Source organism: Numida meleagris, chromosome Z (assembly GCF_002078875.1).
Source record: "Numida meleagris isolate 19003 breed g44 Domestic line chromosome Z, NumMel1.0, whole genome shotgun sequence".
Classification (NCBI taxonomy): domain Eukaryota; kingdom Metazoa; phylum Chordata; class Aves; order Galliformes; family Numididae; genus Numida; species Numida meleagris.
In genome coordinates, this window is record NC_034438.1 from 67,699,457 (window position 1) to 67,842,648 (window position 143,192).

At 40.2% G+C, this 143,192-nt stretch overlaps 6 protein-coding genes across 13 annotated transcripts in view; 2 read left to right on the forward strand and 4 right to left on the reverse strand.

Annotated features, from left to right (window-relative positions):
* CAAP1 (caspase activity and apoptosis inhibitor 1) lies at nucleotides 12,711-38,228 on the reverse strand. 2 transcript variants are annotated; one of them, XM_021381612.1, is made up of 6 exons: nucleotides 37,858-38,228; nucleotides 36,541-36,741; nucleotides 34,892-34,976; nucleotides 33,940-34,015; nucleotides 27,666-27,736; nucleotides 12,711-16,522 (listed from the first exon to the last, which is right to left on the reverse strand). In XM_021381612.1, the coding sequence occupies exons 1-6, from the start codon at nucleotides 37,978-37,980 to the stop codon at nucleotides 16,179-16,181; spliced, it is 900 nt and encodes a 299-aa protein (XP_021237287.1). In that variant the 5' UTR covers nucleotides 37,981-38,228; the 3' UTR covers nucleotides 12,711-16,178. The 2 variants fall into 2 exon arrangements, with proteins under 2 accessions (XP_021237287.1, XP_021237286.1); XM_021381611.1 differs by lacking the exon at nucleotides 37,858-38,228 and adding an exon at nucleotides 37,690-37,806.
* PLAA (phospholipase A2 activating protein) lies at nucleotides 41,038-59,124 on the reverse strand. Of its 2 annotated transcripts, XM_021381601.1 has the most exons (14): nucleotides 58,806-59,124; nucleotides 56,531-56,724; nucleotides 54,745-54,845; nucleotides 54,529-54,649; nucleotides 54,064-54,231; nucleotides 51,944-52,079; nucleotides 51,303-51,472; nucleotides 50,177-50,334; nucleotides 49,124-49,343; nucleotides 47,082-47,150; nucleotides 45,531-45,602; nucleotides 44,184-44,279; nucleotides 43,044-43,208; nucleotides 41,038-41,758 (listed from the first exon to the last, which is right to left on the reverse strand). In XM_021381601.1, exons 1-14 carry the CDS (start codon nucleotides 58,952-58,954, stop codon nucleotides 41,193-41,195), a joined length of 2,385 nt encoding a protein of 794 aa, XP_021237276.1. In that variant the 5' UTR covers nucleotides 58,955-59,124; the 3' UTR covers nucleotides 41,038-41,192. The 2 variants fall into 2 exon arrangements, with proteins under 2 accessions (XP_021237276.1, XP_021237277.1); XM_021381602.1 differs by lacking the exon at nucleotides 45,531-45,602.
* Nucleotides 59,214-92,043, forward strand: IFT74 (intraflagellar transport 74). Of its 2 annotated transcripts, none has more exons than XM_021381605.1 (20): nucleotides 59,214-59,328; nucleotides 59,538-59,675; nucleotides 61,068-61,203; nucleotides 61,688-61,736; nucleotides 62,574-62,672; nucleotides 62,837-62,897; nucleotides 63,386-63,445; nucleotides 64,463-64,524; nucleotides 72,127-72,265; nucleotides 73,245-73,307; nucleotides 73,858-74,001; nucleotides 74,625-74,665; nucleotides 75,743-75,822; nucleotides 79,055-79,108; nucleotides 79,918-80,015; nucleotides 80,919-81,045; nucleotides 84,566-84,729; nucleotides 85,322-85,447; nucleotides 87,773-87,833; nucleotides 90,049-92,043. In XM_021381605.1, the coding sequence occupies exons 2-20, from the start codon at nucleotides 59,562-59,564 to the stop codon at nucleotides 90,162-90,164; spliced, it is 1,794 nt and encodes a 597-aa protein (XP_021237280.1). In that variant the 5' UTR covers nucleotides 59,214-59,328; nucleotides 59,538-59,561; the 3' UTR covers nucleotides 90,165-92,043. The 2 variants fall into 2 exon arrangements, with proteins under 2 accessions (XP_021237280.1, XP_021237278.1); XM_021381603.1 differs by having other exon boundaries at nucleotides 59,249-59,371.
* LRRC19 (leucine rich repeat containing 19) lies at nucleotides 64,535-70,919 on the reverse strand. Its single transcript, XM_021381606.1, has 4 exons — nucleotides 70,880-70,919; nucleotides 66,642-68,585; nucleotides 66,252-66,458; nucleotides 64,535-65,988 (listed from the first exon to the last, which is right to left on the reverse strand). The coding sequence occupies exons 2-4, from the start codon at nucleotides 67,261-67,263 to the stop codon at nucleotides 65,666-65,668; spliced, it is 1,152 nt and encodes a 383-aa protein (XP_021237281.1). The 5' UTR covers nucleotides 67,264-68,585; nucleotides 70,880-70,919; the 3' UTR covers nucleotides 64,535-65,665.
* On the forward strand, nucleotides 99,009-137,472 carry TEK (TEK receptor tyrosine kinase). Of its 2 annotated transcripts, XM_021381600.1 has the most exons (24): nucleotides 99,011-99,455; nucleotides 108,222-108,363; nucleotides 112,306-112,617; nucleotides 117,012-117,122; nucleotides 118,858-119,010; nucleotides 120,060-120,191; nucleotides 121,111-121,251; nucleotides 121,974-122,102; nucleotides 125,067-125,221; nucleotides 126,074-126,215; nucleotides 126,592-126,753; nucleotides 127,563-127,697; nucleotides 128,306-128,599; nucleotides 129,405-129,704; nucleotides 130,164-130,321; nucleotides 131,471-131,681; nucleotides 132,634-132,744; nucleotides 133,103-133,293; nucleotides 133,664-133,777; nucleotides 134,451-134,521; nucleotides 135,056-135,096; nucleotides 135,827-135,923; nucleotides 136,327-136,426; nucleotides 136,537-137,472. In XM_021381600.1, exons 3-24 carry the CDS (start codon nucleotides 112,506-112,508, stop codon nucleotides 136,609-136,611), a joined length of 3,135 nt encoding a protein of 1,044 aa, XP_021237275.1. In that variant the 5' UTR covers nucleotides 99,011-99,455; nucleotides 108,222-108,363; nucleotides 112,306-112,505; the 3' UTR covers nucleotides 136,612-137,472. The 2 variants fall into 2 exon arrangements, with proteins under 2 accessions (XP_021237274.1, XP_021237275.1); XM_021381599.1 differs by lacking the exon at nucleotides 108,222-108,363 and having other exon boundaries at nucleotides 99,009-99,455.
* Nucleotides 137,730-143,192, reverse strand: part of LOC110390343 — a 6,448-nt gene continuing 985 nt past the window's right edge. The window contains exons 2-6 of one of the 4 annotated variants that reach the window (XM_021381607.1): nucleotides 142,786-142,836; nucleotides 141,885-141,947; nucleotides 141,337-141,405; nucleotides 139,993-140,242; nucleotides 137,739-139,451 (exon numbers count right to left, since the gene is read on the reverse strand). In XM_021381607.1, coding sequence (XP_021237282.1) covers nucleotides 139,256-139,451; nucleotides 139,993-140,242; nucleotides 141,337-141,405; nucleotides 141,885-141,947; nucleotides 142,786-142,836 — 629 coding nt within the window. In that variant the 3' untranslated portion in view covers nucleotides 137,739-139,255. Of the gene's footprint in view, nucleotides 139,452-139,992; nucleotides 140,243-141,336; nucleotides 141,406-141,884; nucleotides 141,948-142,785; nucleotides 142,837-143,192 lie in introns of all 4 variants that reach the window. The other 3 variants (XM_021381610.1, XM_021381608.1, XM_021381609.1) reach the window with 3 other exon arrangements.

The following is a 143,192-nucleotide window of genomic DNA, read 5'->3' on the forward strand; positions in this document are numbered from 1 at the left end:
TTCCTTCTGAAACAAACAAGTCTAATGGAAGTGTGTCATATTAATCCTTGCACACAGTGTGCACAACAGTTAATGCTGGTAGGGGCAACTTGAGTCCTATGGAGTAAAAAAAGAATTTTAAATGTAATGGCTCACTTTCAACAAATACGTTTCTCTTGATATGTGCCTGCCAACTATATTCTTATTAAGTGCATTTAGTTTTTAGAAAATATGTAAGTCACTCCAAAAGTAATGCTTGGACATAGAGCCGCTGACAACAACCCTCTGGCTGTGACCATCCAACCAATTCCTTATCCACAGAATAGCCCAGCCTTTGAACCCCTCTCCCTCCAATTCAGAGTTAAGAATGTGGGGCAGGACCACGTCAAAGACCTTGCAGAAGTTCAGGTGGATGACATCCGTTGCCCTCTCTGTGTCCACCGATGCTGTCACTCCACTACAGAGGGCCACCAGATTGGTCAGGCACGATCTGCCCTTGGTGAAGCCATGCTGTCCGAACTGGACCACCTGCTCATCCCTCATGTGCTTTAACACAGGATCTGCTATATGATCTTCCCAGGCACAGAACTGAGGCTCACTGGCCTGTAGTTCCCCCATTCTTCTTCCTCCCTTTCTTATAAATGGGAGGGGTTTTTTTTCCTAGTCCAGGGGGACTTCACCTGACAGCCACAACTTTTCAAATATGACAGAGAGCAGATTGGCAACCACATCAGCCATCTCCCTCAGGATGCTGGGATACATGTCATCTGGCCCCATAAACTGGTACATGTTCAGTCTCATGAGGCGGCATCAGACTTGCTCTTCTCTTACAGTGGGGCTAGTTTGCTCCCCTAGTTCCCACCAAGGCATTCAGGAATGTGTGGTTCAGGGATGCTAGAGACACGAGAAGCCTGGCTGCCAGAGAAGACTGAGGAAAGAACTCATTGAGTACCTAAGCCTTTTCCATGTCTGCTGTAGCTGGTTTTCCCTTCTCTTTTATCAGAGGGGGTACACTCTCTTTGGTCTCTCTTCTGACCAGCGTACCTATGGAATCCCTTCTTGTTGTTTTTCACATCCCTTGCCAAGAGCAGTTCTGTCTGCACCTGGGCTTTCCTGATCCCATCCCTGCACGTCCAGACAACATCCCTGTATTCTTCCTGAGCAATATGCCCTTGTTCACATTGCCTGTACATGTCTTTCTTACCCCTCAGTTTGACCATCAGCCCAAGGTTGAAAGAACATAAAGCAAATGAAAAGGAGTGCATGTCTAAAACACATATTTTTATACCTTACAATGTCAGTCTTGTGCAGATTTTTTGAGATCTTGATTCACATACTTGTGCTCAGTCATATTCCTTTCTCAAGTTTCCTGGTCAGAGACACAAGTGCGGTTCCAGTTTTACAGGATATAATGCAAACTTACCAGTGACCATCTCAAACATATACGTATGATCTATGGAAGAAAAAAAAATAAGAAAAAAAAAGAGTAAAAAATGACACAAAGTTACAAAATTGTATTCGGATGCTAGTACAACTTTTACCATTTTCATGGAAAATTACATCCAAATTCACTCAGATTTGTTTGGATGAATGACAAATTTTAGCAAGGTTGAATGGCAGAGTCAAAAATGAAAGACAAAGGTGAAAGTTCTCAAAGGCACAGAGATACGCAGGCTGAAGGAGCTGTGTCAGATGTGATTTTATTTAAAGTTGCCTTGAGTAGTTTTGAAGAGGTAACAAATATCTGTGAAAACTGTAAATCATACAAAATGTAGATGAGCTGCAAACATCAGTTAAAGCAGAATAACGTGGAGTATCTTTAAGAGATCGGAGATACAGACTGATAAAATTAACCGACTGAAACAATTATCCTGGTTATATGACAGACACATTTACTGCAAAGTACGCCTTACTACTGCAGGGTCATAGGCTTCTGTGGGATGCAAACATACCAGCATGAAAACCTGAGATGCCGCCTCAGCTCATCTGCCCAAGGCTGGGCCAATGCCAGGTTGATTGGTGGGAAGATGACATGGGAATTCTGTGGGTTTAGGATCCCACTCTAGATTTCCAGTATCCTGTGTTGTTTCCAGTTTTCCTTTCCCAAAGATGGCCTTTGTTACCTCCATCTACTGGTAAAAATAAGGAACAGAAGCTTCCTACTGATGCACATGCATACGTACATGCTTGTGCCTATATGCACACATAGAAAATAGTAGCAGGGTGTTCCAGTTCTCTTTATTCACCTGGAAACACCCTATTAAACACAGTAAAACATTCACAACAAGCCAACAGTTTTGCTGCACTTCTGAGTTAGAAGAACATGTAGCCCTGCAGTAACAGCAGGCCTAAACCCGGACAGAAGAAACCACCCCTCAGTCACATTCTGCAGTGCGACTGTATCATGGTCATACAAATTTAGGCAGACTAATAAATTATTTAGAGAGCTGCTCTTCATTCACTCCACATGGCCCCAGCAAACTGCATCCAAACATGACAGCAGTGCATTCATGAGGAGCGTTAACAAAATAAATATTTTCAATAACTAAAATACATCAAATGAAACAGAAATATTGAGCCAGAGCCTCATCTGGTACAAACAGGCACAACATCGTTCAGGCAATTATTTTTACTTAATAATATATACGCACAAGCTAACTTGCAAATCTCCTTGTTAAACGTCCAGAATGGAGAGTGATATGTTAGTCGTTCAAAAATAGTTCATCTTGTGGAGTGACAGGGCATGCTGTGGGGAGGTGACCTAATTGTCATGGTTTTAGGATTTTTGGTTATCAGTATTTCCACATCATAACATCATGCAGTGCACTACGAGTTAAGGAGATAATGCTTCAATTCTGTGGATCATCAGTCGAAGAGAAGAACTACACACCCCAGAGGACTTTGTGGTGTTCTGTTTCTGTTTTCTGCTCAGAGGGAAAGATAAAACTTTGCAGATCACGAGATGCCCCTTTTTTCGACCTTTCAGCTCGGCTCCGTTGCAGGTGCCGTATCGTCTCAGCTTACTTAGAGTAAGGCCTTCAGTGTTTGGACACTCTCTCTCATTTTATTTGATTTATTAGCCTTAATTTTAATTATATTGTATTATATTGTGTTATTTTGCATTCCGATATCTTGTTTAGTAAATTACTTTGTTTCTCCTCAGATCGTTGCCACTGTTTTGTTTCAGGCCCATCTCCCTACCCGTTCCCTTTTTCCCCTTTGCTCTTTCCGGGGGTGTGGGTCCGTGGGTCCCCTCACCCCATTAGTCACGGAACTGGGCCAAAGCAGCCCATAAATCACAGACACATAATACAGAAACTCTGATGTGGAGCACAGCAGATCTTCAAAATAAGGGTGCTGAGCTGCTGTAAAGACACTTTTCTGATCTTCAGTAAGAGTAATGTGGACTCTTCGATAGTAAACAGATTTTTAATGTCATCCATTCCTTGTGCACTTCGTCATTAGCTTTTCTCCTAGCTTGGAACTTTGCACCCTTTGGGCAAAGTACTGAGACACTTGTTTTCAACACTGTCAAGTCAAACATCAACTGCAAGCAACAGAAAGGCAACCTTTCTATACTGGAATCTAAGAAGAGCTCTGTTGCCTTAAGGAGTAACAAAAGTGTATTTTTCCAAATGCAGGTGCGTATCAGATGTTGTCAGTTTTGCTATAAGGACAACATTATATCAAAACACCAAGAAATGGAATTACCAACCTCATCAAATTTAATAACCTCAGTCACAAAACCAACAAATTCTCTGTATAAAAAATATCCTCCCTCTTTCCTTTTATAACACATATAAAGCACCTGTTCAGTTCCTCTTTCCCCACAGACGAAACAGCACGTTAACAACCTTTAGTTGCTGCCAATGAAATACTTGTTGTCTGTGAACAACACAAATCCTTTCTGTTCTCGTTAACTGAGGGAGAGATTGGGCTCATTACAAATAGGCTGTGCTTCACAACAAGAGGGGAGAAATGGCGAGAAAGGGAAAGGGACAGGGAAAGTGTTTCGAAGGTAAGGAGGATATTTGTAGTTATTTTCCTCCATGTGAGCCCCAGGATAACCCCAAGAACTGTCAGAAATGCCGAAGACAGAAGAAGGATTTCTAGTTATCCGGGAAGTCACCTCAGGCAGACCGAGAGAACAGAAGAGTGCTAAAGACACTTTCACAGAAGGATGGAGCCATAGCCTAAAGCCAGAGAGATGAGGGCAAGGAGGTCAGATAAACAGGTGAAGGAACAGTAAAGAAAAGAAAAAACACTGATTTGAACTCAAGGCTGGAGATAACCGCACTGCCTAGGTGCATGAGTTCAATCTCTAAAAAGATCTCATTAGCATTTCCTGTAACTGCTCTAGCATCAGAGGCAAGCCTGCAAGACCTGTATCAATGCACTGGACTGAGAAGCCTTATAGCTTTCAGAGTTCACTCAAAAAAGAGCACCATTTTCTCCCACAGATGCAAAAAGAGGTATGTCCAACTCTACCGAATAGCAGGAGAGCACAACAAGAGATCGCACAAGGGACAGTAACAAGGACATCCCAATCTATTTTGTTGGGAAAATGAAAAGTAAGATGATAACCTTCAAGCTAATGCAGAGTAGCAGCTAAAAATTTTGTCAGTCTAATATTCAGAATCACAATGCCCATGCAGCTTTGCAGATCAAACTCCAAATCCCTAAGCCTCTGTTGCTCACTGCTGTAAACAAGATCATAAGATTGCCTCGCTCTGCAAAGCAGTTCCTTAAGATTCCTGCTCATTCTAAATGAAGCAGGAAGAGGGAGGTTTTTCTTCGTAAATCTAGTTGAGCCTTTGTATCTCAGTGCACCCAAAAGCTGCCTCCCTCCTTGGAGGGCTTCCAGCCCCCATGGGAGGAAGCCCTGAACAGCCAGGTCTCACCTCAGGGCTGAGCCTGCACTGGGCAGGGCTCAGGCTGGAGGCCTCCCCACGTCCCTGCGAGCCTAAAGTACAATGATTCAATGTTAATAAATCAGTTATCAAAATTCTGGAGATGATTTATGGAAGACTTAATGGAGGATGAAGTAACTGGAAAAGGTGCAGAGCAGGGAAAGATTTTAAGGATTTAAATCCTTTTACCTCATTAGAAGAGGGGCAGTGGGTGCACTGATCACAGTCCTTAAGCACCACTTAAGAAGCACAAACCTGCTAATAGAGGGTATAACCGGATTCAATGGCAGGCACAAAGAAAGTCTCAGATAGAAAAAAAAACATGGTCATTCAGTAAAGTGAATAGAACTATTTCAACTTGTGGAAATCCTCCAGTCTCAACAGAATGTAAGCAGGCTCAATTCTAGTAACTCTTAATCTGGGAGCCTCAAGCACTGAATAACATCTTTTTCAAGAAGAATGAACAGAAAAAAAAATCTGACCAAAAAAAAATGAAAGATGCTTTTCTGTCTTTGAATAGGAAGATATAAATACATAGCATCGGAGGAAAGCCTATGGAGTAAAAGAAGCTTGTGTCCAAAAGAAAAAAATATTATTTTGCGCTTGTTGCAGCTATAAACTGCCTTTATACTAAATATTAGTTTAGAGAGACTGCATTACTACATTTCATTCTAGTTTTCTTGTGATATCGGTCTACAGAGATAACAAAAACACAGATCATCAGTAAACCAGGCCCAGAGACTCCAGTTTTGCAATGCATCAAAAGACTGAAATTTACATGGGTCAGAAACCATCTTTCTGTCTTAGGAAGGTGCTATGTTGTCTGCACTGCAACCGGTCAGCATCACTAAAGAAGTAAAATTTGTGTTTGGTTTCAAGGCACTGCAGCAGCATATCCAACTGAGTGCACACATAGCAATGCTTTATTGTTTCCCTGTCTTATAAAATTAAAGATAATTAATTCCTCATAGGCGTGATTTCTGTTGTGAAAAACTCTGAGGATGGCTTCTGGGCATTTAAAATGCCTTCCACAACACTGACACAGCCAACTGGCAAGAGTGGCTCTATCTTGAAGGGCTAGTATGTTTGAGTTCCCCCCTTTGGGTCAGTGCTTCCTCTTCCCTAAGAGCTGTGCGGAGACCGCGGGTGCGAGGCTGAGCTGCTGTGGAGGCCTGGGAAAGGTCAGTCCCCAGTGCTGCAAGTGGTCAGAGTAAGCAAAGCCTTATGCAACGAGCCAACAGCCATAAGGGCAACTTCTGAACTGCCAGCCTCTCCTCTGCAGGCGTACTATCCCAGCTGCTCCAATTATCTTTGATGGAAAACAGTCTTCTGACCAGATAGGCTATTCAGAACCACAGTTCTGAAATGAATCCAGCGTAAGAAATGAGCAGAATATCATCACAGTGAATGCAATGAATCCTTCAGCCTGAATTAGGAGTGCAAGCTGCAGTCACCCCATAAATTTCACTGCGGCTTTATCCCTTCAAGGCTGCTTTATTTTCCTGCTATTGGGCGATGTGATGGGAAGGTCAGAAAAGCTGGTTGTGCCCTTAAAGAACAGACCTATCCATTCTGCAAGTGGGTATAGGTCTGACAGCAAAGAACTTTAGTGAGAATGTGGCCTGTACTCATCCTGTCCTTGAATGATGAGTGCCAAGCAGAAGCCTGCTGAGATCATGGCCACTATCCATGATTCAGTACCAGCAATCCTTCTTCTGCAAAAGTAGAAGAACTTTGGCTATCAGCAGGTTTCTCTTCCTTTAAAGTGCACTGAATCACAGCTAGATGCTTTCTGGATAACTGATTTTGCAGAGGTTTAGATGGTTGTTTTTTGTGGTGTTTTTTTTTTTCTTTTTTTTTGGTAAGTCGATGAGCAGCACAAGTTTTGCTTAGTTGTTGCATTTTTATCTGTATTAATTCCTTGCTCTGAAAAAGGCTGCGCTGGTTGGAATGGAAGGAAGGTTGTTACACTATCAAATACTTCTCCTGTAGGCTGACAAAAAGAAGCTGTCTCTTAACCTGATGGCAATGAAGGACAGCAAATGAATCATTGTTTGAGGAAACCAATTTATTTAGTCACTCTGTGTCACTGTTATTTATTACTTGTCAGCACAAGCCGTTAGTTCAATTAAATGTAAAAACCTGAAGTTCTCTTCCAGGCCTTCGCCCACCCCCAGTTTCTAAAACGTGCAGCAAACAAGAAGAATGCCATAACTCTGAAGGGCGAAATCAGAACTCTTTGGGTTTATTGTGCTTCTCTTGTTTTAATTAAGCTTTGTTTATTAAACTTCTGCAGCTAACGTATGGGGACTATTAATCTTCTTCAGCAGCTAAAGTTAGCAGAGAGAGAGGACATTGTAAAAATACAGTTTAGAGTTCCCTCCTGAGATACTCATAAAAAAAAAACAAAATTAAGTAGTGAGACAAAGTGTTGACTATAACGTTTTGTCAACAAAAACAAAGGAAGCAGCAAACAGTAATCATTTGCTCTGTTTTGCTTACAATGGGATAAGAAGGGAAACTAATTTTTAGATCTGGGCATGTATGTCATTTATCAAATTAGTGGTAAGTGTACACTGCAAGAAAATCCCTTCCGTACCTACCCCGCCTTCCCAGGTGCCCTTTCACAATACGTTTGAGGGACAGGTAAGTGAGGATGTGGTGGAAGGTCCATCCAGGTTGTCCAGGGCAAGGACAACCTCATGCCTCAAGGCCGCCTCTGCCAAATAATGAAGGGTGATCATCATGGGCAACCCCCTTCTGAGAGCAACAGAGGGCCCTATACGTCAGCCAGGCCCTACCCATAGGGATGTGTGCTGCCTGCTGGGGCCTGGGTCAGGGATATTACTAGGAGACTCCCTTGCCGGCTTTGCCCTGCTGGTTATTATGCTTTACTGATAGTTCAGTAATGGCAGCAATGAAGTCTCTGAGAGAATCCTGAGGACTATCCAAAGTTGCTCAGGGCTCTGGGGTGGTTAGTGGATGGAGTGGGCATACTCGTCACATTTTCCTCTATCCCTTCAGTGGCAGGGAAGGATAGTGAAAGGAGCAGGAAAACCCATCTCATAAATACATGGCTGAGAGGCTGGTGCACCTGTCTCAAAAAGGAAACAAGCCCCTGCCAGGAGATGGCTGGTCTCAGTGACAGGGCTTTAAATTAGATGTGAAAGGGGAAGGGGGTGACATCCAGCCTGCCCACAACAAGGTGCAGGACAGCCTAGGTAAGTTAGAGGGACAAGGTGCTAGAGGGGGCCCTCAAACTTCCGCATGTTATGATGACAAAGGCAACAGGGAAGCTAAAGGTAAATAATTCAAAGGAATCAAGGAGTTATCCTCCAAGAAGTTATCAAGACCAGCTGACCAGCTGAAGTGCCTCTACACCAATGCACACAGTGTGGGAAATGAACAGGAGGAGCTGGAAGCCACTGTGCTATTGATAAATCATGACGTAGTTACCATCATTGAAACCTGGTGGGATGATTCCCATGAGTGGAGCGTGGCTACCGATGGCTACAAGCTGTTCAGAAGGGACAGGAAAGAAAGGAAGGGAAGAGCTATTGCCCTCTACATTAAGAAGGAAATAGTGTGTGAAGAGCTTGTCCCTTGACAAGCAAGTCAAAAGCCTATGGGTGACAGTTAGACATGGAGGCAGCAAAGGGAGCCTTGTGTTTGGTGTCTACTACAGGCTGCCTGATCAAGCAGAGCCTGTTGATGACACCTTCTTTTTCCATCCTCAGGAGGCTTGCAGTCGCAGGCTCTTGTGCTGCTGGGACACTTCAACAACCCTGAAATCTGCGGAAAAGTAGCACAGTGAGCTGCAGGTGATCCAGGAGGCTCCTGGAATGTATCAAGGACAAAATCCTGAGCCAGGCAATAGACAGTCCCATCAGGGGGGATGCAATCCTGGACCTGTTGCTCACCAGTGCTAATAAACTGATCGGTGACATCAGGATTGGAGGCTGCCTAGGCTGTTGTGACCATGCTATGGTTGAGTTCATGCTCCAGAGGGACATGAGACAGGAAAAGAGCAAAATTAGGACGCTCAGAAACTGTCCCCATGGGCAAGGGTGCAAAGCAGAGCTGGCAGAACTTTAAGGAAGCTTTCTTTCCTCAGGGTACAAAAGCTCTCCATCCCCAGGTGTAAGAAATCAGGAAAGGAAGGCAAGAGACCAGCATGGCTGAACCAGAACCTATATGGTAGATGGTTTGGTAGATATTTTAACTTCCTTTGAACAATATTAATATTTCTATGGTATTTAGTAAAGACTTAAGCTCCTTAATAAATCTGTTTCCTTAAAATACCCTTCTATACACAGTAAAACAAAAAGTCAATCCTCCAACTGTGCTGCTTAGATCCACTAAGTATTTAAATGGTTAGTTGAAATTAAAGATGGAAAAGTCTTTACATGCTTTTACAATTTCAAGTGGTTCCTTCTGTTCATTTTCCAATTCTGCATCCATTCTAGGTTCAGTATCTGTCTGGGAGAAAGAGCAGACAATTTCCTGAAGAATGGTTTAAGAAGTGCCTGTATTTGTAACAGAGCAATCTCACAACACTGCAGGGATTGAAAGAAACTGGTGCAGATCAGCACCAACTTGAGCTGTGTGTCCTTGGTCTCAGGGGCCACATTAGGACGGAAGTCACCAGGATTCACTCATCTCAAGTCAGGACAATGAGTTCGACTCTTCATTCTTAAACTTCAGTATCTCATCTAAGTATACATGTAATAAAATGTCCTTGCTCCTGCCTTATGTTTCTCTAAATTGCAAGTCATTCCCTTTTACTATTCCTTTCCAAACCCTTTTTAAGCAGGAAATAAATGTGCTTATGACTTGTTTTACAGCTCTGGTTCTGCTCTTGGTATATATTCTGCTCTTTGAAACTGACATTGTTAAAGCAACACAGCCCCCTAGTGTGGACACAATTTAAAAGCTTTATTTCCATCCAACACTAATTTTATCCAGACTGCACATGGTAACAATTACAATTACTCTGTTTAAAAACACATCAATAATCAGTAAGTAGAACATTGACTGGAAAATTTAATAGCTAAAATCATCTTAATTTGGAGCAGTTTGCTACCATTCTCAAGTGAATATCTAAATTACTTCAACAAGACAGTATTAAATTGCGGACCTTAATTCTGATGCTTTGGATTTCGAGGAGTGTAAGAAGCTGGACTAGCTATCACCCTATCGTGAGACAACCCAGCGCCATTCTCAGCAGTTAGGTTTTCACCCGGGTAGAAGGCTGCTGAAACCCCAAATCCCAAGCCTTAACATGTAGTACTCCAGCAGCAGGGCCAGGCGTGCAGCCCCAATTCTCCTTCCACATCCAAGCCGCTCATTCCTTTGTGCCAGCATAGTAATGTGGATTAAGGAGCTGATTCTCCTGGGGAGCAGTTAAGAACAGGCTAGTTCCGCTTTCTGATGTGGATCCCGCACAAATGCTAGGGGAATAATAATGCTATGGGAGGGAGGAGATCGAGTAACTTAACTAAAATGCTTTCACAGACACATTATAAGTGTTTGTTCTTCACCAGCATTCATATTCAGATTAAGCATCTTTCCCAGTGTTCTATTTCTTCCTGTCCTCATGGACAGGAAACATATTCCCTCAACTCTTTAGTATTTTTTTGACTGAACTGCCTTTGGTGGTCATGTCTCATGTCCTCTGTTCCTCCGGTGTCCTTGGAAGTCCTTGCATTTGTTCCAGCAGACACATCTTCAACACAGACGTGCAGAATTGCACGAATTGTACGCAGTAGTTCAGGGAAGTAAAGCTGGGATTTGGTAAATACAACTAGATTGACTTGAATCAGAAAATGGAAGACGGGATGCAAGATCATAGATTCAACAATTCAAGAACAGTTTTGCAGAACCATGAGATACAAAAGAAAAAAGCTTGTATTTGAGTCTGACGGCAGTCAAGAGAGATCCCATGGGACAGGATGACATTTCTCAGCATTTAAGAAAACGATGGTGCACTGTATTAACATGCATTTTTCAACAGAGAAGATTACTTGTGCTGTACGATTTAATAACATTGTAATATTTACAGTTATGCTTTCTGAGTTCTTTCCCTACACAGTCAGTTTGACTAACTGGTGGTAGACATCTCAACCTTTTTACAAACCTCAGATTTTTCTGAGCCTTTTCTACATTCTGTTTACATATTGTAATATTAATGGCAAAAAAAAAGGACCATAAAACAGGAAACTAAAAAAAAAAAAAAAAGCCTAACGAAGCAAACTTGCAGCATTTTAACATCTAAATTTTGTCTTAAAGAAGGTAAACATTTTTGTCACTATATATATTGCAGATTGACTTTGCAATAAGCATTAAGTGTTATATCACTGGGACTCAATTGCAGGACTTCATAATTAGTTTTTAATTTGGTGTTAGTGGTCCTGAAGTTGTGTTCTTTATGTTGCTGCATCAGTTAACCACTTCACCTCCCTCCCTTAGTAAGGAATGGGTTTTGCAATTCATCTTTAACTACCTCCCATGAGAATGGCATGTTTACCTACCTCAGTGATCCTATAAAGCTGTATCAGTGCTTATGAATTTAAGACAGGCATATAAAATGCTATATGACAACTTACCACATATTCATGTGCACAAAACCTTTCTTCATTTGCTGTTTTACAGAAAACTCTTGATAAGCTTTATCCACAGATGAAAATGAGGTACTTTTCGTGAAGAAAACCTCTTTTGTAGACTAACGTTAAAGACTAATGGTAATAAACAAGCAACCATGTATGATTTGTGTGTGCCCCACCCCTGGAGGTGCCCAGGGCCAGGTTGGATGGGGTGCTGGGCAGCCTGACCCAGTGGGTGGCAACCAGCCCATGGGACAGGTTGGAGCTGGGTGGGCCTTAGGGTCTCTTTCAACCCAAGCCATCCTATGGTTCTTTGATCTTTGTAGCTCTGACTGTGCCAGGACCCATCTTGCAAGCAGATGTTCTGTCCCATTGGAGGGTGGCTGCTCCTTCTCAAACCATGCTCCTGCGAATACAGACAAGGCTGGTGATTGCACCAGCATGGTGAGATTCACAGCACTGTTCTGCACTGTTTGTGTTTAGTACAGTATTTCAACAGTTGGAACAAAAACGTCTTAAATCATCTACACTGATGATCTGACATCTTATGAGATAACCTCATCTGCTTAGAAGTACTGCTGAAACGCAGCACCCACCACCTCACTGTGCTCACACCCACTGGTTGCTCTCCATAAACATTCACAAGCATCGGTGAATGTCAGTGGGTGCCATTGTTTCCACACAGAGGAATTCAGTGACACAGCATTGCTCCATAGACAGTTCCATGCCAGATGCCATGCTGCCAGCTCAGAAGCATGGACCTCCAACAAAGATCCCGTAGAACTATGACCTAATTTATCATTACTTAAAATTGCAGTGAAATCTTAAGGAAGCAGTACTTAGTTCCACCTGGGAATCCATCGTTCTGTGGCATCACTGGATGTACTTCTGGTGTGTGAAACCTAATTCTAATTAAACTTGATCAACATTCAGCATTTCCAAGACGCTCCAAGTTATGCCTTGCTGAGGAATGGCTTTAGCATGCAGTAAGTTCTTACTGCTCAGCGGTTGGTGGAAACACATTGGAGATGCACAAGAATCAAGGAATCGGCTCTGTAGGACAAATTGATGGAGAAACCACAGGTGTTAAGGGTTGACATCCACAGGCTTCATACCATAATAAAAATTAATTTGTGTATGTAAATACAAGTTAATATGATTTTGATTAGCAGCCAAACAGAAAAACAGCACTACTCCTCAAGACTCAGAATTCTTGAAATTGTTTCATGAAACCATAGCAGGAAATTTTATTCCATAATACAAGTTATTTACAAATGAATTCCTTTGAAGTCAAAAATAAAGAATTATGGTTTTAAACCTGTATATAACAGTTACAAATAAATGCCTTTTCTAAGAAACATGTGCACAAAAATTAGATTTTCCTGTTTACAGGGAACATAAAATGACTGTATCAATTTAATATCAAAAATAAAGGGTCTTCAAAGTAGTCTAATTTACCACATTCTACCAAATATTATGCCAAGTACTTTTTAAAATGACACTGTCAGGAAAAAAAATCCTTTTTCTTTATTTCAGTTATGACATGACATAAAAACAGCGGAAAAGAGTAACATAATTAAACAACCACCAATATAAAAACCCTGGTATTTACCACTTACAGGCACTTTCAGAACTCTGAAAATAAGACAGTTCAACTGTTTATTCCAGAACGAACAAAAACCACCACAACACTACCATGTTCAGCAAGTTAGCTTTCTGAAACCTAACCACACTTTTAACTTTCTCAGAATGAACCGTTATTTAATTTAACTAGAACATTTGCATTATTATGACCTGGACCCAAGGAGAAACAAGCATCTCAGATCACATGGAAGAACGCTGAAGGATGTCACACCGCTCCAAAAACGGTACTTTTAATGAAAAATACACATACCAAGTTTCTCAACTAAGAAGTTGCAAATAAATAAAATAGTTGGTTATTTTACAGCCATGGAGTTACAAAGAACTCGATTCTTCTACTTGTCCTGAAGGCACCAGGTTCATGGCATAGCTCCGTACACGGTGTGCCTCCCTGAAGAGACAACTGAGCACAGAGGCTGCTGGGCGCTCAGGGCAGCATCAAACCAACTCATTTGTGCCACAGCTCTTTTGTGCTAGGCATGAAGCAGCACACCAAAGGCAATGAAAACAACGAGCAACATCGAACGAGTCAGAATAAGGAATTTCATACACCCATCCCAAATACACTTCAGCACTGAAGTGAACAGAGCATTGGAAGGCAAGGAGGCCCGCTGGAAAGTAAGAGTTGGTTGACATTCAAGCACCCCTTCCTCCAGCCTCAGTATCAGTAAGAGTAAATCGGGCAAAGGTGGCAGAAGACCTGCATGGATTAGCAAGGAGTTCATGGAAAAACTCGGATAGAAAAAAAATGTTCACAGAACATGAAAAAAGGGTCTGGCCACTTGGGAAGAATATAGGTACACTGTCAGGGCATGTGGGGATGCAACAAGGAAGGCTATGGCCCATTTGGAATTAAATCTTGCGAGAAAGGTGAAGGACAAGAAGAAAGGCTTCATTAAGTTTATCAAAAAGGAGGACTACAGAGAATGTGGGCCTGCTGCTGAATGGGATGAGTGCCCTTGTAATGGAGGACGCTGAGAAGGCAGTTACCAAATGCCACCTTTGCTTCAGCCTTTACTACTAAGACTGCCCCTCAGGAATCCCAGACTCTGGAGATAAGAGAGAGAGTGGCGAAAGGAAGACTTCTCATTCATCAAGGAAGATCTAGTCAGAGATCGTCCATGTCTCTGGGGAGACTGCATTGCAACCTTCCAGTACTTGAAGGGAGCCTACAAGCAGGAGGGGGACCAACTTTTTACATTGCCTGGTAGTGACAGGACAAGGGGGAACAACTTTAAACTGAAGGAGGGGAGATTTAGGTTAGATGTCAGGAAGAAATTTTTTACATGTGGGGTGGTGAGGAGCTGGCACAGGCTGCCCAGAGAGGTTGTGGATGCCCCATCCCTGGAGAAATTCGAGGTGAGGTTGGATGGGATCTTGGGCATCCTGATCTGGTGGCTGGCCACACTGCCCATAGCAGGGGGTTGGAACTAGATGATACTTAAGGTCCCCTCCAACCTAAGCCATTTTATGGTTCTATGATTCTAGCCAGAATCAACACACACAAATCCATAAGCTCCCATGGGATGCACTTATGAGTGGTGAGGGAGCTTACAGGGGTGGCTGCTGAACCACTCTCTGCCATCTCTGAAAGGTTATGGAGAACAGGAGAGGAGTCTGAGGACTGGAGGAAATCCAGTGTCACTCCAGCCTTCAAAAAGGGCAAGGAGGAGGACTCAGGAAACTATAGGCCAGTCAGCCTCCACTCTCTCTGGGGAAGTGATGGAACAACTTTTTCTAGAAGTCATCTCCAAGCAAGTGGAAAACAACATTATCAGGAGTTGTCTACATGGATTCACCAAGGGGAAATCACGCTTGACCAATCTGGTAGCCTTCTACGGTGTCATGACCAGCAGGTTGATGGGAGAAGAGGATGCTGTCTACCTTGACTTTAGCAAGGCTTTTGACGCTGCCTCTCAGAACATCTTCATAGGTAAGCTTAAGAAGTGTGAGACAGATGAGCGGAGAGAGAAGTGGATTGAGAACTGGCTGACTGAAAGAGCTCAGTGGGTTGTGGTGAGCAGCCTGGAGTCTAGTTGGAGGCCTATACCTAGAGGTGCTCCTCCATGGGCACTACTGGGTCCGGTCTTGTTCAGTTCTTCATCAGTGACTTGGATGAAGGGATAGAGTGCACCCTCAGCAAGTTTGTTGATGGTATGAAGCTGGGAGTGGCTGACACACCAGAAGGCTGTGCTGCCATTCAGCGAGACTGGACAGGCTGGGGAGTTGGGTAGAGATGAACCTTAGGAGCGTCCACAAGGGCAAGTACACAGTCTGGGATCAGGCACATGTGAACAGGAGAGTAGCTGACCTGCTGGAAAGGAGTTCTGTGGAGAAGACTCGAGTGCCCTACTGGACAACAGGTTGGCCATGAGCCAGCAGTGTGTCCTTGTGGCCAAGAAGGCCAACGGTACCCTGGGGTACATTAAAAAGAGTGTGGCCAACAGGGAGTGGGAGGTGATTATCCCACTCCCTTTTGTTCTGGTGAGGCCTGATGCTGAGTGGCATCTGGAGTACTGAGTATAGTTCTGGACTTCCTAGCTCAAGAAAAGACAGGAAACAGCTGGAGAATGTCCAGCAAAGGGCCACAAAGATGATCATGGGTCTGGAGCATCTCCCTCATGAAGAAAGGCTGAGAGACCTGGGACTCTTCACCCAGGAGGAGATAACACTGAGAAAAGATCTTATTAACGCTTACAAATATCTAAAGGGCAACTATCAAGGGGCTGGGGCCAGGCTCTTTTCAGTGGTGCCCAGCAAGGGGGTCATGGACATAAACTAGAACACAGCAAGTTCCGTATGAAAAACCTCTTCACTTTGAGGGCTACAGAGCACTGGAACAGGCTGCCCACAAAGGTTGTGGAGTCTCTTTCTCTACAGATATCCAAGACCCTCCTGGACACTTGGCTGTGCAACCAACTACAGGGAACCTGCTTTAACAGGGAGGTTGGACTAGATCATTTCCTTAGGTTCAGTCCAACCCCTACAACTATATGAACAAACACAACATCCTTCAAAAGATACTGAGAATTTATTGTAAACAATCTTAGGGCTGTTTTTTTACATCACCAGCCTTCATCAGAGCCTTAATAGCTCTGGCTCTCATTTCAAGCTCAAGGAGCTCTAGCTGCTGTGCTGATGGCTGAACATCTTCTAATGGAGGAACAGCTAAGCTTGCTGCCTTAGACTCCTTTGGGCTAGATTCTGCCAACCCCAATATCTCATTCACACTTTTCTCAATGTCCTTCTGAAGGTCATCAATCTGACCAGCTCCACTTCTGACAACGTCTTCTTGCACATCTGGGCTGCCTTCTTCGTCACATGGACCCTCTATGTCACTATCATATGCATCTGCATTTATGCTGAGGACATCACTGTCTTCTCCTTTGCCTGAAACACAAATGCAACAATCATGTAGTCAGACAGCCAACGGTTATTCTTCCCCCTTAAAAAGAAATCAATTCTGCTCAAAACACTCTTTACAGATAAAGGGTGGCAAAAAGATCTATGAATTTGAGACAACTAATTCCTTTTGTTTTTCTTACTCATCTTTAAAGGCTGATCTAATTTAGACATGTGTTAATGCATTTTTATGCCAATTTAAAAGAACGTACAGTATAGCAAAGTGGCAATACCAGGAAAAAGTATTCCATCATATGGATGAATTTTCCCAATTAAAATGCCATAAGGTTTTATTATCACAAGGAAGCCCCTGAAGTGCAGAACTGATTATTGTTTGTTATCTTTAAAGTAAGCTTAGTTTTCAAAATGCAGTTTTAAGAAGAACATTTAAGAGCTATTTTACTTAGTCTAAAAGGAGTTAGACACTATGTCAAGAAAAGTACTGAAAGTTCGTAGAAACTCCTATTACAGCACATTAATTCAAAATCTACCACACAAGTATTTCGGACATATTTAACTCAGGTCAGTAAGAACATAGGGAAAGCTATGATATTGGCTTTTAATGTCAGCTAAATGATATAGTTTATTAAGAAAATCAATTAGAAGAAGCGGTGCAATAAAATAAAAGCCAAACTCTGTCAGAGTCTGAGTAACTGATCTCACAATTTGGCGACAGAGAAACTACTGCTTCTGATACTTTGGCCTCAGAAATGATTAGTCTGTTGCCAACCCTTGTAGCTTTGCAAACCTACCATTCAGTGCTTCAAATAAAAATTGTATAGCCAGATGATGATAGTTACTGGCTATTAAGGCTTTATAACTGCACAGCTATCCAAAGGCACAGCTGTGTTCCCTCTTCATGAATAATCACAGAATCATGGAATCATAGAATTATCTAGGTTGGAAAAGACCTACAAGATCATCCAGTCCAACCATGCACCTACCACCAATAACCCCACTAACTATGTCTCTCAACACTATATCTAAATGTTTCTTGAACATCTCCAGGGATGGTGACTCCACCACCTCCCTGGGCAGCCCATTCCAGTGCCTGACCACTCTTTCAGAAAAGCAGCGTTTCCTAATGTCCAGCCTCAATCTCCCCTGGCGCAACTTGAGGACATTCCCTCTCGTCCTGTCACTAGTTACAGGAGAGAAGAGGCTGACCCCCAGCTCACTACAACCTCCCTTCAGGTAGTTATAGAGAACGATAAGGTCTCCCCTGAGCCTCCTCTTCTCCAGACTGAACAATCCCAGCTCCCTCAGCCGCTCCTCATAAGGCCTGTGCTCCAGACCCTTCACCAGCTTCGTCGCCCTCCTCTGAACACGCTCCAGGGCTTCAATGTCATTCTTGAAGTGAGGGGCACAAAACTGGACACAGTACTCCAGGTGGGGCCTCACCAGGGCTGAGTACAGAGGGAACTGAGAGATTTAGACTCTCTATTTTTGAAATACATACAATTTGTCATGAATATTCTAAGAAAGTTTACATTCCTGTGTAAACTACTGTAATCTACAATGACCCTCTATATAGAAAAAATATTAAGTATTTAGACAGTATTGCAAACCTGGTTGTAAAAATTTCTCTAATTCAGTAGTGCACACTGACAACATGAATAGCAATGGGCAAATATTAAAACACATGAAATTCCATGTGAATACAAGAAAGCTTTTTTTTTTTTTTTTAATGTAAGAGTGGTTAAACACTGGCACAGGTTGCCTGAATGGTCACAGAGTCTCCTGCCATGGAGATATTCAAAGCCCACCTACATACAATCCTGGGCAATCTGCTCTGGGAGCAGAAGGATTGGGTGTAGCTGATTTCAAAAGGTCACTTCTTACCTAAACCACTCTGTGACGGTGATTATTAAAATTAGTACTTCCACATCTGGCTTTAAACAGTTCTCTTACACCTAACTGTTAGTTTGGAGGACAACTGGTGGGTGGGGTTGCTAGTTTAATCCATCTGTAAATTTGGTTCCTGAATCTTCCATCTGTAGGGCTAGAAGAATCATTGATTCGTATGCATCACGTATCAGCAACAAAACTACCAATGTACACAAAGCCCAAGCAAGTGCATCCCCCCATGATTGCTGCCTTCAAATATCAGGCAGTGATTATTTTTTTAATAATCTGAATATTAGTAACACTGATAATACAGTCTAACACAGCACAGACCTATGACTTTAGTATCTATGAGTAATTCCCTTCCTATCACTTGCTTTTTTTTTTTGCACAAGATACACCTACTATTTAATTGCTGCAGAATTTCCGGAATTAATTTTGTTGATAGCTCTTCTAAGTTGAAGATCTGGGTTTCAGTTCCAACATGAACAATGACGTCCCTTTTCTAAAAGGATCCTTGAAAAGATGTTTTTAGAACTCTTTGTTTTGTGCTGTTGATGTTTCAGTGCCTCTTATTACACAGGAAATATTTCAAAATGCAGCGAAAGGGATGTGAGACTTTTCTTCAGAACACAAGTGTGAGGTGTAAAAAAAACCTCTCCAGCCACACTGTGGGCAGTATTTTCTTCCTGAGTTTTTGTGCAAACACTTCATATTTGGTGGAAGCTGTGCAAAGATTAGCAATGAAGTACAGATTAGCAAAATGAAGCTGCACCTTGTTCAGTTCTTTTTTCCATCAAACATCAAAAGCAACCATTTTTAAAGGAAAAACAAATAGACCTTTTTAAAAATCTTACTAAAAATCTTACTAAAAATCTTACTAAAAAGTGTTTCTAAACGCCCCAAAAGAAATGCCTCTTGGTACATAAATACATTTGATTTTAATGCATAACTAGAGAAGAAAATCTTAATACCAACCTTTTTTTCCTGGCTTTTATGACATTCCCACTACTCTGAGGGTGTGAAAGAGAATCAATCTTGAATACCAAGGAAGTAATAAAGACATTTTCCCTACTTAAAAAAAAAAGTACAGAAAGCAGCAGAGAAAACTTTTTTTCTCCATTAAGCTACTGGGTCAACAAAAAATCTCAGATAGGTTTTATAATCAATTGTGACATATTAAAACGTAAGTCCAAGGGTTTTATTTATTCAGGATTAGAGATTTCTTTACTGTGTATTTACTTAAAAAAAAAAAAAAGTTACTCATTCCTACTCATCAGCTATGATTTAGGAAAACATTTAATTCTCTGTTTTGGACTATTACATGTTAGCCTGTCTGGGAGTTCACTTCACTTCAGGACTTCACATAACCAGCAATCGTGATCCTCCAGCAATCCCTAAGATCAAAAAAACACGGGCATCCATGGATCCTAGATTCAGAATCTGGAAGCTAACAGTAACATATTCATCCTACCTAATTCAGAGGCAATGAGAAAATGACTTTGTAGTGTGTCTGGCTGGGCTGCTGTTGATTTTCTTCAAAGAAGACCCTGTGGTGAAAGTGTGCTGATAACACACCAATGTCTTGGGAACTGGTGAACAGCTAGGCCAGACAGAGGGAAAAGGTTGGGAGACAAATTCAGCCATGACAGCTGACTTAAACTGACTGAAAGAATGTTCTGTACTACATTCTGTCACACTCAGTAATAAAAGCTCAAGAAGATGAGGAATGAGGATTTTTGTGATTGCAGCATTTTTCTTCCCCAGTAACCAGCGTGCATACTGAGGCTTTGTTTCCAGGAAGTGGCTAAAAATTTGGGTGCCCATTCAAATTAATGAATAAATTATTTTGCTTTGTTTGAGCATGCAGATATCCTTCCCTTTTCAAATGTCTTTATGCTGACCCATGATCCAGCTGCATAGTGTGCACGAGGCTCTCCCTGGCTTCACGGGGCAGCAGTCAGAACAGCTGTGTGAGGTGTGAGCAGGCCAACGATCTGTTCTGCCTTGAGGCGAGGATGGAATAAATGGATTAAAATTGTCATGGGGGACAAAAGAAAGGAACAGGGAGACTACAACTCACCCATGCGCATACAGGTTATTTCAAAGGAAAAAAAACAAAACCCAAGGCAGCTCGTATCACAACAAGCTGCGGAAAAAAATTGCCAAGCTGGAGGCAAGAACACAAAGGAAAGGTGCGGATGGAGACAAGTCTGCACCCAAAGCTGCAAATGAAAACCCTCCTTGCCTGCTCCACCCCACAAGGTGCATCTGTACAACAGGTGTGAGGCGCTGCATGTGGAAGGCCTGCCTGGGGGTGCTAACAGCCCACTCACACTAGACAGACAAAATCAACCCTGAAAAGCCTTCCCTTGAGACTACATCACTGAAGAAGAAGAGAGGGGTACTGGTTGTAGGTGATTCCTCCCTACAGGGAACTGAACATCCAATATGCCAAGCAGACCCTCTTCTGAGAGAAGTCTGCTGTCTTCCTGGGGCTCAGGTGAGGGATGTCACCAGGGAACTACCCAGCCTGGTACGGCTGACAGCCCACAACCCCTTAGTGCTTTCCTGTACTGGGAGAGATGAAGCAGCTACATGTGGGTTAAGGAATATCAAAAGGGACTTCAGGGCCTTCAGATGACAGCTGAAGAAATTGAATGCATAGATCATCTTTTCTTCTCTACCTCCTGTCGTGGGCAAGGACATGGAAACAAATCAAAGGATCAAATCTTTAAATACCTGGCTTCATGGCTGGTATCAACGTGAGAACTTTGTTTTTTTGAGAAGCAAATGCCCTACTCGGCATCAAGTTTGTGTGCACTGGATGGGGTTTGCCTTCCCCAAAGGGGGAGAAGGGTCCTTGGGGAAAAGTTAGAAGGGCTAATTGGGAGGGCTTTAAACTAGGTCAAGAGGGGGACAGGGGAGACAGTGAGCCTTCCCATGATAAGGTGTAGGATGGCATAGCTAATTAGAGGAACAGAGTGCTAGCAGGGGCCTTGAAGGATCTACAGCCTTGAGAGATGCTGGCAACACCACAGCACATAGGAAATCCTATGATGATGAGGCAGTGAATGCTAGGGCAACAGAAGGCAATGGGGAAATCCAAGGGAAATACTTAAAAGGAATTAAGGAGTTATCCTTTAAGGTGACAAGACCAGCTGCCCAGCTGAAGTGCCTCTACATCAATGCATGCAGCTTGGGAAACAAAGCAGAGGAACTGGAAGCTACTGCACTACTAGAAAACCATGATATAGTTGCAGTCACCAATATCTGGAGGGATGATACCATGACCGGAGTGTGGCTATCGACAGCTACAAGCCGTTCAGAAGGGACAGGCAAGAAAGGAAGGGAGGGGTGTTGCTATCTACATCAGGCAAAGGAATAGAATGAAGAATGTCCCTAAGGAATAGTCATGAGCACGTCAAAAGGCTATGGGTGACAGTTAGAGACCGAGGCAGCAAAGGGAGCCTTGTGATCAGTGCCTACTACAGGCCACTCAATTAAGAGGAGCCTGTTGATGAGGCCTTCTACCTCCAGCTGCAAGAGGCATTGCAATTGCAAGCGCTTGTCCTGCGGGAGGACTTCAACCACACGGACATCTGCTGGAAAAGTAGCACAGCAAGCTGTAGGTGATCCAGGAGGCTCCTAGAATGCACTGAAGATAACTTCCTGAGTCAAGTAATAGAAGGCCCCACCAGGAGGGATGCAATCCTGGACCTGTTGCTCACCAGTGATAATAAACTGATCGGTGACATCACGACTGGAGGCTGCCTAGGCTGCAGTGACCATGCTATGGTTGAGTTCATGCTCTAGAGGGACATGACACAGGCAAAGAGTAAAATAGGACACTGAATTATAGAAAAGTTAACTTCCAGCTCTCCAGGAAGTTAGTCAATAAAACACCCTGGGAAACTCCTCATGGCTAAGAGTGGAGAGCAGAGCTGGCAGAACTTTAAGGAAGCTTTCATCAGGGCACAAGAGCTCTCCATCCCCAGGTGTAAGAAGTCAGGAAAGGAAGGCAAGAAACCAGCAAAGCTGAACCAGGACCTGCTGGTCAAACTGAAGAAGAAAATGCACAGGCAGTGGAAACAGGGACAGGTACTGTGGGAAAAGTATAAGGAAGCTGCTAAACTGTGTAGGGATGGAAAAGCCAAGGATTTTCTCCATATTGGAAAGATATGGATTTGATGGGTGGACTGTTCAATAAATGAAGAACTGACTACAGGATTCAGTTCAGAGAGTGGTGGTCAACGGCACCATGTCTGGATGGAGATCAGTGCTGTCCCACAGGAGTCGATGCTGGGACCAATACTCTTTACTGTCTTCATCAATGACACTGACAGAGGGATCAAGTGCACCCTCAGCAAATTTGCTGATGACACCAACCTGTGGGGTGCAGTCAAAACACCTGAGGGAAGGGTTGCCATTCAGAAGGACCTAGACAGGCTGAGCAGTGGGCCCAGGTGAACTTCATGAGGTTCAACAAATCCAAATGCAAGATCTTGCACCTGGGTCAAGGCCACCTCCACTACCAATCATCCCCACTGGGGGATGAAAGGATTGAGAGCAGCCCTGCCAAAAAAGACCTGCGGGTACTGGTGGGTGGGAAGCTGGACATGAGCCAGCACTCATGCTGCCCTCGCAGCCCAGAAAGCCAACCATATCCTGGGCTGCATCAAAAGAAGTGTGGCCAGCAGGAAGAGGGAGGTGATCCTGCCCCTCTGCTCTACACTGGTGAGGTCTCACCTGGAGTACTGCTTCCAGAAGTGGAGTCCGTAATACAGGTGAGACATGGACCTGTTCCAGTGTGTCCAGAGGAAGGCCACAAAAATGATCCAAGGAATGGAACACCTGAAGAGCTGGGGCTCTTTAGCCTGGAGAAGAGATGGCTCCAAGGTGATCTGATAGTGGCCTTTCAATATCTACACGGGAAATGGTTTCAAGCTTAAGGAAGGTAAATTTAGAGTAGATATAAGGAACAAGACTTTTACAGTGAGAGGGGCAAGGCACTGGAACAGGCTGCCCAGAGAAGTGGTGGATGCCCCATACCTGGAAACTTTCAAGGCAAAGCTGGATCAGGCCCTGGGCAACCTGATCTAGCTGCGGTGTCCTTGTTCATTGTAGGGTCATTGGAACAGATGACCTTTAAAAGTCACTTCCAATTGTAAGGATTCTATGATTGCATAGTTGTGAAATTACTTCTAAAACAATTCTTCTTTAACTAGTTTTGTTTATCCCATCAATCTTTTCCCATAGCATCATAAGCTGCAGAAGAAGGACTGGAGTTCTATTTTTAATTTACAGTGATATTCGCATAAGCTTCTTCAAGTTAACATTTTGAATGACAGCTCAAAGCCATTATGACACTCAAGTTGACAAAAAAAAAAAAAACAACAATGAAGCAATCATCTACAACAGTCATCGATTCCAAAGTGATAATACAAAAGTGGAAAAGATTTGTGGGAAATCTGTTGGGACCAAGGTCACTCCACGCAGTACAGCAAGTAACATTTGAAACATTCCTCACAAACTCATAGCAGCCTGCTGCTGAAAGCTTTTATGTTTTTATTACAACACTTCCATTCTGAACTTCAGAAAAATAAAAACAGCTTTCACAAAGTTGTTCCAAGAGACATTGTTAAGAAAGCATTCTAAATTGTGAAATAGGAGTTGAAGGATAGAAATAATGCTACATCTTCGCAAAATAGTTTCAGCTTACTTGATGCAAAGGAAGGTGGCTGGGTCATTCAACTGCACCCCAAGCCCCCTCTCAATGAAGAAAGTCTTTGAGGAGGGAGTGGTCATCTTCAGCTTGCAGGATTTGTGTGAGGGCAGCACCATCAGGCGTCAGTCGCACGACTGAGGCAGACATCTCTAAGCTGCTTTCACCTGCTTCTGGAATCAGCACGTGCTTTTCTGCACATGAAGGTAGGAGCCCTCACAGGTGTCAAGGAAGCTGGCATCCTGTTTCCCCCTCAGCTCATCCTGAGCACGGTGGAGAAAGCAGAGCACATCCCCCAGCAGCCACTCCCTTGCACAGATGCTCTCCAGTTCCACACGCAGGCAGGACCTTGCTGACATGTCCTCCACGTCACCCAGCTCCAGGTGGAAGGTGTGCCCAGGGGAGGCCTCAGGGGCACGAGCGGGTGGTAGAGCACATTTTCTCCATGGGCACTCCATCCTTTGTAGGTGCAGGCCACTCCAATGGCCCGCTGCAGCTGGGGCATGAAGCTGTGGCAGCTGCATCTGTGACAGGCCCAAAGAAGATCATCCACCGGCTCTTCCACTAGTAGGCACTTGTCAGCCAGGCGTGGTGCTGGCCACTGGGTGCTCTCCTGTAGAATTACATGTTTCCTCAGGTGTTATGGCCTGGAGACATCATACATCAAGAATTTTGGGTGGTCCTGTGTGGAGACAGGAGCTGGACTCAATGATCCTTGGGGGTCCCTGCCAACTTGGGATTCTCTATGAAATAAAGGACTTTGGGGCTGACTTTGTAATCCTTGGACTGTGCTTCTGCCCAGACCTCCAACCACAACAAGGGGCAGCTGATGGCATCCTACCCCTTACATACTGTTTTGGAACACCTCAAAATAGTCTCAATAAAGGCGTGAACTGACATCATCTGCAGACCACGTTTCTGATGTTACTGCATAGAGACAGTCCAAATGAAAACAAGAAGACAGAGAGAAATACCCAGTGTGTCAACAACAAAGTAATACGAGCAGTTGTTAAGTGGTGTTCATTTAATGACTGGAATAGTACTGCTGCTGATTAAGGAAACTGTTTCCTTACACAACAGGTGCTCAAAGGTGTATCACTAATTTACCCGCTTTTGCACTTTCTATTCTGAAAACCACCACAGTGCCTGTCTCTCCCACTACATTTTTACATCTAAAAAGGAAAAATACAGAATACAGAAAAAATACAGAATACAGAATCATACCTCCAAAAGATGAAAATTAAGGATTCATGCACCAAAGATTGTCGCAACAGGATGGTGTCATGGTAGAACACTGCTGCATTTGCAATAATGAGGCAGAGTGTTTCATCATGGCAGGGACCATGGAAGGCAGAGAAGGATGGTCCCAAAAGCTCTCTAAGTTTTATCTTTGGGGGGCTAGAGGAAGAAGAAACTATAGCTTAGAGATTCTAGATTTAGGATTGCTGCCTATATAATCTTTCCAGAGAAGTTTGCTTCCTGCCAGGGACAAACATCAGAGATATCAATAATAGATTAATTGGGTCTGATAAAGTAGGTTGACTACTATCCATTCCTTCTCATTCAAATTGGGTCTCAGATGGCTGTGGCAAGGAAAGCAAAAACATTAAAAGACACTTTACATCCCTTGGAAGGACAATGAAGGAAACAGGAACGCAAGCAATGTTTCTCCTTTGTCCTATAATTTGGAGGCTGGGACCCAAAAAGGAGGAGAATAGGTCGGGTGAATGACTAGCTGCATAGGTGGTGTCACAATCAGAGCTTTGGTTTCTACAATCTTGGACAGGCTTCTGAGAGACCAAAAACATGAGCATCAGATAGGACAAAAATTGAGCAGGAAGGAGAAGAATGTTCAGGGAAGAAAGCTGGATGGACAGATTAACAGAGCTTTAAAGTAGATTTGATGGGGGAAGGGGATGGAATTCTATGTGACCCAGAAGGGAATACTGTCACGTTTGAAACAGTGGGGAAAAACACCCAGAACAGTCTCAGAGGATCTGATGAGAGCCCCTCTGAGAAGGTAACACTGCCAATAGCCTGTCTGAAGTGCATCTACACCAATGCATGCAGCCTGGAAAATAAGGAGGAAGAGCTGGAAGCCACAGCGCAACTAGAATACTATGACCTAACTGTGATCACAGAAACATGGTGGGATGATTCCCATGACTGAAGAATGACAATCAAGGGCTGTAAGATTTTCAGAAGAGACAGGCAGGGAAAGAGGGTCAAGGGAGCTGACCTCCATGTTAAGAAGTGGATAGAGTGCAAAAAGCTGCCTCTGAGAAACTGCCATGATCAAGTTGAGAGTTTGTGGGTGAAAATTAGGGATGTGACCAATAAAGAACATCTGGCAGTCAGGGTCTACCACATGCCACCTGATCAAGGGGAGCCTGTGGATGAGCCTTCCTGCTTCATGTCAGGCTGCAAACAACCCAGGAGATTCACTGAGGACAACTTCCTGGTCCAGATATTAGACAAACCAACCAGAAGTGTTACTGCATCTGGCTCCCACCAATGCAGAGGAGCTCATTAAAGAGGTTAAGACTGGAGACACTCAGGGCTATGGTGATCATGCCCTGGCAGAACAATTTAAAGAATTACTGGGTGAGATCCCCTGGGAAGCTGTCCTTGCAGAAAAAGGATTGGAGCAGAACTGGCAGCTCTTTAAGGATGCCTTTCTGAGAACACCATAGCTCTCTGTCCCCTGGAATAGGAAAACAAGCAGAGGAGGCAGGTAACTGGCATGGCTGAACTAAGACCCATTGACCAAACTGAGGGAAAAGGACACATATAGGCAGTGGTAGCAGTGATGTGTGGCCTGGGAAAAATACAGTGATTCTGTCTGGAATGCAGAGATGCGATCAGGAAAGCCCAGGTGCAGACGGAACTGACCTGGCAAGGGATGTGAAAAACAACAAGGGATTCTGTAGGTACATTGGTCAGAAGAGACAGATCAAGGATCATACCCCTTCTGATAAATGAGAAGGGAAAACTGTTTAGAACAGATATGGAGAAGGTATGGAAAAGGATATGCAGAACAAAGCTTTCCACCTCAGAGATCTGAACATCTGAGCACTTCTGAAAGCAATGATTTTAAGTAAAAAAAAGGCAGTCATGAGGAGTGGTGGGTGCTAAGCAGCATTTCCACAGAACTCGGTCTACATAATCCTACAAATCAAAGTATCACAAAGACTGAACACAAGTTGCAAGCAGTTCTTCAGCAAACAGTTATTATCATATTTTTCTGTGAATGTCAAAACGGAGTAATGCAGTCTCTTTCACAATACAATGTAAAACTGACTATCAAATTGAATAGATGGTAAAGGCAGTACTAGCCATCACCTGCATATTGAAATTGAAGTAACTGAAATAAACCAAGTTCTCCTTCAGCTGAAACACTAGATATGAAGAGCCAAACGAGCCTTGCAAAAGCCTGCAATCATGTTCTGGAAGCCAAACTACCGAACTCTGAAGAACTGCAGTATGTTTCTAGCCAGAAAAATATTTGAAAATCTTCTCGATGTTACAGAACTGAGAAGACAAATTTTCTACTCTACATACCTTGTTTTGATTCCTGACCTTCCAGCTTGTCTTCTCTCAAAGAAGAAGTGGAGTCTATGCTGTTGTCCTGCCTGGAAGTAAAAGAGAAGACATTTTAATCTATGTCTTTCACAGAGTACTGTTTAAAGAAAAATTAACTAAAGAAGTTACATGGTGGTAGAGCAATAACTTTAGCCAGCTCTTCTAAGCATTTGAAAACAAGCTATCATTTGCTGTCCCTAGTGAGCTGGATGAAGTAACTATTTTCAATACATTCTTGTCTTTCAGGATACCAATTCTCACTGATACTGTCTCCCCATAGAATTTTGTCTGTAAAACTCAGAATAAAAAGTCACAGAGTTAAATAATTTGAAAACCTGAAATTTCAGTTGCATTCAGATCCTATTTATTCTCTTCATTTGAATTAAGAAGCTGTTTTCATGAATTTAGTCACCCCACCACCACCCACTTTTTCTTAATACAATTTCACATTTTCATTAAGGGCTGCTTCTTAAAAGGAAATTAAGCTCAACTGCTAAGTAGTACTCAATATCCATGTTTATTTCTTCAGTTTACTCATTTTTACTCTTGACCTGCAAAGTTACGCATGCTTTATGCAAGGGATAAGGAAGAGACACTTTTGTGAAATGTTCACATTCTTCACACACTGGGTACACATTCAGACATACTATGGAAACACCATGAAATATACAGAGAGAATAAAGGACAGCCCTCAACAAAGGACTCAGAATCACAGGAAAAGTTCAATTGCCATGTTCAGTGAGCATCTTGGCAGTAGAACTGCCAAATTTCTATCCTGAATGTCAGTGCGGCGTTGCTTTCAGATGAACAAATGCAACCATTCCACCTGCTGGATCTAAGCAGCAGTACAGAGAAGACAGGAAGATTCTGATATCATAGATTTAAATGTAATGACTTCCACAACTTTTCAGTAATACCCTGTCCCATAACTGGAGAAGGAACTGCTTTCCGCACATTCTCAAAGATGGTTTTTCTTTCAGGTGTCCAGTGACCACGTCAGTCAAAAAAAAGTACAATAGAAGTTCTTGCCAGCATGGTCTGAGAGATTGTTATTTTGATGGCTGTTTCCTTTCCCATGTCAGCAGAGGTTAAAAGTCAATAGATTCTGTGCTTCTCCCTTGCTTTCACCCAACGCAACCAAAATGTGTATGGAATAGTGCAGTTATTAAGGGGAATGTGTCTGTAAAAAAAACAGCTACAAAGCACATGAGGAAAGATGCCTAGAAGTTCTGCACCTGAAATAAGAACCCCTCAAAAGAAATTTACTGCTCAATGTCATTATAATAAAGAAGGAAAAAAACTATTTACTGTGATGCATTTTTTTCTGCACATTTCAGTAGTATATGTCCTTAAAGTTTACTTTCCTACTTAGCGCAAAAAGTTTTCTCCCAATCCTTTCATTTCTCCAGTCCTAGACAAGGCTGAAAAACTGAATGCAAACTAGATTTTCAAATAGGTATGCTGAAGAGGAAGTTGTGTATGCATGGTAACTCCTTCACAAGATCATTTAAACTCTGCCTTTTTACATAGAAAGTTTGCTCATGCATTTTCTATCCATGTCGTCATCTTGTACCACAAAAGCCACAGGTGTTGCAAGATGGTTTAGAGCACTCTCTAGCTAGAGGTAAAATAAGTTCAGGAATTCTACAAATAAAAGTTTGCTGTATGCAATGGTCTAGTGAGTCTATGCAGCCTACTATGGGGGAAACACAACCCTTCCAGCGTCAGCTTCAGGCAGCAGCTCAGAACCTAAACCTCAGTGGTCCTCTGCTTTTTTAGGCCATATGTTAGCACAGATCACCAGTTAAACCTATCCAAGACATTATCACGATATACCTTCCCATAAATTTCAGGGTTTTGTTCTCCTATCACTTTCTGAGCTCATCACACTCAGCTCCTGATTGTGCTCTCCTGTGCATTAGGTTATGCTTTTAACAGTGAGTCACCATAAACACAAAGATCAAGTGAGAAGAATAATGGTAAACAGATCAACACCAATAACGTGATCTGCACAGAGGGATCACCTTGTTTGAACTGCTTCTAGGGCTGTCAGATGAAAGCAACCAGACAATCTACCACGAGAGAAACCTGCTAAGAGTAGCTAGAGCACCTTACAGCCTGAAGCGAGTTTCTGCCTGAAGCAGCAAGGGGTTCCCACAGGTTGCTGGGGAGGAACATTTCAGGATTGTGTAAAACTTACTGCAGCATGTGTTAAAGGGGATTGTGCAGGGCATTCTAGGATGTTTGAGAAAAGATCAAAGGTAGGAAAAGGGAGAGATGGAGGTAGATTGGAGAACAAGCACATGGAAAACAGAAAGAAAAGGAGATAAACTGGGCCACGTGAGCATCAGCTGACTTCTGGTCAGTACAAACACCTTGCACCTGATCACTAGTCTACCCTGCCCACTAGCTGAATTCCATTGCTAACCATTTTCCCAAACAGCAGGAGTCTATTGTCTGCGTGTACCTCTAACTGCCAGCAACTACACAGAGGTCTACAGCTGACAAAGACCTGCAGAACTGTGCTACCAAAAAACACAATGCAAAACACACATACAGTACTTCAGGCTATTCTAGCTATCAAGTAGGATGAGATGCTTGAGAGTCACATACCAAAGAGACTATAAGATTAAGGGCCAAATTCCAGAGAGAGACCAGAGTCTGCAAGCACTCAAATTGATGGACCACAGCCCTGCTAGAAACCCAAGAGATTAACTGCCTAAGAGGCAGCTACTGGGGACAGCACAGGTCTGGATGAACTACTGGAAGGGCCTCCATGTACACAAAGAGGGCTGAGCAGCAACAGAAGTGGGGCCAAACCTTGAAACTTGCATAGCCAGCAGCTAGAGAGACATGGGGACTGTGAACTAACTGTTACAGGCCTGCCTCTGGAGGAATCCATGTCCTTTTAAAAAGCAACTCCTTACAGGTTTTTTTTATATTTAGTCACTCAATTCCTGACCAAAATAAGGTTGTGATGTCCCCAAAACACTTGCTCATCACTAAGAGCAAAAGCCAGTTAGGCTCTTCACACTCCATCCTCCCTTGCCCATTCTTCCTTCTTTTGAACTGTCTACTCACCTCTCTACTGGATAGCAGCATGTTACGTGGAAAAGTCTGAGCTCGCACAAAAAGTTTTCATGAGAAGCAAAGGCAAGAGATTTGATCTGATATCACCCAGAGCTCTGAAGCCAAACATCACTAAGGAATTAAGATTGCTCATTTGCTAGAAAAGAGTGACCTCTATGGGTTCGAACAATGGCTGTGAAATTACCTATATCCATTTGAACAGCTACTTAAAAAAGAAGTTATAAAATGGAAATCACACATCAAAAACTGTTGTAAAGTTTCTTTCTGTCGCATTGACAGGATCACCGACTATGGTAGAAACGTATTCTTATACGGACTACCTACTGTCAAGAAAACCTCTGGATCCCCACAGGGTTTTCACAGTACATTTTGTGGGTATTTTTGTTTGTTGGCTGGACTGGATTGATAGTGAACTGTTACTGTCATGTAATAGGTAAGCATTCTGCACCATTTTGTGAGCAGTCAGAAGCAGTTCAGTTCACAGTTCAATTTCATTCTCTGTTTGTTAATCTTGTTTACATGGCTTATTTACAATATTTTTCCTAATAATCTATTCTGGGGCACATGTTTAAGGGCAGCATAACACCGTGCCTCCCCTAACGTTAGCAGAGGATATGATAACCTAAAAGTAAGGCAAAGCACGTAAGTTGAAAATCCCCTTCTTTCACGCACATTAGATTTTTCAAAGCTAAATATCGTTTGTTCACATTATACACATGAACATACGATCACTGTAAATTACATTCTAAATGAATATGTTTTATTACTAATGTCAACAATTTGCTTTCAGTCCTTCTGTTGGAGGTTATTTAAAGGGCTGCCTCAGGGAACAGGAAAAAAATAACTTGCTTGTTGTTTTTGAATGGATGAGAATGCCCAGCTGGCTTTTCAGGACATTAATAGGTTAACTCCTTCCACAAAAGTGTCTATCATTTAGCTAGAAAACTCCATACGCAGTAATTCTCACGTTTTAATGGTATTCCATTGCAGACTAACAGAAACAAATAATGACAAAGACCTGAAAATCGCACAGCTAAAAATCTATTCAGAGCTCACAAGTAATGAAGCTTATCTACTTCAACAGCAATTTCCAGTTTTTGGGAGACATAAGCCCCTGATTCTCCTGTTCTTCACATGCTCATTTCAGGTTATAAAGTGTTTAACAAAGGAGCAGCTGGTGACAAAAAAAGTGGCTCTTTACATGGTAATGGAAACAACTGAAGCTTTTACAGAGATGAACTTTAAGAAAAAAACTCAAACTCTGATTTTGCTTGCAGAACGAGGACTTCCATGCTCACATCAGAAAAAGAATGGTTCAATTTTCAATTAATGATGTGAAACTACATAAGAGCTCCCAATAAATACCTAAATTTTGCAACCCGCAATCAAACTTTGTACCTGAAAAACATCTCTAAATCCCCGATACTTTTAGATATACACAGTTAGCCCTGAAGCAGGTCCTTAGAGACAGGTAAGTATTTAAACATAAACAAGACTTCACTGCTGTAGCTGAAGGTTGTAAGAGCCTGAACAGTAGTGCTGAAACACCCCGAACTCATGTAATTGCTTTCCTGAAATCCAGCGCCACTGATTCTACCACACCTCTCTAAGATGAAGAATATTACATGTATTTCCCAGTAGTAAACATCTTTTGAATTAGATTTTTAAAAACAAAATCCTAACATTTCTTCAGACATCAAACTCCTGGGACATTTTCAACGGTTTCTTTAGCCAGCAAGGCTGTCCTTCCATTTAATTCCAAAGTTCACAGGCAAAACATGAATCATCAGTAAAGAGATTCCCTTATATAAACAGTATTTTATTTTTATAGTTAATATTTTAAATAGGCTGCAGAGGATTAAAGACCAAAAGATAAAAACAGTCTCAATGAATGAGTGAACTCACATCATTCACAGACCACGTAAAAACAGCAAAGCAGGGAATACAGCCTCAAATCAGTTCCCAACGGAACGTCACAAGAAATAGTTTCATGAAATATTAAATCACAGGAGAAAAACCAAAATATCACTTATCTTAGTATCACTCAATTTTCTAAAATATTTGTTTTCACAAGCCTGATGTATGATGAAATATGATCAAAGAAAACAACTTCAATGACTTTATAACTTGCTCTGAACCAGAGCAGTGAGGTTTCTATTGAATCAAAACTATTGATTAGACATTAAATTTAAAGTATTATCATTATCGTTCCCAACTCTGTTTCTATTTGGAAAATTTGGATGAACTCACCAAACCACCAACTAACAAGCACCTTAACAAGCTGACACAGGTATCCAGTCCACCATGCTTCAAAAGGCTTATTAAATTTGTACAGTGAATGTGTGGACCAGCTGTAAACAAGTCAGCAATCAAAAGAGAAATTTGCTTATTGTTTTGACTTCCACAAACAGATTCCTAAAATTCCTAATCCTACATTGTGGGTGACAACTACTAACATTCTTTTCCCCCTTGACTACTTTCTTTAGACACTGTCAGAAAGAGATCACCCTCTCAATATAGAAATGACTTAGTAACATGCTATGTAAGACTTGTGTCCTTAAAAACAAAGAAGTGTTTTAAAAAAGGTTGGGGGAAAAAAAAAATTGGCCTTTGCAGAACTGCAGATGCCAGTCTAAGAATGAGCAGCTACAAACCTCAGTACTTGAAACTCCAGATATTACGCTACATCCTCAACAGGAACACAGGAACAGTTAAGTGTCAGTGCCGCTCCAACTGGGAGAGGAATGAAGGACCAGAAATAAGGATGGGAGGAAAGCAATACATCTTAGGCCAAAAACGCTTTAAAAGTTCATGGATTTCAGCAGGAAGGGGTTATTCAATCCACTGCAGTTCAACTGAAGTCTGTTAACATGAATCACACAACCTCACTTTTGCAGGGTACATTCAGTTACCACAACTCAAATGATGGGAAATAATGCCAGTGTGAAACTCAGTTACCCAACATTATCAAGTGACAAAACACGTTTGGAACTGTAATGCTTGCTAGCAGTAACAGCTCACTGTCATTTTATCAAATTAATTATACAACTATGGTTATATCAGTTGAATCTCTCAACACTGTATTTGATCATTCTCCGTGAAAAATCCCAGTTTTGCTTTCAGTACTTCTAAATTAAGTTTTGAACTGTTTTCTTTTACTCACTGACTGACTGATTCACCTCCAGTCTTGTCTTCTCCATCTCCATCCTCGTCAGTATCAGAATCAGCTCCACTCTTGCCTAGGTGTACACAATTTCAAACATGCAACTTTAGGCACCTAACACAATTAATGCTATATAGTTAACCTTAACAATTAACTCCATTGAGATCTGAAACAGATCTTCTAAAATCAGACACGGACAGAAACAGAAAGCTTATTCGTGAGGTAACTGCTAACACGTGGTTAGCATTTTTCAGTTACACTGTACTATGAAATAAATAATTCCTACTGCTACTACAATACGATAGGCAATAAAAATAAAGCACAGGAGACATAAGTAGTCGAAGGTACTCTGCACCGTTCAGGATTCAACTGCTCCACTTAACTGAGAAGACAGCAATGTCTACAACTAAATTCTGGAGCCCTTAAAAACCAAGTGGAAGTCCAGTAAGATACTGAAACACTGGAACGTCACATCCCTAATAGAACTGTATGAACTGTGTGTCTCAGCAGAGCAGAGACATGCACTAAGAATTCTTTAACTACACTGAATAATCCAGTGCAATTGTTAATACAGTTGAACTGGTATAGTGGTATACAAGGCTTCCCCTGCAGAGAACCAAGAGGTAACTTCATCTTAATTTACCCAAAGTAATGGATTCCAAACAACGCTTCCATATTCCTGGTTTTGCTTTACCACACTCAAGTCAAAACCTTTGTTCTTAGTTTGGGTACTAAGGAAAGGAAGATTACACAGACATGTTTTGAACGTGTCCTTAACACTTTCAGAATTACTGGATGATTTCACCCAAGATTAAAAGGTCAAGACTAGCATATATACACACACATATATATACACATAGCAGTACCTGGAAACACAGGCGCAGTTAAAGGCAGACTACTTTTGTTTTCCTTATTCTCTGTGTACAGTGGTGCCTAAAAGTTTCATTCATACCTTCAAGTATCTTCAACAGTTTTTTTTCAGATAACATCTCCAACTGCTCCAAGCAAAGCCTTTTGATTTCATCCATGGAACAGCTCTAAGAAGACAGACAGACAGGCCACAGGCTAGTAAACATTACTGAGGAAAGAATAATTACAAATGCTAAGTAGTTCTCCAGCCTCACAGTAATCCAGAATGCAAGCCTCTCCACTGTTCTAACCTAACTGAGGCAACTACTGAAGAACATCAGATAGCTGATTCTGGTGTAACAACCACCAAACATAGCTGTTGTTTTTCTGTTCTTTTGGTTTTGTTTTTTTTTTGTTTTAATTAAGCAATACACAGTATTAGTTACTTGATCATTGAGCGTTATTGCTGCAGCTGTGACACTGATCAGTAGAAATAATGGGGGAGAGGTGTAAAGCATGGAAGAGCAAACTGACTGCAGCCCAGATCATTGGTATTTCTCCGTCATTCAGGAGGAGGTGAACTACATAATTAAGTCTGCAGAAAAACCAAAGCCAACTGTTGAATCCAAGTTCATAGACTGAAGTCAGTGACGATATTAACAAGTCACCAAGAGGAATTATGTATCACTGTATGCCATAAAAAAAGAAGTTGCAAAAAAATACGTGAATTGTGATTCACCTCTCATGCTTGATACCACACATTTATTTAGCCTATGGATATTCCAGCTACTTTCACATCTTTTGTACTCCTTGGTGTCCTCGTGGTGAAATGATAATTTTACATTTCTAAATTTACTATGATGCCATTTACACATACCAAAATTAATCAGCGCTGAGCATCTTACCTAACACACATGATCTTACTGTCAGTTTGGTCCTAATCCCATTAGGCAATTTCTTCTCCACGTCAGCTATCCCTTTGCCTCCAGCCACTCTACCCCTCTTCATCTCTCTCTCTCAGAGAGAAGAAATGGATTGAACTGCATGCAGTTCACTAAGAGCTTTAAATGTCTGTCTTGCCTCAGTTATACTAGTAACATGACTCATAGATTAAGATAAAAAATAAGACAAAAATTGAAAAACTATTAGTTAACAAACACCGCAAAAACAGCATTTCACTTGCAGTCTCTTTCTCTGCATAGACTGCTAGCCTAATGTATTTTCACCAAGTCTTGCTATTCACAACGGTCCAAATGCAGACATTCTAAGTCAATAAAACTCTACAGGTAATGCTATTAAACCCCAGAGAAGTAACAGCTTCCAGAAGCTGTTTAACTAAGAGGGCTTTTATGGTCTTACCTCGGACATTAATTTAATAACTTACAAAGAAATTTAGATCCACAAATTATAAATCAAACTTTTATTAACACATCACAATACTTACTACTGAACAACATGACTGAATTCATTCCACACAATTAGAACTCCTTTTGCATATGAGTAACGAGTACAGACAGATGGTATATAAATAGCTGCCCAGTTCAGCTACAGCAGTGTGGAAAAAGGAGTGAGCTGTGGAACAACCACAAGAAACCTTAAATAGTCTCCCTTCCAAAGACTGTACGTAATCTTTGTTTAAAAAATATACAGGCAAATTTTAAGCTGAAAGTCCACTACATTTGAGAGAGAAATGTGTTTTGCTACATGAGCATTCAAGCTTGTGCAAAGCATACACAAAGTACATTTCAGTACCTTTAAAATATCAGGCAGCATCTTCTGTAGTTTCTTCTCCCCTATGACACAGAAACACTGTTGAAGCATTTCTTTTTTGTCTGCAATGTAGAAACTGACTGGTTTGAGGGAGACACTAAGATCTAATCCTCCTTCCTCTACATCACTGGGTTGCTCAGGTTCTTCCACTTTTTCTCCAGATGGTACACTGCATTTTTCCTCCTAAAATCAAAAAGACAAGTACAATTTTCATGTTTTCTAGGAAAAGAAATTTAACACTCCATCTGTGACAGTGATAGGTTTTTCCCTCACAACTACAAGACATCTTGAAGTGGAATTCTGAGTTTTCAAGTACTGTTTTAAATTAGGAATTAATTGCTTTACAGAAGTTAACGTTTTTGGTGACTGAAACCATTTCTGCGCTAAGTGAAATCTTAAAACTTCCAAGAGCCAAATGTACTTACCAAGTGGAAAGCATTATCATAAAACACCTTGCTGCTGCTTACAGATTAACGCGCGCTTTAGTGCAGAATAAACCCGAACTGTTCTCACAGCGGTTCCTGCCCCAGTGCAGACATGACAATGCGGGAAACGTGCTCTACGTGCAACTCGGGACAGTGGCCAGAACTGAGCCCGTCACGAAGTATGTGACGAGACACAATAGCAGCCTCTGGAGCCGGGAGCGTGCAGATCGGAGGGCTGCTACACGCACTGCACAAATCGTGCCCGCAATGTGCGCGTGCACTGGGGTCACCTCAGGAGCGGCTGGTACCGCAGCACAACTCCTCCTCGCCCTGACCGCCTGCGTGAGGCATGTGGGAGAGGAGAGCAGCTGCCCCCCAAGGGTATCTGCTCAAGGATTTTTTTCAGTTCAGCACGGGATAAACGAGGCAGGAAGCCATAAACAAGAAGACTGAGAGGCCCAAACCCGAGCAGCAGCCGGTAAGGGCGGCAGTGACAGAAAGCACCTCGTGGTCAGTCACGCTAGCTGGGAGCGTGTGAAAGCGTGAGGACGTTTGTTCCAGCACGGTGCTGAGCGGGGCCCGTGTCTGGTGAGGAACCGTTAAGGACAGCGGAGCCAAAAACCAAAGCACACCAAGACACGGAGCAGATGAAACGAGAACGGTGACGACAACAAGAAAAAAAAAACCTCCGTTCGCACTAACTCACAGCCTGTCAAAAAAACTACAGGCATCACCGCAAGGAAGATCAGCCCGGGCTTGCCATGAGACCGTTACGAGCCGTTTACTGACGAGTCCCATCACGGCGCGGAGCACGTCCGAGGAAGAAAGGCACCGCGCGGATTGCTGCCCGCCCTCCCGCGGCTCCGCCGGTTACCTCCGGGGCACCGCGGCCGGACTCGGCGCTCCGCCGCTTCCTCTCGCCGCCAGCCGCTCCCTCCGGGCAGCAGGAGCGGGAGCGCCGCCGCTTCTTCTCCTTGGACGACTTCCGGCCCGGCATAGCCCCGCGCTCGCGCCTCGGGCGGCGGCGGTCGCAGTGCCGCGCCCCGGCCCGGGCCTGCCGCTTCCGCCGGGGAGCCCGCCCCTTCCGGGGTGCCGCCGCCCGCCCCGCTGCGCGGGAGCCTTCTCGTTCCGTGTGCCGGCGAGGCGTTTGGTGTCGGTGTGCCCAACGCCGGGCTGGAGGAGCCCGGGGCTCCCGGTGGCGGCCCGGCAGCACCGATCGAACGGAGCCGCTGCCGCCCGCTGCGGCTGCTCTTCCTTGGAGTCACTGGGTCGGAGCGGGCAGCTGTACATCATCCGCTCCCAGCCCGTGCTAACGCAGCAGGCTCCTGCAGCGGGTTATGAGAGCTGCGACCTCCTAGGGGAAGGCGAAAAGTTCTCTCTCAGGGGCTCTCCAAATCCCTCCAACACGTTTTTTGCTGTTCACCTGATGAATTGAGACAAAAGTCAGCTCAAATCCTGAGCGCTTAGAACAGCGATGGTGTATTTGAGGTTTACTGCTGCGGCGTTGCGCTAGGCACACCTGCGCCAGCGTCCTCTGCTCGCAGCGGGCTGCACTCTGTGGCCCTTCTGCCTGGCTCTTAAGCACAGATTTCATGTCCTTCCACTGCAGCGAGGCCTCAGCAGAACGCTGTCTGGGTTAGGCGTGTTGTAACTCTCCCTTTTTCCCTTTACTTCCATTGCCGATGCCGCTACTGCGTCTCAACAGAGGCAGACGCGCCAAGATGAAGATGGGATCGGATGCCCCAGTTCCTCTGATCCCTCCCTGATGCTAAGTTACAGAACTGCCAGGTGGCACTGCAGCATGTTGCTAGAAGGCGGCGTTCCACCCAAACGTTCCTGTCCTGCCCCACACGGCCATCCTAATTCTAAACAACAGCCTAACTTTCACAGGAGCTCTGCTGTTCTTCAGTCTGCAACAGGCATAGGGTAGCAGAACTGTCACTAGGAGCCTAGGAAGATTATTATGGGCTAGGAGCATGTACTGCCGCAGTTCTCTGATGAAGGATTTTTTTTTTTTGCTGTGGTAAGTCATTTCCCTGCAAATTAAATTAAAATGCATTTTGAATTATCTCTTAATATACCGTTTCTTAGAATTGCCAGAGTATATTTATTAACAAATAATTTTGGTCTGGGAAATTAGGACAGTTTTCATGTTAACAGAGCAAGACCATGATAACAAAATCAAAACATGAGTATAGATTTCTTAGAATAGCACTTGTACTAGCACAGTTAAAAGAGTACAGCATGTACTCTTCAAAACAATGGTATACTAGGCAACCAAAATTCAACAGGCACCTGAATTCACTGAAGTGTTTCCTGAAGGTAGAATTTTAGGATGGTTTCCTAGGAACGGTTTCATCTATTGGTAAACAATTTAAATCCTGAATAATGTCATGGTCTGCTTTGCATGTGTACCCACAATGGATCAGATGTGACAGATGGTGATTAAGGCCCTGATCAAGGCTGCTCATGATTGTATGTGTCTGTAAATTCATCAGAATTGTAACAGCACACATATAGCTATGGAGCTGAGTATGTATCCTGATCTCACAAACAAGCTTGCTGGAAACAGCATAGTCGAACTGAGAGCAAAAAAAAAAAGTGAGAGCTCTTGGTCACAAAATCCATGTCTGGCACAGGTGATGCAGACAGGTATTGTGATGAAGAGCTCCTGTGCCAGAAAAGCTTGACCATTTTTCTAATGATTTCCTTTCTATTAGTAAAATTACTTTTTCTAAAAGCATGCTGAACTTTGGCCATCTTAACTCTAAACAACAGTGTCACATTTGAGGGAGTTCTGCAGTTTTTCATTCCCCAGCAGGCACAGGGTAACAGAAGTACCACTAGGATCTATAAAGATGATTAGGGGCCTGGCAACTCTTGTGTATGAGGAAAGGCAGAGACCTAGGACTCTTCACCCTGGAGGAGATAAGACTGAGAAAAGATATTACCAATACTTACAAATATCTAAAGGGCAGATGTAAAGGTGAGCAGCGATAGAATACGGAGCAACAAGAAAAGGCTGGAACACAGTAAGTCCCACAAACACAAGGAGGAACTTATTTACTGTGCAGCACTGGAACAAGCTGCTCATTTGTGGAGCCTCCTCTGGAGATACATACAAGACCTGTCTGGACACTTTCCCATGCTACCTACTGAAGGGAACCTGCTTTAGCAGGATGCTTGGACGCGATGACTTCCAGAGGTCCTTTCCAACCCCTACAATTCTGTCAACCTCACCAAGTTTTCAGTTGCAGCTAGTAGGAAATAACATCCTCCTTTCAAGCAGAACAGCCTAGATTTGCTGTAACACCTGTAAAATATTATTTCCCCATTTCAAATACACCAAGGTGATTTTTAGGAAACTACTTCATAAAATTTGACTTCACTAGTTTCTGCTATTGCCTGTCATGTTATTTGCATTTAAGTTTCTCCCCCATTCTCTTCAAAATATCTCATTTTCTTTTTTATCATCTAATGTATTCTAATATCAAAGTAAGACTTTTGCTATAAACCAGTGCATGAAAAGTTGAAGTAAGAAGCTTGTTTAAGCAGTTTTGTGAACTGAAACATATTTATCACCAAAGCACTGTCTATATAGCAGTTCAAGATTCCACTCCTCAAGAAGTCACTTATTTCTAGATTAAAAAAAAACAGGAAGAGACAGAAGATATCCAAGTGTTAAAAAAAAGTGGAAGAAAGATGCTGGAAATTACATGAATGTGACTTCCTTACAAACGTATTTGACCAGTTAATACAGCCAATGTTAATTAACAAATCAGTGATAAGATTATTCAGCAGACCCTGCGTCAGGAGCCTTTCTCTGCTGGCAAACAGCATGGTCAAGAAACAGTCATTGCACTGAAATGTGGAAACATGGTTGGGAGGGCAGGGGAGCTGACATCACTGGATCACAACCATTTCCTACGTTTCTGTCTAGATGATGTGTAAGTACTGAGAGTTTTGTACTTGGTGATCTACTTTGATCTGAGCTACATCAGAAGGGCTTTTCACAACAACTCTGTGCACAGTAGACTTCAGAAAAGCAGGCAAATGAAGAGAGTGAAAAGTTTTATTTGCACTGTAATTCACAACAAATCAAGTTTAAGTCATCCACAGTATTTTCTCCATTATATTCTGTCACAAAATACGAACAAAAGCGTATGTTCTTCTGTATATGGTGTGATGCTCAAGTGCTAAGTAAAACGATTACAGCAGATTAAGAACAAACCTACAGCATTCCTTTACTTTAGCAGGTTCAGACACAGAGACATACTTCTTTATTTGAGAATCAACTCCAAGAGACTTAGCTAATTGCACAGCATTTTTATCATCACTGATTAGCGTTCCCAGAGCCACAAGGAGTCTAAAAACAGCTTCAAGATCTTTAACAACTTCCATAACTGTACTGATAACTGATAAACATTGAGCTTTGCCCTCAATGTTGTTGACTTTATGTAAACATACAGCATAGTTCAATGTCAGTGTTGCAAGTGCGATGTGGACATTTTTATTATTGCCTGATTTCACTTCTATTGCTTGCGTCATTATTTCATCCCTCTGTTCCATCAGGAGCTTCTGGCCTGCTTGGCTGACAAAGCAATTGCAAAGAGCTCTAAGTGCCAACAGCTGGTTTGCTGGCTTTCCTTGAGGGTTCAGAAATTTGAGGAGGAGATGGATAAATTGCACGTGAGCCTTTTCACCACAGAAGTTCTCATTCACAATGGGATGCCTGACAGACAACCTAAGAATGTCAAGGGCTGGGAAGACAATATCTAAGAAACAAGAAAAGTATATTTTAGTATTATATTTGTGTTAGGTGCAAAGATGCTGGTGAGTTTACTGCTTTTAAATCCCTAACTTTGGGGATAGACAGTAACAATTTAATATTGAAACAAAGCCATTAATGACAGAAAGAACATGCTGCTTAATTTAGGATAGACTCCACAAAGTTTCTCAACACACAGGTCCCATCACCATTTATCCTTATGCTGTATCTTAGGGTTTAATGTAGGTACAGAACTGACTGCAGGAAAAGCAAGGTTGTTTTTAGGCCAACTTCAACTCTCAGACATAGTTTAGAAGAAAAGTAAAATACATTCAACCGATTAGCTGAATATCACTATAAGGAACCCATACTTATAGTCTGTTCAGTACTTGCTCTCAACTTCCCCAAATTTCAAATATATTTGGCTCCACAAGTCTACTATCAGTATCCCAAGCTTATACCCATATCAAGGAAATTGAACCTGCTTTGCAACTAATTGAGCATTTTTTTTCCCCACAGATACGCAGTATCTGTAAAATTAACACTTGATATCAGACTTTTTGTATAGTACAAAGACATTAGCCACTACCAGCTCCTAGTTCCATAGCATAAGCAATTTTCAATTAGAAAAAAGTACTTTTCCTGTTAATAAGGTTTTAAGATTAATTTTAAAAAGCAGTTGTTCTTAAACTGCGTATTTAGGTACTCGTACATGCAATGTATCCAATTCTTCCAGGATGTATGTTCACAAACACAACAGTCTTCCCAGCCAGTCCATCAGTACTGACAATGTTGTTACCTAATGACATTATATCACGCCACTTGGGTTCATTCAGAATGTCAGTTAACTAATCCAGACTGCATAACCTAACTTCAGTAACTCCCGCCATATTAAATAGGAGACACTTCTGTGATGTATATTCATATATATTTAAATAACTCATTTCCACAATTTTATCTCTCATTTGATAGAAGTCTAACTTAGCTTTATTTCCTAACAAGCCTCAGAGCTTCATGAGGAAGCTCCTGCTAATGAAATAACTGCGACTGATGTTTGTATCAAGTTTCTCTTTTACCTCTGTTGTTGTGCCAACAACACTCTGCCAATTAATTAACTGCAGTTCATGCAACTGCCCCTGTTATCTTTTATTCCTGTATGTTCTCCACTAGGTTCTGTCTGGGTTATAAACTCTTTGGGACAGACTTTGTAACTGCCAGCATTAACAAGAGTTCTGGTTCACAGTGAAGTATTGATGAGACAACAATACAAAAAAATAATTGCAAATGTCTACCTTCTGGCCAGTTAATTGCTTTCCATAAAGTTTGGATCTGTTGTGCTGTAGGCATTTCTGTAGAGGAATTGCACGTTGCAGACAGTAACTTTTCTAGGATTATCAAGTCATCTTCTGTAAGTTTTTGTTCTTCAGTTGCATTACCATTAAGTTCCTTTAGTTTACCTGTAAAATCAGTTGAGGAGGTATAATTTTCAACTTAACAAATTCAGATTTCTGTGAAGTGTTTTGTGGTCTTTTGCTGAAAAAGTTACAACTGTTGTGATCATTTATAAACATTACTTCTCACAATTTCAGGTTTCCAATTTTGATCTTCACAACAAATATTACTACCAAGCCTCTTTAATACTGCAATGCTGATTCAGAATTCACATTTTAGCCTATGTACAGGCAAAGATGCAGAAGAGATGAAAAATATTTGAACAAAATGATTTTAATCTGGAGATATTTGAGCCAGGTATTGTATTTTCATACAGTGTGAATACAAACTAGTTTTACAGAACTCATAACTGCATTAAGGTACTGCACAAATACTGAAAAAAACTGGAGACAAATAAGGTAGAGATTCTGTGGAATAGTTACATTGTAGAACAAGAGTATGGATGGATAAAGAGGAAGAAAAAAGACAACAGCAACATTGATCAAAAGCGTGTATCACTACTACACATTGTTTATCATTTTCTGTAATGCAGAATGTTCTGATTAAACACAGAAGAGACCACTTGACTCTGTGAAATAATGCCTTCAACACAGTGCAGATTGCACTGTATGAGTGTCTACTGAATTGAAACTTTCATGAGGAAAACTGGAAAGGGATTGCATATGACCCACATATCCAACAGCAAGGAGAAAAAAATCACTGTTCAGACGTACCAGCTTCATAAACAAAACATTGAACAAAGCAGACAGCGGGAGAAAAAAACAAAACTAGATAAACTGCATTAGATAGGAAGAGGAGTAAGCTTCCGAAGAACTCCTAAGCCTTCTAATGCATCCACCATCAAAGCAATTACTATAATTTTAAAAGGTCAAAACTGAGAAAGAGCAGGAAAACTACTGGAAATCATTTAGATTTCTGAAGGAAAAAAAAAGTTATTTTAAACAGATGAAAAAAAACATCCTTGAAATTAAAATACTGACCCAAAATCTGTGTAGGATTGGCCTGGTCAAAGGTGACAGCATCCTTCTTAGGAAAATAAATGTTTTCAGCTTCAGCTGATTGGTAGGCACCCATTCCTACATAAACAAAATAAGAGAAGTTTAACGGCATACCAAAGTGTCTGACATAGAATATTACCCTACCAGTAAGACTTTCCCACTGTCTATCACTCAGATGGATATTTTCTTTTAATAAAAACCTCAGAGCCTATGCAAATAGCTGTCTTTCTTTACAATGGTTTTATGTACATTTTTATGTGCAAGGGTTAAAACCTAAAGCAATCCTTCACAAGCTGTTCTTCCCTCTATGAAGAATTTGTTCTGCAAATACCAATTTTTATGTGATACCTGAATTAGAGTGAAACAAAAATACAGTCATAGGAATTGATACTGCAGTTAAGGTGTGAAAGCTCTCTGGCTTTCGAATAAAAACTTCTCCTGCTCCTCATTATTTTCATAATAAATAGGGAGAAATCTAGATCTGCAGATATGACAAAGTTACATCACATGCAAAAGTAAACCAAATTTACAATATTAATAAAAAGTTCTAATTTATGATTTTCTAGAATCACAGATGAATTGGTAGATTATATTGTATGATTTCTATTAAAACTGCCTATAGTAGTTTCTTTGCACAACGACAACTACTAGCATACCAACAATCTTCTCAATAAGCAGGTTCCTAAAGTATATTATAAAGCTTCTGTACATGTGGCACTACAGCATGGAGGACACTCCAAAGGGAATGCTTTGTATTTATTGCCATGAAAACTACAACAGATACAAAGAGCACAAGAACACTATTTGATAGAGTAAATTCTCAGCTACAAAATACTCTTTTTCAACATACCCACCACCATTAGCTATACATTTTCACCACTGATGAACAAGAGTCCGCAGGCTGCACTCATAAAAGTCTGCATGGAGCTGTATCAGAGGAGGGTCAGGCTGGGTGCTAGAAAAAAATTCTTCACCAGAGTGTGGTCAGGCTTCGCAGTGCAGTGCTCAAGGCCCCGAGCTGCCAGAGTTCAAGGAGTATTTGGACAATACTCTCAGACACAGGGTATGAATTTTGGGCAGTCCTGTGTGGAACCAGGAGTTGGATTCTATGATCCCTGTGGGTCCCTTCCAACCCACAATATTCTATGATTCCTACATGTAAAAGAAGGCTTTGTTCCCCTTGTTTTCTGAATAATTTCTAAAATATAAGCAGTTTCAATCTGCTTACATTGCTTAAGTATAAATTTATAACAGTATGAAATCTATGTCAAAAGAACAACCAAAGAAAAAGATCAGCAATGCTCTTTACATGGCAGGCCTCATTCTTACCTGTGTATGGATCAAGCCCACCCACTGGAGCTACTACATTTGATGCTGAACCAGGAACATAGCGACGAGCACCTGAGTGGAGAGGTTAGACTTTTTGATCACCACCACTGGTAAAGAGGTAGTGTATACGTGCTTTTAATCATTAGTTTTGAAATATCACTCCTAAGGGTGTTATTTTGCACTAACAGAATTAGAAAGAAGTCCTCTAACCCTTCTTGAAATGTATGGATTTTTTTTCAATGTATATATGTGAGGGTAGTTCTGGTGGCAGTGATGGCACTCACAAGCTAAGTGACTGTTCGGAAACATTCTGGCAGTTTCTCTGGCACCACTGATGCCAGCTCCCTTGGTACAATGTGCTGCGACCATTAAGAGCTGGGGGCTGTTACCCAGGCCTGCCCTCTCCCTCTGCCTGGGGCAGTGATGGCCTCTCCTGAAGGAAGGTGGGCTCTAGATGTGGCACCAAGTACTCAGGTGACAAAGCCACAAATTAGCAGCAGAGTTCAGAGGAGACTGGCAAGGTTTTTAGAGATGAGAAACTGAATCACAAAAAGGAAGGGACAAAGGACAACCAGAGACCATAGCACTGGAGGTATGGAGAAAGATTGTCAAGATGGGGAATGCTGTAACTTCAAGCAACAGCAGGAAGGCTTGTGCTCCACATGGACATGTACAACTGCAGAACAAACATTATGGCTGGCAGCGGTGAGGACAAACACCCAAAAGTGAATGCATCAGAACTAGCTGAGACTGTACATAGCAGGTGCAAAAAGGGGAAAGGCAAGCAGCAGTGGTGAGAGGCTTCTTCCTGCAGGGCATGGAGATACCTATCTACTGATGTGACCTGTTGTCTTGGGAGGTTTGTTGTTTGCTGGGAGCCAGGACACGAGTTGTCATAGGGACTGCTACAGCTTGCCTGACCCTCATACCTTAACCCCTGCTATTCTTCCACTTACACATCAATGATACTGCCAAGAAAAAGCTGCAGAGTATCAGGAATACTTAGAGAGCTCTGAGGAAAGGATCACAACGACATGACCCTTCTCTGAGGATCAAAAGTTACTAGGCAGGATGAGATGCCTCTACAAACAGGCTTATTACAAATGAGAAACATTTTAAACTAGCTGTGAGAGGAAGGATTAGAATCTAGAATTCAAACATATGAAGGTACCAATAATAGTCACATAATAAGACAAAAAGAATAATGAGAAAAGAAAACTCATTCTGTGAAAATGCCTGATCCTGAGCTGGCCATGCCTATAAGACTGGCAAAACACAGAATTTAAGATCTTACTCCTGTGCTGTAGAGGACAGAGTGACATGAGGCAGACCAGAAAAGCAGAGGGCTTTCTCCTCTGCTAAACAGAGCTGGACAGGCTTTGATGTTTCTTACATCAGTGGAGTCCACCTAATCAATCTGTCCCACAACGCTACTCCAAGTGGAGGACTGCAAGAAACAGTGCTCTGCCAAACACACTCTAAATGAACACTGTAAAATACCTTAAATGCTGGCAAGACAAGTTACAGTAGAGATTATGAATATTATATTACCTGTAAATGGATCTGCTGCAGGGGCTGCATTTGCCAGAGATGAAGAGCCCGGAACGTAACGGCCAGCACCTAGTGAAACGAACACAACTCGCTGTTAGTAAACTATCAGTATTTTCAGACAGATGCAACTGGAAAATGAAGGCAAACATCAAATACGTCTCATGGCTTATTGTGGCATTATGACAAGCTAGATCCTCTTTATACAGTTTCCCTAGTGCTCAAGAAAATTCATTCTCATTATTTCAGATTCAAAACATTTTTCTGGAACATAAGCATTGCACATTTGGACAGAGTCAAGTTAAAAGGTATGAGCACAAGTTTATACAGTTGCAGCTCCACGAGATGCATCTGAACCTGACTGATGGCCTCTAAACTCAGTTCTAGTTCACTGCAAGAAAAAAGATTTAGCTTAATTATTTTCATGACATTTTGTTCCTACCTACAACTTTGTGGAACTGTTTGAATAGTGGATTAATTTGTAATGCAACAGAGAGGATGTAATCAATTAACACAGTTCAGCTGTTGAGTAATTAACTTTAAAATTTGCTTTTTAATAAATTAAAAAATAATAATAAAATACAGTTTTCATTTCCTGCCTGAAAAGGGGTTACTTACGTATCTCACTCAATTTCAATTCTTTCCCTAGTTAAATTTTTGCATTTTATTCATTGCTTAAGAGCATCTGGCCACTATTAATCGAGTATAAAAAGTTGAATTTTCTTTCATTAGAAAAAAAAAGATTAGACTGAAAAAAATACAACTGGCTTGATTAACTTTTTGTTGAAAGATTTGCTCTGACAAAAACCTCAGAGATTTGACAAGCTTTTTTTCTTGTCACTCTGACATGTGCCATGCCCTCCATCATTTGAGGACACAAAAGAAGTGCAGGAACTAGCACACTGAAGTCACGACAATCAGAGAGTGAGATGGATTGAAAAATGGCTGAAGACGTGGGCCCGGAGGGTAGCATCAGTGGCACAACATAAAGTTGGAAGCCAGTAAGTGGCAGTGGACCCTACATGTCAGTATTGGAACCAATCCTGTTTCACACCTTCACTGATGATCTGGATGATGTAGTAGAGCGCACCCTCAGCGAATCTGCAGGCAAAACGAAATGGGAAGAGTGGCTGATAGTCCAGAGGGCTGGTTGTCTTACCACCTAGGGGGACTTGGCAAGACAGGAACCTCTTGAAATTCAAAAAGTTCAAAGCACTGCACTTGGAGAGAAACAACTCCAGGCAACAGTGTGTGCTAGGGACTACTAAAAAGCAGCTTGGCAGAAAAGGACTTCACAGTCCTGGTGGACACCAAGCTGATCCTAAGTCAGCAATATGACTATACTGCAAAGAAGGCTAACGGGTATCTTGGGCTAACTAGGCAAAGTTCTGACAGCAGTTGGAGAGGTGATCCCTCCTCTCTACTCAGCACTGAGGAGGCCACACTTGGAGCACTGTGTCCAGTTCTGAGATCCCCAGTCCAAGAGAGACAGACATACCAGAGAATATAATGAAGGGCCACAGGATGCAAAGAAGACAAAGACAGTATCTTCCAAGGGATGCCCAGTGACAAAACAAACTGAAACACAGGAGGTTCTGTCTGGACATCAGGAAATGCTTTTTAATTGTGCACATCGCTAAGCAGTTGCCCTGAGAGGCTGTGCAGTATCCCATGCTGGAGGTACTCAGGAGCCATCTGGATATGGTCCCAGACAAACTGGCTCCCCCTGGCCCCTCCCCTGCCTGAGCTCAGAGGTTAGAACTGGTGATCTTCAGAGACTCCTTCCAGCTTCAACCATTCTGCAGCTCTCAAGTCTGCTTGTGAAGTGACCTACACTGCCAGACAAGCACAGCAGGCTTACAGCAACACTACAGTACACAGAATGCTCTAAACCATTCTGCTAAGTTCACACCCTACTCTTGTGAAGGAATATACTTAGAGAAAAAGTCAGAGCATAGTAAGAACATTTAAAAGTACACTTCTTTATCTCTGTTACTTAAAAGTTAAGTTGTACCCCACAATTTTTTTTTTATTTTATTTTTTACCTGTAAAAGGGTCTGAAAATTCATTATTTGTATTCAACGGTGCTTGCCCCTTAGTGTTGTCTATAATAAATTTGGCCACCTGATCCAGAAACATTGGATTTAGATCATTCTTTTGCAGGAAGTTATATGCAGTCAGCCAAGGATCATCAGAAATATTATATGGCAGCTTGTAGGAAGGTCCACTTTCATTTACATCAATAGTGAAAACATAGTCATACTCCTGTAAGCAGAATAAAAACAAAAACAAGTGAAGCATTTGTCAGCACATTTTGCATAGAGACGTATCACATGTAGACTCCAGCAAATAAAAGACTATAACTATACCCTATGACAAATAAAAGGCTCTAACTATAGCCTAAATTTTCCATATATCTGTATTTCGAGCAAAACAGGCTAGAACAATCTATCCATACATACATTGTCATTATATATTACAAAATAACTCATGGACAGTTCTGACTGCCTGTAAAGGTACAGAACAGTCAGGCGCCTGAAAAAACATCAGGTTGAAAAGCACACTACTGCTGCACAAGAATAAAGCCCTATGGATTTTTAAAGCGTACAAGAGAAAGTTTGTTGCTATACAGCAATTTTTCTGTGCGTGCTTAAGTAAATTCAATGGTTACTTTTCAGATTATCTGTCTTGATGTTCCAAAGTTAGAAAAAGGACAGAGAAAGCCTGGTACCTAATATTTCAGGTGGGCCTGATGTTATACATTGCAGGGTTCTGTCTTCGGAAAGGCAGTTACATTAAGTATTAATAAGTAGTAGAGATTATGGTGCTTTCTTTAATAGCTGGCAGGTGGCCTTTCAGCAAAGTAACTTCTATTTGTTTGCTGATTTTAAAAAATGCATTTCAAAAGTAAAACAGAAACTAACATTTACAGTCCTACCTCTAAATTTAATAAACCAAAGATGTGCAGAGAAGTATCAATAAATCCCTCTTTTTTAATCTATATTATAGCTAAGTCACAATCAGAATCTTTTTTTCTCTGATGTGAAATCAAGCGTTTAATTTAGAAAGGAATAAAGCCCATTAAATGTTGTATATACCTTTCCTTCAAATAAAACCTTTCCAGATGTTTGTTGTGTGGCTCCAGAAGAACCAACAACCTCACCAATCTTTACCCATCTTCCTTCACTCACACTCCACTGATATGCTTCAACTTTCCCATTATCTTTAATCAGCCGTGTCTGCCCATCTCTTGTTCCTGAAGACATGAATATTTAACAGATTAAAGAAAGTTCAGAATAAAATTTACTTTAAGAAGGTCTTACATAGAACTCAAATATAAACATGAAGAGATAGAACACCAAGATTTGAAGTCGCAGCACAGAAAACTATATAGTGTATGTTGCAACAAGAATAGCAGAATACCTGACAGTAGCATTTTACAGTTGTAGTAATGGTACATACCACCAGAATGAGTTGCAAAAGCAGTCCTTAAATACTTCAAAAGTTCACCATTTTCCCAGGGAGGTGAAAATTAAGAAAGGTGACATTCTCTCATGGTCTAACAAGATAGGAAGCTTTATATAAGATTTATATGACTATCTGGTTAGAATCAAGGGCTGAAGTCACTGGTTACTTCACCTGGGGAAAAGTATTTGTCTATTTAAGAGTAATCTTAACTACCAGTTTTCAAATTGTTTTCCTCAGTAACCTCCCAAGTACCTGGAAAGTGTAAGCTTGAGCTGATTGAGGAAAAACTGTTTTTCAAGCTGAAAGTTAGAACGTAGGTTTTTTTTTTTTTTACTTTTCCTTGTTGGGTGTAGGGAAGGAGGAGGGGAAAAGAAATTTAGTAGTCCTTTAGAAAGTTATATGGCTGTCTCTTATCATTGGCACAGCAGGCATAGTAGATCCAGAACATCTTGAACACACTGCAGCATCCTGAAAGCCAGCTTTTTCTAAATTATTTTGTAGAATAATCGTTTTTCACCTTTTTAGTATACAAAACAAACATATATATATATATACATACACATATGTAAATATTTATAACTCATCTTGCCAACAAAAGAATCGGTGCAAGGAAAGCAGAACAAAATCATGCTGTTTTCTTTAGCAACTCTATTGAAAGTGATTAAAGCCTTTATTTTGAAATGTATGGGAAATTTCAGTATGACAGAATCACGATCTGGAGGCACCTCCAGCATAACAGAAGAAAACATAACTCACCAGGATCCTTAAGGTGTTCTTTTCCAGGAAGATCATCAGCATTAATATCTCCTAAATCACCAGTTTTAGGGTCAATGGATGCTTGGGAAAGCTCATTTTCAAAAGCCTGGATCTCCTCGGCACTTGCTGTTCGTTCCAAAGACTTTGTAAACACCCTTATGATTCCATCACTGAATGGAGAAAAAACATTCAAAAGAAAAGTAGTATTTTAAATGTCAAAACCACATACATTCTAATAGTGACTTCTATGTCATTATTTCCAGTAATCCTCCCTTTTTTTTTTTTTTTTTTTAATTTGCTCTCATACTAAAAAAGGCCTGCAGAAGGACTTACAAAGGTGACTTGAAACTCCATAATACAAGTCAAGGTAGAATATGCCTATCAAATGTGTTCTTTATACAGTATCTGTAAGTCTAGCCTCAGTATTACCACATTCCCAAAGAACTCACTTTTTACCTCTATAATTTGCATACCAGAAGAATGACCTTTAGGTTGAAACACAGCACATTAATTTCCACACTTATCTTCACAGCTGTATTTTTAAATGCAGTGGGAAATGACAATCAAAGAGATGCATACAATTTCACCTGAATTTTTTCAGATCTAAATCTGAAAATACACTGAGAATAAGACATGGATACCTTGCACCAACTACAATGTCATCATTGTCTAACACACAGCAGCACCATACAGACTGAGCTGGGAGTCTGATTGTTTGAGCACATTCCCCTTGCTTCCAGATTCTAAGAGATCTATCTTCTCCAGTAGTTACAAAATCTGAAAAGAAAAAAAATATAAAAGCTTTTAAAGCCCATTTTTAGCATACTATGTTAGTAGGTGCCTCTTACAAAAAACAGTAGAAGAACCTTTCTACATTTTCATGCTTTTCTCAACCACAACAGTGATAAAGTCACTGCATAGTTGTCTGGTCAAAAAAAGAAGTGAATAAATTGCAGACTGAACAGCCAGACAGGGAAAAAAATTGTTTGCAACTGAAGATTGCCTTCTCCTTCCAAGAGCTTAAACAAAGAACTTGTAACTATCACTGATTTGTTTTAGTTTCCAGAGTATTACCGTTGCTTTAAGTCTCAGATTTCTGCAAGGTCAGCCTGCTGTTTCAGTAAACAAGCATAAAGCCTGCTCAAAAACCTACATCTAACTTCAGGCATGTCCTCGTCTGAGGATTTTCAGTGCAGAAGAGATTTATGAGATACACAGCCACTTCATCTGATGAACAAATGCATAAATACCTCATACACCACACAAAGTTCATTGACTTTGAATTGATTTTTCAACTGCCTGCAATGGTTAGTTTTGAACCTCCAAACCTCTAACTCTCAAAACAAATATATACACCTCATACATAAAATTGTTGATCTAAACTATTTTTAAGTAATTTGAAATCATAGAATGGCTTGGGTTGGAAGGGACATTGAGGATCAAGTTCCAGCCCCCCTGCTGCAGGCAAGGTTGCCAACCACTAGAGCAAGTACCAGATCAGATTCCCCAGGGCCCCATCCAACCTGGCCTTGAGCACCTCCAGGGATGGGCCATCCACAACCTCTCAGGGCAACTTGTGCCAGCACCTCACCACCCTCTCAGTGGAAATCATCTCCCCTCTTTTAGTTTAAAACCATTCCCCCTCGTCCTACCACTACCTATCCATGTAAAAAGTTCATTTGCCTCCTGTTTATAAGCTCTCTTTAAATGCTGGAAGGCTGCAATGAGGTCTCCCTGCAGCCTTCTCTTCTCTAGAAGGAACAATCCCAGCACTGTCAGGTTGTCTTCATAGGAGAGGTGCTCCAGCACTTAGATCATCTTCGTGGCCCTCCTCTGGACCCTCTCCAAAAGCTCTGCATCTTTCCTGTGTTGGGAACCCCAGACCTGCATGCAATACTTCAGATGGGGCCACACGGGTCAGACTACAGAGTGACAATCACCTCCCTGCCCTGCTGGCCACCCCTCCTCTGAGGCAGCCTAAGATACTGTTGGCCTGCAAGTGTACACTGCTGGCTCATGTTACATGTCGTCTACTAGGACTCCTAAGTCCTTCTCAGCAAGACTACGCTCAAGGAATTCTTCTCCCATCCTGTATACATAGCTAGGATTACCTGGTGCAAAACCTTGCACTTTGCTTTGTTGAATCTCATTAGTTTCACATGAGTTTATCAAGGTCCTTCTGGGTGGCATCTGCTCCTTCTGCCATATCAACTGCAACACTCAGTTTGGTATCATCAGCAAACTTGCTGAGGGTGCACTTGATACCATGATCTATGTCATTGATAAGGACGGGTACTGGTTCCAAGATGGACCCCTGGGGGACCCCATGCACCACCAGCCTCCTCCTGGACATTGAGCCATTGACCACAACCCTCTAGCCATGACCTTTTCTATCAATTCCTTACTCACTGAAATCTGTATAATTTCAAACTGCTAAGCCACGCATACTATTTTAGTACTCCACAGCTATTTGTTTTTCAGTACTGCTATCTAGATGGTAATTTTGTGTATCACTTTATCAAAGTTTCCTACCTATGAACTTTCAGCTTATTTGCTACCAGAGCAATTCTGCAAGAGCCATGGTTTGGAGTTAATAGTAAAAAAAATGTTTTATTACTCATGCAAATCAAAAATAAACAAACAAACAAATTCAATGCTGCCCGAGTTCTTCGGTTATGGCAGTTCCACAGAACTACTGAATGCCTACTTTACCACTTCATTTTGCAAGAGTGCTGGCTAACGGTCACAAAAATAAACTCACCTTTACAATGAGGGAAAACAGATACGCTGTATATATAATTTGTATGTCCATAATACACATGCAGACACTCGCCAGAGATACTCCATCTTCGCACGCTCGCATCATTAGAGCAAGAAAGGAATTCCACTTCACTGAGAATAGCTAAACCTCTTACACAATCTTCATGTCCTTTGTAGAAGAAAGAAAACTTTTTGATGGCAGTTTTTCTTTCAATTACCAGCAGTATATCATTTCTATTTAACTCACATCTATATCAAGGCAACCAATTTTCATTATGGAAGCAGTGAAAGACATCTAAGTCTTTTAAAAGTAATGGGATTTCTGGGTATACAACTTGAGAGATTTTTAAAATCCTGCCTAAAAATTGTTCAATTTACAGAAGTCTTAGCGGTTTCTGATTATTTTTTCCCTGTTTTTAATAAAGCATATGATCCTGATGAAATTATCACCTGCAGCAATATTTACCAGTAAAAGTTCTTTCACATCTGCCCGCCTTCCACAGCTTAATAGTTTTGTCAGCTGAACCCGTCAGCATTAATCCCTGTTCAGGCAGTATTTTTACTGCCCATATTGCAGCTGTGTGACCCTGAAAAAAAAAAAAATCACAAAAACACAACATTGTTAAACTAGTCAAAGTTAAATTCAGTGAATATAAAGTAAGTACACAGAACTTCTTCATACCTGTAATGTCATCATACATCTGTCATTCAACCAGACTTTGGCAGTTGTATCCCATGATCCACTTAATAGTGTGCCAAATTTCCCAGAAGAAAGGCTGCAAACTGGAACACATTTTCAGATTAACAATAACATGTTTCCTGTATTGTCACCAATCTTATGCCAGCAATTTTAAATTATTTATTTAAGGAGATGAATTTGGCATTAACAGCACAGCTATCATTGATAAGTTTGGAGAAAAATTAAGCAAAAGTGTAGCTGATAGCCACCCAGAAAGGAACTGCTTAAGAATCTCCTCATTTTAGATGACAGACGTTCACACCTTTTGGTCATTTATATACATACGTTTTCAGTTTAGTACCTGATTTCAAATCAGAATATGTTGACCAACAGCATGGATAATCAGTCAAGAAACAGAATGAATGCAAAGATTTAGTTTTAAGATTACAGAGAGAGACAAGATTTCATCAACATTATTAGCTTACACCCTCACAAAACAAGTTTTCATACCAAAAATATTTAGCTCATCTTCTTGGAAGACAAAATACTACCACCAAGAAATTGTACTGACATTCAATAATTCATTTAACAAGGCTATAAAATGCAAATGCTCCAATAATACACAGCTATAAAACTCAAGATGCATAGCAGCAATAAGGGTTATTCAAAGTATACCAAAAGAGCTAAGTTAGAATATGCTGTCCACATAAGAATTCATTAAAGAAGGCAGAGCCTTATGTTTCACACATCAGTGAGAACTGGACAGTATTCTGCTCATGTCAGTTGTTAGTCAAGTCTTAGTTTATCCCTGCTTCTGAAACAGATTTTATAATTAAGATGATTTTACTTTTTTTTTTTTTAATGTTTTGCATTACTGTAAAAATGGCCACAAATACTTTTTTGTAAGGGAATCCAACATGCTTTGTAAAACACCATGTCTTTTTACATATCTGAAGGGAATATATCAAATGTTCTTTTATCTACTCAACTAGCCCAGATTTCCCAAGAAGTATGTAAGACATTCCACACCTTCCTACACACTGACATTATTTCTTTGTCATAGCAAGCCAAGAGGTTTATAATGCAAATATATAAATTTCTGGTGCTGTGTAGCAGTCAAGGTTGTTTTCAAACTCATCTCCAGAATCCCTCAACACATTAAAAGAGACGCAGAACATCCAAGATTTACAGTGTTTACTTTTGGAATTCCATAATTGAATACTAAGTCAGATCATGAAAGCAAACAAACAGAAACAAAACAAAAAAAACTTTGCATTCCAATATAAGAATTGTTAAATCTTTTGTTTTATGGCTTAAAAATGGTATATAATACTGTTTTAATGTCATATGTTGCATTGATTTAGCTATTTCTGCAGTGACATTTTTGAATTTAACACGTTTTTAAAGCACTAGTTAACATTACAGCCCACTTTGGTAATAAACTCCTCTTAGTACTTCTATGAACTCAGACACCAAAACTAAGTTTAACACAATACACAGAGGATTAAATTAACTGCTTCCTAAAAATGTAACTTAGTAAATGGGATATTATTCTGCAAATTGCCCTGTAATCACAAGCTCAAATATTCATCAGCGTAGATCTGGAAGTCATTATGGCAAACTGCCATTGCATGAATTGAGATTATAGAATGCTACTTGGAGAGGCCATAATTAAACAGTTTCACATGGTAAATATCAAAGAAATCAAAACTGAGTTTTACAACTTCAACTTAAAAGTTAATGTGCTTTATTAGAAAATTACGTAACAACAACAAAAAAGAGCACATACCTGTATTCTTATGACCCTTAAGGACATAAAGAGGAGCTGTGTTGTCAACTGTGAAAATGCAAATATTATGATCATTGCCACCAGTTGCAATCAGCCCACGAGGATAGAGGTCACTTGGAGGTATGATGCACACACAAGATACAAAATTTGAGTGGCCACGCATACAGTGCATTTCAGTAAATCCCCTGTTAAGACTAAACATACACAACAATCAGTCCAGTGTCACAATAGAAATAGCACTTACCTGAGGTGCTGAATTACAATAGGCATTTTATATTCCAGATCTTGAATTACTAGCAGTCTTTGCAGTATGCTTACTATGGATGAAAAACTTTAGAAAAACTATACTCCAGCATTCCAACCCAGAAAGCAACATTTAAAGCCATCCACATATATTTTTTTCTTTCTCTTTAAAGGCATTATTCCCTGTCCTACCACTACATTTCCTGCTAAATACTCACTCTCCAGCCACCCTGTAGTTCCCTTTTAGGTACTGGAATGAATTTAATAAGAATTTAATCAGAATTAGTTGCAGTTTGCCTTTGTGAAACCGTCTCCAGTCTCAAATCTCAATTATGTACCCCAGTATAACCCAAAATAACAGGCTAGGTAAATGAAGGAAGTTTGCTGACTGAAAAATCTGTTCACTGGAACTTATAAGCACTGTAGACATTTAAAACTAAACAGATTACACCCAGTTCAAGCTGCACCCTAAATTTTTCATTATGACATGACCTCAATAGAAATAAAATACTACCTGCGCTCACACGATAAATGTACTGTTGTTGAGCCTTCTCCCCTCAAAATCTGTATTATACCCTATCACACTGTCATATTTGTACTTGGATACATAGGGAAATCTTACACATTCTAAAAAACTCTTCTCCGCCGAAGGCGTGAAGAACAAGGTGCAACCTTTCTATGAAATTTTACTAACAAAAGTAAAACAAAGCAGTTTGCTTATCTCCTAAATCCTTCCTATTGCAATCCCACAGTCTTGAAAACAGAGAAATGACCATTACCAATGCTATGACTGAGTAAATCACCCATGCCTTGCTCTAGCAATCCTCCGACATCAAGAGTCAGAATGAAACTTCCTTTCCTGCAATAGATTTCTATGCAATTTTGAAAGTTCTTCTTGAAGTTATGAGAGACCCAACAAACCAGACTTAGCGCAATTAGTCCTTCTCCATCTCAACTGAAGGGCTACAGAGACCAACTGAAACACACGCGAGCACTCACGCAAATCTGCCAACTACCTCTCCTTCACAGAAAGCCACTGGAAAATAACTTCAGAATGTACTTCAGAACTGATAACAGAAGCGGCTGAGCAGGTCCTGCTGCTGCCTGCAGCACCTACATCACCATCTCACGCTGCTGTGCAGGACCTGTTCCCTGAGGAAAATCCCTCGCAGCAACACAGAATCACATAGTCACAGGGGCTGGAAAGGGACCTCTGTAGATAATCCAGTCCAACCCCGCTGGTAAAGCAGGCTCCCTACGGCAGATTGCCCAGGAAAGCATCCAGATGGGCCTTGAATATCTCCAGACAAAGCAAACTTCACAACCTCTCTGGGCAGCCTGCTGCAGTGCTCCGACATCCTCAAAGTAAATAACTTTTTCCTCATGCTTGTATAGAACTTGCTGTCTTCCAGTTTGCACCTGTTATCCCTTGTCCTGCTGCTAGGCATCACCAAAAGAATCTGGCCCCACCCTTTCAACTCCTGCACTTTAGATGTTTACAAACAGCGATGAGATCCACCCTTATCCTCTTTTCTCCAGGCCATACAGTCCCAGGTCTCTTAGTCCTTCTTCCCATGGGGAAGGGCTTTCCTCCAAGCCCCAGATCATCCCAGCGGCTCTCCACTGGACTCCCAGTAGAAAATTCCTACCTTCCCTGAACTGAGGAGCCCAGAACTAGACACAGCATTCAAGACACAGCCTCACTGTGCTGTCTGTCCAGGGAGGGTAAGCAAAGAGCCTTCAAAAATATTCAAAATACGTTGCTTTGCTGTTAAAACCGTGACATTTTTAGGATTACTTCCACACTGACAGAGAAAGAAGAAAGCAGGTTGAACATTACCCGGATAACGCCTCTCACGATCACAGAAACCACCGCCGTACCCAGCGAATGACAACGCCAGCAGCCCTCCAGCCGTGCTCCCCGCAGCAGCCGCCTCGCCCCACGGCGATCCCTACAGCCACGGCCACACGCGAGCCCGCCGCACCCCCCGGGCCAGCCAAGGGCCAGGCCGCGGAGCGCCTCAACACTCACCCGTCGGGCGTCCAGAGCCGAGCAGTCCGGTCCCGCGACACGGACACGAAGCCGCCCTCGGGGAAGAGGCCTCGCGTTAGGCCCCGCACGTCCTGCTCGTGGCCCAGCAGGGAGCAGCGAAGCCGGTAGACGCCGCCATCACCCGCCATCGCGAGAGGTGGGACCGTCCTGACACAGCAACTGTCCCAAACGCCGCCGCCGCCACTGCTATTGCCGGAAAGAGCCTTGCACCGCGCCGGAAGAAATGCCGCCGGACGCGCCGGCGGGAGGAGCCGAGACTACAAGTCCCAGCAGGCGCCGCGACGCACAGAGCGGGTACAGCGGCCGTGCCGCCGTCGCGATGCACTCTGGGAGATGTAGTCCCCCAGGGCAGCAGGGGGTGGGAACGAGGTTTGTAGGTATCGCGATAGCGGGGCGCTGCAGCTGTTGGCTGAGCCGTTGCTGCGATACCGCCGCCGTTGCCTGAGGAGGCGTCATGGCTGCGCGGGGCTGAGGGGAGGTGGTTACTGCCGCCTGGGAAGAGGTCTGTGCCGGCCCGCGGCTCTGTCTGGTTCGCTCCGAGCATGGTCTGTGCTTTGCGCCCCGCTTCTAAAAGGGGAGCTGCTTTGGGGAGTTCGGAGGAAACGTAAATCCCTGTTAAAAGGCGGAAGAACTAACCTTAAACTAGTTGCTCTCTGGCCGTTCTCAAGAAGCTTTGCAAATGAAAGGACTCTTCCTTATCCTTCTTTCCAGGGCGAAGTTCGAAAGGATACAGACATGGCGAGCGGCCACAGAACTCCCGTGGGCCGTCCTTCGAGAGCAGGAGTAGGGCTGCCAGCAAGGCCGTCCTCTGCAGCAAGGGCTCCCTCAGCAGCCAGGATAGGAACAGGGGTATGTGAAATGAAAAAAGAAAAAAGTCAACTCGTATATCTTTAGATTGTTACTCAAACTTTTGTAATTTTCAGGAGCGTCAGACAAAAAGCATAATGCGGTAGAAGGGTTATAGTAAATGGGGTTGCATCAAACTGGCGGCTGGTCACTAGTGGGGTTCCCCGGGTCTCCATTTTAGGGCACGTTTACTTTAATGTCTTCATAAATGACTTGGATCTAGGACTAGAAGGTGTTTGGAGCAAGTTCACTGATGATCCTAAATTGGGAGGAGCTGCTGACTCCGTCAAGGATGGAGAGGCCTTGCAGAAAAATCTAGACAAATGAGGGCATCACCAACCGCATGATGCGGAATAAGAGCAAGTGCCAATTTCTGTACCAGGGAAGGGGCAACCATGGCTACATATACAGACATGGGATGAGATGCTGGAAAGCAGACCTGCTGAAAAAGATTTGGGGGTCGTGATCACAGCAGGTCGCACACAGGTCAGCAGTGTGCCCAGGCAGCCAGGAAAGCCAACCATACCCAGGGACTGCCAGCCGGGTGAGGGAAGGAACTGTCCCACTCTACCCTGCACTGGTGTGTCTTCACCTTGAATACCATGTGCAGTTTTGCTGCCACAGTACAAAAAGGACATGAAACTATTAGAGAGTGTCCAGAAAGAAGCTGCAAAGATGGTGTAGGGTCTGGAGAACAAGAGGTGTGTGGAGCGACTGTGGCTTCTCAATTTGTTAAACTCAGAGCAGAGGATGCTGAGGCCTCATGGTAGCCTATGGCTCTTTACAGGGAGCTGCTCTCTGGTGACAGCAACAGGACCTGAGGGAACAGCACAGAGCTGCATCAGGGGAGGGTCCATTTGGATATCAGAAGGGTGGTCAAATACAGGAACAGCTTCCCCAGGAGAGTGGTCAAGGCACCAAGCTGACAGTTCAGTAAGATTCTGGACAGTACTCGCAGACATACAGCGTGATTTTTGGGTGGTCCTATGTGGAGCCAGGAGTTGGGACTTGGTTATCATTGGGATATTTTATGATTGTATGATTCTGTGATATTTTCTCAGGAAGAACTGAAAGATTTTCATTCTGTAGAGAGTTGTACTTTGTAATTTTGATGGAAAGAGACCTTGCAACATAAGTTCCTCTGGGAAACATGGATAGTATCAGTGTCATGCACAAAGCACAGTGAACAACTCCTCAAAGGCAATCTCTTACCTTTCAAAGCAGACATTTGACTGAAGCTTTGTTTACCTGAAGAGGTGTACACACTAGAAGAGTCTTATATGAAGATTTTAGAGACTACCTCTTAAGTTTGTAATTGCTTTGGCGAATGCGTAAAGATAACAAATTCATAACTCAGAGTTGTTTTTTTGGTGGGATTTTGTTTTGTTTTTCTAGATGCCTCCCAGTACATCAAGACCTGGTTCTCGTGCTGGTTCTTCAACTACTAGTGGAATCTTGTCACCTCACATTAAAGTAGCAGATCGCCCAGTCACACAGCAGGGATTAAGTGGAATGAAAACTGGAATGAAAGGTATTTTTTTGTAGAAAGTAGATTTAAAGGAAAACATTTAATAGATATACACCTATGAAAAATTGTGAAGTGAATTGATATTACTAGAAGGAGCGAGAGGAAGGAGAGGATTAAAGCATATCCTGTCCTTTGATTTTGGCTGTCAGAGTAGGCAAAGGCTTTTCTGTGCCTGAGCATGCTTAGGGTTTTTGCATCTATTTAAATATAATTTAAAAGGAACAATAGGATAAATTGTATCTTCTTCCAGGGCTGCAGAGTAATTAAGATTCTGCAACATACTTTAATTTATAGTAAATATTTAATATAGCTGAAAAAATATTTTGTATCTGCACAACAGTCTGAAAGGAATTTCTGCCTTCATTTGTTTTAACGAAGTAGAATCTGTTCAAGAACACTGAGAAGTTCTCTACATGTAAAATCTGCAAATTATTAGATCAGAATGAGTTACTGTCTGGTGAAATGTCATTTTATTCTCCTTTGTCAGGTCCTCAGAGACAGATAATGGATAAAACTTATTATCTTGGACTGCTGAGGTATGTCTTAAAAATAAATTCAAAGTGTAGAAGGTGTAGAGCTCTGTTCTTTTCACATCCATTGTGCTTAACAGTAGTGTGGGATAACTGGTGTTGACTGATAATAAAATCTGTCCTGTTTGAGACGTGAAGGTCATTTTGCAGGCAGTTTGTAAGAGGAGAGGAATGTGTTATACTTATGTCCCAAGTAGAAGATTTCTTTGACATTTTGTTAATAGGCTAGCTAAGTTCAGTGCTCTCCCACAGCATTCATTACAGAAGCTTCAGTGATTTTGAGCTTCCACCTGTGGCATTTAATGGGTCTGATAGCTTCAGTTTGTAAGAGGTAGAATCTCAAACTAAGCACTTTTTATGTACGCTTAGAGCTTGTACTTTGAGGTGGCACTGATAAAAATACATGCTGCTTTGTCAGCTGATCATATTACAGGATTGCATGATCAGTCCTAAAATATGGTAGTTTTTTTATTATTATTATTTGGATGATATCTGTATTCTGTGAAAGGGTGCTATGATTTTTTTCTGGTCTATTTCAGAAAAAACATGACTGTTTCAACCAGAACAAAAAACTAATGAAAACATTTAATTTCATAGCCAGGTTTTCTGATATTTATTTATGACCTTATCTGGCAGAACTGCTTTAATTTTTCCTCATTCATCTAGCTTTTCGTAGAAATAGTTTATTGGAAACATGGTACTGTGTGAGAAAGATACTGCTTGCACATCACATTGAGTAAAATTTTGTTTTTCATGGTGTTTTAGTTGTACATTCAAATTTTATTTTATTTTATTTTGTTTTATTATCTTTTATTATATTTTATTTTATTTTATTTTTTGCAGAAGCAAAACCGGTGAACTCACATCAGAAATTAACAAGCTGCAGGAAGAAGTAAAAATGTACAAGCAAGAGAAATCTGCCTATTTGTCATATGAGAAAAGGTGAGCTCTGCAGCAAATAACCCAAAGTTAACTTTCTCAGTCATAAGACTTTGTTCTAGGCTACTGTGCAGGCTTCAAGGAACCATTAATCTTTTTTATTATTATTTCATTTTTTTTTATATAACACTTCCTGTTTTAAGTTTGGCTTCTTGTTTTGTATTCAGGGCGGAGGCTTTAGCGGGTGAAATCAAAGAATGGCAAGGTCAGCTAGAAGACTACAACATGGTATGCTACTATCAGGTTTTGATACTGAAAACATACTTTGCACTTTCTCCTTTGTTTACTACTGATTTTGCTTTATTACAACTTCTTTTTTCATTGCTGTTTCTCCTTAAGAATGTACTGGTTAATAATGCTGAGTTTATTCAGTTACCGGAAGAGAAAAAAATTGAAGCTAAGGAGAACAAACAGGAAATTTTAGTGTATGTTAGGATAAGCCATTGCATATGCAATTAAGAAATTACTGCTGCATAATATTTGAGTTTGTATAGATACATTCAGTGAGAATTACTTATAAGAACAGTGTGTAATCTGTTCAGGTTTAAAATTCAAATGGTTTTCTTTTTGCAATAATAGATAAATACTGTATTTTCATGAATGCTTTGTGAGTTGCTACTTATTTTTATGATCTTTTTGTATGTCTGTAATTATTTTTGTCTTTTTCTTTTTAATAAATCAGAATTCTTACAGGTTGTAATTCTCTCTATTTTCAGGTTGTGGATCTACTTAACACCAATACAGACATAGCAGAAGTGATTCGTGATTACAATTTGGTAAGAATTAGGATATTTGCTGTATTTAATAAATGAAATGGTATATAATAGATGTCTGTGCTTTGAACTCCTGACATACATAGAAAAGCATGGTACTAATTTAAAATGTATACTTTCTTTTCCAGTTTAAATTGGACATAATATTTGGCAATATCATGTTTGCAGTGAGGCAACTGTCCAAAGTATGGACAGATGACAGTGCTTCTGTGATGATAGTGTTTCTGTGTCTTAGATTTGAGAAGGCTGTGTTCCCAACTTAAACTGCAAGTGTTACAATACATTATTTATCTGACTAAAAGGCATAGAATGCTATGCCTTATGAGAGGCAAATTCAGTTGTCTGCACTGCAACTTAAAGCTTCCTGATGCTCTGGAAATTTTAGTTCTCTTCTGTTTTCCATCCTTTTTAAATAACTCCAGTTAAGTCTGCGATGTGGCCAGTGACGAAATCAGTCAGCTTTGTTCTTAATTTTCTTTATTTTCCGAGATAGTGAGACAATTTATCCAAGTATTAAGGCCTTAGAAGCATTAAGCGTGTTCCATTTCTTGAAATTACTTTCTCCGTTATTTTGGTAGCTTGAAAAACCACCTGAGTGTTTCTTGGCCATTTTTTTTTTCCATGTTTCATCAAGAAATATGAAAAAAAAAAAAAAGTGAAAAGTCTCATTGTCTGTGTCCCAAAGGGAAGAGTGCTCTGTTACATTTGCATTCTATCTGTGGGCTTAAGCAGTATTTTACTAATAGATCCCATAGCAGTAGTATGCAAATTGATTTGCTGCAAACTTGATTGCACTTCTTTTTCAAACACAGAGGTGCAGTGGAAGACTGCAATTTCAGAAGCTATTTCTTCAAGACAGCCTGAGAACACCTCTGGAGCCCAAGGCTTCTGCTCCTCCTTTCTCCCCTGCATTCTACTGCATTCTGAGCAGCTTCTTTCTCTGTTACAGAAAACCTTGAATTTGTGTATAAAATATTTTTTTTTTCTTATATTCAAATATCTTTTTCCTTTTTTTTCTAGATAAAAGTAAAGAATGACCGAGATGCTCAGAGTGTGGATAAAATTTTCACAGAAAGACAAGCGTAAGTAGACAAAGTTTATGCCCTTCAAATACTGTCAACTCTTCACCTGAAAACAGTAAAATTGAGAAGTTACTGAATTCAAAAATTTGTCACAGTGTAATCCATGAAACAGACAATATGCAAACGCTTTTCAGATCATGTATCAGTATCAAGCTGAGGTTGGAATTTCTGTCTTTAAATTCCTCTGAGTAACTGCTGTGATGATAGCTTACCTTGTCATCCAGGAGGAGATAGGTGGCATTGAAGTCTCCTGGCTTGTGGAGACCTACTTATCTCAGATTATGGATGATGTGTTGTAGTAGCAGAAGGGGAAAAGTAAGTATAAGTGGGGACTAGAACTGCGATTCCTGTCTGGTAAAGTAAGGATGTGGAGAAAGGAAGTGAGCTGTATGCAATAGGAATTTGTAGGTCATGAGAACAGTTTGTGTGGTGATAGGCTGAAAGGGTGAGTTTTAAAATAACAATTTTCCATTTAATAATAAGTCATTTTTCACTAACATTGTGGTTTTCAACAGCTCATAAATATGTCTGGTTTATCTCTAAATGTATTTCTAAGTGTTAACAAAATGTGCAGAGACCTTGATCAAGAACTAAGGCATAAAGGCATTAGATAACAAGTAGTGCTGGTTATCATTTTTGTGTATGTAGGCACGTTTAAGTTGGTCTACTGATTCACAGTAAATATTTGTAGATATTTTTTTTGTCTGTTAGACTACTGAGCTGTGATACTGTTGATTTGGATTCAGTCCCTAGTCTGACTGTGTTCTGCTTCAGTGATGTAAATAAAAAGTTTTGTGTCTCTGGCTTCTTCATTTATATAGTGTCAGGTCACAGCCTGCTTTTTAAGGACTTGGTCATTTTAAGCAATGTACAGTAAACTCTTTTCCTCCCATAAATTATAAAATAGTTTTTTTTCTAAAGCATGGATGATCTGTATTCTCTCATGTTTCAAAATATTTGTTGTGACACTAGCATGTGCACATGACCAAATATCTAACCTTTGTGATTCATGCAACAATATTTTGTTACAAATTTTTTGAGATACAAGGCTGCTTAGGTTCACTTTGTACAATATTTAAATAGTGTAATATGAAAGGATGAATAGATTGAAAAGTCAGTTCATTGTGCATTGTGTAAGATATTAGCTCTCCTCGGTTACATAAGTATCTATGTATTTATCCTCAATAAATCCATCTTCCTCAGGTTCAAAAGCATTAGTTTTGTCAAATATTACTATGGGATCCTCATTTATATCTGATATTGCAGGAAAAGAACTCATGTCAGCTGAGAACTCCTGTTGAAGCATCTCAGGGTCGTTTTCTTCCAGACGACGGTGTCTGTAGCTCATCAAGTACTGATACCATGTTGGGCATTTTACAGCAGTAAAAATCAGGAGTGTAGTGGTTAGGACAAACCCTAGCACTCCCACGAGGAAGGTCCAGCTTTTGCCAAGGAATGGAAATGCTTTTAAAACAGACAGGAAAAAAACAATAGTTATCTTTATGTGTAATACCTGAGAGAACTCTGCTATGAATTTCTTAATAGTTAGATTGAGAACACATAAAAGATCATAGGGGGTTAACTGAGTTATAATAAAACCTGAAAATCCACTTGTTCTACAGCTTTGATGAAAGAATAACAGTATAGTAGGAATGTAAAACCATATGAATTGTGGAACGGCAAATAAAACAGATTGCAAAGACTGAAGAGAAACATCAGTGTATTACCTGCACTTGTTCCGTGGTTTCCAGTGATGTTTGAAGTCAGAGCTGTTAGAAAGACTGTGCTTTGATTCTTAATGGCATAAGTGGAAGTTATAGTAGTTTCTAAAGAAAGTTTTTCAGTTCCGCAGTCAACTGGTTGAATAGTTGCAGTCTTGATGGAGAATTTTTGCTTTGTGTTTGGGAATGTACACGTAGTGTTGTTTTCATTTTCTGTGAATAGGAGCAATAGAGATCCTGTGAGATATTGCTAGCTAATTGGCATTAAGATCTTAAAAAATCACCGGTAACTAAAATACAGAGTAGTTCGTAGTGAATTTTTTTCAGATCAGGAAAAACTAAGGTAAGACTGTTTGAGGGAAACAGGTGTGAAATGCTGCTCTTGTGAGAACTTACCCATTGTCACATTAGAAGCAGTTAGCCATATTTGTAAATCAAGGAGGCTACAGGAGCAGTTCCATGGGTTTCCATCTAAGGTAATTGTAGTCAATTTAAAAGATGGTTTTGTATGATAAGATTCCAAAAGGTTATTCTGAAGATTCAAAACTCTTAGATTTTTTAGAGAAGAAAATACATCTGAATCTAATTGAGTAGTCCTGTTATAGGATAGATTCAGCACTGTCAGTCGATATGATGCTGGAAGTGCTGCTTGATGAACTGTATTAATACAATTGTTGCTGATATCCAGAATTACAAGTTTTGTCAAATTGTTGAAGCTGTTATTATATAGTAGAGTAATTGTGTTTTCATTCACAAAAAGCTCAGCGAGGTTAGAAAGCCTTATAAGAATCTCTTTGTCATTGTGTTTTAAAGTGATTTTATTATTTTTGAGATTTAATTTAGTAACATTTTGCAACAAATCAGTGGGGATGCTAGAGAGGTTCTTTCCAGACTCATCACAAATGACCTGTTGAAAAAAGATAGTATCAACAATTAAAATACAATAGGGATGTCCATTGAAGGAGTTCCAGTGATAACTGTTAATGGGAATAAAAGAATACTTTTTAATGGCAGCCATTTATAAGAAAAATCCTACTAGTCTTTGTGCTGTTTTGTTAATGTTTTCCATAACGTTCTTGTAGATTAGTGATACAGGGGAATGAATTGTCCTCGTGTGTAGTGACCTGATGGTAACGATACTTAGTGCTTAAATTCTGATAGATTTACAAGGCTTATGTGGTTATCATCCTAAATAGAACTGATCTGGCATGCCACTTTGGAGCTATTAGGGCTGTCTGTTTTGAAATTCTGATGTGAGGTCTGACTGTGTAGAAAAGGACTCTGTTGCCACATAGTCAAGAAACTACCAAGTAAAGATGTCATAGAGAAAGTGGATTCAAGACTAAGAATTAATTAAAATAACCTTTTTCAAATATATTATTTTATTTTAAAATAGCTATGCTTACTATTGAAAACATCTTTGGAACATGCTTTCAACCAGCCTGAGTACATATTTTTATTATATGTATAGCATTTAAATTCATTTTGATTTTCTGTGTTGAAGCTTAGCATAGCTGTACTCTTGTCAGGTTTGAGAGTTTTTATTCTCTATACCTTGAAACATTTTTCTCTTCTGAAAAAAGTAGATTTCCTTACGCATCACTGCAGCTTACAGTTTGTTGGCAGGGTACTTGCACTGGATTTAAATGAGATTCTGAGTACTAGAAAGAGATTGGTTGTGTTGTTCCTCCTCCTAGATAAGTAGTCTATGTTCAACTTGTTAGTGCTGTGACCAGACTGTATCCAGTTAGCTTTATTAAAAACAAATTAGATTAAAAGTCTGTTCTATACTGTATATATCCATTGGGTTTTTTTTGTCAAATAAATATTTTGAAAAAATAGAATTTGAAATAATATCTTAAAATATCTTAGAGAATTTTATAAGGAATACTTTAAAATATCTCACACACATTTGATCCTGACTTAGGCAAGTGCTAACACAAAATTGCTCAAACTTGAGCAGTTTTTTGTCTTGTCCAAACAACTGCTGTGATTTAGGCCTGTCCCGAAATGGCAGAGAAAGATTTGACCAATATATAAAACCATATCAAATAACTTTTAGTGTTGCTTAACCATCTAATGTGATTTCCAGGAGCTAATTCCTATTTCATAGCAAAGCACGTCCTTTTATTTGTCTCTGTCTGCTTCTTTCTTAGGAACTTCATTTTTGTAGTCATTGAAAATGACTCCAATTTCCACTGTATTTTGAAAATGAGAATGATTTACATGCATATATAACTTACTTACAGTTTGAGAAGTAATGTTGCAGTCAGCAGTGACTTGATTCAAAAGCAGTATTCCAGCCCAGATCATCAGCCAAGGTAGTTTCATGTTCAAAGTCTAGCAAAAAACAACAGTTTTCAATATTGAGATCAGAATCACAGAATCATAGAATGGCTTGGGTTGGAAGGGACATTGAGGCTCAAGTTCCAACCCCCTTGCTGCAGGCAAGGTTGCCAACCACTAGAGCAAGTACCAGATCAGATTCCCCAGGGCCCCATCCAACCTGGCCTTGAGCACCTCCAGGGATGGGGCATCCACAACCTCTCAGGGCAATCTGTGCCAGCACCTCACCACCCTCTCAGTGAAAATATCAGTGTAGTAGTAGTTTAACATATTAATAAATAGTAACTCAGTACATTTTGTTCTACGCAGATACTGTAAAATGTAAAATTAAGAGAAAAAACGTTATCAGCCATAATGCATTGAGCTTTCCCTGGATTGGGGCAAATCTAAAATCCAGTGGGTAGTATAAGCTGACAGAAAATGGATTGATCTGACAAGTTTATAGACATCAGATTCACAAATGGATAAAAGGAATAGGCTGATGTATACTTATTAATATCCCTATTAATGCAGTTATGGGTGCTGGAAGACTACAATAGGAATCAACTGAAGAAAGTATCCAGGCTTGCATGCCCTACCTAAACAATTTCTTTTGTTTCCACTGATTGAGGCAGAATGCTGTACTAGATTGTTGGTTTATTTGGACAGATATCTCATATATTTTTATGTGAATTCACAGTTTTTGTGAATTGTTAATGATTAGACCTTCTCATCTCTTTATTATCCATAATATAATGTATGACATAAGCAATGTACCTTTGTTTTATGAAGCCCTAGTTGTTGCTCTCATCTTTGAAGCTAAGGAAGCATGCTTCATTCTCTTGTGCTGGAGTTTTTGTACAGATTTGTACCTTAAGTTTTGAGGGTCAGGAATGCTTTTTTGATAAATGATATTCTCTGCAATGTTAACTTATCTCGGAAAATGTATAACATATCCATCTTCTCCTTTGAACTGGGCATAGTTTGCAAGATTTACTAAACAGGAGAGTTAAATTTTGTCTTTTACATGTTAAACCGATCCATGTTTATGCAAGATTTGAATTAGAATTTTATGCTAAGGATATATTATCCCTTTTGTGATATTTTTAGAGTTTTGCATGTGTGAAGTCTCATAGAGAAAAGGTAGTAGTCTAAGAGAACCTCAGTATCTCTTTCCTACATTTCAATCTTCCAGACTAAATGTCAAAAAATAATGAGGGGTGCTAGTAACAGCAGTGGTAGTATGTTGCTGTATTAGGTACTGTTGTAGCCAGAGACCGTCTTGCATACTTTTGGAGGCAGTTTGGAGGCTAGTGGAAACCATGCTGCAGTTTTTGAAAACTCCCAATATCAACTGTGTTTAAGTTGGAACTTAATGGCACGCTTGGAGTTTAGAGATACCTCTACAAAGATGTTCAGAAACAGAGCAGACCTTAACCATGCAATCTAGAAATACGATTAATAGCATTATCATAGTTTTCAGATTTCAAAAAAAAAAAAAAGCATGCTGTGGTTAATAGAGTGGGGAAAAATATTGGGTATTATTTTAAAACTTACTAAGTCTGTAAGTTAATAACAATTAAGTTAACAATGAAAATTAAATGTGTTTCAGAAGTTCAAAGAAAGAGTTAACATATTTAAGTACCTGGGATGCCATTAATGGGAAAAATCATTTTTCTGTCTAAAAATTCACTGCAGATATGTCTAAGACAAAACACAGTCCCTATTCTTTACCATCTATTGAAAAATTAGGGTTTTTCTTACAGAGTTGATTTCCTGCATTTATATAGGGGAACAGTTGTAAGCAACAGAAGAACAAGGAACGACCTATAATTTTAGTTGAAGTGTAGCTTTTCAGTAAAACCAGACTTTAAGAATTGCTGCTTAAAGTAATTATTTTGGAAAGAAACTGAGCCTAGCAATACGTAGGTAGTACCTTGACATGTCCTTGTTACTTCAACTCCAAGATGTTTTGTTCAGAAGATTTCCTTGGAGTATTTTGTGAGACTTATATATACCATTCAATTGTAATATAATTCCTGTTGCTTTTGTTACATTTGTAAAGAAAATAGCAGATTTGGGAGGCAAAGAGATTTGTATGATCAGGTACTCTGCTTTTTAGAAGAGAATCAAACTGTACTCTCGCTTTTTACTGACGCACAATTTACTTAACAACTTTGTATTTACAAGGTTCGTAGCAATTCCTGAACTTTAATGTATGTCAAGATATACTTGTTTCCAGCCTTGTAGAAAAGCTTTAAAAGTAAATCTTTGCCTACATTTTGAAAAAGATGTCTCAAGTGTCTTACCTTTCTGTTGCTTCTTGGAGCACCATATGCCCACCCAGACTTCTCTGTGCACTGACAAGAAATAGTATCACGTAACAGCACTTTGTTTTTTTTCAACCTTTGTACCTAATGAATAAGCAGGCCATGTAAAAAAAAATAAGGAAACTGGAATATCCTTAGCAAAACATTGACTAGGTTGAGTAATTTTGTATAATCATCTTCAATTTAATTGGTTCTGCAGCCAATAGGAAAGCCTGATGGTTGTATGCTTAAGTGTCAAGTTCCAGATCATATAGGAAGCACTGAGTTAAAATGCCACTGGATATTTACAAGCAAGATGGATTATTGTTGATTAAAGAAATGTTGGAGATGGATAAAAACTTGTACTTTTTTAATGTTACTTGTCAAGAAATGAAGAAATTTTCAAGAGATTTGCATATTGAGGGAAAGTTTTGTGCTTAAATAGTTGCTTAAGTCTCTGTTAAGTTCTTGTGCTGTGGAAACATCAGCATCAAAAAAAAAATCTGTGGAGTGTGTTACATATCAAGTTCATTATTTGTAAAGAATCACAAGCATTTAAGGACATGGGCTGTATTTCAGGAAGAAATCCTTAAGGAAAGAAGAAGATACTTGCTCTGATCTGAAAGCATGTTTATGTGCATATTGACAAAGATATTATACTGATACACAAACATTATATCCAGTAATTTTTTTTCTGATGGTGCTCATTCTGCGAGCTTCGTTCTGCCCAATGCATAGTATGAAAATAGAAAAGGATTTGCCTCCTTCTCAAGTTCTCCTGAAGTATGTAGCTGAGTAGAAACCTTTTTACTTCAGTAGCTCTCTTTTGTGTTACTGATGCTTTGATTTTTTTTTTGCTTAATATCTCAGTATGTTTTGTGACTTCTAAGCCTCAACCCTGTTCCAGTTTCCCTAGTAGTCTACTGTTGTTCTACCTCAAATAATGAATCCTTTGGGATAGCCATTGCTAATATTTTTGTTGCCTCTTAAAAAAGCACTGAGCTTTAACTTTTTTTCAAAACACTACTGCCAGAGGCGGTGCATAACAGCTAAGTCAATCATTTCTAATCTCATGGAGATACTGATGTATCGAGCCGGAAGTCCACGTCACATTAAAAGCTAGAGTCTTGTTGCAGGTAAAGGTACTACTCTGTAACGTGACTTCTCCTACTTTTTCCATCAGTGGGGTTGGAAAAATAGTAGTAGAAACAGACTAGTAAAAGTCAAAAAATGTGCTATTTTTGCAGCACAGAAAAGTTAATTCAAGCCGTGGAAGAAGATATCGAACGTAATAAAGTTGCAGCAGATGACATAATAAAAGACATGACTGAGGAAAATCAAGCTAAATATATGGAGATGAAGGCTGCAAATGAAAAGGTGTCCCAGGTTGGTTTATTTCTTAGTATTTCACCCAAAAAGTTTCTTAGCCAGGCTCCATTAATCATAGGTACAATTTAAATATTAAAGTAAAAACTGAGTAATACAACAACAAACTCGCTGATGTATCGATCAGTTGTAGGAGTGCCTGAAGAATAGACAGAAAACAAGTACGTTATGTTTTAGTTGTTCCTAGGAACAAATGGTGTTCATCATTTTCTTTTCAAATTTGGAGACCGACATGCAGATTTTAAATCCTCTGTAGTGTTTAGGTGCTCAGCCAAATGTGGAAAGTGAGCAAAAGGTAAAAAGCAATCACAGTGGTTTTTCATGCACTAAAGCAAAATTTTTTCATCCTGTGCACAAAAATAAATCTGACTAGCTTTTTATGGGTTCTTGTTCTATGTCTGGATGTATGACAACAGTAAACCGTGCCTTCTAAAATTTTTACTGTTTCACTAATTCTAATGTTAACAAAAGCAGTAAGATCTCTAGGGTTGAAATAACCTCGTTGAGCTTCAGGCATACAGTCTTAAAAGGCTCCCTTATGTAGTCTATTTGGGGAGTGGCATCTTTTAAAGCTAGTGCTTCCCAACTATCTTTAGATGGGCTGAATCATTAGTCAGGGCCTACCTGTCTCTTCACTATGAATAAGCTGTGGTGGCTAGTTCAGGTTTTAAAATCTAACTTTAAATTCTAAAACAGGAAAGAAAAACTGTACACTCAGTATTGATTTTAACAAAAAGGCTGCAAAAAGGGCAAACTTCCTTTTGGTTATTACCCAACAACAAAGAAGAGTTATAAGAGTTAATTGGAATTTTTTTTTTCTGAAATTAAGTGAATATTATGTGTAAGCTAGTTAGAAAAGCTGAGTTTATCCAAAGAAGATGATGTTTCACAGCATCTTCAGGATACTACACTGCAGAATGAAAAACAGTTTAATCAAGTAGTAATTTTAATCTAAATCTTGGGTTTTTTTCCTCTTTAGGAATTGTTTGCTCAACAGCAGGAATTGGATGCACTAAGCATAAAGGAGGTGTCTCTAAGAGCTGTATGTATGATAAAAACAAGCCTGTGTACCAACCTTTGAAGAACTCCAGTGTAAAAAATAATACCTTCCTCCTTAGATTTCCATATACTGTAGGATTATGCCTTGGGAACAGATGGCAAAGCTGTGTCTCTGTTTTCCACCAATAATTTATAATCAGTTATGGGTTAATATGTTTCTACTAGATCTCAAATACAAAATTTGGATGGCAATAGTGAGGTTTCCTAGCTTTAGTCATGTAGTTGTCAAATGTTTTATGTGACATTTGGCTGAGTTGGAACTACCCTCCAAAGATAAATGTGAAATTACCATTCACATTCTTCTTAAGGATTTGTAGAGAAGGAAACGCTGACTGGTATATTCCAGTCAAAAAAACGCAGCGTTGATTCTGGATTATAGAGTTCATTCTTTATACTACTGTATAAAGTACTATATGTCTGTACTATTTGTGACAATCGAGCTTCACTTTCAACATGCAGACAATGAGCAGTGTTGTTCAATTAGAGCATAATTTCTGCAATGTTGCTAGTAGGTGCTTTGTTTTTCATAACAGGAAATAGCACACTCCCCGGTGAAGCTGGAGGCAGTGCAGCTGTATGAAAAGCTCAGTGAGCTTGAAGAACGTCGGAATCAAATGATTGCTGAGGACAAGAACATGGAATCTCCACAGGAGGAAAGGGAGAGATTACTGAAGCAGGCAAGAACATAAAATCGTATCATTTAGCGGATTCTCTGAGTCAGTGTATTAAGGGATGAGAAGATTTGAACATATTTCTCTTTGAGTTTTGTCATTATTTGCTCTTTAACTAGCACAAACCATGTAATTATATACATGAAGGGACGAAGATGTTTCAGGTTGAGCTAAAACAAAATTCGCACAGTTAGCTTCTCAGCTGGTTGACTTTTTCCAGTTCGTTTCTACTGGTATGATGAAAGCTGATCCTATCGAACCATAATATTGCATAACTCCAGACAGTATCCTTTTGAGATAGCATACAGATGTACTAATCAAAGAACATTTTTTTTATTTGCAAGGAACTTCACTGTATTATATAGCCTTTCATACATGGATTATTATACTGAACATTACTAATGAGTGTAACATAGAGTGTATTCAGAACACAAAGGAGCTTTTGGAAGAAATCAAGCATAGATTATACCAATTTTCTTCGGTGAAGAACTGTTGTTGAATAATGTGGTGGCAGGGTTTCATATGCCGAATCTATTCTCTGTTGTAATGAATTGAGAATTATTTTTTGGATTTTTCCTTTCTTCATTTGTAGATTTTACTTCATATTCCAAAGCTGTACTTTTTTACAGGTTAAAGAAGATAATCAAGAAATAGCAAGCATGGAAAGACAGTGAGTAATCCCATTTTTTTCTTGCTACACACTGCATTTAGCCTCTAATGAGAAATAATTGAATCCCATCACATATTCATCACGTGCTGCAACCTCTACAGGTGTTAACCTTCCACAGGGAACAGAATATATCCTGCTTCAGCTAGATAATTTTTGTGGTGATCAACCATTTAGGTCTGCATAAAATATTTTATATCATTACAAACATGCCTTAAGAACAATAAATTGTTAATAGCACTGACATAAACTTCTTTAAGATTGAAAAACACATTCATCCCTGAAGAGCTATTCATTGTAGACACATTTAAGTTTTTGTTATGCTTTCTTAAGACTTCAGAGTTAAAAAGTTGTTTACATAGCTTTCAACTCTAAAGAGTAACTGGGCACTATTTCTTCATTCTTGGATACTACGTGTTTTTGAAGGTTTGCCATAAACTCAGGTTAATGATTTTTGTGATTTTGACCCTTAAGTTTTTTTTTTTTCTTTACAGAATTGAGATGATACCTTAACTCTCCTACAAACCATTTAAAATTCTTCTAAGCAATATTACTGATTTTAATCATTGGTTAATTTTTAATACATTGACAACTTTTAATTGGCTAGTAAGTTATTTAACAGAATTTTAAATAATAAATAGTAACAGAATTGTATGTGAGAAGTTACAGAAAAATGTTTCTAAGGTAGCTTTCTTTCTCGTTTTGTCTGATTATCTAATACAGTGTTTAATTTGGCCATTTTTAAGAAGATTTTAGTGAACACATAGGTGATTTTTACATTTTAAAAGGTAATTTTGATGTGGTTTGCTGATTACATTGGATCTCTTGCAAAGCTGCATAGCAGCCAGCAGAGGGGCCAATTGAGTAAGAGAAAAGCTACTGATGACTCACAAAAAATTGTTTTAGTTAAAAAGAGCAACAGTACTGATACCTAATGTAAATTAGCTGCATTACATATACCTTTTATAATAACAGTAATTCTAATATTGTTTTGCTATTTTGAGTCTAATACTTCTATCTTTTAAAAAAATGTAATTTACAGAGCAGTTTTAACCTTGGATTTCATTATCTGTTTATTAGGCTGGCAGAAGTAAGAAAGAAAACAAAGCATTTTAAAAAGGTTATTCAACAACTTGATATAGATTTGGAGAAGCATCAAGGTAGGATCACTTCACACTGGTGGTAGGTGATGCAGAGCTCCATCTAGAAAATATACAATGTCATGACATATGTGCTTGAAACTTTTGCGCTCATGCAAGTATTCATTGTTGACCATTAGAATATGGGTTGGTGTCAAGAGCTGCAGACTTCTCTTTTCAGAGAAGCTGAGAAAGCAAGAAATGACAAATAACAACATGATAGGAGCATTCATCAAGTTTGTTTGATTCGTAAAGCTACCAAATTAATAGTAGTACAGCTGTCTGGCTTTCTGTCCCATTTTTTATCAGTGAATGTGAAACTGAGAATGTTTAAACTAATGCTAATATGCAAAGCAGCCAGAACTCAGCTATTCTTTTATCCATCTTGTAAATTTCTCGTGTTGATGTTTCCAAGGAGAGCATGGGAGTTGCCTAAAAATGGTGTTAGCTTCGAAGCTTAACTCCAGCAAGCACCTGTTGTTGTATATTAGACTAACTTAGACCTGGATTTGTACTAGCACTTATAGTTCTGAAAGAAATAGCTTAAGCCTTCAACAGCTGTGAAAGATTCTCTTTAAAATGGAAATTCAGCCCATAGGAAACCTTCTAATTACAGGGAATTCTGGTTATATAGACCTTACAAAAATATGCGCATGTAATTTGAAAAACGTTGTAACAAATTATTTAGCTTCTACAGAACTGATAAATTAATGTGTTAGGGAAATACTTAGTTTATGCATTTTCATTAGCAATCATTATGAATTTTAACAATGAATCTCTTCAAAGTGACTAAATATTTCTAAAATTGACTGTAGACAAATGTTAGATATGTCTACCATCTTTTGCATTAGAAAGTATTTCATTGTTTTCCAGACATTTCATTATTTTTGTAAATAATTTATAAAGAGTGTTTTATAAGCATTTCCATTTCCATTTTCTATTTTACAATCCTGCTTTTATTTTTCTTTTTTTTTCCTTCTCTTGTGCCACTCTTTCTGGTTTTGTTTTTATTTCTTTGGAGAAATGCAGAACGTTAGAATTGAATTATTTTTCACAATTAATCATTAGATTCACATATCGTATTTCATTACTAATCTGTACTTCTTTCACCTTTCTAGAAAAAAACATTCTGTTGGAAAACAGGATTTAATGCATATGTAGGAGGAAGCATTTGCTCTCTGTCAGCATATTTAGTAACAGTCACGATATGAAGAATAAAGCTACCTTGTGATCTTACTTGAAAGAATTTAATGAGCCAGTTTGTCACTGAATTACAGGAGAAAATAGGTCTATCTTTCTAAAAATAACAGATGTGCTTAAAAAGTAATGTAGAAAGGGTGACAGCCATTCAGCCGAAGGCACTGCAGCCTATAAACTTCATTCAGGCCTTTGTGTGAGGACCAGAAAGGGCTTAGCTTTAGTGCTGGCTTCTGAAAAGGGTGATTTTCTCCTAATAAAGGCCCAAATAACAAGTGAAGATCTCAGCTAGGTGAACATAGGACAGAGGAGTGTTGGTACCACCCTAGTGGGCTGAGTGTCTCCAGATCAGGCTCCATCCAAAGGATGGTATTTTGGTGGGCATGGTGGTGATGCGTTGATGGTTGGACTTCATGATGTTAGAGGTCTTTTCCAACCATAACAGTTCTATAATACTTTGATACTCAGTTTCAAGCACATCAGTTGCAACCTGTAGGTAGGTACAGCTTACAAGTGGGTTTTATCAGTTCTACTTCAATGTAATAGATAAGGGATGGTCAAATGTCTTGTATTAAGTCTATGAAAGGGGCAATATGCTTGACTGAGAAAGTATCTGCTTTCAAAGTTTGGCTGTCCTAATGTTTGAGACTGTTGACATGCTCATACCTGACAATCTGGCTGTGCAGACATTGTGCTAGTAATGAGTTATATTCTTTTGTTCTTTTGTTTTGTTTTAAACTTTTTCTGCAGAAAGATTGTGTGCCTATAGCATATTTATGGAAATGTACAAGGTGGAACTTGATTGCGTGCATGAATGGTGTGTGTAGCAACAAAAAGAATAACTAATACATTCATAAATTGGTAGCAGAACTAATAATTCTATTATGCATTAAGGCACTTCAGATTCTCTCATCTTCTTCTTTGTCCTTGAAATTCCTGTCCTCCCTCTTCCCCCAGTCAGCTTACTTCTGGCTCAGTATTTAACTTGCATATTTCAAAACACAAGCCTTCAATTTTACTAGTACATTTTATAGAATCACAGAACTGTAGGTGTTGGAAGGGACCTCTGGAGATTGCCCAATCCAGGCTCCCAGCTAAAGTACATTCCTGCTGGAGGTTGCCCAGGAGAGCATCGAGGCGGGTATTGAATATTTCCAGAGGAGACTGTGTAACCTCTGTGGGCAGCCTGTTCCAGGGCTCTGTCACTCAGACTGTAAAGAAATTCATCCTTGTGTTTGAATGCAGCTTCCAGTATTCCAGTTTTTGCCTGTTGCCCCTTGTCCTATTGCTGCACACCACTGAAAAGAGCCTGGCACCATCCACTTGACTCCCGCGCTTTAGACATTTATGAGCAGTGATGAGATCCCCTCTTAGTCTTCTCCAGACTCAAGAGTCCCACGCCTCTCGTCAATTGTTAGATTGATAAGATGGACTGAATTTTATATTGTATTACATATTCATTACTCCTAATAGACTGGGAAGAATGTGTTGGAAAAAGTCTTTTAAACATAACTGTAGAAAATGTTCTGTGCATTTTATTCTCCTATCCCATTGCTTGTAGAGTTTCCCTGCTTCTTTCCCTGAGATTGTCACGCTGTAGCTTAGAGGCTACAGGTCCTTAAGAAAGTCCATTTTAATACAGTACAGTGTCATTGAAATGGCCGATATGTTAAACAGAGCTGCAAAAAGTTTAACAAATCATGGTGCCCAAAGACAGGAAAGCATTTTTTCTGTTATTGAAATTCACCTTACTTCAGAAAAATCACGCCAACTTCCTTTTTCAAAAAGAGTGCTTATCCTACTCTTATTTATCAAAAACCGTAACTTCTAAAAGGTTTTAAAAATTGCATGGAGACTGGTTTATTAAGATAATTATCTTTTTTAATATAAATGTATACGTTTTTAGCCAATTTATGTGACAATATTAAATGACATGGAATGAATTCTGTACTTTTTACACATGATGAATTTTTATTGTTAATTGACATTTTTTCCTACCTAAAGGGATCCAGGATTGAGATGATGAAAAGTTAATTTGATGTTACATCTCTTGCAGGAGAGGAAAACTGGAAATACAAGGAGCTGAAGAAGAGAGAAGAAAGCATGGACAGTAAGTTTTCTAATATACTTCAGTTATATTAGAATTTTAACTATATTAGAATTTTTCCATTAAAATACAAACTTGTTTGTATTGTTAACAACAAATTTAGAGCTGAAAAGAAGTTATCTCTTGGCCTTTGCATGGAAGTTTGTAATCTATCTCAGGACAAGGCCATTGATATCTTAAGGCCTGCAACATATTCACAAATACGTGAAGCATCTTGCAAAGGTTTTCATCAAATGTTAAAGGTCTCACAGGAATACATTACAGTTGTCTTGTCAGATTCAGTGGCACACTTACAAGAATGACCATAAAAGATTGAGAAGTAGCAAAAGGAAGTTAAACAAGAAACAGATGATGCCAGATGGATAGTAATCTCATGTCCTTAACAGAGTTTGTTATTTAGTTCAAGCCATTTGAGACAGTAAAGTTACCTGTTTCTCTTGGTTACCCATTTTGGTGGCTTTCAGAAAAATGAAGACCAGCACGTGCTGGGATAGACATTCAAAAAAGTATCAGAAGTTGATGAAACTCCTTTCCCCTTCCATGGAATCCCTAACCTTAAACCTCATGGTGACCTCGTGTCATTAGGCAAATATGTGTACAGGCGGAAAAACTGGTGTTTTTCATTCCATCTCCTTGACAGGTTTCCTAAAGACTGTACCACCTGCTTTTTCAGTAGACTGCTAATCTCAGAGTAGCCTTTCTGAAAATGTACATCTTATCAATTTAGTGTAAAGCTTTAACAGAGAACTACAAGGGCTTATGCTATATCCCTGTAAACAGCAGCCTTCTTTATTATGTTTGTTGACCTGTAGATTTTCTTGAAACTTTTGAAGAGGTGAAGAATCAGGAACTGGAACGAAAGGCCCAAATAGAAACCAATATTATTGCACTCCTGGAGCACTCAAGTAGGGTAAGTGCATTTCCCTCTTCCTGTCGGAAACTAGGCATTTAGAAGCATGAAACAGAAGAAGGAATGGATAAAGCAAGATGATGCTTTTAATATTTTTTTCTCAAGTAAGTATCTGCATAATACTCTCACGGTGGCCAAACAAGACAAGCTACCACATACAATTGTAGTAAAAATATGTATCTGGGGTAAGACTTCTGAGTGTTAAATAATATTTGTGACCAGAAAAAAAAAGTGCATATGTAAGTACTGTATGTGCTGTAATGAACATTATTCTGTTCATGATAAATATTTCAGAATAGAACTGCAGTATTTTGTCTAAAGCCTGTAAATCTCAGTTGATAGTTACTTTGTCACCACTAACCAGTAAAACTGATAAAATTCCAGTTGTCTCTCTGATGTATTTAATTATGTCTGGGATACACTGCTATGTGATATTTAATGCAAATACTTCAAAAAAATGCTCCCATTTGCAATCTGCCTTTCTTTGCACTTTCAAAACATTTTTCCTGTTAACATTTTTGGTTCCTGTCGACTTTTTTTTTTGTTATGGAAGTCTTTCAGCTGAGTAATGTTTTGATTATATCAACACTTCAATTGTCTCTTGTTTCAGTTTAGTACACTGTAAGGTATATGTTAGGCAGTGACACTTAACTTTAGAAGAGATTGATATGGCAACACAGTTTATCCTTAAAACTAAAAAGATAGACTTGCTTAATCTTCATTGATCTATCAGTACATCTTTTACTGGAAACTGACAGAATGAAAATTCATTACATTTAAATCATTCCAGACTGTTTCAGTCTTTGTAGTAGAAAAGCCAAATAATAGAGGAGTTCTTCAATTGCCCAGTTAGCATTAGTAGATTCAAAGATAAAGTGTATTCTTGTTATTGGTAACACACAGAATGTGAACCGTATGAAACAAATTTCATCTATTACTAATCAAGAGCTGAAGACTATGCAGGAAGACCTCTCTTTCAAATCGAGTGAAGTGCAGAAGTCCCAGAACACTGCTAAGTATCTGATTACAGGTGAGATCAGTAATGGATTTTCAAATTCATTCCTTTAAAAAATAAAAATGACCTAAGTTGTTACATTAATAATTACACGATCAGTGATCTCTAAATCTTGTGAAACACTGTGTCAGGTTGATAAATTTAAACTCATGTGAGTAACGAGCCATTTATATTCCTCAAAGTTATTTTGCTTTTTCTTATCTATAAATTACTGGCTTGTTTGTTCAAGTGCATGTCAAACAGTAATATTTTAGTATATGTGCATAAAGTTCCATAAGCCAGAAGTCTGATGTTATTAATATTCACCTTGAAATAATTTTCTTCACAATCTTCAAACATATTTTAAGTTATCTAACCATGTATTATTTGTAAATGTAGTTCTTAGACACAGACTGTGGTTTTCTAACAGGGTCTGTCCCGGGGAGAATTGACTGGCAGCAATGGTGAATACCTCAAATTCACATTCTCAGGCTTTGATTCTGCAAAGTGAATATTCATTTTTTACTTCATTTTGGAAATACTCGAGCACTTAAATTTTAGGAATTTGCAGGACCTTGCCTGTAGTTTCAAAAAGCAGACAAAACTTTCCTTTAGTATCTGCAACAGGTATCTATTTTGTTCCTTATTAATACTGTTTAGAGTGGAATTGTTCTCATAATTCTAAACCTTTTCCAATATCATTATTGATTCAGCAAGCTTTTCCTTGTCTGTTTGGCTGAAAGGAAGGGGCAGGAATGAAGAACCATAAATCTTTTTCTTAGAAGGCTATTACATGCTGTACTTGGTAGTAATTTTCAAAATAGGAGCCTGTGTTGTAACTGCAAAGCAGATATTTGTAAAGTTGTTACACAGAAAATATTACAGAAGTTGGTTATTCTGTTGTGCATTTGAACATTTAGCATTCAGTTGTCTGCAAATATGCACTTTGTGGCTATAGCTTGGTTTTAAAAACTGAGCCAGACATTACAGATCCTAGTATGACTTTGTTCTTTCACGTAAGCAACAATAATTGTATCTTACAATATAAGGAAGCATAAGCAGTGTAGAAGAAATTACTAAAGAACATAGTTCATTCTATGCAAAGGGAGAGAAGAAAGCTGCTGAATATAATTTTAAGCAGATAATTTAAACAATTTAGAAGCAAAGTTCTGCACACAGTCACAGTTAGTATAATAAGCAACTTCAGATTCTGTAAAAATACAGTGAATGTTCAATTTGCATAGCTTGAGTTTTTCCCCGCCCCTGAATTATAGCACAGTCATCCTCAGGATTACTTTGTTGTTATTAAAACCTGGATTTTTGTGCCACAGCAAGGATATAAAAAGTCCATCAGCAGAGCCATTTACAAAAAAAAAAAAAAAAAGAAAAGAAAGGAAACCATGAAGAGTAAACAAAAGTGCTGATGGCATAGTTTCCCAAAAACATTTCCCTGGGTCACAGAAGTTTGGTCTCAGAGTTTGCTACTGTGTACACACTGCCTGCAAGATGCTGCAACTGCACGGCGTATCAGAAGGAACTAGGCTGCATCCTCTTCCTGTCTCTTCCCCTAGAGAAGTTTTGAGTTTTTTTAAGTTTGGTGTTTTGTTTTGTTTTGTTTTCGCTGTGGCTGCTGCTAGATAAGGATAAAATTCACCCTCTCCACTTTCTTGCCTTTTCTCCAAAAACTGTGAGTGAGTAGGTAAGAGTAGGCCATTGCTGCCTCACCGTAGATTTCTCAGTACATAGGCAGAACAGTCTAATAGTCCTTTCAGGCATTTTGGCATGTGTCGTTATTACTCTTTACATATGAAATAAATTCCATTAAGTCAACTCTATGTAATGTTAAAGTAATAAAATATTAATATTAGTGCAACTATATTAAAAGTGAAAGTGTTGTGATTAGGTCTAAGTAAGTATTTAAAATCTAAAGATTTTTTGCAGCTATTTCCCTCTAATTTGAATTCTTTATATACTTTTATTTTTTAGTGATTCTAATGGTAAAGCTCTGGTTTATTAAGGTTCTTAAGCATTTGTTTGTTTTTAAATCACCAGTGCCACAGAAACGAGAAATAGTGTGGTGGTCTGTTCAGTTTTGCTTTAGGATCTGACACTGACCAGTACCAGCCACCAAAATGTATAGGCAGTTATAAAATATTCTGGAAGGTGTTTTCTTAAGTCCTTTGGAAGAATGCAGAAGCTTTGAATCAAAGACAACCAAAGCAGTTCCAACCCTCTCATTTTTAAATCCTTCTTTTTGCCAGAATAGAACTTTTTAGAATGTATATAAATGCCTTTTGCACACAAAGGACCCTTTCAGTTTTACCTTATGGAAGTAGGTTCCTCAGGATATTTGCATGTTCAACAGAAAAATCTCGGCTTGCATTTTTTTTTTAATTTATTCATTTGATTTATTGTGAGCAAAAAATTTTGAATCCAATATTTCACTCTAAAGAAATGCATGTGTGTCATAAATACAGAGGAGAAGAAATGAATACCAAAATCTTGTTATATTAAGGTTTTGATGAAGTGAGATTTTCCCAAATAATTCTGCTAAGGAAAACATACCCACAGTTTCTGGAAAGGTGAGCTCTTCCTCTGTCACTCATGCACATCCACTTCCTTCTCCTGTAGAGATCTCTACTGCCTTGGTTAAGTTGGAAGAAAAATATTCCTACTCTTTTCCTAGGGGATCAGCACAAACCTGAATGTGTGAGCATGATGCTCAGTCTATGCCAGGAGAAGTTTCTTTGTGCTATCTCATCACTTCTAATAGATCACTTTGCCTGATATTTCAGAATGCAGAAAGGTCTGCATTATTTCTTTCAATACTGACTCAATTCTGAGTTAGACGCAGCTCTGACATGTAAGACTAAATAGCCATGTGTTTAAACTTTCAGGACCATAAGAGAAACACAAGAATGAGAAAACAGACAGCTGTCCAGAAAAATCTACCCCTATCTAGTCCTTCCATAGTCGCAACTCCTTTCGTTACCTATATCCCTCTTGTTCCTTTTGTAACTGATTGTCAGAAGTAAATGCTGTATTATTATACATCTCACACGCTCAGTTTGTAAGCTGTGACAATTCTTATTTCTGTGGAGATATGGAAGAATTTTCCTTTGCAGAGTCAATGTTCAAAGAAAAACTGGCAATTTAATCTCATAAAATAAAGGCTTACCATATACAAGCAAACAAACAAAAAAAAAATCAGACTAAAAAACTAATATAAACAGATCTTTAAAATTGCATTATTACAGCCAGCTTTTGGTAAGGTATTGTGACTGCTTTTCAACTTGAAATTGACAGATGCTATAAGCAACTTTAAAATAGAAATACCACACTGTGATACAGAAAATCACTTATTTCCATTATTATTCACTTATGGAATATGATACAGTAATTTATTAGTTTGGAGTGCAGGATGATTGTGAAGATTGAATTTTGTACTTTCATTCACATTAACATTTTTGTGCATGTCAAAATCAGGAAGATACACAGGAGCTATTTATATTGCTCACATAAAAAGTCACTAGTGATTGTGTATTTGGTGTTCTAGAAAGTCAAAAGCTGCAAATGGACCTGCAGAAGATGGAACTTTTGGAGGGCAAGATGACTGATGAACTGGCTTCACTTAAAGAGAAAATTGAACAAACTACAGCAGAGTTGGAGGTTTATAAAGATTTGCCAGCTCTGAAAGCATCAGGAGAAGAGAAGAAAAAGGTAATAATAGGAGTGAAGCTTGCAATTATACAGAATATGTGGGGATTTGTTGTTTCCAAGTACTTAGAAAACTGGAATCCAAACTTATTAACTGGGTGCATGTGGCAGGCTATGAGCTGGATACCTTCTGATAACTTCCTTCCCACAGAACTTGTTTTATTTTACTGATTCTTCTGATCTTCTCTGCTGTAACTTACGACTATCTGTAAGCTTGAATTTAGCAATCTAAACAAAACTCACACACAAAAAAAGAAAATAATTCTGTTGTCCTTAATTTGCTTGAAAACAAACTCCATGTAGAGCAGTTCCTGTTTCACTGGTGATAAATTTCCTACACATTCTTAAGACCGGTGTTCATACTTCTCCAGATACAGTACAGTCTAGGCTTACAACTTGTTCATAACTGTTAAATGTTATCACTGTGATAGGGCATACATTGTTTACAGAAAAGTAATATAACTTCTTTAGGCATATGATCTTGTTGTAAAAGGAGAAAAAGGTACCATCTCAAAAGTTGAATGAAAATAATTTGTCTCTAGCCCAAAGCAAAAGAATTCATCCAATCATCTGTTTGTATTTCATTTTCAACTAGAGACTACAGGATGACAAGGAAAAATTAACAAAACTTAGCCATGGTTTCAAGAAAATAATGGAAACCTTGAATGCAGAATATGAAACCCTCAGGAGAGAGCTGCAGGAGAATGAGACACATTCTCAGGTACAGCCCAAGCTACAAATCATCACTTCTGTTGTTTCTATCCCAGTTTCATTTCCTCATACACATGAAGCACTGCATGAACTGAATCAGTTTATCCCCTCTCAGGAAGATTTCAAAGTATGCATTCTAAATGCATACCCAAATTTTCTGGTTTAAAACAGAAATTAATACTGTGCCAATAAATTTATTGTACGCTTTGGATTTCAAAAATACTAAGCACGAGTCTTTCTGAGCTTAAAAATTGTGAATCCTTTGTTTAAGTGTTGTCATTAGTCTTGCTCAGATCCCTCCCCCTCCCACTGAGAAGTTTTGAGAACTCATTTAGGAAGAAAGTAAAAAGAAAGAAAGAAAAAAAATTCCCCATTAGTTAGATCAGATCACTTTCCTTTTTGAAGTTACGCTGCTAAGTTTTTTCTTTGCAACCTACACTATTATTTTTCTTTTCGTAGTCCTTGTGCTCCTGGCAGTATGCTGAGCTTTTAGGTTTTGTTCGGGCTTCCTTAAGCCCAAGTAACTTCAGTGTATGTGTGCATTTCAGAAGTGAATCAAGAAGGAAGCTGTTTTCAAACTTGTGAGCAGCTTTGATTCTTCCATTATAGGCTCTCATTAATTCTTACCATTTCGGCAAAAGAACTTTACTGGCATACAGGCATGGATGTGCAGAAGGGAAATTGATGACCTCTAAGTAATCTGGAGAATGGGATTTGATTATTTTCTCTCTTGTTTCACGCATTTTTTTTTTGTTTTATGTTATTGAGAACTTACTTACTAAGTTCTAAGTAAGTAAGCAAGTAAAAACTGTATGGATCAAACAAGTGAAGACATGAAGGTGGCTCCAAACAAGAAGATGCACATTACGCATATAGCACGTGATTATGCTACAAATCTCCAAAGTCATATATAAAAGTCTGCAAAACTTCAGAATATCGTGTTTTTAATGCCAAAATCGGATTTTAGACACTTGATAGCTTTAAGATAATTTTTGGCATAGTGATGCCAAAAAAAATTATATAAAATGGTAATTGTACATTATTTCTTCAGTTCATTAAGCTGCAGCAGTTCCATTTCAGTGCAAAAAGGATTTGCTTCTTTGCTTTTTATGTTATACATGTGAATGTCACAAGGACAAAGGCATAAACTGAAAGCAGCTGAGTAGTTGATGTGCTTCAAGCATTTAGAAGCGCAGTTGGCATTTACATATTTTGAGGGTTTGGGTAATTTTGCAAACAGTGTTAAGTTCTGACCTTCAAGGAATTGCTGCAAAGATGCACTGAATATTTCCTCTGATATGTGTCACATAGTGTTTTAAACCTGGTCTCCGTTTGTAGCTGTGTTGTAGGTGGGCACATCTACAAGGTGCAGAAAAGATTGTTAGTCAGAAATAACGTGCAAATAAATGTCTGCCATGAGAGCTGTGAAGCAGTTTGCTAGATAACTAGTTCTTCACTATAAAATTTATTCCAGTAAGATAGCAATTATTTCATATCTTCTTGCTTAAGAATAAGCTTTTAAGTAAAATGTAGCAGTAGTTTCCTAAATTATTGCTGCAGTTTCCACTGAAGTGGAAGTTTAGTCTCAAAACAATTTTCAGTTTTTGTATTTAGAAATAACATCTGCATATCTTGAAAAGCAGAATCTTGAACAGTAGCATCAGAAAAACAAATATTATAAAATTGTATTGTAAGGAAGCAGCCATCGATATAATGTCCACACTAGTTTCCTGTTGATGCGGAATGTATTGAAGAAGTGCCAGCAGTTAACCCACACTCCTGCAATCTTCTCCCTGCAGTTCTGTTCTTATCACAGCTTCTGGCATCAGACAGGAAACTTAACTATGGAAGAAAGGAAGTCTCTTCCCTGTAGCTCAAAGTCCAAGACAGTGTCAGGAAATATTGTATCTTTGGCGATTTTAGATCTTACTGATTATAAGAAGAGATCATTTTAATGATACAAAGTACGGGAATTAATATCTCTCTATAGTGTTCATCTTTTTACCTCAGACTTACATTTACCTGTATGACTGCAGTCTCGAGTTCTCAGTCTGTCTGGTTTTTTTCCAGGTACTACTGAAGTTATACACAATGTTTTCACATAAATAGCAAAAAAATAAATGTATGAGGTGCTAAATTATATACAGATTAATCATTGGCAGCTTAAAAATCAGTTTGCCATTGGATTTGGTTGGTTGGTTTGGTTTTATTTTTTTGTGAAGTAACCTTGATCTTATCAGGTGATAGACTGCGAAGTATTGAAGCATTTTTGACTGATTCTTTGTATAAGGTAGATGTGTAATTATTTTCATTTTTGGCTCTTCTTTGTTTTCAGCTTACAAACTTGGAGAGGAAGTGGCAGCACCTAGAGCAAAATAACTTTATGATGAAGGAATGTATCCTTTTATTTAAGAAATACAGTGAAATTCTCACACTGTAGTAATTGAGGAAGAAGTCTGTTTCCTCTAGCAAAATCAGACAGGACGGAATGGGGAGCAGGAGACAGAGAAGGGCGGGAAAGGCTGTGCTTTGCAAATATCTGGTTATATGGCAGCTATTATATAGAGCAAAACTTGTGTGTGTGGCCTGAAACTTCAGTGTGTCCTAAATTTCAAGATTCATCCTGCAATCTCACCTTTTTCCTGTGGGGTCAGTTTTGCCATCAGACTTCATACAAAAATCATTTTTACATCTGAATTCATCCATGAAGTGTATTATTGTTTTAAAATGTATATAGCATGGTAAATGATGAAAAGTAAACAAGAGATTTGATGCGTTTTAAATATTTCTTATTATAGAAAAGCAGAAATGTGCAGTAGAGGGAAAAAATAAGGTAAAAGTGATATGATATGACAAGGAGGTGCCTTCGCTGCAAAATGAGCTCAGGTGGGAGAACTGTGGTGTTCATCCATCATTGCATGGTGCTAATTAGAGGTACATTCCACTGTCCCTGACTAATCCTTCTCCATCCAAGAGCTTCTAAAACACCAGTAAAATCTTATTTGCTGCAAGTGACTTTCACAAGATAGCTTTTTAAATTAGCAAAAGCAGCAAAGTTGTTTATTTAGAGTTGATAGTTCTTATCTTGTGCTATTTTCCATGGTTATTGTAGAGGTCTGAGTAGGATGTGGTCATGCTTTATATTTACTATAGTAAATTCCCTTTTCAAAAATTACTTAGAAAACAAAAAAACCCCAAATCTCAAAGATGTATGTAATCATTGTTATATGTTTATAGTAAAAATGTGACAGCAGAAATGGGCTATCTGGACTATCCAGCACTGTGCTTTAGGAAATGGATATTGCTACACACCAGAGAAAACATCAAGAAAACATATTTCAGGCAATTCGATAATAGTCTAGCCAACAGGACACCAAAAAAACAAAAACAAAAACAAAAGCGAAAAAAACAATTTAGGATGTGTATATAGTCTTGTTTTTTCAAATATCAGACATCCCATTTCTTATATCTGATAAGTGCTCAAATTCTTAGAGAAAGACAGTACTTCTTGGACAAAAATGTATTTTATTCTCTATATATAGTGAATGTAATATATATCTATATATTTTGCATTTTAAATTCTTCAAGAACATTATGTGGAAAAACGCATTTGTTTAGTAATAGCACTTAAAGGCTCGTAGAATGACTTAATTTGAGTGAAATAATAAATTCCTTTTTACTTGAAAAGCAGCTGATAACAGGTGGTTTAGATTAGCTTAGACTGTTCTTTGTACTCAGCAATGAAGACCAAATGCTAATGGCTTTGGCTTTTTAAGTTCCTGCCAGAAGATAGCTACCTTATGATGACAGCTATCTTTGACCTCTGGGCATCCTGCTGTTCTTTGAGATAGGAGTAGGTGAATGTATACAGACCTTTCCTAGGCTCATAGAATAAGACTCTGTTTTTCAGTGATGTGAAGCTTTCTGATGAGCTGCAGCTCACCTCTGCATGGCCATGCTCACTCCTTGGCAGATCATAGGACTCACTAGAAGAGTCTGCCGATATTAGCAAAATAGAATTGGAGCCCTTTCCTCCTGTGGAGGAAGCTATACAGGAATATTTTATTACGGCAAAAAATGTTGATCCTATTATATTCTAAAAAGAAGAAAAGCTTTAAAAGAAGCCAAGAGAAAAAAATGTGCAGGATATTAAAAGCTCTTCCTAACATGCTGTCATGTATTGCCTACCTTTGCAAGTGCAAATGCTTATGCAGAGTTGCACATCTGCTTTGGCTACTGTTTTCTTGGACTGGGGTTTTTCTGGCCACAGATCTGAAGTGCCAAAGCATATGGCTTTAAATAGCCAAGTGCCTTGGAATGGTTTTGTTTGCAGCGTAACAATGAGCAGAGTCTTCCACATAAAACCTATTGCCTATATATATGAAAACAACATTGACTTGGATATGTAATCTATTTTTTTAAATATGTTTGGCACGAGATGGCAGTTAGTAAATTGGTGCAAATCTCTTACATCCAGTTAGAGTTTTTTCCATTATTTGCAACTCTTGATAGTTTTTGCAGAAGGAAACTTACTGTTTTATGTTTCCCTTATGATCTCTAATTATGCCAATATTTATACTGGCAGCTTGTTTCCTTAATTCTTTTAATCAGTCATAGCAACAAAAAGTCAGGAGAGTGACTACCAGTCAGTAAGGAAGAACGTGAGAAAGCTGGTCACAGAATACAACAAAGCGCTCATAGAAGCTTTACAGAACACCAAGAGCTGAACCCCGGCACTTCCTTCCTGACCCAATGGACCAACAATGAGTGATGTGCATAGGCAGCCCAAAAAGATGGACTACTGAGCTCATTAGCTCACCACTACTGTGATACATGTTCTTAAAAAATATTTTTCCAAGTTTATAGAAATCCTAGGTTTTAATAGTTCTTCTCTTTTTGCAACATTTGAAATATTCAGGAATAAGCTTCCAGATTTTAGAAACGTACAGAACTAAAGAGGAAATACTGCATAGTAACTGTGAAGTCACCACAGTATTTTACCGAGGCCTGTTGCTGAATTGTATCTCAGATACGAAGCCTCGGTCTGCTTTACAAAATAGATGTGTAATTGTCTTTTATATCAGCATACCTTCCCTATTTATATAGCAGTTTATAACAAGTAAAGGAAGCATCTACGGACAGCAAGCATCCTCTTAAGTCAGAATTGTTTCATGTTTTAAAGACTTTCAACAAAAGCAAATGTTCTTTAAGGATCTGTCAGCAATTTTTCATTTCCCAGTCAAGAACTGATTAACTTCTAAGGCATGTCCTTATTATATCTTTAATATAAGGACATAACTGTGGTAAAATGTAGCAAAATGCAGCTAGTATTAACCTTGTTCAGAGCACTTTGATTTTTTGCTATTCACCAATAAAGGAAGTATTTTCTGCATAGTTTTTTTGCTTCAGGTTTCAAGCTGAAGTGTCATACATAAACTCAGTTTCTAGAAGAAGACATTTAATAGAAGTTCAACATAGAACAAAATCAGGACTGATCCAGAAATAATGTGCTTTATGATACATAAAAGTCAGAAAACATTAAGCAAAATTTCCATGTGTGTACTTCCCTCACATTCTACCTGTAATGTAATTTTAAACTACTTACTGATAATTTCCTCTACTTTGCACATTGTAAAATAGTGGTGAGCAGAGAAAAAAAGGTGCAGCTGAGTATAGGTGTGAATCTCAGACAGACAGTAATCTCAATGAAAAACAGTTGAAACAAAAAGAGGGGGGCCTGGATTACTGCTGCCTTAGAAGAGTTGTCCTGAAAAAGAAGTACAGTGTGCTTCACTTCACAAAACTGGAGCAGACAGTGCTGTGTTAAAATAGAAGTTGTGTGTTTTTGTCTTTCAATTTCTCCAAATCTGTGATTGTCATTTTGGGTATATGGCAGAAGTATGTAAAACAAACATACTGATGATCCTTGCAGAGAACACTGTATTTCCAAATTCAGCTTGGTAAATGCTATTGCTCTCTAAATTTCTGTCGGTATAATATTTAGATATAATGGAACAGGATTTCTATAAACTGAGGGATGTTTTCTAGGGGAAATTCCCACTAATGTCTCTTCCTTCCTGTCAAAGTTTCAGCTATTCCAGAGAGAGCCCATTATTTGCTGAGATAAAGTTGAGGTCTGATATTCTCACCAGTCTAACCATCAGCCAGTGAGATCGTCTCCTGAATTCCACTTGTGCTACAATAACATGTTTTAATGAACAATGGAAAGAAGCAGCACTCTGAATAAACAGGCTGCTTTAAATTTGCTTTCACTCAGGGCAGGGAATGGTTTTGTTCCTTGGCAGCAATTCTGTAGGATAGTAGGGTAAAGTTTACAGGTTTTTGTTGTGTTCCCTGGGAGATGCCTGTCATAAAAATGTTTTCTCTAGCACACTGATTTGTTTCTTGTTCTCTTGGAAGTCTCCAGATTGCCTGTTTCTGTCTGGGATCTTGTTGATCATTCCTCCTTTTAACAAATCACTGTTACGGTTTTAGTCATACTCATCATATCCTTGGCTGAAAAAACTGTACAGATTCGGAATGATGAGCCACTAAGGGAGCATTTTATCTCCTGGTGGGAGATTAAATGTACTCATTAAGAAATCATTCCCAGCTGTGGCCTGAGATCACTGTATCCGTATCTAGTTCCTAATGTCTCGGTTAACCTTTCCTTATCGTTTTTTGCAGTCAAGTTTAAATACCAAACACACAGCATTTCCTCACCAGGGCTCCTTGTATATCAAGGCGTGTAATTCAATAGTGCGGGTCTTGCTACATGACTGTCTGCTATCTATTTTATGCTATGCCTTCAAAGTGAGAGGATGTGGATTAAGTAGCAGCATATAGGCGGTGGAGAAATTTAAAAACTGCTCTGCTCATTTGTCTTACCAGGTCTGAGTAAAGGGAAGGATCGTCTTCCTCAGCTCACTGAAGGCAACGGTATTCCTAATGCAGCCAAGGATTCCGCTGGCTTTTTTTGCTGTGAGGGTGCATTACTGTCTCATGGTCAACTTCTTGTCCACCAGGACCCCAGCAAAGCTTCTTTCCAGCCAGTCAGCTTGCAGCCAGTGCTGGTGCCTTGGCTGCTCTTCCGCAGGGACAAAAATGAGCATTTACTCTTCTGGAACTTCTTGATGTTCCTCTCCACCCATTTCTCCACCCCATCAAGATGTCTGCCCAGAAGCACACAAGTCTATCAGCCACTACTCCCAGATTTGTATCATCTGCAAACTTACTGAGGGTACAGTCTGTCCCATCATAGAGGACAATGGAGAAAAAGTTAGACGGTATTGGCACCATTGTGCACCTCTCGGGTGCCCCACCACTGGCTGTCCTTCACTGACAGTGAGCCCCAAGCTGGTTTTCGGTCCACCTTGCTGTCCACCTAATTAACCCATGCTCTATCTGTACAGATTAATACCTGGCAAACAGCATCGAATACCTTGCTACTGTCAAGTTAAACAATATCCATGCCTCTCTCCTTGTCCACTGAGATAACCACTTCATTGTGGAAGCTATCAGATTGATTAAGCATACTTTCCCCTTCATAAATCCATGCTGACTATTCCTGATCCCCCTTGTGTCTGGAAATGATTCCAGCATTAATTGCTCCTTCACCACCTCAGAGGTGAGGCTGAACAGCCTGTGGCCCTTCCTTCTTGCTCCTCCTGAATATTGAGTGACATTCAGTCATCAGGAGCCTCCCTAAATCACCATGAAATAAATGTCATCCACCAGCTCCTCCAGGACTTGCAGGTGCTTCCAACAGGCCCCATTGGTACGTGTGCATCCAGTTTCTTCATGCGTTTCCTAACTTGGTCTTCCTCCAGGGAAATGCCACTTGGATGTCAGGATACTAGGAACGATAGTCTTTCACTCCAAGTCCTCATTTGGTGACACACGGCATGGAAATAACCATTTCAAACTAAAAAACGTCTTGCAACATCTTGCCCTCAGGACCCTTTATAGCCCTCCTTTAGATGCTCTCTTTTTATGTGCTTCTTACATGGTTCTGCTAAGTACCTGCTTTGAGTGAGCTCTTTAGAAACATACTCACCTCATACTGATAAGGCATCCAGGTGGGATGAATATGGCAATTGTCTGGAATGAAAAAGAGGGATCCTGAAAGAAATGATAAGACCAAAGTTTACATGATGAATACATACACAGTATCTTCTAGCTGAATACTGCAGACAGTACTAGATGGCAACTCCAGACAAAGCAGTGTTACAAAGTGCAGGTTAATCAATTTGAAGGAGATCTGAATGATTTCCAAAATGAATAGTTTCCATATTTTCTTCTCCATTAAGGAGGAAGGAAGCCATTAAGCATTTCATAACTGCGTAGATGATCAGAATTCAAATCCCAGCTATGATCAATCTTTTGTTGGGATTGGCAGACATTTGGAGCAGAGAAAGAAAGTTCTTGCCCTTACTTGCAGCCTGCACTGGTGGTTTTCATTTCAGGAAGGAGGACTAACCAGACAATATGCCAAATGTGTGAAATGGAGGAAGCCTCCCACATTTTTAAAAAATGAGCCAGAAATGTAAAATGACCTGCTCAGTTTCCTCTCGTGAAATGAATTCCTTGAAAGCTACACTCATTAGAAGTGACTGATCTTGATTCACTGACCACTAGCATCTTTGGATCAGGCTCAAGTTTTCTGCTCTGAAGCAAGGAGCAAGTAAGATCCAACAGGTTTGTCTTGGAGACAAAACATGAGTTTGCCATAGAAACTACTTCTGGTGGGGCGAGGGGTGCTCAGCACATCTGGGAACCAGAAAGAGAGAGAAAAAAAAACATGGCTGTAGTAGGAAGTATCAAAGAGTATAGCATGCACCCCAATAGCCATACATAATAGACTAAATTCCAGATTAAAGCCTTCACTTTTTCAGTTTCCTTCCTGTTCTTTATTTTTCTTCTAAATAAAATGAAGAGAGGATGTTTAATGGCTTGGACTTGTGCTCAGGTTTGCTGTATTTTATCATTTTCAGAATTATTGATGTTAGCATGAAATACTGAAGTCCTTTGTATGTATGTAAATCTAGATTTTAAGTTCTCATCTTTAGAGGAGGTGTGTATTTCTCTCACAATACTTCATTTCAAGAATGGCTAAAACTGTATTATTCACACACTCAACAACATTACCATTTAGAAATCATCTCACAGGATGAAAGACCGAATTCAAAGCTGGAGTTTTCCAGAGATGTAACTGTTACCCTGCAGCTCACCAACAGGGCTCTGATCTTTATCAGTACAAGATTTTAGCCAGTTTTAGGGGGATGCAAATTTGGAAGCAAAGCAAGGTAGATAGCCAGTTTCTCAGTAAGTTGCAATTGCTGAAAGCTGGTGGCCTGTACTGTATTTTTGAAAGAAAAAGGGATATTTTGGGGAAAATGTTTGGCAACATAATGAATGAGCTAAACACAGATTCACATCTTGGGTGGAATCAGTGTAATGTTCAACAATGCAACCACTCAAAGTTTTCTTTAGAATCACATTAAGAGTGTGCAGTGATTTCTGTGGGAAATAGTGGATCCCTTTCATCCTTCAAACTGTATCCTAGAAAAATTAAGAGGAGAAACAGTAATAAAGAACAAAGGGGAAAACAATGGAGTGGAAAAGCACTGACATCAAGGGGGTAGTTGTCTCCTTTTCACACACGCAATGGGATATAACTAGCTTAGTTACTTCTTACTTATGCTGGTTCTTCACGTCTTGTAGTTTTGTTCTCCAAGAAGTTCTTAAAATACTGTCAGTCCCTTTCATCAGCAAAGAATTAAGAAACAAGAAGTATTTTCTCTTCTGCCCACAACTGGTCACAGTAAAACCTACACAGTGCATTTCAGCAAAGTACAGGTGGTTCACAAAGCATCCAGAACACAGGCATCTGGCCTTAGTCAAGCTGCCTGACATCTTTCAGAATGCACTGATACTGAGGCTTTAAAGGACTCCTGTGTTGTTTCATCAGCTGAACCTTCCCCTTGAGAGAAACCCGAGGTTTCCACAGATCCACTGTAGAAAATGCCCTTCCATTTCACTCACAAGGAAGTCACAAAAGCAAAATATCCGTTTGACTAAGGTATGCTCTGTATACAGCAAAGGACTTTTGACAAGAAAACAAAAATGTTGAGCAAAAAACCCCACACTAACTATGTAAATAAACCTGAGAAACAGAAGAAAAAGCATGAAGTAAAGGCACCTCCTCAGCACAGGCTCCTGAGGAAAGAGAATGAAATGCAAATTAAAAAAAATAAAAAAAAAAATAGCCAGACTGTTACTTTTCCTTCCCACCTTAAAGTTTCCCACAACCACCCATTACAATATGACCGGCTTCTCTACACTTTCCGCGCTGGTATTACTCATCTTTAGCTACACACTGCAGAAACCTGCACCTCCCTCCAGTTTCAACACTCCATGAAGACAGACCCCTCCTGACCCTAGCACATTGCCCATGCCTGGCAGGCCCGTCCAGCTGGCTGCAGCATCCCCCAGCCAGGGGGCCAGGACTAGGGGCCTTCATGGCTGCAGTTGGCCCCAGTGGCATGGGATGTTCCAAGGAGCATAACAGGGTCTGTTTAAGAAAAGAAGCCTGAGCTCTGTAATTTATTATCCTTCTGCTTCACATTAGCTGATTACTGTGAGTAAGAATTCCTGAAGGTGCTTTACCGCCTCTTACTGTCACATATTAACATCATTTCAAGGACAAAGCAATGGCTTTCTTCCAAAAAAATATAATGCAGCCAGACACTCCAAGAGGATATGTGCTTTCTGCTAACACATCTACCTGATTAAAGAAGTGCAGAGTGGCATTGTTTCTTTTTCCTCTTCGCATATCTCCATGCGCTGCAGCATGTATGAATGGGTTGTCCTTGAGACAAGCATGCTGCTTATCTAAAGAGGAAAGCCTGGTGTCAGGAGTTCACAGCACTTGACATATCATAAAATTAGCCTTCAGCAAACAGAGTTATTAAAACCAATGTTTAATGTTAGGGTTATATTTACATGTTCAAAGACAGTTTGTTTTCCTGCTTTAATAGTTTAAAAACTCTTGCACGCTATGTTGATGGGTCTTCAGTTCATTATGTGCAAACCAACATCTAACCACCAACAAAACCAGCACCCCCGAGGAAACACTTCAGAAATCACATGCAGCAGGAAACCATTCTGAGTCTCCCTAGACACCTTCAGAAAAGCCGAAGGGTGTAGCTTATGGGGTGCTAACACTGCTACAAGACCCAGTGAGGACATGCTTATGGCCTCACTACATTGACCCATCCAGAAGTTAACAGCCTCAGTTGGGACAATGTGCAACGAAACCTGGAGTAAGTCAGTACTGTATTTTAGTCTTACTGATACCCTCCCTTTCAGCCCAGTGTCTTTTGCTGATGATCTGCTGTTGACAGAAGGCTATTTCCAGTTCTACTCTTTAACTGTGACTGTAGGCTGAGATTTGTGATCGTCATGTTTGTAGACCCATCAGCTTCAGCTGAGGACTGGACAGTACAAGATGGACAAGCACCGGGGATCCTGCTATCCTGTTATTGCTGCCTGCTGAGGAGCACGGACAATCCCACCCACTTCTGTGTTTTTCAGTAGTCAGAGGAATGAACAGATTATAGAGCTTATAGAGCACACAACAGAAAACATGTATGGCTACTTTCAAGAATCCTCATACTCTAATTATGTGAAGTGTAAGCATCAAACTGTGGAAGGGGGGCTGGCAGACACATAAATGTGTAAATCAGGATAGAACAGTGAAATCCTTTAAACTCTGCAGTATGGCAATCGCTTGTCATGTGATTTATTTTAACTTCAATGGGAGCAATAATCAAACTGTGGCATTTGAATGTCTCCCAAACAGAAACAAATCTAAGATTAAACACTTATTATATATTATGTAATTGTTTGCTGAATCTTTTCTATCATGTAGAATAGATGCGATTTTACATTTCCTCAAAAATGAAATGATAGAATGAACCAAAACAAACAAACACATGAACCAGCTAAAGCTGGTATCCCAGTCAAACTCTGACTCAGATAACTAGACCTTTCTTCTCTTCCAGCTTCAGCAAGGCTTTGCATTCTTCTTGCATATGTGAAGTATTGCATATCTGGGCTGGTTGCTGTTATCCTAGAGCTAGCTACATCACTGCAGGAGATTAAATGGCCAGTAGGCACAAGATAATTATTCAAAAAAAAAGTGCATTTACACCATAGCTGACCCAGCTATTTATACATACTGCAAAATTGATATCAGCAACAGACCACAAGCATTGTCTTCCATCTAGGTGCATTACAAATGGAGACATAAAAAAAAAGAAAGAAAATCCGAAAATCCACTACATTCAGAATGACAGTCTGGAGATGTACAGATGTATAGTCTTGACTAATGTTGGTTGACCCCTCACCTCTCAGCAATTAAAAAAAAAAAAACAAAAAAACTGAGGAAAGGCCAAATAAGAAGCAGGTTAAGTGAGCAATGGAGCAGAGATACCCACCAGGTGGGAACCGTGATAATACTCAGTGAATAATCACGTCCTTTTTGAGTCTAATAGAGGAAGAAAATGTTCTCAAAAATCAAGTGTGGACAAAATACACATGTGTGCAGAGGAACCACACCTAGGAAACACCTCATGTTCTGCCTCCTTTAAACTTTTAAATGGATTTTTAATAGCGCGCAGACTTTACTCTGTTTTTGCAGCCAGTCTGACCTCCTACATGGATTAGTTTTGGTTTTATTTTTGAGGGAGTTTTGAGGAACAACTTTAAACTTTGGTTTAATGCCCTGAATCTTCTGTGGGTGATACCCTGCTGTCCAGATGGCACTAGATCTTGGGTGCCAAGAACTTCTCTTGTAAAATCTGCAGCAACTGCAGACCATAATGTCTTCTTAAGGAAAATAAAACAAGGTAGGATGAACCTACACTCCATTTCCAAAATGATGCTGAAAATTTGTTTTTCCATACTTGTGTAAAAGTCATTCTGGGTGTTAGCATCTTGGCAGAGCTACAGGGCTTTCAAATGCTATACTGTCATGGGTTATATTTAGTCAGCTGGTGAATATGATCACCCTTCATTTGAAATTAAGTTAATTTATCTGAGTGCTGTCCCTCCATGTACTTCATTAATTCTACTCAGCTTTTGTGGTTTTATTTGTATTTTTTCTTCATGTTTACTTCTGAATTTTGAGGCCCCCCAGAGTGAAGTGGCATTTGCTGAAGTCATAAGAACTCTGGTGGGATTTATTACTGTAACAAGTTTTCAGTCTGTTTTCAATAGTCAGATGTAGAGAAAAATAGTTTTCAGTGAAGCACACCAAGTAACGGAGTAGTTGGCTGAATTGTGGCTGGCACTGGTCCGTGCTGGATTCAACTGGTTGCTTGTTAGGGTTTGCTTCGTGCTTTTATTGCTGGGTGTTGGGATGCTTGGCCATCAGCAGCTTCTCCGTGAATTGACAATGAAATCGAGGAGGTGACAGCACTCTGAGAAATCAGCAGAGCTGCACAGTGAGGAGGGCTGACACTTTCCACCTAGGGGACCTGAGTGGGGGACTTTCTGCTCACGCTACCCGCCTGCCGGGGGATGCCATCGCTGTTCCTGTTTTGCTGGCTGCGGCCAGCCGCTGTCCTCTGCTCCTGCAGCAGCTCCTGATAACTGTTTTGATGTACTGCTGGATGGACAGGGCTTGCACTGCCCTGTAGTCCCGCTGATATAAAAAATGCCTTTAAGATCCTGCCTTTCCCATCCTAATCTACAAAGGAAACAGGAAAAAGGAACTTAAACTCCCTGTACTCAGACAGCAATGAGACTGTTCCAGCCTGCTCTGTTGCTGCAGTTTCTTGCCCGCGCCTTGTAAACACGCTGCAGCCCAGCATGCCAGAGGGGAACCACTGGTAAAATTTTGACCAGGGGAAGGATACTCCATGAGCTGCTGTAAGAACTGGATGGATATATTTTGGAAAGCATGGACCTTTTGGCACCTCTGGTTCTCTATGGATTCAGCCTGATTATTTCAGGTAAGCTTTTGCTTTAATATCTACAGCTAACCTGTCACACCCTTCTTGCTTCCCATGCAGGGGGTGGGCAAAACACACGACTCCCCACTCCTCGCCCTGGGAAGCACTTTATTGATTGATTACCCATGTTTGCTCCAGTGCAATCACTTATCTCTGTGAGGTGTTCCCACAGCAGGCGAGGGGAGGAGGGCTGGCAGCAAGATACTGGGGAGCGTGCTCTGCATTCACAATCTGCCGCTGCCTCTTCCTAAACACTGAAGTCACTCGTTGATGCACACACATGCTGCAAACTAGATGCTGACTCTTTCTGTGGCTTACTTCGTGAGCTAGCTGTGCAGTAGGAAATGTTGGTGCTTTCAGGTATTCCAGTGTTAGATTTTAGACAAGATTTTCGTCAAGATTCTGCAGCTGGAACCTAGATGGAAGTCAGTGGACAAAAAGGCTGGAAATACCCATGTTGTGTAAGACTAATTAATAGCACTTTAAGTACAGCTGAAGAACAATTCAGTATTATCAGCAAATGTAATTAGTTAACAAGTCAGCAGCTCAGCACGAGACACATCTGCAGAAAGGTATACAGTAAAATTATGCAAAATAATGCAGATCTAGCTTGTAGTACCTGGAACACTAGTGTTAGAGATGTGTTGCTGAAGCCATCAAAGGCAGAGACCTGAGGAAGCCTGCCCCTTCCTGAGCTGCTCCCAGTTGCTCAACATTTAGGTGTTACTATCTCCACCCATATTTTGATATTCCAGAGAGTTTCTTCAAGGAAATCTGTGAGGGGAAATCTGTAAAACAGAAATACAACAGCTCTTAGCTCACCCCTTAAGATGTAAAGATACACATAGGTCCTTCCAGTCCATCTCCAAGTAAAAAAGTAAGATGCTGTAAAACAGCACATTGAGAGCTACAATGAAAACCAGAAAGTAGCATGAAAAGGCAGAAGTCCTCATTGCAGTGTAACTCACTGTATAATTTTACACCTTCACAACTAGCAGCATGTTAATAGGTAAGTAAAATTATGAACTAGTTTGTTTGAGATGTTTCTGAATTTTTAATTAATTTGGCACCTAGAAAAGGCAAGAGGTTAATACAGGCAAAAAAAAAAAAAGTGTTTAAAATCTTTTGAATGTGTGTTTGTGAGTATTCTTCTGTAGCCATTGCTGCAGCAGGCTGTGTATTGTTTGCCAATTCCTATTCTCTGGCTTGTGTTTCACAACTGCTGTGCTGCACACTGATCTAACCACAACCACAGCTCGTGACTCTGAGGAGGTACTGGTGCTGCAGCCATTATGGATGGAGCGGGAAAGAAAGCCCAGTTCATCCAGCTCTCTCCGTTTTTCCTCCTGTTTCTCTAATGGCTGCACACACCTCCTTGCTACAGAAAGCAAGTAATTTTCATTAAGTCATGAGCACACACACAGAGATGCAAAAACATGGCTCTGCAGATTAGCAACACAGATGGGCAGTGCAGGCCGTGGGGCACGACGAGCCGCCCATCACAGCCTTTTCCACAGGGGCTAGCCAGTTAGGTGTGTATCGCAGTCACACCCATCTTGATAGATCTGTCAGCTTTCCCGCTTTTGTTTGAGAATGATATCATGTTTCCTGGGGCGAGCGCGGGACGACAATGTGAGTCCGCTTTCCTCCAGATACCGCAGGCGGAGCTCAGGAAGGCGGGCAGACGCTCCCCAGCAGCAGAGGCGCTGCGGCCTTCTCCCAGCGGTGTGGGCTGCCCTGGGCCGGCCTTTGTGAGGCTCCAGCTGCAAGGAATGGCCTTTCGTTTATTTCCTAACGTTAACAGAGTTACCCCATTAGCAGACAGAGCTGAAGACTTGATTTGGACGGTCATGTTCAGTACCTGCTTCCACAGTGTCTGCAGAGTCACTGCTTGCTTCCCACTAGTTTTCAGTTAAACTGAGACAGGTCTAGCAAGGGCAGATTCTTGAAACTCAGCTGGACATTAACACCTGTTCTTCTCTTGGCCAATGCTGTGTAGAATCAATGTCGTGCTGGAGCAGGCCTTCAAGTCCCAGCGCTGCAGCACAGCCTCTGCTGAGTGCACGCCACAGAAATGCTCACCTATTCCACAACACACTTTCCTATTCCATGCCCACCTATTCCACAACAAGGAACAAATGTCACAGTTTGTCTCTTGCTGAGGACGCTGACCACATCCTCAGATGGTCAGGATGTTTGCTGTTGGCTTCTCGCAGTGGGCTAGCTGTCAAAAGCAATGGTGTGTGAGTGCTGCTTTAGCAAGATGGCCACCACTAGTAAGAGATTTGAGGCAGTGAGCAACAATCAGAACAAGTTTCAAGCACATTTCATTGAGTATTTCTGGCAGGAAACAAATACATTGTCAATTCTCTGTGTTCTCCCAGATAGAATCTTCAGTGCTACAGCTCTACGCTACCAGTAATGTTAAATCCAGAAGGTTGCTAAAAATACTGGATTTCTTATTTTGGGGAGTGGTTTTGTTTCAGGATCCGTATATGGTAAAAGGCTAACAAGGTTACATAAGTCTTTTAAGAAAGGATAGCAGTGAAACTAACAGTGCAGTGGAACTTGGTATAAGCTATGTTCAATCCCTGTAGGTGACTAAGGTTTCTTAAGGATTAGCAGGTGTTGTTATATGCATATAATTATGAATGTCATCATTATTATAAGACTCATTTACTTGCTTAGAAAGTAAAGCAGCTTTTAATATACATTGCCAAATTCACACATGCAGATTTATGATAGCGTATGCTCTTCAGAACTACAAGGAGACGATAATTTCTGGTCACAGAACAGAAAGTTCTAGCAATTTTGTTTCAAGATTTGTTTCTTCTGTCTGAAGCTTGACTTAACATATGGAAAACCTACATTTTCTCATTCAACTTATCATAGACTTTCTCCAAATGCCTGCAAACATGTTCTTTCCATAACTAAAGGAAGCACCAGGCTTGTGTGAGTATCTTCAGACATATGGCTGTCAGAATGAAAGCACCTGAACTTCAACCACAGACTCACTGTGCTGTCCTTCAGAGCCTCTGACAGCTCAGTGGACACAAACCATGTCTGAAATTTTTATCTCAGGAATTTCAGAGTTACTCTGAGTAGACATTAGACTGATGCAGGATATTTCAGTCACCAAATCACTTTCTAATGTGAATTGCAGGGGAAACTGAAGAAGGGTTCTCACTCCTTAAATGTATTTGATTTGTAAAACCCAGGAATTGCACCTGCCTGCCACACATATCATTTATGCAGAGGATCCTGTTATCTTTATCAGGAGCCCAAAATTTAGACAGAATTTAGACTCTTACCTTCATTGACTCCAGAAGTGATAGTCCTGTCACAGTTATTACTAATGAACCTCTGTGACCTGCTGACACCTTTTATCTCTGTACAGGTCCAGTAAGACTGTCATTGGTTACAAAATGGGTGCATCTAATCTTGGGAGAAAGGAGAGCTGATCTTTTTTCTTGACATTGCTGGCTGTAGGTTTGCAAAGAAAAAAGTTCCAGCAGTGACCTACATAATAGAATCATAGAATTATAGCTCGGTTGGAAAAGACCTACAAGATCATCCAGTCCAACCATCCACCTACCACCAATAACCCCACTAAACCATGTCTCTCAACGCTACATCTAAATGTTTCTTGAACACCTCCAGGGACGGTGACCCAACCACCTCCCTGGGCAGCCCATTCCAGCACCTGACCACTCTTTCAGAAAAGAAGTAAATCACTGCCCCCTAACTCTGAATCTAGAAGCCAAAAACAGCTTCAGGCAGCTCTGTGCACCTACTCTACGTGGAGTCACGGAAGGGGGCTGATTCTCTTCAGTTGTATCTTTTCATCCCTAGAGTTTGCTTTTGCTATGTTCCTGGATCAGCTCCAGTGAGAGGCAGAGTATCTCTCAGCAAGCCTGTGTGCTCAAAGGCCTTCCCAGCAGCTGGGAGCAGTCAGGAGTGGAGAGGGATTGCAACAGACACAAGGGAATAGCATCTAAAAGGGTGAAATGAAATCATCCAACAATGTTAACATGTGCTCTTGCTTTAGATAGTTTATACATGTATGTATTACATTGTTTGGATATCATAATTAAGTTGGATTTTTTTGCTGTAGTTTCATTTCCAGAAGAAAAGAAAAGAAGAATCTGAAATATTTTGCTGAGCTGCTCTGATCTCATATAAATTTAATTTGATTTTGGTGGAGAAAATGGAGCACAGATGTCAGAGATACTGGAGCAGGTCCAAAGAAGGGCAACAAGGCTTGTGAAGGGCTTGGAGAAAATGCCCTATGAGGAGCGACTAAAGGAACTGGGGCTGTTAGTCTGGGAAAGAGGAGGCTGAGGGGAGACCTTATTGCTCTCTTCAAATACCTGAAAGGTGATTGCAATGAGAGCAGGGCTGGTCTCTTCTCACTGGTGACAGGTGACAGGACAAGGGGAAATAGCCTCAAGTTGTGCCAAGGGAGGTTTAGGTTGGATACCAGGAAAAACTTCCGTACAGAAGGGGTTGCTAAGCACTGGAACAGGCTCCCCAGGGAGGTGGTGGAGTCACCATCCCTGAATGTGTTTAAAAATCATTTGGATGTGGTGCTCAGGGACATGATTTAGCGGTGGGTTGTTAGAGTTAGGGTAGTATGGTTAGGTTGTGGTTGGACTTGATGACCTTGAAGGTCTTTTCCAACCTGAGCAATTCTATGATTCTATGATTCTATACTGACTGTAGAGCTGGTCCTTAATATGTCCACACTGAGAACTCCTTGTATGGAAAGCTTGCTGTTATTGATCATGCACACTTGAGTGTGCTTGGCCGAGACCTGTCTCTTTAACGTAGATTTCCACAGCAGTTACTGTGGTGTGGAGGGTGTTGTGTAGGCACAGATCAAATATACCAGAAATGGATGCATCCACCACTTCTGTGAGATGGATGTACAGCTCCATGGCCAGCTCCCACCACCATGATGCAAGGGAATATGTTACATGGGGGAGCGCATACCGTGTGTTACTGAGCTCACTAGGGAGGATGCGGAGTCCTTTCCCATGCTGAGCTGTCCATCTCAGAAGAACTGATTCTGGGAGAATTCCTTGCAAGCCCCTTCTGCTGTACTTGTGTGACACACCTGGAATCTGAGGGATGAGAATTAAATGTGTTTAAAGAAACTTCAGTGGAGGACTATCCTCTGAAGGTGCTACCCTGTGCTAGTGGGAAGATCTTATTGAGCACGCTGTTCCACAGCAGGAGACTCACAGAAAGGAAATAGCATATGTCTGAAACGGAGGCTTTCCTGTGGAGAGTTTAAAGTGCTGATTGCTTTTTTAGGGTGTAGACCTGATGACTGTTCTCCAGATAACATGCAGACTAAGAATATGAACTAGTAACATTAACCAAGTTTCATATCATAAAGTAGCAACAAGCCTAAACAAAATTCATTTTCTACCTCACCACTAGGAAAAACAAGGAATTTTAGGGCTCAAGAATAACAGGTGTTTTCTAAATTTGGAAAGGACTTTTGAAAGACAGATACCCATTATTCAAGAATAATACACTTCAACTTTCTTACTTCGAGGCCAGTTTTTTGCTCGTTGGTTACTTTTATACTTTCTGCATCATGTCAGCCTGACCAATGAGGTGGCACAGTTAATTTCCCATTTTGGAGCACAAGAAGTTGTTCCAGACAATGCAGTTCCAACCACACTTCTGATATGGCTGATGATTTTCTCTTGCATTTTTTTCTAGCTGTTCATTCCTGACCTGCCACTGCACAGGGCTGTTAGCATCCTGAATCATAAAGTGTACTCAGCACCCGAAAAATTCCCTACTCAGAAAGATCAGTAAGCAGCAGCTTGAGGGTAGACTACTGTACAAGAACAGAGTATGTATATCCAGCAGCCAAAGCCTACAGACACTTCCAGAAACCGTGAACCTTCTGCATGCTATATGCTCTGATACATCCTGTGAAGATGAATTGATTGCATGTGTTATTTTGTGTATGTCATCTTAGTGCATGCACGCAAACCACATACATGCACAGTATACACAGCAGCCTCACAAAGCAGCAGTTGTTATGGACAAACTGATTCTTGCCTGCAACTACTTTCCCTGTGGTAGTACCCATATTTGGCTGGATGCAAATCTAGCTAGATTTATCTGAGCCGCAGGCCTGCTCTTCTCCAGTTTTTCCACATTCTTCATCCTTTTTCAGCATTACCTAGCACACTGTCAGCTGGTTGCTCAAGCAGTTCCTGCTGACACTTCTTTTTTCTGCTTTAATTGCTTATGGCAAACCATGCCTCTAGAAGTCATGAGAAAACTTTCTTCTTCTTTGTACGTTTTAGTTACTCTACACACAAACATTTAGGCACTTTCAACTTGGAAACAGCAAACTATGTTGCACCAATATTTCTTAATCACTCTCATCCTAAAGGATTGCTCTGATAGGTTATGAAACAACTGGATATAATGGAAACAATTTTGCTTCCCTTTCCAAGAGGGCAGCTGCATTTTCTTCATCTTCTCCAGATGTACCCAAGGGCCCACAAGAAAACATCAGCTTTAGTAGTTTGGCAGGCTATTGTATTTCTCACACTTGGACTCAGGTCTTCCCACTACTAGCAAGTAGCAAAATTCTGTTCTGTCACTAGTTTTTTGTCTCTTCTTCACTTCACAATGTCTTCAATCCCAAAATAATGCCCTATTTCTAAGGGTGAGTTGTATTGATTGAGCTATAAAGCATCCCAGAGCCACCTGCTAGTATCCACGTGATACAAGTAGTAAGATTCATTCCATGGACAACAAAGATGTATTACTGGCAAACTTGACTTTTTGGTTTTTTATTCTGCATCTCTTCTTTACCCTGGTGCTGCTGGCAGGTGGCAGATGCTCTTAATCTATTTGGGTTAACGATAATCTCAGCACTGTTTTCCTGTTGAGGACGGAGCTGTCAGGAGAATTTGACTCACTGCGAGAAGTTACTCAACCTGCTGCTGTCTTTGCATCCCAGATGAAGTTTCCAGGATATCAAGAGACTACTGAGTTCATGAAGTGAATATATGATTTCAAAGCCACTCCACCCACCTCAAATTGTTTACTTTTTCAGATAATGAACAAAAATAACCAAGATTTGTAAGAGAAATACCGAGTGCACTGAAAAAAAAAAAAGGCAGGAAGTAAAGGTTGCTAGATTCTGGTGTGCCTTATTTTCTATTTTCCGCATGAAAATCATCTGCAAAGAGCTAATGTTTTGGGACAGTTTCTGGCTAGCTTTAGTACAGCATGAGGAGTACTCTTCTTTTTCTTTTCCTCTTTTTCTTTTCTTTTTCCTCTTTTTCCTTCTTCTTTTTCTTATCTTTTTTTCTTTCCTTCTTACACGTAGCTGTGGCACGGACATATATGATTTAGTGGACATGGTGGGAATGGGTTGATTGTTGGGTTTGATGTTCCTGGAGGTCTTTCCAACATTAATGATTGTGATCCTTCTTTCTGTCTTTCCTTCTTTCCTTCTTTCTTTTTTTTAAGGGAGAGGAGATACATGGATTGGTTCTTTTTTGCTAACTTCTTCATGTTTCAGTGTATTATTTCAATCTTGATTACTTTCTGAATTGGAACATTAGTTAATAAATAAATTTCAATGTAATTTATTCAGTACTTCACTAGCAGTTATTCAAACACCATATTTTTTTATTGCTGAAATTATTGCCATTTGTATTCCTAAATAGATTTATTATGTTTTTGTAGTTTTATGTGTGCTTTATACAGATATATAAAATCAAGGAGGATACAGGTGAACAGCTGAGTCCAAAACGAGATACAATGAAAAATCTTAGCTGCAGAGGATTTAGCAAGTTAGGTTTGCTCTAAAACAAAACCATATTTATTCAAGCAACTTCTGAACTGAATTTTACTGGTGCAACACAGCACTGAAAACATGGTGACTGTGTGGCTGAACAAATTACATTTGGTCAGGGCATAAGAACACACAAGGGTTGCAGATATAGCATGGTACTCACTTATCCTCTGTATGGTGTGCTTTATCTGGAGGAGCATGTACCAGAGAAGCTGTGAAAGACCAGGGGGAAAGTCTCACTAGTGCTTTCCAGCTCAGCACCGCCTGATAATGTTTAACATGAGGGAGAGCACTGTCCTGTAGTTAAGGGTGGGCCTAAACACCTAACTGCACGTGCTTTGCTGTATGGGTTTCAGTGGACGCGCTATGATTTAAACTTATAGGTTTAGAGGACGCCATTTAGAGGATGTCATTTTCTCTGTGCCAGGAGGAAACAAAGCCCTGTGCAACAATGAGCATGTGTCAGGAATATCAGGCAAGGAACCCTCTCCCATTTTCAACATCAGCCTTCTGCAAGTGCTCTATCTTTTGAAAATCTACTTGCACACACAGCAAATTGCCTTCCTGATAAGATCAGTCCCTCAAGGACTGTGGCAGGAGTCAAAGGACTTTTCCAAGGAAACACAGAGTATTGTCACTGACACAGGGACAGGCTGTTTCCTGTCTCTATTTGTTGTTCTTTTCTCAAAGAGTCAAATCCTGTTGTCCTTAATTGGTCCTTGCATGTTCAAAGTCTTCATTAATACCAAGGGTGGGACCTGCCTGTTTTGCACCACCGGGTAACGAAAATCCATTCTCAGCAAGGACAGTTGTGTTAGCCCAACATGCACTGCCAAGAAGATACACTGTAGGAAACGCAAAGCATAAAGCATATGTAGATTTTACACTTTTCTGATTGTTTTTTTTTTTTGTTTTTCCATAATCAGTAACTCCCAGTGGAGTCAAAGAAAGCCTTCCTGTCACCTCTGAGGCCTGCGGCTGTCTTCAAAAGGCCAGTGCTGCCAGATCCTTGAGTTCACAAGTGAAACGCCCTCAGTTAGACATGCTGCTAGAGTGCTGTTTTTTGAGGTACATTACAGCCTAGTTTGTTCTTAGTGAAAAACTCAGCTGGACATATTTTAATTTCTGCTTGCAACATACCTTGGCTATGAAACTTTATCTGACAGATCGTGTCTGGGGAATGATTCAGTGCTTATGCTTACTCCCTTTTAGACACAGAAAGGTTGTCCAGAGAAAACTCTAGAAAGATGTGAAATTCCGCCTGTGTTCTGTCAGTGTCATGCACGAGTTTGGGTTGCTCTGCAGTGTCTGATATGACAAGACACCTGTGCTTAGGACAATTCACCAGAAGACTATCCATCCACTGGTGGCTGGGTTTGTATTCCTCAGGAATAATCATGTGTATAGATGAGCAATAGGCTGGTGACATGGTTGTTCTATACTTCAATTTACACGATTTGTATAATTCCAGAGAAAAAGACAATTATGCAGCAAATGCCTTGAATCTGATATTGCTTTGCTATATCATATACAGGGACCAAAGGTAACACAAAAACAAGTCCTCAAAACTCAGATTCTCCTACTACTTTTTTTCAGCATACTGAGAGGTTGAGATGCTGAGAAAGAAGAGTTACTATTTTCACCTTTCAATCTGGACACTTTCCCATGTAACCTACAGTAGGCAACCTGCTTTAGCAGGGGGGTTGGACTGGATGATTGCCAGAAGTCCCTTCCAATCCCTGTGATTCTGTGTGTTGGAAACTGAGGAACAGAAAAACGCTGGAAACAGAGAAATGACACTGCAGCCCTGAATGTGAAGCAGCTCCTGAGGGGCTCCGGCAGTTTGGGCCCATCCCTCCATACTGGGAAGGCAGATGCAGTTCTGGGCCCTGCAGATGCTAGGCAGAAATGTCAAAATAGCTTAGTTCTGACCTGTAGCACCCTTCCTGATCTTACAGCAAGTCATGGAGTCTGGATTCAGGTTTCATTCTGAGTTTCATGAAACCAGTATCATGCAATTTATGGTTTTAAGCATATTTCTACCTGGCACACGAGATCATGGGTCAGATCCCTGCTCACACAAACCAAAGCTCTCTGCCTTCAAGGCTGGTGGCTTTTGAATTACATCTGCCTATAGCTGATGCACAGGACCCACAGTGAGAGCACAAGCACTCCTCAGTTAAGGAACTAAAGTAAAAGCTCTATAAATGAATGCACAAGTCTGGCCTTCACTTCTATCTCGTAGGTCTTTAATTTTATCAAAGAATCACAGAACTGCAGGGGTTGGAAGGCGCCTCAAGAGAACATTGAGTCCAACCTCCCTGCTAAAGCAGGTACCCTACAATAGGTCTCACTGGTAGGTGTCCAGATGGGTCTTGAATATCTCCACAAAAGAAGACTCCACAGCCTCTCTGGGCAACCTGTTCCAGTGCTCCATCACCCTCACCATGAAGAACTTCTTCCACATGTTAGCACAGAACTTCCTATGTTCAAGTTTTAGGCCATTTCCCCTTGTCCTGTTGCTCATTACAAACCACCAAGAAGAGCCTGGCCTCATGCCTTTGCCTCCCACCTCCCTTTAGACATTTATAAATATTTATCTTCTCCCCCCTCAGTCTTCCTTTCCCCAGGCTGAACAGACCCAGGTCACTCAGCCTTCCCTCATATAGGACATTCTCCAGGCCCTTTATCATCTTTGTGACCCTCCACTGGACTCCTTCTAGGAGATCTCTGTCTTTTTTGAACTGAGAAGCCCAGAACTGGACACAGTAGTCTAAATGTGGCCTCACCAGGGCAGAGCAGAGAGGGAGGATGTACTTCTGCAGCAACAGGATGAACTGACTTCACTGACCTCCACCTTTATGCAGTACTTACTGTAAGGGCTGCTGCATCCTCTTGAGAAAGTTTTGTTTCTCCATGGTGTGACCAGGAACTACCTGGGCTGGCACAGCACTGGGCTGGACGTAGTGATATCACCAAGCTGCCATGACACCTCTGTCTCCAGCATGGGGAGCAGGGACAGGCACTCTCCCTGGCCATGGGCACCAGCAGTATGTATGCAGACTGCAGCAAGCACACAGGCCTTCTGGCCTCCTGTCTGCAGGGCTGCACTCACTTCTTCCAGTGACAGAAAGCCCTGGAAGCAGAATGGCACTAAAGATTCGGACTGTCTGTAAAGCACAAAGTATGGTTATATCCAAAGCAGGAAAATAATAGATGTGATGAATAAAATAATCAGTTATTCTTCTTGCTTCAGTTAGAAAAAAAGTGTTAGTTTCCCTTCTTCTTACTGTAGATTACAAACATGAAGGGAAATTCCTGTTATTTGCAAAGACTGTAGGAGACCTGGATTTCCCTGCTACCGCACACATTTGAACAACTACATCTGTAGCACTCTGTGAGAGACTTTTTAAATTCAGATATGTGGACCATTCTGAAAGAACTTCCAGCTCCATCTATTTCTAGTGGTTCTGTTTATAAAATAAACTTGCATTCCTGTTGATTAATAAGAGACTCACAAAAAAAAAAGAAAAAAAAGAAAAAAGCTCTGCTTCTGCCATGGACTAGTTCTTTGAGTTCCATGGTTCCTGCTGCTGTCTGTAAGGGCTTGAGAGGTTAACATGTGAATAGCTATGGAATCACTAATCCTAACATGTAAAATAGCTGATAAAATATTCCAAGTGTTAAAAATACTGCTAACTACTGAATCTAAAAGACATGTCCACCTCATGTCAATTCACACATATTAAGTCCACGTCAAGGACATAAAAGAAACTATCAATCAAACTGTCAGCCAGCCCTCCTACTGGCAAAGCACCATACTCAAGGCTGTGCATGTCTGACTATCCACAGAGCAATGTGCTAAGCTTTCCTTGGGCTTCTGCAACAACTCGAAGAAGTAATTACACAAGTCTAGGAGGCTTATTTCCTCTTCTGAGAATAACAAAGCCCATCTGTTCTTCACATATTAAGTACATTCTAAAGTCCTACTAACTATAACAGAACAGTTAACCACAGAATCATAGAATGGTTGAGGTTGGAAGGGATCGCTTGGGATCATCTAGTCCAACCCCAGCTTGAAGCAGGGTCACTTAGAGCACGTTGCCCAGGATCACATACAATCAGGTTTGACTATCTCCAGAGAAGGAGTCACCAAAACCTCTCTGGGCAGCCTGTTCCAATGCTCTGTCACCCTCAGAGTAAAGTTCTTCTTCATGTTTGTATGGAATTTGCAATGTTCCAGTTTGTGCCTGTTGCCCCTTGTTCTGTCACTGGGCACCAGTGAAAAGAGCCTGGCCCCATCCACTTGACGCCTGCCTTTAGACGTTTGTAAGCATAGGCTAAACAGGCCCAGCTCTTTTTTTTTTTTCCTCAGAGGTGAATCTCTAGCCCCTTTGTCATCTTTGTAGCCCTCCACTGGACTTGCTCCATGTATCTCCATGTGTTTCTTGTACTGGAGAACCCACAATGGGACACAGCACTCCAGATGTGGCCTCACCAGCACAGAGTAAAGGGAGAAGATCACATTCTTCAGCCTGCTGGTCACAATTATTTTAGTGCGCTCCAGGATACCACTGGCCTTCTTGGTCTCAAGGCACACTGCTGGCTCATGGTCAACCTACTGTCCATGAGGACTCCCAGGTTCCTCTCCACAGTGCTGCTTTGCAGTAGGTCAGCCCCCAACCTGTACTGGTGCATGAGGTTATTCCTTCCGAATGCAGGACCCTGATCTTTGTTAAACTTCATGATGTTCTCTGCCCATCTCTCCAGCCTGTTGAGGTCTCTCTCAATGGCAGTGCAGTTCTCTGGAGCATCAGCCACTCCACCCAATTTGGTATCATCAGCAAAGTTGCTGAGGATGCACTCTGTGCCTAATCTGTAGTTTTTTACTTTGCTGTAAAGCTGTGTAAGACCAAACCAGACAGAAAGCCTGGTGAAATATCTTCTCTGGTGATTTGACAAGCCACATACTCTGATGTAATCTTTTTTCGCTTGCTGTTTTTCTCCTAGGTAAAGTGGAAGCAGCGCTGGACCTCATCCTTATCAATTCATTCCCTCTGGTGGGCAACTCAGAGACATCACTTATCTGTATCACTTCGAAGTGGCGCTCCCGTGAGTCTATCACAATTGACCGAGACCAGGAGGATGTGACAAACCAACACCGAGAGCCTCTGGAGGTCAGTGAAGACTCAAAGAGAGCCACAGCCAAGATGGTGATGTGGAAAAGGGAAAAAGCCAGTGAGACCATTGGAGCATACTACTGCGAAGGGAAGCTCAAGGATGAGGTGACAAGGATACACACGATGAAGATGCCACGGGGAGGTACTGTGCAAGGATCAAAACTGACTTGTGCATGTCATTGTGTGCATGCCAGCAGTTATCTCTGTTTCACAGATGTGGTCACAAACATTGGCTCCAGAGCAGGCAAGGCAGCCTGGAGTCAGCTAAAATAGACTGGGCTCAACTCCATGGTTTTTTCTGTAGAGTGCAGAGACAACTGGTTGATACCAGCCGCTAGTCATTTCCTGGTGGAAGACAGTCAGATGTCTACAGGTACTCTACCTGTAGCTGGCTGCTGTTAGGAATGAAGTTAGGTGGCAATGGCCTCAATGATGCCACAAAACAATACACATGGAAACTCCATCACTATGAGACTCCTTCACAGGTCTGAGATCTAGACAGCCAAACATTGCTATCCTTGTTTTTTAATAGGCAGCCTGAGCCTGGAAAATAACTGCCTATGGTCCAGGAAAATCATGTCAGCCTATTTTGATTTGCTTATTCTGTGTCAGTATAGAAAAAAAAAACAACAGCACAACAATGGATAGAAACTGCAGAGGAGTTTCTCCGAATCTAAGAAAATCATTCACAAAAATCCACTATACATTTCAATTTTGGTTTGGCTGTAAAGCTACAGTCGATAATCACGTCAGGGAGATAATAGTGGGAAGGTGGATTCCCATGGACCAGCACTCTGTTCATTAAACGACCTCATTAGCTTTAGAGACCAAATTCTGAAGCACAGAGATCACCATAAACTACAGAAAAATAATGTAAGCAATATTTTGGCCAGTTTTCTGCAGCAAATCCTGTTTTCAAAATTTCAACAGAATTTGGCACAATTTACTGTTTTGCTGTACGTTTGCTTCACACCATGGCTCCTGGGCTGTGCGGACACTTGACACTTTTGTTTTTCTGTGTTGGGTTTTAGTAAGAAGAAATATCATTATTAGTATCTCCCAGAATTATACAGCTAACTTACTTAGAAAAAAAGCTTTTCTTTTGCATGAGCTACAACTAGTGTCCAAACAACTAGTTTGTTTCTTTACGTATGGAAATGTTCCAAGAAAAGTGAGCAGGACAAGTGCCTATTTATTTGGCTCGTGTCATCTCTGACCAAATGTGCTCTTTGAAGGCTCAGGAGAGCTACTAAGAAAGCTCTGCATGTGCACCACCTCTGCAGGGCAAACAGCTGTTGTTTCAAAGGAGGCAGCAGTGGGGAGGAGGACATAAGATAACATGGAAAGTCCATGGAAAGCTCTGGAGGAGGGAACAACACCTTCAGCTTGACCGTGCCTCTGGCTGAACACCAGTGACCTAAAGCTGCCATGTGCAGCAACCTCCATGAGAAGGATGAGGGTCCTCTAAATCAGTTGGTGTTTTGCAGCCAGTATCTGCACACCTAGGAGCAGAGAACTTGAAGTAACTAAACTTTGAGAGCTTCCTGTGTGGGAGAAGTAGTTCTAACCAGAAATAACACAGCATTCACATCAGTGTTAGGTAGGCTTCCACAAATCTTTTCTGGGTTTGAATCTGTTTCTCGGATTTTCTTTGCAAAAGTTTTAAATGAGAGACTTTGAGCTAAGAACTCATCAGTGAATGTGTGTAATTTGAGTCTAGATTGGTGAGAAAGAGGTACAACAGAAATTCTCAAAGCTATTAAGTCCACAGAAAGAGGAAGAAGAGGTCAGTGAAGGACTGTGCTGTTTGGCAAAGCATCTGTAGTTGGAAAACAGGACTTTTTGCCCTTCACTGTTGCTGCCTGAATATTTTCTAAAGACAGAGAGTGTTATCCAACAATAAAAACTCAGCAAGAGTTGAAATGAGCAGTTTCCCACTGCGGATACAAAAGACACAGGAAAGAGCTGTACTTTTGAAAAGCCAGCCACTGTTTTACAGCTTCAAGCCAAGAAGCTACTGAAACACTCACTAAGTATTAATCAGTTCGGTCACCCCATTGTCTTCTGCTCTATTATGTACCTGTAATCAGATATGCAGATACACTGAACACTTTTGCCATATAATAGGAAAGATAACAGGTTCATTTTCCTGTTTTATTCTGTATGTGTGCCATTCTGAAAGTGTAAGTAAGGAGTCCATTCTCCTGCATTTCTTTATGTGTTAGCATTATGTTTACACGTGTAGCATTGACCCATGCAGTAAGAAGGAACAGACTATGCTTTTTGTATGTATGGGGAGTAATTATTATACTGGAAATATAGCATGCATACATAGAATAGAACTCTTGCCTTGCATCTAGTCAAATACAATTTGTTCAATTTCTCTACAAATTAATGTGTATTTTCATATATATGATTGAGTTCCCCCCCGTCCCCTGAAACTCTCCAGAGCAGGCAAACAGACAATAATGGAAACACTAGTGAAAGAACATTATGGCACTTGCTCTGCAACTCCGTTCATTATGTCTCTATAAGGAATTGGCACACTCAAGATGTGAAATCATGAAACACAAGTCACAGTCTAAAAATACTTTGGAACGGAGCCTACCAGAGAGTGTGGGTTCTTTTCCATTGCAACAATACTGTGAAGAAAAAGTCTTGTGGGTAAGCTAAACAACATACAAAGAAAAGAAAACAGGAATACAAAAGTTTAATATCTTGCTGAACCAATTAGTAATACCTCTTTTAGGATTATTTGTATGGAACCATTTGTCTTTGGGAAAGCTGCTGATCTTTCCTAGATAGATCACAGTGTTGAACATGCATTTGTTATTCACAAATAACTTCCAGCTCAGGAGCTGACAGTGAGTTGGAGCTGCTCTCAGTTTTTTATTTTACTGTTTTTAAGGAGAACTTTCTACATTACTCTACATTAGAATTCTCTGAGATGTAGATTGAGATACCAGTGTACCTGAGGTACCATGTTACCTACTAACATGGCAGATCCTTGATATTTTCCCACTGTGCCATGCATGTTTTAGGTACCATGCAGGAAGAGTCTGTCTGAAATCAGCTGAAAAAAACGGATTTGTCAGAGCTTAAACTTTAGAACAGTGCTGAGGTGGAAGGCGAGGAAAGCAGTAGCAGCAAATGGCTCCCATGATCTGAAAAAAACAAGGTGCAGGGGAAACTTACCCAGGAGCAGCATGCACAGGAGGAGCTCTGAGACTATGCAGCTTCAAAGCAGGAGAAAAGGCTGGGCAGAAAATCCACACTTCACATCTCTGGGAACTGTACAAAGAAGTGTACAAGAGTCAGATAAAGAGCTGAAATTAATACTGTTTAATAATTTCATAAATCAGGTGATTTATGAAAAAATCAGAAAAATGGTTTTTTTGACACCTGACATGTCAGTAGCAGTATGGCATAAAAACTCAATGTTAAAACAGAACAGAAAATCAGAAAATACTACAAATTTTCCAGCTAAATGAAAGTAAGCATGTCTAACTTCTCCTAACTTGTTTCAAAATAATAACTTGTGATTAAAATGATCATTTAACTCGTCACAAGAATTACAATTTCTTGAGATTTTTCTGTGCCCTCCTCAGTTACTTTTTAATCATGCTTCCACGAGTAATGACAAGTAAAGGAAAAATTCTGTGAAAATTTTTCTCTTTATCTTCTTTTTATTAAATCAGAACTATAAACAAACACATAAAAGTACTTTTCTCTTTAAGGAGGAAAATCAGTTTCCCTGATAACCAAAAAATACGGTTGAAAGTATAATTCAATAATTCAAGTTGAATACAGATCCAGTGGAAAAGTCCACTGGAAAATTGAAACATACCATTAATCTACATGTAGAAAGTTTCTCCTACAAATTAAGCCACATTTTCAGATGGGGCTATTTTGGGAAAAACAACACTGGGTCTAAATACAGTTTATTCTTTTGTTCTCAGTGCAGGCTAGCACTCTCAGTATTTATAGATGATGTGGTGAATGAACACCAGCACAGGCCATGCTGTCTTTCTGCGTCTCCCCCAGCCCCTACATGACTGTAATCTCCTGATCTGTCTCAACCATTCTGCATCAGAAAGCTGAACCAGAGGAGAACTGAGTCACACAGGCTGCGTGTCTGCTCGTTTCTACAATACATTTTCCAGTTTGATATCCAGCCTGCTTTAAAAATGTCCCAAGGGATGAGGAAAGTTAGGAAAGCATTTCACAGCCAGTTGGAGCTTCTAGTTAGGAAGTGTTTTCAATTACTCAGCCAAAATCCTTTAAAAAAAAAATTCCATGTCTCAGTTTCGAGTGGCATTCTGTTGTTTGAGGTTATGGGTGAGTCCTCAGTATTTGCCAAATATCGGGATGAGATGGTTGATGCTAAATAGCCTGTGTGTGCAAGGAGGACATTTAAACATCAGAATCAGAGATGGAGTCATGCTTGTAAACCATTCTCAGCTTTCAGCCCAGACACCAGGTACAGATGACAGCTGCTGCAATTTATTTCAAATTTATGTCCTATTTTGTCCTTAGCTTCATTCCACCCAGTGGCCTTAACAGTTACGGCAAACAAGGGAGAACACGTGAATATTTCCTTCATAAGAATGGCAGCAAAAGAAGAAGATGCAGTGATCTACAAAAACGGTAATTAGCCTTTCTCTTGTCTCTTCATTCTGTCCTCAGCTACCTGCCACATAACTGCCTTAAAGTCACTGCTGATGATGCCCTTGTGGCAAAGCTGGAGCAGGCATAATTCCTCATGCATCCAATGTCCCTTAAAGGAACCATTTGTCATACTTAAATATTGAAATTCATCTACTCGTTTCTCTCCCATCAGAACGCAAAATCCTATCTACACCTTTCCTTTATTTCCCATTTTTCCTTTTTCATTTCTTTCCCTATCCCCTCATATCTTTGCCTGTATGACTTCAGCTTTTATTTGTTTTCTGTGCCACCGTGCATGCTTATTTATCACATTTTTATTTGCATTTCTACAGCTTTTCAAGTGCACCATAGCCTTAGAAATAAGTGTAGTTTTTTGTCTACCTCCTGTAAAAAGGTAGATTACTAGAAATCACAGTTTGATCACATTTAATCATAACTTTAGATGTGAACAATTTCTACCTCTGGAAAGCACATGTAACGTTCTGGTCCATCTTTGTCTGCTGAGTCTAGCTTACAGTGAGCACCCAGGAGACAGGGCATAAGTAAAGGATGAGGTAAGTACATGTCAGCATACTGCAGAATTCTGCATGCAGCAAGTCAGCCTCAGCCCCAGTTAGTATTCAGATCTGCTCTTTGCAGGCTGGAGGAAAAAAAAAAAAAGGTGCCTTTTAGAAAGGGCAATTTAGCTGTTGCTGTCTCTCACTTCAGACATTTAAGTAACCCTTCCCCCTTGCAGGCTCTCACAAGGCCATCCAGCAAACACAACTGTTCTCCTGAACAGAATTTCTCTAAGATATTGGCATAAAGTACCGCCATGGAAAATGAGCCACAAAAGCTGAACCTTGCCAAAACTATGTTAGCATAAGGCTTTCTCAATACTTTGCTGTCGTCACTTTTCACAGATTGTAACTCAAAAGACATCATGTAAACAAACAAAACACAGTTTCAGAATGAATCCTTTTCATTTTTTTCATTTTTTGCTCCTTTTTTGGCCCTGCTTTCTTGAAGAATTGTTACGTGTTGTCAATGTCTTACCAGACTAAAAGTCTTCTTGCTGTTTTGACAGTGATCCTCAACAGGGTTTTATGTTTCAAGGTTGCCTGAAATTTGACTGCTAGGTAGTGCAAAGACTAAATGGTATCGGCTTACTTAGTGAGCATATATGACCAACTACAGAATAACATATACATGCTCCTGTGGTGAGAAAACACAGAAGAGGCAGAAACATGTTAAGTCACGGAAGAAAAGAGAAAGCTGTACTGTACTCTTCCTGCTTTGGTCCATGAGGTCAGTCTTTGAGCTGGTGAGATGGCAGAGGGCATGGCCGGGTATGCTGTTTTACTCCTCCCAGCTACACCAGGCTCCTTGCAGAGCCATCACTCATTGCAGGAAAGGCCAAGGAACAAAAGGAAAACTTCCAACCACAACTCCTAGCTACATTCTTGTAAAGCAGTGCTTAACTCCAACTTGTTTGTGCCATTCACCTACTGCATCTCCTCAAGATCCAGCTTCCTCTTCACTTGTACCACTCCAGTTGCTAGCACAACTAAAGTGCTAGCACAACTAGCACAGCTAAAGTGCTGTCAGCAAGTCAATAACTAATAAATACATTTTGCTGCTTACTTCATCCCAGCTGTTCTTTCTCAGCAATCAGCTCAACCTTTCTCTGGCGGTGCAGGATGAATGACTTCTGCCTGCTGTGCTCCTTCTCCAGGTTCCTTCATCCACTCGGTGCCCAGGCACGAGGTGCCAGGCGAGCTGGAAGTTTCCTATCCCCAAGTTCAGCTGCAGGATGCGGGTGTTTACTCTGCCAGATACATAGGAGGAAACCTCTTTACTTCTGCTTACACAAGGCTTATTGTAAGACGTAAGTTCCATTAATGTGTGCTAATGGTTAATTGTTTAATGTTGTAATGAATATGATATGAAACTTACACTGTTTCCAAATAAGGGCCAAAATCTTTCTTGGCATAGGCTGCCATCTGATTATGTCAGAAGAAATGTTTTCCTAACAGTCTTTGGGATAAGCTGATACAGATTTGAGCAGCTGAGAGAGAAAAAATCTGCAGATTTAGGCACAATTCATCTTAACTATTGCCAGAGGAAATAGCTCTTTTCTCAAATATCAAATATCTAAAATATCAAATAAGACTGAACAAAGAAGAGTGGCAGGGGTCTCTTGTGAATATGAGATGTGGATATGAGCACAAAGTAAATTTCTTCAAATGTATCTGTTCTCTACGGAAAGCACAACCCAAACTCCATTTATCCTAGAACAATCTTCAGCATACCTTACTGATATTTCACAAACTACACCAGTTTGTTTAAGTAGCCATTAATGGTATTGGTATCTTTTTAAATTATGATGTGAGAAATAAAATCATGACAGGCATTTAATCCAACATAAAAACTGATTTCTTTTAGCCCAGAAACAGGTCATCAGTTCACTGAAGACAGCAAAGATATAGCAGTGGTGAACTTTGTCTAATGAACTAATATCAAGAAAACTACTAGTGCAGAATAAAATCATGACTTGCCAAATGCTAGTGCAGTGGGAGCGATGCCAAGCCTGCACCTGCTGGCTTACTGTTGGCATAGCCCGCTCTGCGTGAACAGAAATGTTAAATGTAACATCTTTGCTAACTTCCAAACTTACTTTCCCAAACCAAAATCTGATTTCAAACACTAAGACTTCCTCAGTTTGTTCTATGAAAATGTTATGTGAAATTACTTTGTACTACGCAACAGATCTGCTCCAGAAATACAGGTGCTTCCACAATGAAAAAACTGACAATTTTACATGAGGTTAGATGGCCAGCATCTGTGAGGGTGGCATATGGATCACACAGTCACTACTGATTTACTGGTTATTGAATAAGAAGACAACAAATATGTCATTATATTTTGTCATGAAAGGATGTGAAGCTCAGAAGTGGGGCCCTTCCTGTAGCTCCCACTGCCCTTCCTGCATGAACAATGGCATTTGTCATGAAGATACTGGGGAATGCATCTGTCCTCCAGGTTTTATGGGAAAAACATGTGAGAAAGGTAAGCAAATATTCTTTTCAACGATTACTTACTAATTTGCACTCAGTAATAACCCTGTTTGACTCCTTACGGATATAGCATTTACAGCTGGTGCAGTGTTGGGTAGGATTGAATTAATGCAGCTGTTCTTGTAGCTTAACTTTTCCCTCTCTCCTCACAGTAGAGATGATATTGCCAGGAAAGATAAATGTTTCCAGTTCCTCTGACTGTCAAATGTATGATAGACTACGAGTTACCACACATACATACACTGGCACAGGGAAACGAAGCCCTGTACAAGAGATTCCCAGGCTGCTTCTGAATGAGCTGCCATCTGCTCACAGGGTTATTTGTCTCTCCAAGACATACCAGAAACATACGTGTATTAGTGCGTTATCTGTATTAGTGACAATTAGTTTGGATTCTGGAGAAACTGGAGGAGCACATTGCATACTGATCTCTCAGGCAACTTGTGAGTGCAGTGCTAAATATGTACCTTAAAATTCTGACCATAGTGCAGTGCTGTAAGTATTAGAGCTAAGCTTCTGGAATAGCTGACATCTGAACTACTCTAGTGTAGTAGAGATCATAGTGGAGAAATAAAACCTTGAGCAGCTTCATATGCACTGATCTCTAAGAAGATTTTCTTTTCATGGCACTGTTTATCCATTACATATTAGAAAGGCTTATAAAGAGAATTTATCGCTGCAGCTCTACACTCAAATACCTAAAGCAATGGATGCTTTGCTGATAGATTCTCAAATGGCAGAAAGCTGTTTTAGCTGCTTGAATGGAGGTTAATAGATCTAGTTCCTGAATGGTGAAAATGCTGTTTCTCATGTTAATTCAAGTTTTCTGTTGTCTAAAGCTGTATAATTGGAAACATCCACTCTTTTACAAATTAATGCTCTTGGGTCTTTCTTTTCTTCTCCTCCAATAGCTTGTGGAGCCAATACATTTGGCAAAACATGTGAAGAGAGCTGTAAAGAAAACTATGGCTGCAAAAACTACATGTTCTGCCTACCAGATCCATATGGTTGTTCATGTGCCACAGGATGGATGGGACTGGAATGTGATAAAGGTAGAATCAAAAATATGGATAACAGTGAAAAGTCCTTACTGTGCTGCATCTATGAAATACAGAAGGGATCTAACAGAGGACAATAAAATATTGGAGTTTTTCCATTATCTAAGGATATAAGGGTAATAATATTTATCCACCTCAGAGGAGCTTTTCAAATCCTCAGAAGATTTAGTAAAGTTTCAAGCTATTCAAATTGTTCTATAAAGTAACTGATGGTCCACTGAGATGTTGAAAATCCAGCAACAGCTAAGGCCCTGCTGGATTTCTACATGTCACACTAAGCAATTCACTGTCATTCATATATCCATTTCTAAACAATACTAAGTATAATTAGCCTTGACCATTTCAATTAGTCTGCAGTCTCTCTGAGACATGAAGCACATCTTCATATATGAGTATGTACTATTTTGTTCAGTGGCGCTGTGATTCTGATGAACTCTTTGAACACCATTACAGTGCAAGTGAAACAATGTGGATGTTGAAGAAGTTTCCATATTCTTATCAAGTCTACAAATGACAGGCACAGATACAAATGTGCTCTACACTGTCATGTTAGTTGTTGTGTGGATGCTCAGAGGGTGACTGAGTGCTACTACGTATGGTTTGAAACTGAGCCCTACTAAGGGAACTTAACCCTACTGGAGAACTGACAAAACCGAAAACTAGGGAAAGGCATTTGCTTGTACCATTACACTAACTGGAAATGTATGCTCTTGCAGAATGCAAACCTGGTTTTTATGGGTCAGACTGCAAACTCAAATGTAATTGTCACAATCGAGGGACATGTGACAGATATAAGGGCTGCATCTGCTCCTTCGGATGGCATGGTCTGCAATGTGAAAAAGAAGGTAAAGCAAGGTAACACGGTAGTAAATGATTTTTCCCCAGTGTAACTGAAACAGATCTTCATGCTGGTATAGCATTTCCACTCCAGACTGACATTCTTACACCATCAATTGCATCCCAAGGGCCCAGACATGTCTGTATACCTTTATTGCAGTGTTTTAAGCCTCTGCCACATAGGCTGCATTTTATAGGCTGGTATGCTACAGTTACATCAGACTCACCTCAGATTTATATCCACTGCTTGCATCAGGCATAGTACTGCCAGTAAGTAGGAGAAGGTGATCCTTCCTCTCTACTTAGCAGTGGTGAGGCTACACCTGGAGTGATGGCTCCAGTTTGGGGCTCCCCAGTACAAGAGAGACCTGGACGTACTACTGCATCCCACAAACAGCAACAGAGGTGGACTGCAGCACTTCTCCTATGAGAAAAGGTTGAGAGAGCTGTGACAGTTCATCCTGGAGGAAAAAAAAGGCAACCTCATGAATGTGTATAAATATCTGAAGGAAGTGTGCAAGGAAAATCATAGAATCATAGAATGGCTTGGGTTGGAAGGGACCTCAAGGATCATCATGTTCAAAATGCCCTGCCACAGAGAGTGTTGCCAGCCCCTAGATCAAGCACCAGATCAGATTGCACAGGATCCCATCCAACTTGGCCTTGAACACCTCCAGGGACAGGGCATCCACAACTTCTCTGGGCAGCCTGTGCCAGCACCTCACCACTCTCTAGTAAAAAACTTCCCTGACACCTAATCTAAATCTTCCTTCCTTTAGTTTAAAACTATTCCCCCTCATCCTATCACTATCAGTGATCACTATCAGTATCACTGTAAATGGTGCCAGGCTCTTTCCAGCATTGTCCACTGACAAGGTGGGAGGCAATGGGCACAAACTGAAACATAGGAGATTCCCTCTGAACATCAGGAAGCACTTATTTCTGCATGGATGATGAAGCACTGGCACAGGCTGCCCAGAGAGGTTGTGGAGTCTTCTCATCGGAGACCTCCAAAAGCCACCTGGGCACCTGAACAGCAGAGTTCTGCACACCCTGCTCTGGGTGTCCGTGTTTGAGCTGGGGTTGGACCCACCCTGTGATTCTGCGACTTGCTTTCTTTAGAGGTAGATTTGCAATCCTTACTCTATAGACATTGATTCTGACCTTAATATCAGTTACTGAAGGGAGCCGCACATCCTACATGCATGACTTTTGAATAGGTTCATGGTACTTTACCATTACATACCTCTTATTCAGCTACATACACTGCCATACCACCTTATGATCTGTAATTGATGAGACATCGTGACAACCCCAGTGTTTAAAGCAATCCTGTCTTACACAGAGTTTAGCTTACAAAGCTTTATGCACTTCACAGAATCTCTTTGGATTCAGGCCAGGCTGGTACATAGTATTTTATAAAATGCGTTCAGCAACTGTTATTTATGCCCAATAAATAAAGTGGCAAAACTGCTGTTAACCTCTAAAAGCTGTCAAGCACAAAAACAAGCAAAGAAATAAAACCATAATCCAACCAGCTAAACCACACTGTTGTGATCCAGCTGCTCTTGTGAAAAGATGCAATGGAGAGTTGCTGCATGTTTGTTACAAAATGTGTGCTTGATTTTATCATAACTAGTGTGTGTTACACTCTTCGCTGGGTAAAGAGCTGGCTGGAGGGCCGAGCCCAGAGAGTGGTGGTGAATGGAGTTAAATCCAGCTGGGGACCGGTCACCAGTGGTGTTCCCCAGGGTCGATGCTGGGGCCTGTCCTGTCGAATATCTTTATTGGTGACCTGGATGAGGGCATTGAGAGCACCCTCAGTAAGTTTGCAGACGACACCAAGCTGGCAGGAAGTGTCGATCTGCCTGGGGGTAGCAAGGCCCTACGGAGGGATCTGGAGAGGCTGGATCTCTGGCCTGAAGCCAATGGGATGAGGTTCAACAAGACCAAGTGCTGGGTCCTGCACTTTGACCGCAACAACCCCATGCAACACTACAGGCTTGGGGCAGAGTGGCTGGAAGACTGTGTGGAAGAAACCGACCTGAGGCTATTGGTCAATGTTTGGCTGAATATGAGCCAGCAGTGTGCCCAGGTGGCCAAGAAGGCCAATGGCATCCTGGCTTGGATCAGAAATAGTGTTGCCAGTAGGAGCAGGGAAGTCATTGTCCCTCTGTACTCAGCCCTGGTGAGGCCGCACCTCAAGTGCTGTGTCCAGTTTTGGGCCTCTCACTTCAAGAATGACATTGAGGCCCTGGAGCGTGTACAGAGAAGGGCAATGAAGCTGTGAGGGGTCTGGAGCACAGGCCTTATGAGGAGCAGCTGAGGGAGCTGGGATTGTTCAGTCTGGGGAAGAGGAGGCTCAGGGGAGACCTTACTGCTCTCTATAACTACCTGAAGGGAGGTTGTAGTGAGCTAGGGGTCAGCCTCTCCTCTCTTATAACTAGTGACAGGATGAGGGGGAATGGCCTCAAGTTGCACCAGGGGAGATTTAGGCTGGACAGTAGGAAATTCTACTTTTCTGAAAGAGTGGTCAGGCGCTGGAATGGGCTGCCCAGGGAGGTGGTGGAGTCACCGACCCTGGAGGTGTTCAAGGAACATTTAGACTAGTGGTCTAGTGAGAACTATTGGTGATAGGTGGATGGTTGGACTGGGTGATCTTGTAGGTCTTTTCCAACCTTGGTGATTCTATGATTCTGTGTTGTGCTTAGAATATCAGAAAGAGCATCAAATAGAGGGGAAAGGAGAGGAAATGAACAGATACAAAGGCTGTTTCTTCCTGCAGGATATTTACTCTGATATAACAGCTTTAACTTTGGTTGTTTTTGTCCTTGGGCAAGCCCACGTAAGCGAAGGAAGGACCGGATACTTACACTGCCTATGCTTTCCAGAGTGTATGTGCATTATATGCCTAAATATGTTTGTTGCTTCTGTTTGAAGGATGACATTAAAATATTGTACATCTTCTGTAGGTTCTGCAGATCTTTCACCTCAGATAGAAAACTTACTAGATCCTGTGGAACTCAACTCTGGTGTGGAATTCAAGCCCTTTTGCATAGCTACTGGAATGCCACTTCCTAAATCTGAAGAATTTAAACTTTTGAAGCAAGATGGAACTGTCCTAAGGGTAAGCTATTGATTAATTGCTTCCAATTTTTTCTGAAATTTATACTGACTTTATCTGTAATTAATGCACACTACGTTTTTCAAACATAATGAGAAACGTTAACATTCTGAGATGATCACACTGATTATTGTTTACTGTTCTTTATTTACCACGCTCCTGTTTCAAAATATTTAAAACATTGTTATAATCCACATGGGCTAGCAAAGAAACCAACAAACCAACCAAATAAAAGTAGTAAAAAGAAGTGATTTAGATTAATGGATCTCAAATAGGCTAGGAACTGTTCAAGAAATAAATCAGAGTATTATGAAGTTCTTGAAAATGTGAAGTAAGTCTTAATTTTTCTTAAAAAAGTAAATTGTACTTTTAAATATGTAATAGTAAATTAATTTTAATTATGCTTTTCAGCTATGGCTCAATGGAAAAAATGGAAAATTTATTACTAAATAGAGTAGTAATTAATCATTGTCTCTAAAATACTAGCTTGATTATTTTTCAGCTTTTCAATTATGTTTTAGAATAATTATTAATAATTATCCACTTATTGAATCCACATTGTGTATTGAAGATACATTCAATATTAAACACTAAGAAAAAGGAACAATAAAGCCTTTGATTTAAAGAGAAGGAAATATGATACATGATCAAACTCCAGAGTCACTACATGAGCTTCCTTAATCACAGGAGCGGAACTCAAGGACTGAAGCACATATGAAACTACGGAGATGACGTCTATAGGGCCTCTCTATTATCATAACTAAACACTAGATTGAGTTCCTAAACTGAGAAAGGCAGAATGGGAACATTCCTTAATGCCCACATTTTTCAGGCCTGTGTCTTTTGTCATTTCAGCCTTCCCTCATTGTCACCAGTAATCGCTCTGAAGCTATGTTTACAATTAATCGAGTCCTGCCCCGTGACACGGGAACCTGGGTTTGCAGTGTGCAGACAGTAGCGGGAATGGCAGAGAAACCATTTCAAGTTACAGTTAAAGGTAAGAGCTAAAATCTTCACAGATGTCTTTACCTTTCTATTTTTAAAGCACGCTTTACACTCTAACGTGGCAGAGAGTTCCACTCTTGCACTGTAGGAAATTATCTGAATCAATGTCTACAGTCAGAATATAGACAGAACCGTGGCGTACACAGCATCTTAATTAAATGTACTGGGGAAAATTAAGACAGGATCATTAGGGTTAAAAGAACTCCCACTTTTTTTTTTTTGAAAGACCTAAACCATCAGATTTAGAGTCTAAACTCATCTCTACTTGGAGTTTGGAAAAGCATTTCCCAGTTTTCTGTAGAGCTAGAAAAATACCAGGGTTTTGTAGGGAATTAAAAGGCTGGTTTAATATTTGCATTCTTGCTCAGTTCCTCCTGTGCCGCAATATGCCCCAAGGCTGACAAACAGTGGACATAATTTTCTCATTATTGATATCAATGCTGAGCTACATACTGGAGATGGACCTGTGGTGTCAACAAAGCTCCTGTACAAGCCGGCAAAGCGTTATCAGTCCTGGATGTCTGTGGAAGGTAAGGTTCCCTAATTCCCTCAACCACAAACTTCAGCTACGTAATTAAACATGACTTACATCTGCTCTTGACATAGATTCAAAAGATTATACAACCCATATAGGTTAAATCCTTTGTAATTGGCCACATGGCTCTATGTAACAGTACTGTACAGTGCTAATGTGAGTGTGGTACAACAAGAGTGATTGAAAGTCTATGTTCAGTTTTCAGAAACCAAAATATTCCCCACTCCTGCCCTAAGACAGTGATCATTGCTGGCCTCAGCTCCTGAAAACTCCTGTGCAAATATCAGGTTTTCAAAAGGAGTGAGCTGTCCTGGAGCCTCTGCTGTCTTCCTTCATGTCTACTGTGCCCTCCAGTGAGACAGATATCTTACCTAAATGTTGATCAGGAATGGTATGGGTAAAATGAAGCCTGCTTGTGAGTGACATGGACACTCTAATATTTTAGGCAAGGTCTAAAATGTTATAGGAAACATTACAGGAACTTCAACAAGTAAACTGTTATATTAATTCATGATAAACAAAGACCATGCAATGCAAACTGCCTAAGGAGCCAGTCTTGCTCTGAACCAAAGGAAGGGTGGATGGAAACATTCCTTTGTCTGGGTCAGAACCAGTCAGTGGGATTACAATTCATACATTTAAAAACAACAAAAAAAAGTATTATATATTTCTAAATAGTTTATTTTAGTGGGTTGGGAACAGAAGATGAGCCTGAATATCTTACCATCTATGTTTAGTTGTTCAGGGATATTTTCTTCCTTAATGTTTTTCAGCTTCACTCTTCCTTTGTCTTTTTGCTCTCAGTCAAGGGCTCAACAAAAAGACTGGACAATCTGGAACCAAAGACAGAATATCAGTTCTGTGTTCAGCTGAGTCGGCAAGGGGAGGGTGGGGAAGGCCATCCTGGACCGCAGGCTAGCTTCACAACAGCTGCGCTGGGTAAGTCATCGTCCTTTTTCAGAGAAAGCCTATTTCAGGTGGTTATCTCTGTGGTCTGCTCCCAGATGTGCACTTTCCTTTGAGCAAAAGCAGCATCTAGATGTGAAAAATATATAAGCCTTTTTGAAATAAAAATAAAGCAAAAAAAAATCACAGGTGAAGAAAAGAACCTTATGTGTCAGACAGAGTTATTCTCCCTTATTTAGATATAAGGGGATCTGAGAAAGGAACATTTGCATAGAATGAGCAGCAGAGTTGGAGATAGAATTCTCTTGTATGTGTGCCAGTCCTTCCTCCTAGTACTACTGGATCGCTCCTTTCACTTAATATCAGTTTACATTAAAAATTAAGATATCTAACAAGCAGATAAGCTTTCAGACTACCAAGGAGACAACTCAAATTGAATACTAACATACAGGATAAATGAGGATTCCACAAGGAATTATCTAACACGGCAGCAAATTTCTGCAAAACTGGGTGGTATAGGGGAGTGAAGTACTGCAGTTTGTCACTCTAAGCTAAGGCAAGTGGTTGGGAATTAATGGTACCCCTATTTTAGTTTACATATACCAGACATGAAATGTTGTTCTTTGTCTCTCTTTTCCAAGGTCTTCCTCCTCCAGAAGGTCTCACACTGCTTCCAAAAAGTATGACATCGCTGAATTTGTCCTGGCATCCCTTAACTCTGAGGACAGATGATGACATTCGTGTTGAAGTGGAAAGGAAGAGTGTGAATGACAATGGTGATGAGAGCAGTGTTATCACCCAAGTGCCAGGAAACATGTCCACTCTGATCATTAAAGATCTCGAGCCCAGACAGCAATACATGTGTAGGGTTCGGGTAAACACCAGGTCCCAAGGAGAATGGAGCAACTACCTGTATGCATGGACTTTCAGTGACAGTAAGTAGCTGACTCACTTCTTTCTGTTTAATTCTTCCTTATTCCCCCAGTGATCAGAATGATTGTTTCTTATTGGCTACATTAAATATTATCTTTTGTCCTGGTAACACTCAGTTCCCAATGACCACTTGTTGTGGTTGTTATTGCTATTATTATGAAGACAGCTCGGTGTCCAAAGAAATTCTTACCTTGAAAATTACCAGGAACTCATGAAAAGTTACCCTCTCCCTGCCAAAAAATAAAAAATAAAAAGGAAGAAGGAGAAAGGGAAAAGAAATGAAAAGCTAGGAATCCACATCTTCTTAATATCAGTGTGTTTCATTCTTGTTTCATACTTCTAGCACATCTAGCATTTTTTCTTCTTTTAATGATGAACACACAGAATTCCATACTCCAAATTCTTTTTTAACTCAAAAAAAAAAAAAAAAAAAAAAAAACCACCCAACTCCACTCTGGAACTGTAATTCAGCTATGTCAATGCAGAAAGAGTCAGCATTTTAGGAAGGAAGAGAAGATACAATGCATTGTAAACACCCCATTGTTGTATGCTACTCTGAAGACCAATGTGCATGCTTGAAATCCTCTGTAACACCACTCCAACCTCTGCTGGAAGTATGGAGCACTGCAATACGGGTGACTGCATGAAGTTCATAAAACAGTTGCCTTCAGTTAGTATAGGCTGTCAATAAAATTAAACTTTTTTTAGCACAACAAAAGCACTGAGCAAAGTGTTAGGCTTAGTGAGAGAAGGTGAAAGAGGTGGAAGTTCACTCCAACATTTCTGTGTGTTTGTGTTTGTTCTCAGGAATACCTCCTGCACCATACAACATCAAGTTTTCTAACACCACAGACACATCCTCAGTCATTTCTTGGACAACTGCTGAGGGTCATTCCATCTCCTCCATCATCATCAGCTACAAAATTTATGGCAAGGCTGAGTACAATCACATCGACATTATCATTAAGAACTCCACCATTACTCAGTACCACCTCAAGGGCCTTGAGCCAAACACTGTGTACCAGGTTCAGATTAATGCTCAGAACAACATCGGCTTGAGCAACCCAAACACGTCCTTTGAATTGAAGACTCTTCCAGAAATGAAAGGTTGGTGATTCCAGCATGCTGGACTTGCACAAACCAGGGCCAGTTAGCTAAAGGAAAGTCATAATACGCTGTTTTAGTTTTCTTTTATCTTAATTTTGACACACAACACAGCAGCACTGGCATTTCCCTCTCAGTTCACTGCATGGTATTGGTGAAGTGACAACATAAAACACTTGTGTGTACCCTCTAGCGAGTGCCCAGCAGCTCATAAATTAATGAAGCTACGTTAGATCACTGAATGTGATCTCTGCACCACTCTGTCTGAACTCAGCAGAACCTGCAGGTGCTTGTACCTCTGAAAATTGGACCATACAATGTCTGTGACATTTTCTGTTAAACAAAGGGATTGTAACTCTGTCTTTATAGTGTTTATAAGATGGGAGTATTTGGCTGTGCATTGCTCATGGCTTGTTCAGAATTAGCTGGAAATGATATACTCTTTATGTGCTTCCTCAACAGCTCCATATGAATCAAAAGGAGGTAAAATGCTGCTCATTGCTATCCTTGGCTCTGCAGGGATGACCTGCGTAACAATTCTCCTGGCCTTTCTCATCATGCTGCAGTTAAAGCGAGCCAACTTCCAGCGCAGAATGGCTCAGGCTTTCCAAAATGTGGTGGTGGGTTTCTAGTTTTCTTGAGTCAGCGTGGCTACTTATTTTGGCACCATCTTTTTACTGTGGTTTTTTTTCCACTTCCTTTCCTTTGACCTTTCCAAATACAATCTTCTTGTTGTATGAGCAATTAGTGCTCTTGCTGTAATTTTTTTTTTCTGCTAGTGACCCAGAGCAAAAGCAAGCTTAATTACAACGTGACTTGAAAAAAGATGGACACAGTTTATCCTTTCCTTTTCTGTCTTATTATACCTGTGTATCACAAATAGCAAACCAGGCAGTATGGAGGAGCTTGTCCTGTTTTGAAACTGCAAAATCTTTAACCCTTGGTTTTAGCATCAGTGATATTTCTGCCAAGGCTCTCGAGCTTTGGGCAGCACAGCAGGATCAGACAATGGTAACATCATAGTTCTGGCAGTTCTGAGGAAAATGCTGAAGTTTATGCTCTCTCTTTCTCTCTTTTCTCTGTATGCTTGCACCCTGCTATAGTCTGTTTGTCACTCTGCTTTCCAGTGACACCTCTCACTTCAAAGGGGAATCCATGAAGGAGAATGAAGTTGGGCTAAAGAGCTCCTTCAACAGGATCTACACAGTTCATTTCCTAAAAACAGAATCAGGGAGCTTACTCAAAAAGATGACCTGTGTCTCCAGGTCTCATAGAATACCCCTGCTCCTTGTCCTGAAACTTCTCCAGAAGTGTTTTCTGGGCACATGTGACTGAAGTGGGGATTCAAGTATGGAGGTGGATCATTTCCTCTCTTTTTCCTTTCCTTGCATCCTCTTTCCTCAGTCTTACTACTGAGCCTGATTACAACAGAATTTAGTCAAACTTGGTAAACAGATAAATCCTACTGAGGCTTAGAACTGGTTCTAAGGTCAGTATTACCGAATTATTTTTGTTCATCTCCTTCATCTCCACTAATTGTAAAATAGTTTAGGAGGCCCAGCTACAATATTTATCGTGTATAAATTAGGATCCCAACTACTGTCATGGATCCAGGTACAAGTGCTTGATGCAGTCGTTTTCTACTGTACTCATTTGTGTTGGCAGGAGATGGATCAGGCTCCATGTGCACATACATGACTGAGCACACATGCCTTCAGGGATTTCTCCATAAAGAAGAAACCATTGTCATTTGCTTAATTCTGTTACAGAGGGAAGAGCCAGCTGTACAGTTCAACTCAGGTACTCTCACTCTGAGCAGGAAAGCCAAAAACAGCCCAGATCCCACTATTTACCCAGTTCTTGAATGGAATGACATCAAATTTCAAGATGTGATCGGGGAAGGTAACTTTGGGCAAGTCTTGAAAGCACGAATTAAGAAGGATGGTTTACGCATGGATGCTGCAATTAAAAGAATGAAAGGTAGTAAAAATCAAAGACTCTGAGACTATAGATTTCTCTTGGTTGTTTGTTTCAGATGTTTCTCTCTTTAGAAGTGCTTAATAGCCTTCTCTTAACACTAAAATAAATATTCAAAATTACTAATGAATGACGTTGAATTGGCTGTTACTAGACCAAGGCCTGTTCTTCCAAAGACTCCATTTGTGCTCTGGCAAGCTGGCCTATATTCCTCTTCAAATGTTAATATAATTAACTATTATGTATTTTGCAATTCACAGGTTAGTATAAACTTCATGTGTGTGTTTATCTTCAAAGGAGGAACCAGTAAAACATGGATTTGCTAGACAGGAGCACAGAGTGAGCCTTTGGTCACAGCATATGGTTATCTTGCTTACCTTATTCACTCACAGATGACCACATCTATGTATCTATACATATATACACTATGAGACTTAATTTCTTTGTATTCATCAGTCATTACTACCATGTTCTGGAGAGAACTACAGTACACAATACTGTAAGGATGTATGCATTTTCTTACAATTCACTAGATCTCTATCTAGGCAAATTGGAAGACGCTCTTAAATATGATGACCACTATAAAAAGAGCCAAGGTGTGCACGCAGGTAGGAATAATTCAGAGTGCACAAAAGGAAAGATCTGTAGGCAACTAGTTGCAGTATGATCTGCTATGACATCTTACATTCTCAAATAAGGGAAGTGACAGGTGTAACATGTTAAGATGCTTGCTTTCTTGGCAGAGTGTTGCTACAGACATTAGGTTCTTTTTTTTTTTTCCTTGGATTGAAAACTTGTTTTCCTGTAAATAAATATTAATGTATTGTAGAGTTTTCCTCTTTCTGTCAGAGGTGAAGCAGTAGTGCCTCAAGCAGCCCAGAGTCCTCATAATTAACAATACAGTCATAAATTCTGTTCAAAGGAAAACATAAATGCATGCTGATTTGATTTTCAGAGTATGCTTCTAAAGATGACCACAGAGACTTTGCTGGAGAACTTGAAGTCCTTTGTAAACTTGGTCATCACCCCAACATCATAAATCTTCTGGGAGCATGTGAACATCGGGGTAAGAGACTCTTGAATACACTGATTTAATTGATTTAAAAATCAGTTAAAGAAAAAACCAACGCACTACAGCACACACAGTCCACAGAAACATCAGATCATGAGCAGGCCTTTCTGAGCAACGTTTCTGTTCAAAAGCCCAAAAGACTTGGTGTTGGGGCTACATGCTTACATTAATCCTTCAGAGATTATGTTCATCAGTAGTTCTGAATTCTCTGTTACACCTAGGAGTTACACTGTTTGATATTTCCCCTCCAATTTGATTTATTTCTTTTTAATATACAGTAGTGTAAGCGTCCAAATATTATTACTGTCCAACTTTTACTGTGTGATATGCTAACTATCTGAATTTTCACTAGGATATCTTTATCTTGCTATTGAATATGCCCCCCATGGGAATCTACTGGACTTCCTCCGTAAAAGCAGAGTGCTAGAGACTGACCCAGCATTTGCTATTGCCAACAGCACTGCATCTACACTTTCCTCTCAGCAGCTTCTCCATTTTGCAGCAGATGTTGCAAGGGGGATGGACTACCTGAGCCAGAAACAGGTCAGTCCTAAATGTTCTACCAACTGAAAGCACAGCACCCATTTTTCAGGAACTATCCACCTTAATGAAATCAAAATGAGGTTTTAATTTTAGCTTCTATATCACCCACTGGATGACTGCTACTTCGTTGTGTTCTCTCAGCTCTGTGAAATACTTTGTCATACAGAATTGTGGAAAAGGCATTAAAACTTACAAATTATATGGTAACTAATTGCTTTAATCTTTAAGCTGAAGTTTAAAATGTTCTGGTAGTGGCATGTGAAGCCATTTTAGTTTTCATTTTTACTGTGAATGTTTACAGTTTTCAGGATACTATTAATATATGTAAAACTCACAGATACTGCAGTGACTTCTGTTATCTCAATTTTAGTTTATTCATCGAGATTTGGCAGCAAGGAACATCCTAGTTGGAGAAAATTATGTTGCAAAAATAGCTGACTTTGGCTTATCCAGAGGTCAAGAAGTCTATGTCAAGAAAACCATGGTAAGGATCAAAAGAGATGAGTATAATCTGTTTTCTTCACTTTTTTTTTCCTTGTTTCTTATTTTCTGGTTTCATATAAAGAAAAATGCAAACTCACAGCTACTAGAGAACTGATTTGGTATGTCTGTATATACTAATATGTATAAAGGTTTATATTAACTATTAATACACATACGTTACTTGTAAATCAACTTTATACCAGGTTTTTGTTACATACAATATAGTTGAAAATTATTTCTGTGAATGTGGATGACAGTAAAACAGCCAATTTTGCAGTCACTCATGAGATTAAATCCAATCACACTACAGAAATACAAAGAATATACTTTCAGTGTTTGAAAAGGATATGTACGTATCTGAATACTACAACATTTTTTTTTTTTCCCAGAGTTTGTCTGACTGGGGCAAACTAGTCTAATTCTACTTAACAAGGCCAGAGTTAACAAGATGGTAGAAAACAGCTCACCAGGATCTGTGAGCCAATAAAATAGCTGTCCAGAGATTGTGCTTTGGATGACATGGAAGGAGAAGATGCCTAATAAACATAGCAGCAGGGTGGGGTGGACTAGATGATCTTTAAAAGTCTCTTCCAACCGAAACTACGCTACAATTCTATGATTCTGCACTGTTGTTCCAACCACCCAAAAACTAACTGTCATGAAATAATTTTCAGGGACGACTTCCAGTGAGATGGATGGCAATCGAATCTTTGAATTACAGTGTTTACACCACCAACAGTGATGTGTAAGTATGTTTTAAGTGGTCCTTTTTAATTAAAGATTTTTTTCAATATCAGAGAAAGCCTGATAGTGAAGACAGTGACATCCAATCAAAGAATTCATGCTGTACCAGCATGACTAAGCAAATGGCAAGAAAAAAATAAAACCTGCAACAAGCTAATTAGATTTGGGTTACTAATAGAGGCATATTTCTCACTTGAAATGAAAAACTGCTTATTCCTGCAGAGACTCGGAGAGACTCGGCATTTTAGTCAGGCAACCAGAATGGACACTTAGCAAAGCAGCTGTGTAACTGCACTATTTGCTGAGAGCTGTTCAGTCTAGTAAAGGACTCCAGCTGGTGGACTTACAGGGAATTAACTTCACTGACTCCATGTGTTCTGATTCCATGAACTCTATCATTTTACAAAAATTAGTAAGAAAAAGAAAGAATGAATCACACTTCTTTATGTTATCTGCATCGTAGCAAGACCATCTACCAATTTAATATATGACATCTTGTATTCTGGTGGCACTCAATAATATTTCTCTGTTGCAGATGGTCATATGGTGTCCTACTGTGGGAAATTGTTAGTTTAGGTAAGTATGCAAATTTTGTTCTGCACACATAAGCCCACATGGGACAAGCCAACTCCATTCACTCAGCCTGCTTAAAGCTTCTTGCTTTGCAATATATTTAATTTTTATTTTGTTTCATTTAGAAGAGTCATATTTAGCTACAGTGTCCTTGGAAATAAAATTGTCACATTTTCAGTGTGGGTACCAGTGTAAATGACCATATTTTCATTGCACTGTAAAACGGAGGCCAAACGTAAATGTAAAATTCAGCACATCACATAACTTTCAGTCTTAATTCAAAATGCTGTAAGGCTGATGGGCAGCTTTTGCACAGCCTGAGTTTTGAATCCAGATTCACACTGCCGACTTTTTTTTTTTTTTTTGCCAAAATTCTCCTACTCCAGTACTGCTGAAGAAAATTTTTGAACATTAACAAAATGGAGGGTTCTTTTCTTCACACCTCCATTCATGATGTAAGTGATGCAGCCTCTGGCTGTCACACAGTCTTTTTCATTTGTCTCTGAGTGTGCCATGTGGTCTGCTGGCCGCGAGGTACAAGCTGTTGGAGGTGCACATTGCTTATGGAAACTCTTGTCTAATTTGTTTCCAGATTTCCTTAATAAGTGAACTAATGCATTTGTTCTAGATGTGGATGGGAGTTAGTCATTGTTTTTCATTTCTGTTAGAAAATTATATTTTCTTTTGTAAAAAAAAAAATACCACTCATAACAATGGTTTAACTCTGTTTTAGGTGGAACGCCATATTGTGGAATGACTTGTGCAGAACTCTATGAAAAATTGCCTCAAGGGTACAGACTGGAAAAGCCTCTCAACTGTGATGATGAAGTGTAAGTTGCCTGAGCAAACAAAACAAGAAGAATAACACAACATCTGCTATAGGAGAGGAAGTCTGAAAGAAACTAATAGCATAATTTTTCAAAAAACCATAAAAGCTACTTTTTTTTTTTAATTACTTAAGGCTATTTCTAAACAGCATGCCAAACACACTGTTCTTTACACAACATGGGTGGGCCTTAGCTCAAAGTGAGCTTTTTGATTATTCCAGAGAAAAGGAGTTTTTTTCCAGACAGCAATTAGCTGTGGAAAATGTAAATGCAGCTATGTATGTAAGTCTAGTTTTGTGTTTGTTTGTTTTTTAATAGCATGTGTACAACAATTTTCCAGTAAACATGAACTCATCGCTTTAACCCATGTGTCTAAACCAACATGTGTTGGTGTTTGATTTTAAAGGTATGACCTAATGAGACAGTGCTGGAGAGAGAAACCTTACGAAAGACCATCGTTTGCTCAGATACTGGTGTCACTGAACAGGATGCTGGAAGAAAGAAAGGTAAGAACAAATCCCTGGACAAGAATTAGGCCATTAACAATTTCAGTTCAGTTTAGGATTATTGTGGTAATGCGCTTCGTATCACACTCTTCTGTTTACTTCCTTTCCAGACCTATGTGAATACCACCCTATATGAGAAGTTCACCTATGCAGGCATTGACTGCTCTGCTGAAGAAGCTGCTTAAGATCGGAGCAAGGCTTCATTCAAAAATGATTTATTAAAGAAAGCCAAAACTCAGTCTGCTGGAGAACAAGATGTGGTGTGCTGTGTAGCTCTAACTGTATACAATACAGCAATATTGTTTTATTACAGATATCTATGTGTATATCACATAGTAAACCCTGCCTTCACAGGCTGTAGAAGTGTATATACTGTTCTGAGCAGGAATAGACTAGAGTAATAAACTCTGCTGTCTCATAGGTAGGGTATTCTTTTTCTAGTCACATAGACAAAATGTATACATTACAGCTATTGTAGTGCATCACCTGTTGCCATCTTAGATACGTACCAAGGGCTACTGAGAGCAAAGTCAGTATCTTATAGCAGTATTTCTTATACATCTTGATTGTGATTCAAAGAAAAATGCTAAGCTCAGTGTGACAAGGGAAATTTGCAAGCAGATGTCAATCCGGTATTCTCACCGATTAGTTATTATGACTCCTATTTGAACATAAAAGTAAGATAGTAGGAATTATCTGCTTGAAAAGACTGCTGTCACTTGTAAGATACAAGGAATAATATTGTTCTTTCATTGTCCAGTTTGACAGCATTTGCCTAACTTCAGAAAATAAGCATATATTTTTAAGTGTTTGATGCTATCTGAAGCAGCCATCCAGCAATCATCATGAAGCGTAGGACGGAAGAATATACTACGTTATTGGGGATATACGTGACTTTTTTTTCTATTTGTATTTCATTTACTAATTTTACTGCACAATTATAAATTACTACTTGTTATATACAAGCAGGACTTTTCCTTATTTTATCCGTTATGCAGGTTGTTGTGTGACCTTGTAAAATGCTTCACTAAAGGGCTTCAAAACAATGGTATCTGCCTGCCAGAAAGATCTATTCTTTAGGTTAGACAAAAAGAGGCAGGGTAAGCAGTGGCTTACCTGTTAGTGGGTTGTATGCTCTGCCTTCCACAGCTTTACACCAGAACACATTTCCTCCATGCTGCATTAAAGGGCCAAAAGGTTTGGCAGAAGATAAATCCCCCTGCATTCCAGCTTGTCCTGATACCAGGGATGTGTTTTCAACCAAAAAAAAAAAAAAAAAACCCAAGAAGAAGGAAAGCTGCTGGCTCAGGCTAACAACTATGCGGTTCACCAGTTCCATAGGACCACCAGGTTCCCATCTCTGCAGCATCATCACGGAGCCTGACCACAGTATTTCCAGTCCACTCCACCCTCGGTGCCGTTTCTCCTGCAGTCAGCACCAAACTCCCCTGGTGTTGCTAACACCTAAGGCTGCAGGTCATGTTGCCTAGGGAGCAGTCATGGAACAGATTCTTTGCACATTCGCTGTATTCCGCCCTGGAAATTTCCTCAACACTGTGCCTATTTTTAAGGGGATTCATCTCAGTGTCACCTACAGTAACTATTCCACAGCCCCGAAGTGTCTTTATTTATCTGCAATCAAGAACATAATGCTATGAGCTCCCAAGAATTACTATTCCAAATCCTAATCTCACATCCCAACATCCTTTGTACATCTCTACTAATTTACACCTGCCTACTTCTCACAAACTGACAGTATCTTCAGTTCTTTTGCATGTTGCTTTTGATACTACGACCTTAATTTTCCCTTATTTCATCACATACAGTTATCAAGCTCATACTCAGGTAAGTTCACGCTTGGGAAAGAAGAAAAGCATTTCAGACAAGTGGAGCTGGCTGTGACACAGAATGTGCAGGAAGCGGCTTACAGTCGAGTATTACCTACAGTTTGAAATTGTCAGGAACATGATCAGGGGTGGCAGAGCTTTTAAAAAGAAGAAACGCCTCATCTTCTGTCAGGAAGTAATTGTGACAGCTTCAGCTGTCCATATCTCTGATTAGAACATAAAGCTTATTCCATACTGTCAGGAAATTTCAAGTTCCACGCTCAGTGAATCGCAAGCACTATTTCCAGAATCATAGTTGCTCATAAGCCAGTGTTGAGCCTCTGTACAAAAACTCCTTTTGTCTCAAAGACTGCTGTGAAATGCAAGGACAACTAGAGGCATCTCTGCCTACACAGGGGTGTCGGGAGCAAGGAAGATAAGGGGAATATCTTGATGCTTATCACCTTCTTGGCTACTCCCAAGATGCAGTGGCTTGGCCTTGTGTGGAGGCCCCAGCTCCCTGGATGTGGACTAGCCCGCACTGGACTGTTGCACCTGGGTTGGACGTGCCGTTACTAGGGGCAACCCAAGAAGAACCGGACAGTACGTATCTATGGACTCCGCAAAAAAACGTGTGCACTTTTCTCTTGTTACGTTTTTCTTCTGCCTGTGATTGACCGAGGAGGAGAACCTGCACCCCCGCTGCCAGCCAGACTTATGAGGCACTGTGACACTGCGGTGGTAACTATCCCTGCGTTCCTATAACAAATCCTTGCTTGTGCTTTCTGTCTTTTACTATCGCTTTCTTTGTCCCACCTCCCACACTCAGACCTAGCTAACCAAAACTCTTATAATAAACTGACTGGGCAAATGTTTGACCCGTTGTGTCTTACCCTCGCCGTCGGGCACACACACAACACGAACCATCTCGCTACCAATAATCGCAGCGAGACAGCCAGCTCTTAAAGCTTGCTGGTGACTGGCACAGGTATTATATTTAATGTCACTTTTCATTTGAGTCTTCAGATGAAGAGGCTCTACTGGAATTTGGTGCCAGAGCAGTCAATAGCATATCAGTTGAACTCATAAGAGGAACAGTTTCTGAGTCTGAGCATTTCTTGTGAGAGTCATCTGCTTTCGTCCCACCCTCTGCCGGTCTCTCTTGTTTCCACGGGCATCTGAAAGTACGACAAGAATTCCTAAGCCACAGAACAAAAATAATTACGTTACTTTGACTAGAGGGATTCAATGGAAACTTAACAGATACCACAAAAAATGGATAATAAATTACTGAATATTAACTTTACTGAATTTTATTTTTTTCAAGATTTGAACTGACAAAGAGGAGAATCTCATCTTACCACAGTTCAGTACACAGGCTCTTGGAAGTACTGCAATTTATAATTTGTAATAATTTCTGCATTTGCTTTTCATTTGTGTCTGCAGCCTTTCCTAGTGTTTACCACCTTTTAACATAGTTTTTTTAATTCTACATTTACAGTAGAACTTTATTTCATTGTCCAAAAACCTACAGTCCTACAGTAAATAAATAAGAATATTTACTGGGGGCTAGGGGTATGGGTGAGGGTCTTCCAAAAACCATACAACATAGTAACTTACAGAATATTATACAACCTGAGGCCTACTATCATGTCTTCCTCTAGCTTGCTGAGAGCTCAGAGGTGCAGTAAAGGGAGGGATCTAAATAGCATGGGCACAGCTCATGACTGGAAAACTTACCTTTTTTGCATTCTGCATTTTCTAAAAGGCACACAAAAACAAACCAGAAATATTAGGTAGATGGCAAGAGCTGTAGATGACATGGCAAGAACTGCAGTCTCTTTAGAATCTTCTTTTTTGGCTTCTTCAGCTGTGTTCTTTTGATTCAAATTGGTGTTGTTCAGCACTACAACAGTAAAGCACATCACACCACTAGTATTCAAACAGCTAATGTGCTGTGCAAATGGGCATGCACAGAAATTGATTATACCTGTAAGTTTGAAAATAAAAAATGAATGCTTTGTAGTAAAATGACAATGACTATTTCTGCAAAAACAATGTAATCAGCAGCACCAGTCCAGTCAAGACCTTTTGCTATGAGCACTGTATAGTTTGTAAATGGTGACTCATTCACAGTTCAAAAACAGGGTTCCAAAACAGTCACAGACCTATCTTTACCCATTCAGGTTTGTGCTGTTCCATCACTTTCAGAGACATAGAATCACAGAACCAAATGATTCTATGTATGATTCATCCCCATAAGCATTCAAAAATTTGGCTATTGAGTCTGAAATGTTTGAGATACAGTAATACTTCAGTATTACATATGAAAAGGAACAGGCTGCCCCACGTTGCGGTTGATGCCCCATCCCTGGAGACTTCCAAGGTGAGGCTGGATCAGGCCCTGGGCAACCTGATCTAGCTGTGTTGTCCCTGTTCACTGCAGGGGAGTTGGACTAGATGGCCTTCAGAGGATTCTATGAAAGACCTTACATTTAAGCAATAACTTTTTATCCTACCTTTTATGATTCTATATAACAGCTTAGAACAAACAGACAGGGCTTCTAGGATAATTTCTTTCATTACATTTTGTTTTACATAAAAAAATTATACTTATTAGCCCCTTATTAGAAAATGAAACGAGATTACTATATTTTTCTCAATTAATCAGAAATAGAAATAAGCTAATTTGTTTTTCCAGACATAGAGTAAGCATAAACTGCTGTTTTATTCATGAAACAGTACAGGGGAAGAACATACAATCTCAGAAGCCAAATGGTACGTTTCAACACAAGTGCATGTCTCCCATTCAGGTCAGGAGAAACTTAACTTCATTTGTACATTTCATCACCCTTTGGCTTTGGTGTTTCTATCTGCTAATACATGTGTACCTCAAAGTCAAGGTTTGCCTGATGTTTTTCCCATTCCGTGATTCCAGGATGAGAGTACGACAAACACTCTTGATTTAAAGTTTCTTATTCATTTCAGTATTGCTCATCAAATCTAGAACTGATGTATTTCTTATAATATATAGTTTGATAAATTAAAGTCATGTTTAATCCTTTGCTGAGTTCTCTACCATACCATTCAAAGGCTGTTCTTCACTGTAGTTCTGTAGAGGAGTGTTATGATACTGGGGTCCAAATCTGGATTCTGGAAAGGAAAAACAGCAGCCACAAAAATTTTTCTTTCTCTGCTCTGTCTTAGGAATAATCAGAAAGTTCAACATTTGAGTGGAAAAGGAAGCAGAGGAAGCATGCCTACAAAAACTGCCTCATGAGAGTCAAAAGTCTAAAAGACAGGAAATTAGAAATCAGATAGTTCTCTAGAAGACCTAGTTAGAAAAGTGGTAAGATGGCTTTCTTTAGGATAAGGAAAAACATTTTATTCTCTTGGGTTTTCCAATTCTGCAGTGATTAAAAAGCCGAGCACTTGAAATAGGTATATTATGAACTTACGAACAACAGAAGAATACCTGATCTTGAGCTCAGTTCAGCTAGAAAAGTCATGATCAGATCAGCATTTCAAAAATGATTTTTTTTTTATTGTCATGGTAGAAACACACGAAGTATACTAGTGCTAAATACACAAGAGACACCATAACCCCAAAGAAAACACCAATTAGTTGTTACCTAGTGCCTCTGCTTCCTCAGAAATCTTCTCCTCTTCATCTCCTACGCCAGAGAGGAAATTTGCTACAAGCAGAAACAATAACGAAGCTGAAGTTAAGCAGGGAAAATCTCAAAGGGACAGAAACGAACTACCTACAAAAATCCCTGTCTCTCCGTACAGATTTTAAAGCAGAGCTGCTTTTACAGGAGTGTTTTCCAGCTTTGTGTTTGATTTTTCATGGCCCTACGTGGAAAGCAATGTATAATTTGCCTGTGGTGTGCCCAGCAGTACGGCAGTTTTCACCTGAGACCAACTTTCCTGCTTCTTGACTGAGAATGATGATGATGAATATGTCACTTCCTAGATGCAGTTACTCACCCAGCAAAAAAAATACATTGCTATTAGAGTCCACTTTTATAATCCCCAACTGTTAATTTGTAACAGAAGTGCTTCAAAGGCATGACCCAACCAGAATGGGGCAGCCCTGTGCACAGTGATGTGTGTTGACCGCGCGATGGCTGTACTTCTTTTCCACAGTTAATTCAGAAATGGGCTCTCTTTAACCACTGAGTGTGAACTCTGTGGGTGACCGCAATGAGAAACCTGGAGGAAAGAAGCAGAAGCCTGTAAGAACTGATTTGTCACTGCAAGTGAAATAATATCGATGCATTTATTTTGTTAAAAGGTGAGAGGCAGGTAGGCTGTTCATTCCCTGTGATTTTGTTTAGTTGTTTGGACTTAGGACTTCTCGGCATAAGCACCGAGCAGTTTATCTTGTTCTTGGAACACTTGTATTGGTAGCAAATGAATGCAGCACGGGGTGTAATTTAAGATGTGTAACTGCCTGGTAACTTGTGCCAGCCAGACTCTTTCTTATGGACTTTATGACTACTTTATATGACTTCATGTGTTTCTACTTACAGTGCTCCTGCAAATTCTGCAAACTCCTGCTTGGCAGATCCTGCTCACGATCTAGGTGGGAACACAGGTGTCACTGCAGAAATGTCTAAACGAGTGCACACCAAGCTAAACTCTTATTCTGGCCGTGTAAGTGTGGTGTTTTCTGAAGAGCACAATGAGAATATTCACAAAAACTCTCATATCCAAGTGAGACGGATAGTTTTCAAACTACCTAGTTGTGCTCTAGTTGATTTGTGGTTCATCAAATGCAGCCATTTTTAGAGTAAAATCAAAAACAGCCTCTTTGAAGGCTGACACCTTCCAGTGCTCTTTTTCAAACATTTGGATGCTGGTATTCTGCCTAAAACGTGATCAAGATGAGTGCTCTGAAGGCCACATCTGATGTTTTTCGTTCTGACCAGGCACTG

Coding starts and splice junctions, on each gene's coding strand:
- CAAP1 (XM_021381612.1), bottom strand. CDS start 37,980: ATGCCGGGCCGGAAGTCGTCCAAGGAGAAGAAGCGGCGGCGCTCCCGC. Junction 34,977..36,540: donor TGCTGCCTGATATTTTAAAG/GTACTGAAATGT, acceptor CTGTCTTCTTAG/AGCTGTTCCATGGATGAAAT. Junction 27,737..33,939: donor GGAGGTGAATCAGTCAGTCA/GTGAGTAAAAGA, acceptor TTTTACTTCCAG/GCAGGACAACAGCATAGACT.
- TEK (XM_021381599.1), top strand. CDS start 99,404: ATGGACCTTTTGGCACCTCTGGTTCTCTATGGATTCAGCCTGATTATT. Junction 126,216..126,591: donor ATTTCAAGTTACAGTTAAAG/GTAAGAGCTAAA, acceptor ATTCTTGCTCAG/TTCCTCCTGTGCCGCAATAT. Junction 135,924..136,326: donor CTCAACTGTGATGATGAAGT/GTAAGTTGCCTG, acceptor TTGATTTTAAAG/GTATGACCTAATGAGACAGT.
- IFT74 (XM_021381603.1), top strand. Junction 72,266..73,244: donor CAAATGAAAAGGTGTCCCAG/GTTGGTTTATTT, acceptor TTTCCTCTTTAG/GAATTGTTTGCTCAACAGCA. Junction 75,823..79,054: donor AGATTTGGAGAAGCATCAAG/GTAGGATCACTT, acceptor CATCTCTTGCAG/GAGAGGAAAACTGGAAATAC.
- PLAA (XM_021381601.1), bottom strand. CDS start 58,954: ATGGCGGGTGATGGCGGCGTCTACCGGCTTCGCTGCTCCCTGCTGGGC. Junction 52,080..54,063: donor TGTTTTCCCTCATTGTAAAG/GTGAGTTTATTT, acceptor TTTTCTTTTCAG/ATTTTGTAACTACTGGAGAA. Junction 44,280..45,530: donor TGGGCTTGATCCATACACAG/GTAAGAATGAGG, acceptor TTGTTTATGTAG/GAATGGGTGCCTACCAATCA.
- LRRC19 (XM_021381606.1), bottom strand. CDS start 67,263: ATGGCTGCCATTAAAAAGTATTCTTTTATTCCCATTAACAGTTATCAC. Junction 66,459..66,641: donor TGCTTCTAATGTGACAATGG/GTAAGTTCTCAC, acceptor TCCTATTCACAG/AAAATGAAAACAACACTACG. Junction 65,989..66,251: donor AAACCACGGAACAAGTGCAG/GTAATACACTGA, acceptor CTGTTTTAAAAG/CATTTCCATTCCTTGGCAAA.